The following is a 134,398-nucleotide window of genomic DNA, read 5'->3' as shown; positions in this document are numbered from 1 at the left end:
GCTGTCTAAGGACACCAGGGACAAAACTGTAGACCTGCACAAGGCTGGGATGGACTACAGGACAACAGGCAAGCAGCTTGGTAGAAGACAACAACTGTTATGATTATTTATTAGAAAGTGGAAGAAACACAAGATGACTGTCAATGTCCCTCGGTCTGGGATTCCATGCAAGATCTCACTTTGTGGGGTAAGGATGATTCTGAGAAAGCTCAGAACTACACAGGAGGACCTGGTCAGTGACCTGAAGAGAGCTGGGACCACAGTCACAAAGATTACATTAGTAACACATGATGCTGTCATGATTTAAAATCCTGCAGGGCAGCAAGGTCCCCCTGCTCAAGCCAGCACACGTCCAGGCCCGTTTGAAGTTCACCAGTGACCATCTGGATGATCCAGAGGAGGCATGGGAGAAGGTCATGTGGTCAGATGAGACCAGAATAGAGCTTTTTGGGATCAACTCCACGTACCATGTTTAGAGGATGAGAACAACCCCAAGAAAACCATCCCAACCGTAAAGCATGGGGGTGGAAACATACTCTGGGGGTGCTCTTCTGCAAAGGGGACAGGACGACTGCACCGTATTGAAGGGAGGATGGATGGGGTCATGTATTGCGAGATTTTGGGAAACAACCTCCTTCCCTCAGTAAGAGCATTGAAGATGGGTCATGGCTGGGTCTTCCAGCATGACAATGACCCCAAACACACAGCCAAGGCAACTAAGGAGGGGCTCCGTAAGAAGCATTTCAGGGTCCTGGAGTGGCCTGGCCAGTCTCCAGACCTGAACTCAGTAGGAAATCTTTGGAGGGAGCTGAAACGCCAAACCTGAAAGATCAAGAGAAGATCTGTATGGAGGAGTGTATCAAAATCCCTGCTGCAGTGTGTGAAAACCTGGTGGAAAAACTACAGGAAACGTCTGACCTCTGTAATGACCTCTGATTATGTCTCTCACAGTGGACATGCACCTAAGATGAAAATTTCAGACCCCTCCATGATTTCTACATGGGAGAACTTGCAAAATTGCAGGATGTTTAAATATTTATTTTCCTCACTGTAGATAGATAGATAGATAGATAGATAGATAGATAGATAGATAGATAGATAGATAGATAGATAGATAGATAGATAGATAGATAGATAGATAGATAGATAGATAGATAGATAGATAGATAGATAGATAGATAGATAGATATGAACACCATTCATCTTCCCCAGGGAAAATTCAAAGAAATGTCTAAGACAAGATACGAGGTCTATTAGAAATGTATCCAACCTTATTATTTTTTTCAAAAACCATACGGATTTGAATCACGTGTGATTGCGTCAGCCAAGCTTGAACCTTCGTGCGCATGCGTGGGTTTTTTCACGCCTGTCGGTTGCGTCATTCACCTGTGAGCAGGCTTTGAGTGAGGAGTGGTCCACCCCTCTCGTCGTTTTTTTCATTGTTTAGGAATGGCTCAGAGACTGCCGCTTTGCTTGATCAAAATTTTTTCAGAAACTGTGAGGGACATCAAAGTGGACACCATTCGAGAAATTCAGATGGTTTTTGGTGAAAATTTTATGGGCTTCAAAGAGATTACGGAGTGTTACTGTCACTTTAAGGACGGCCCAGAGCGACTGGTGGTGCGCCGCGCTCCGAAGCCGCCATCGACAAGCTGACCATTTCATTTCTAAACGGATGGCTGTCTGGATCCGTGACCGTCGTGTGCCATTTCTCTGGTTATCACAAGAGCTGGACATCAACCATTTTCTGGCAGATTTCACTTTTAACAAGAGATTTTGTCATGAAAAGCCGAGCGGAGGCTTCGCGCGTCACAATGGATTCGCTACTGGAGCGAGACAAAACCACCTCCATTTTGGTCTCACAGGACGGCTTTGAAATGGCGTTCAGACAGCTGTCGGTGGTTTTTCCACCGAGTGATTATCTGAGAAATTATGGATGTGCCTGGACATGCCAGAACATGTCCCGTGAGGCTTCATCACGGCGTTGCTGTGCGCCATGCGGCACTGCCGCGACGTGCGAAGCCTCCGCTCCTCTTTCCATGACAAAAATTCCTGTAACAGTGGAATGTGCCATTCATTTCCAAACTGGACGCTGTGTTTTATCCGGGACGTCATCTGACTAGCACAGGAATTGTGAAAAGACGTGGACATCAGCACTTTTTCGGCACACTGAGACAGACGTGCGGAGGAATTCCGCGCGTCGCGGTGGTGCCGCATGGCGCACAGCAACGCTGTGATGAAGCCTCACGGGACATGTTCTGGCATGTCCAGGCACATCCACAATTTCTCGGATAATCACTCGATGGAAAAACCACCGACAGCTGTCTGAACGCCATCTCAAAGCCGTCCTGTGAGACCAAAACGGAGGTGGTTTTGTCTCGCTCCAGTAGCGAATCCATCGTGACGCGCGAAGCCTCTGCTCGGCTTTCCATGACAAAATCTCTTGTTAAAAGTGAAATCTGCCGGAAAATGGTTGATGTCCAGCTCTTGTGATAACCAGAGAAAGTGCACATGATGGTCACGGATCCAGACAGCCATCCGTTTAGAAATGAAATGGTCGCTCAGCCTGTCGATGGCAGCTTCGGAGCGCGGCGCGCCCCACAGCCGCTGGGGGCCGTCCTTAAAGCGACAGTAACACTCCGTAATCTCTTTGAAGCCCATAAAATTTTCACCAAAAACCATCTGAATTTCTCGAATGGTGTCCACTTTGATGTCCCTCACAGTTTCTGAAAAAATTTTGATCAAGCAAAGTGGCAGTCTCTGAGCCATTCCTAAACAATGAAAAAAACAATGAGAGGGGTGGACCACTCCTCACTCAAAACCTGCTCACAGGCGAATGACGCAACCGACAGGCGTGAAAAAACTCACGCATGCGCACGAAGGTTCAAGCTTGTCTGACGCAATCACACGTGATTCAAATCCATATGGTTTTTGAAAAAAATAATAAGGTCGGATACTTTTCTAATAGACCTCGTATTTCGTAGAATAATGTCACTAGGAGCTACTTTTAGCCTTCGGCTGCTTCATGGATATGGGCCTATATATATATATATATATATACGAGGTCTGTCCAAAAAGTATCAGACCTTTTTATTTTTTTCAAAAACCATATGGATTTGAATCATGTGTGCTTGCATGAGCCAACCTTGAACCTTCATGCGCATGCGTGATTTTTTTCACGCCCGTCGGTTGCATCATTCGCCTGTGAGCAGGCTTTGTGTGAGCACTGGTCCTCCCCTCTCGTTGGATTTTCATTACGAGGTGGAACGATTTGGAGCTTTGCTGCATCAAATTTTCCAGAAACTGTGAGAGACAGCCAGGTGGAAACCATTCGGAAGATTCAGACGGCTTTCGGTGACGATCCTATGGCCATCACACAGATTAAGGAGTGTTACAACCGGTTTAAAGACGGCGCACAATGGCGGAGGATGCGCCACGCTCCGAGCGGCCATCGACAGGCTGAAATGACCAGATCATTTCCAAAGTGAACGCTGTGTTGATCCGGGACGTCATCTGACTACCAGAGAAATTGCAGAAGAGGTGTACATCAGCACTTTTTCGGCGCATTCCACTGTTACAGGAGATTTTGTAATGAAAGACGTGCGGAAGTTGGAAGCCTCACAGGACATGTTGTGACATGTCCAGCTCTTACACAATTCCTCGGATACTCACTCGACTGAAAAGCCACCAAAAGCCGTTTGAATCTTCCGAATGGTTTACACCTGGCTGTCTCTCACAGTTTCTGGAAAAATTTGATTCAGCGCTGCTCCAATCGTTCAGACATTTTCCTCAAAATGAAAATCCAACGAGGGGGGAGGACCAGTGCTCACTCAAAGCCTACTCACAGGCGAATGACGCAACCGACAGGCGTGAAAAAACTCACGCATGCACACGAAGGTTCAAGGTTGGCTCATGCAAGCACACATGATTCAAATCCATAAGGTTTTTGAAAAAAATAAAAAGGTCTGATACTTTTTGGACAGACCTCGTATATATATATGCACAGAGCATCTGGAAAGTATTCACAGTGCTTCACTTTTTCCACATTTGGTTATGTTACTCCCTTATTCCAAAATGGAGTCAATTCATTTTTTTCCCCTCAAATCTCTACTCACAATACCCCATAATGACAACATGAAAAAGTTTTTTTTTTTGTTTGTACATTTATTAAAAAGGTTGTGAATACTTATGTACATGTGATTTCTTCATTTTTATATTTTTAAAATATTTGCAAATAAAAAACTTTTTCATGTTGTCATTATGGGGTGTTGTGAGTAGAATTTTGAGGGGAAAAATGAATTTACTCCATTTTGGAATTAGGCTGTAACATAATAAAACATGGAAAAAGTGAAGCGCTGTGAATATTTTCTGGATGCACTGTAATTCAGATATTCAATCACAAATGATTTCCTAAACCAATAATACATGCAAGCAAGTAGTATGGCAGCGAGGGGTCATCATTTTATTAGGTTGATCACATGTTTCTACGGAAGTTTCTTTTTGGTTTCTCTTGTTTACTTGGCCTTACCACAATGGATCCAGTATGGATCCACATGTTGATTGGTGCACGCTTTTGCCAGATGTCCTTTCTGAAGTAACTCCACATGTACAAAAAAAAAGAAAAAAGAAAAACAGGGACTTGCCCACATTTCAATTGTTCACCATTTATGGACTTATCTACCTGTACATAACTGTACTGAGCTAGCTTTGTTCTTTTGCAGTTGTTCCACCTCATGAAAGCATCAGCAGTTTCATAACTTCTTCTGCACAACCAATAGAAGTTACAGCCCTGAAGAAGCAAGGTAAATACATTTGACACTATGAGTCACTGTGAAGTCAGACGTGATTTTGATGGTTTTGAATTTCTCTGTCATGAAGTTGTGGCAATCCTCCAGATAATCGTTCGATCAAATCGAGAGCTCAACAATGCAACACTTGCTCCAGTCTTAAACCAGGTAATCAACCTTATTAATAGTCATCACATAATGAATGAATGGTCAGTCCTTTCTTTTTTGTATGTTAAAACAATCTGAAATTCAATCCAGTATGGATATCTTGTTGCAGGGGCCTGTGTGGGACCCTCTGATAGGTCCCATACACTTATGGTATAGCAGTAAGTCCTATATAGGCCCTGAGTCACGTTGGCACCAGTGTTCATCTCCGAACTCTGTAGCATGATTTTGCTCCGTTCCAAGTGCAGGAGCAACAGACTGAAAAACAGCTTTGTCCCTCAGGCCATCAGACTGTACAACTTCTCACTCAGGGGGAGGAGGAGTAACAGGAAGACAGAGGACGGGAAGGAGAGGGACAGTATTAGCCAGTAAATCAGTAGTGAGCAGTATGTCTGGTATTTATATTTATGTTTACAAATTGTTGTTGTTGGTTTCTTTTTTAAAAACTTTCACTTTTGATACTCTGTGTGCTTCTTACCCTGTGTGCTGCTATACAATGCTACTGGATCCTCAATTTCCCTGAGGGAGTCTTCCCAGGGGATCAATAAAGTTCTGTCTAATCTAATCTAATCTAATGAAGCGGATGAGAGTCCACAGCTCCCCTGGATGGGACACCACTCTGATGCAAGTTACTTCCCAGCCAAGGCTGGTACCCATTTACAGCTGAGTGGACTGAGAGAGTACAAATTAAAGGCCTGATTCACTAAGATCCCACAAAACAAGTGAAAAATTGCATGAGTAATCCATAGTTTTGTGTATTGGGTTGGAGACAATTTTGCAGGTGATTTACTAAGAATAAATGCGAAATTGATTACGAGTGATGACGTGACGTGAATAAAATGTAACGCAGGATGTTTGTGTGTACAGTATTAATGGCTGTAAGTGCAAAATGAAAACAAATGACACTGACAGTTATGTGTCTTGTGTTTCGATGTGTGCAAACTCTGTCAGGTAAGTGTGTTCACGTGCTGGCAAAAATAAATAAATCAATAAATAAAAATGCAAAAGGAAAAAAAATCTCATAACTCAAATTAAGTATTCTTCCATCAGCAAACAGGTGAATGAATACATAAACTCAGTTCAGCTGGCACACCAACAGCTGTGCACAATGTGTCTTCACCCTCAGAACGCACACAGCAGAATGCACATGCACAGATGTGTGCACCGTGCATCCAGAATGTATTCACTGTGCTTCACTTGTCCACATTTTGTTATGTTACAGCCTTATTCCAAAAATTGAATAATTTTTTTTTTTTGCTCAAACTTTTTTACTCACAGCACCCCATAATGACGACATGAATTTTTTTTAAATCTTTGCAAATTTGTTAAACATAAAAAACTAAGAAATCACGGGTGCGTAAGTATTCACACCCTTTGCCATGAAGCTCAAAACTGAGCTCAGATGGACCAGAGAATTTGTTTCTCATGGTCTGAGAGTCCTTCAGGTGCCTTTTGGCAAACTCCAGGTGGGCTGCCATGTGCCTTTTATTAAGGAGTGGCTTCATGTCTGGCCACTCTACCATACAGACCTGATTGGTGGATTGCTGTAGAGATGGTTGTCCATCTGGAAGGTTCTCCTTAGAGTCCCTTAATATAGAGAGTAGTGACATGATGAGCCGGGAAAAAAACAAACAAAACGGTCACGTGTCTCGTGGTGCCATCACGTTCACTGTTAACCTATCTGTGTGTATATCGACTTTATTTATTCACCGAAAATGCCGGGTTGGTGCACATTCAGATGCACAAATAGACACAACAAGGGGTTCAAGATGTACAGATTCCCGTCAGATCCCAGCAGATGAAAAATTTGGGAAAATAAAGTCAGCCGTGTGGGATGGAAGCTGACTTCATCTTCAAAGCTTTGTGAGGTAGATACATAAACCCTCCAACCCTCATCTCTGTTTTGCTGTCCATCTACTGGACCTTGCTGAAGCTTTTGTGAAACTTGTGATTTTTTTAGCAGAGCATTTTCCTCAAGCCCCTTTCTTTTTTCACCTCAGCCTTTTCCCATCCAAAAGTGGAAAATACAAGAAAATGTGTTTTCTTTCTTTTTCAGCTCACCGCCATTATAAACAAGGTCCAGCCAGACCAGACCATCACTCTAACAGTCAAAAGCATCACCAGCACCTGAAAGCTTCTCAACTCATTGGAAATCCTTTAAAATGAAGTGTGCTGTGAGTGATTTTTATTGTTTTTCTTTTCAAGGTATGTATATGTTCATATAAATTTAAATCTGGACACTTGAGAATGAAAATGTATCCTATAGGACAGGGGTTCTCAACCTGTTCTACATTAATGCTGCATTCCTAACACTCGGAAGTTCATGTATTCCGACCTCTAGCTTGGTGAAAAATACCTTGAGCGTTAGCATCCCGAGGTACCCGAGTTGATGTCACGGCCATGGCAGCCACGTTTATGACTAGTGAGACAATAGTGTTAGTAATGGTGAAAATGTTTTTTTTTTTTTTTTTTTTTTTATGTGGGGTCATTCCGAACTTTCTAGGTTTCTGAACTCAGCATAAGGCTGAGTTCAGAAACCTATACTTGTAATGAGTCGGGCCCATTACAAAAGATCACCAGTTATTTTGGTTAATCTATTCTATTCTAATCATCTATTGTAAAGTGTATTAATGGAATGCAACATCACTCCCTGTTACAGACGGGAGCCAGGAATTAAATAAATACGATAAAAACAACTGTAATCTGGATTGTATTTTCACTGAACCTTTGTATTTTCAAGTAAAACAGTAACAAAACTTAGTTTTTTCACTACTTATAGTGGAGCAGATAACTGTAACAATTGTTCATTTCTGGAAAGAAGCACCAAAGTTGGCACAAATACTCCTTAGACATTACTCTTTTGAAAAAACTGAGTAGCCACTTGAATTTTCAGTAGGCGGCCAGGTAGGGGTCAATTGAAGAATTACACAGCAGTCAAAATTTAAAAATGTTTCAGTCATATTGAAAGCTATACCACATTATTTGTCTGATCACAACAATACCAAAAAGGTATAGTTTGGACTATCTGTGACTGAATGTTATGGAGTTATGGGGTAAAAACAACAAGAATGGTGACAAAGGTCAATTTCAGTTTGTACAGGGGTTAGAAGTTAAAGTTGCTCCAATTTTGGTAAAAAGTGGTGCAAATTATTGGTTGAACTAATAGGATTAATAAATGAAATAGTTTTGACTGTGTTGAATGCTTGGTCTGCAATGTAAAGGTAGAGCAATGTCGACATCCATTGGATTCTATGACATGTGACATATGTTACCCTGTAACATGATAACTAAACATGCCACATAGTGCAAACTATTCCTTTTTAAAACCCTATTAACTCAACCAATAATTTGCATCACATTTTACAATATTTAGAGCAACTTTAACATCTGACCCCTGTATAAACTAATGCTGACCTTTGTTACCATTCTTGCTGTTTTTACCCCATAACTCCATAACATTGAGTCATAGATAGTCCAAACTATACCTTTTTGGTATCGTTGTGATCAGACAAATAATGTGGCATAGTTTTCAATATGACTGAAACATTTTTAAATTTTGACCGCTGTGTAATTCTTCAATTGACCCCTACCTGGCCGCCTACTGAAAATTCAAGTGGCTACTCAGTTTTTTCAAAAGAGTAATGTCTAAGGAGTATTTGTCCCAACTTTGGTGCTTCTTTCCAGATTTGAAGGATTCCTCTGTAAATATTCTGTTATCTGCTGCACTACTATCCTTACATTACACTGTGGAATTTGTCAAACTGAGAGCCTCAAATTGATGATGTTTAAAGTTGAATAAATCATGTTTATTCATTGTTTTTAATAGTTGTTGTACATAAGTTTAATATGGTGTTCAAAACATCTCATTTCCAGCATAGATTAGATAAATAACAGTCACTTCTTTTCGCTTCTCCCTTTTTTCACTCTGGGTCGCCACAGCAGAACCGATAAGGATCTGCATGTTGATTTGGCACAAATTTTACACCGAATGCCCTACCTGACACAACTCCACACTATATTTCATCTTTCATGTTCATATAAGATCCTTCGGCTGCTCCCTTGTTTGCACTCAGGGTTCATCTTTCATGTTTAATTTGTAGATTTATTTTGCGGTTGCAAATGTTATAACAATATTACAGTATTAATATTTCTAATATTGTACAATACTAAAAATTAGTTTCAACTTGAAAAAAAATTGCAGCTCACTAGATGGCGCTATGCTCCTTGGTGGTTGAGAAACATTTACAGGATACTATGGGCTGAACTTTACAAAGGTACAGGAGTTAGTTACCGTATTGATCATTTACAGTTGCAGTGGTTCATTGAACAAAGGTCCATTAAAACTGACATATTTACACAGTCAGCTCTATGATAAATCAATACTAACATACAATTGGAACTGCAGGGCTGGACCACACAAGTGTTTTCTTTGCTGATAAAACATGTTGTGTTTCTCCAAGTTCATGACTAAACATCTGATTATGGCCGGTGTCACAGACCGAACAGTCGCCCCTAAAAATCGGTCCGCCTTTTGCATCTGCACATGCGTCATTTCGGACCACAGCAGCTCATCTGAGTCTCTTCACCCAAAGCAATCAAATGGATCAATGGGATTATTAACCATCAGATGATAAAGGTAAAACCTCTTAAATCATTCTAAAGTCAGTTTTAAGCAGAAATGAGGTGAAATTCTGTGACGCTGTGAAATGTCCGACATGCAGTGAACACATCAGCTAGCAGCTCGTTCGCTTCCACCACCTTTTATGATGAAATAATGCTGAATTTATGTGGAAATGGTTGTCGTACAAAAGCTTCAGATATCTGTCACTGAGATAGATGATGACTCGTGTGCAGTTTGAAGCAGAAACCAGGTGTTAATCCATGAACCATGTCATCAGGGGGAGCAATTTTTAGGGGGGGCCGTTCGGTCTGTGACACCGGGACTAGCCAAGGGCCATGTTTGTATTATGATTTGTTTTTACTATGAGAGAGTCCTTTAACATGGGTCTCTGAGTGTGGACGGCAGAAGGCTCTGTAGGTATGTTTGCATGCGATACCTGTGAGAGCTTCTCCAGGTGCATCTGTTTTCTGCTTCGACCAAAATAAATCTCTCTCTGCATCCTGTGACTGAATCTTGAGTGCTCCTTGCTCGCCTGTCTCATTTTATGCTGCCATCATTAAGGAAATTTCACAAAAGTGTACTGCAGACTTTCAGCTTTAATACAAAAAACTGAATTAACCATTTAGGAATAATATTCAGTTTTATGCACAGTACCTCCAATGCAATGGTTGCCTGTTGCACTACCAGTCACATCTTCACGATGGAGTGGAACAGAGAAGGATGTTCATCCAAGATAACACTTCAAATCATCTGTCATGTGCCTTCTGCCAATGTAAAGTGGAATCAGATACCCAACTGAGGTATGAAAATGTGTAATAAAAGTAGTAGAGCGTTATAATCAATTAGGAAAGTTTTAAATTCGGGACATCAGGATGAATCGTGATCCACGAAACCTGAATAATCAGATATAATTTGTGCAGATAGGTGGCAGTATGCGTCATTTACTTAAATTTTACAGATGCCTTTGAATTTTATTTTGTTAGTGCACATTGAAATAAATTATTTCCACTTGAATGTGGATGTGATTGAACCGGGCAACAATTGCAGCAGTCATTGCATGTGTGTGTGTGTGTGTGTGTGTGTGTGTGTGTGTGTGTGTGTGTGTGTGTGTGTGTGTGTGTGTGTGTGTGTGTGTAGGACGGTGCATTCAAAGACCCACTGATCACTGACCTCTTTAAATCTCCCCTGGAAACAAAGTATAGCTCCATAAACGCATGAAAGGCCACACTCTTCAGCAAAAGACAGTTTTCATATGTTAACAGAGACATTTTAGATTTGCATAGAAGTCTTTTTTTAATCACAGATTGCACACAGTGCTGTTGTGAGAATGTCCTGAAGCTCCCGCATCACAGGCCTGCACTCAGTATCACTTGTAATTGACACACTAATGCAAACTCCTATTGTAATAAGTATGACCCAGTTTCCTCTTTAAAACAGAACTGTGTTAAAAAAAGAATGAATGAATGAATGAATGAATGATGTAAATAAAGACCAGAACATTTTCAATAACTTGGAAATTTTCATGTATCTGTGCCCTGGCTTAGCTAAAGAAAATAGGCTATAAAAGTCATGATTTGTTTTAATTGGGGCTTTCAAACAATTAGAAATGATTACAGTTAAGTACATAGTTTGTGATTAATAATGAATTGTATTAAAATCATTCTGTTACAACGAGACTTGCTAAGTTTGCATCTGAGTGTTGGGTACAGCGTGTGGCTTAATGAGGTACCATCAGTCACTGTACGTTGCATTGAGGCGATACTGATGGTATGAAAAGTTCTGACTGCAGGTTTTACACAGAACCGTGCTCCTATCAACAGCTCCATCTGGGAATCTGAAAATGTAGATTTCTTAACCACAGGGTCAAGCAGCATCTCCTCCATCATCGTTATAAAGCAGCTGTCCACTGTAGGTGCCCTATAATCTATGACCCACAGGGCCAAAGGGCATGATGGAGTGCAAATAATCAGTGTGATCTTGTTTTGATGCATTTTGACCTGAGGCCATGAAATATGGCCATTGGGTATTGTGAAGGCTTTGCGTCCGTCCATCCGTGCTCAGCGTAAGTCCAGTACTATTACTGTCAGAGTCTTCAAATTTACAGGGAGCATTCTTGAGACACAGACCTTGGACAACCTCAAAGATGGCTAACCTTGACCTATTTTAAGAGGTGAAAATGTCACATTGTTTCAATTTGCTAAGTTTTGTTTTTGAGTGGCGGGTGTCACAGCCAATCAGAGTCGAGTTGCACCGTGACATAAGTGGCTGGTCTCTACAAAACTGCTTTGTTTCGTGTGTTTATATACATGTTTCTCATATATTATGTAAAAGCTAGCGAGAAATAAACACATTTAAAACTGAAAATGGCTGTACCAAATTTAAAGGATTACTTTTTCTCATCCCAAATTAGACCATTGATAAATTTGTGTAATCAAGACTACCAGGCCAGCTGGAAAGACATTGAAATGTCACTCATTAAGGACCCCCCAATCCAGGCAGTATTGGGTAATAAAGACCTGGGGAATTGCTTAAACAAACTGCAAAATCCATGGACAAAATTTCAAATTAAAATCTGGAACTCTGTTAAAGATATATATAAACTACATGACAAGTTAGGAATAATTAGATGGTGCGCCTACGACCCTGACTTCAAACCGAATCAACTGGACTCTAGATTTAAATGCTGGATAATCAAGAGAATAACAGCATTTCACTTGATAACAAATAAAGGACAATTTAAAAGTTTTGAGACTCTGAGAAGGGAACACTTTCTGGAAAAGCAAGACTTTTACAGATATTTACAATTACGTAATTATTTTAACCAGGTGATTAGAAATTTTACAGTGGACCATGATGATCCAATACTAAAAGAGGTATTACGTGCTTATTCATCAGAACAAGGCAAGGGTATGGTATCTAGACTATATAAGAGCTTTATGAATAAAAAATCTTATTCTACAGATTATGTTAAAGATAAATGGGAGAAGGAATGTAATTTTGAAATTTCAAGAGAGGAATGGGACAGTTACTGTGAGTTTCAATGGAAATGCACCAACTCACATACATGGAGAGAATTTGCATGGAAATGTCTAATCAGATTCTTTGTGACCCCCAAGCAGAAAGTTCACTTTGCAGGAGGAGACCCATTGTGTTGGAGGTTGTGGGGGAGCCAGGATGCTAATCACTGGCATATATTTTGGGAATGTCCAGCAATTTTAAGTTTTTGGTTTGAGATACACAAAATATTAGAAAACATGTTCCATATACAAATACCATTTCATTTCAAAACACTTATTATGGGAGAAGTTAACTTTCTCACAGGCCAATTTAACAAATACTTATTTGGTGTTTTGATTTCTGCCGGCAAGAAAACTGTCACCTGACACTGGCTACATCCGACCCCCCCCACAATAGAGGAATGGACAGATATTGTTAATGAAATTTATATAATGGAAAAGATTACTTTCTCACTCCATCTACAAATGGATAAATTCACAAGGTCATGGTCAAAATGGGTCTCCTATGTACGAAAGGTATAGGCACATCCTACAGACTTAATGAATTAAATCATCTCTTCCTTCTCTGCCCTTTAACATCACTGGCTAATTTTTGTTGGTTTAAAAAGGATTGTTTGGTCTTGTATGTACTATATACATATCTCAAAATGAAACAATATAACTGTATATGTCCCTACAAAAGAATCCACTTCCTGTTGTTAGCCCATACATCCCCTTTTAATTTATTGTTCATTAGGTAGTACTTATTATTATTATTGCCCCCTTTTTTTTTCTCCTCTCTCTCTCTTTCTTGGTCTTGTCCTTTTACAAACATATAAAATACATGTTGCAGTTTTGTTCTCAGCACTTTATTAAACATTACACAGTAATAGTATTGTTACTAACAGCAAGGGTTTTTTTTATGCTTTTTTTTTTTTCTTTTCCTTTTATTCCTTTCTCTGGATGACCAATATTGGCTGTGTAATGTGATCTGTGAATAATAACAAAGAATACATGTTAATTAAAACTGAAAATGCTGTTTTTGGAACCTAATGAGACCTCTGAACTTATTTACAAGACATTTCACGGACTTTAGCATGGTGAGATCACAGGCTGGTAGCTAGCTGCAGAACTCCATTTCATTTTTGTGTAAATATATCATCTTTGTCATGTATTATATAAAAGCTAGTGTGAAAAAAACACTTCTTAAACTGAAAATGCTGTTTTTGTAGCCTGATGACACCTCTGGAAACATTTACAAGATATTTTGCAGATGTTAGTGTGCATGCTAACTTTCTATGGAGTTAAATTTGTATCTTTAATACCAGCAAATGCACAGAGGGTGATCTGAAAATATTCCTTGATTTTCACAACCTCCACTTTTAAAATGTAAATATTGTTTTTGATTGATTGGGGGCTTTATTGAACATGTACAAATTGTACATAAGACAATAGGATCTTAATAATTAATTAAACAGCTGCAAATGATAAAAAAGACAATGTTCATAGGCTGAGGGTATTTTAGCATTGAGTTATATTTTATTTTGCAACTTAATTCATTGAAATTAACTTAGGACAGCCCGAGTATTAACAGCTCTTACAGTTTGCCCAAATACTTATGGCCTTCAAAAATGGAAGGACTGTGTATAAAAATGGCCATAATTCCTAAATGGTTATTGTGACATTTTTGTCATACCCTTTGAATTAAAGTTGAGTCTAGCATCTTGATTTGTTTTTCTTTCAACCCCACTGTAGAGGTGTATAGTGGCAAAATTTCAAAAACAGTGCCATTCTCCAAAAATATAAGGAAACAATTTTCTAATACAAGCAAATGTAGTGATTTTTTTTTCCATAGTCAACTGTTTTGTATAAATGATACTTGAAAATAGTTTTTGTATTCACTGTACTTTTTCCAAAGGAGACAAGTATTATATATTATATATTTACAAACATAGACCAACTTATTTTTGTAATTCTCATACAGTTAGAAATTTTGGCACATTTGAATTTTAATACAGAATCTAAAACAGTCAGCCATAAATGCAAATGGGCCAGCTTTGTATAATCAAAATATTTAATAAAATGTCCAAAATTATTTAACAGCAACAACAAAAACATTCATAGAGTGAAATAAAAACAGACAAAAAATGTACAGTGGACAAAATCTTTATGAATTTACAGTAAACAGTCACTTTTACAGCAGGTTTTCTTTCAACAAGTCTGGGAATGGATACAGGAACATTTCCAAATCACTGAATATGCTTTGGCTTGTGACAGAATGGCAGCTTGCCCAGGGTGTACCCTTCCTCTCAGCTTCAGCCCTCATGACCCTTAACTGGAATAAGCAGGTTTACAAAATGGATGGCTGAATATGTCCTGGACTTTGTTTACACCAGTCATCAAGAAATACAAAAGGTATGGTAAATCTGTCTGGAGTACACAGTTCTGAGAAACCGAGGATACGTAAGGGAAGCCACCAACACACCCACGACAAGTCTGAACACTGCAAAAACTGATATCTAAGAAAGTAAAAAAAAAGAAGAAAAAAAAAGACTTGTTTAAAGAAAATTTGACTTAATTTTTGTCTAAATAGAAGAATAATCTTGTCAAGCATTTTTTTAACAGAAGAAAAAATGTCTTATTTTGGGGAAATGTATCTCACTTTTTCTTAATATGTTTTTCCAGCTAATATCAAGCTGTATTTAACCAGTAACAATGAAAGGCAATGGATTTCAAATCATCCAAGCAAAGGAACAAGATTGTTTTCCTTATTTTAAAAGAGAGGCTAATCTTAAAATAAGAATTCTGTCTAGTTTTAAAGCACATTTTGATTATTCAGTGCCTAGACATTTTGCTAGTTTTGAGAATTCTAACCAAGTAAATTTTTCTTACCCCACTGGCAGATTTTTTTTTGCTTAATACAAGACAATTTGGCTAGATTTCAGATTATTTGGTTTATTTTGAGAGGGACAGTTTTTGCAGTGAAGAAATTAGATGCTTCTGTGGCTTTTTTTTCTGTGCGACGTTTGTCTGTTGTACCACAAATCAGTGAACTGTAACAGAGATGCATTTCCATCCAAAAAAACAGATCAAATCTCATCTTGAGTCTCCCATGTGCCTTCTGGCAAAGAAGCTGAAATTTGACATGTTCTTTTGAAGAGAGTCCTTCTCTGTTCCATTCCATCATGACGCTGTGTAAGTAGATTCCTTGCAAACCACCCGTTCATGTAAACACAGCTTGTGATATTTAAAACAAGAGAACAGAATACTGGACATGAATCCATTTCATGTAGAAAGATAAGTAAATAACTTTATAAGCGTTGAGAGTGCAGCTCACCGACTTGGTTATGAATTACATCATTAAAATTAGGAGCAGTGTGATGTAACGAAATGTGACACCTGCTGGGGGCATTAGAGAGGGAGAGACAAACGAAGCAAATGAAGCAGATGATTACATATGAATGTCCTTCAAACAGCAGTTGAATATGATCGGGTCAATATTTCAACATATTAAAAACTCAAACACAAATTTACAGGATTCAGTGCTGCTAAAGTCCTTTAAACAGGAGTTCGCCTGCTGAACTGACAAGGGAAAAATACTGTTCAATTAAGTTATTAAATAGTGATTTGATTTGATTTGATTTGACATGAATGAATGTAGACCTAAACACGACCTGTATGAATACAATTTTACGAAAATAGGATTTGCACTTAAAAGACCTGCAGATGAATACAATAAGACACACTGATGTAAGATTTGCACTATCAGGACAGGTAAAGTCACGTCTGGGAGCATCCGTCAGTACAGTTTAAGCACCTTTACAATCTCACTGAGACTCCGTGGACCCTGTGATTTGTAGCTGACTGGAGGATGAGCCACCAGAACCTTGGCACTAGAGATGTTCAACATCCTGGCAGATCAGTCTTCTGGGCAATTCCATGAGATGTAATGTCTGTTTCCACTTTCAGTGGTCCTGCTGTGATCTAGCCGTCACAGGGAATTATGGCTTGACCATTATTTATTAATCTAATTGAGAATAATAAGTCTTTGTGACAGCTAGAATACAGCAGGACCATTGAAAGTGGAAATGGACTTTACAGTCTTCTGGTTATTCCATTTCACCTCAGAAGATAGCCGTCCCAACGGGACAACACAGCAGAGTCACCCGCCAGGACTGCACTGTAAAAATGACCCCAATGACATGTCGAACTTGGAATCACACACAGCATTGGTGCATACTCCCAGATCTCACCTGACATACTGTAAAAACAATGTTGTACCTTAACAGTTTGAAATACAAAATAATCGCTTTGTTTCTTAACATAAAGGTTAAAAAAAGCTCCATTTTCACCATAATTTTATAAAATCATATTCATCATCCCAAAATACGTGTTTTGTCTACATTTTGTCTTTCAAGAATAAAGCGACAACTTCAAGTCCTTGGTTAGTGTCATTGGAAACATCACCAATGTGGTGGTCCTGAACCTGGCCAGTCAGCCGTGTGCACATGTTAACAGTCGTGTGTCCCAAAGGCAGAAATACAAGTCCTTACATGGACACACTAACCAACAAATAAATAAATAATAATAAAAACCTAAAACAAAGCCGCTCTAGCTCACTGTGTTTTAGTGCCTGCTTGCATTTCAATGCCAGCATCAAACTCAGTCAGACAGCAGTAGAGGAAGATTTGAGTGTACCTGGTGATCAAACCTGAACGAGGAAGAGGGGACAAAAAGAACAAAAGGAAATGGTTAGTTACAGCACTTATCAGTGACGATGATTCGTGGTGCATTTTTACCCGAGGCCATTAAATATGGCCATCGGATATTGCGAAAGCTTTTCGTCCATCCGTCCGTGCTCAGCATTCTCAAGGTCGGTCATCCCGACATTTAACCTCGAGAGGCAGGTTTTCTCGGTGAAAACATTGCAGAACTCAATACAAATACATCTAATTTGGTCACTTTTCAAAGGGTTCAGACTCGTCAATAAAGTCAATTTAATGTACAATGGTTCATTTCAGCTGAGCTTGGTGTATAAATCTGTCTGTTCTCTCCAATCGTAACATGGACTGTGATGTTACGATTGGAGAGAACAGGCAGCTCCAGACAGAGGTTTACAGAAAACCCACTCACACTGACCAATATCTGCTCTTTGGCTCAAACCACCCCCTTGAACACAAGCTCGGGGTGATCAGGACTCTTCAACACAGAGCCCTACAGGTGCCCACAACTGCAGAGGGAAGGGCTAAAGAACAACAACTTGTATGGAAAGCCCTCACAGTATGTGGGTACCCACGATGGTCCATGGACAAAGTGCAGAAGTCCCAGAAAACAAAGAGACCAGATAGACAGGAGACAGAGACAAGAAGAAGAGGAGTGTCTCTCCCTTATTTAGCAGGTGTAGGGGAAAAACTACAGAGGATCTTCAGACAGCACAAAATCCCAGTTTACTTTAAACCGGTTAACACCTTGAGACAGAAATTAGTTCACCCTAAGGACAGGATCCCTAGTTACAAACAGAGCAATGTAGTGTATTATATCAGATGTCAGGAAAACTGTAATGAACACTACATAGGTGAGACTAAGCAACTTTTAAACAAGAGGCTATACCAGCACCGCAGAGAGGTCGCCAGTGGACCTCAGTCTGCAGTTCATCTCCACCTGAAAGACACTAACCACACGTTTGAGGAAAAGGAAGTTAAAATCTTAGCCAGAGAGAAGAAATGGTTTGAGAGAGGTGTCAAGGAAGCATTCTTTGTAAAACAGTTGAAACCCAGCCTTAACCGGGGGGCGGGTCTCAGACATGCTTTGTCCCCTGTTTACAATGGGGTACTCAGGTCAAAGCAGTTTCAGTCTTTTGTTCATGGTAATGAGTCATTCACGTCATCAGGAGAGTCGTCAAGGGAGCCATCAGGGGAGGCTTCCATCCCATCATTAGAAGAGTGCACAATAGGTGCTAATTAGAGCTATTGTTTAGTCACTAGCCTATAGCAGTGGGCCTCTCGGTAGGAGGGGTCTGGTTAGGTTAAAAACTCCAGCTTTTGTTGGCTTCTGGTTTATTCTTCTCTACAAGAGTCAAGACCGAAGTCAGACTACCAGAGCAAGAATTTTAGCTGAGGAAGCTTCTGTGATTTGAAGCGAAACGTCCTCACGTCAAGCAACCCAGTCCAGTCGAAGATTCAAGCTTCTCTACTATGGAAACCACCTGGACAACTGAGAGCCTACACAGAAACTTTGTTTCTGGTGTATTATGTAAAGGCTAGTTTTGTTGTTTTTGTAACCTGATAACACCTCTGAACTTATTTACAAGACATTTCACCGAGTTTAGCATTGTGACGTCACTTCCTGGTGTAGCTACTTACTAACAGCTTTGTTTCTGGTGTATTATGTAAAGGCTAGTGAGAAATAAACATTTCTAAAACTGAAAACGCTGTTTTTCTAAACTGATAACACCTCTGGAGTCATTTACAACACATTTTGTGAGTTGTGTGTTTTAACTTCCTGTGAAGTTAAATTTGTCTTAAAGTTGTCGCAAATGCACAGAGGGGGCTCATATGGCCGAGAATATTTTCGCATTGCATTATATTTAAAGTTATAAAACAAACAAAGAAAAAAAAAAAACACAACTCAGTACTTCATCAACCAGAATGCTGTTAAAGATAAAACAACCATAGCACTGCTGTCTTTTTTCCCCACAGTGCAGCCAATGTGTGAGACGTCACTATGTCTTTCAGACAGACAGTCATGCAACATTTCATGTGTGAGCGTGATTACTTCAGTTGTACTGGCCCGATTGTCACCAAAGTTGGAATCCGGTTGTTAAATGTGACGTAACGCATCATGTGATTTTCAACTTCCGGCTCCAAAAAAAAAGACGCGCTGTCATTAACATTGAGAACTGCACTGAGACGATCTGATCAGGCTTCACTTACACCACTGCACACAGACAACAGCATTAACATCGCAACATAAAACTCTTTGTATATTGTGCCTAAAACTCTCCTGGATATATTAAGTGGGTTTTAGACATTGTTACTGCGTTTGTTTTATGTAAAAATGTCAGAGGCTCAGGTTGTTTCTCTATTATTTTCAATGGGAGTTGCTGCGAGCTGCGATCGCTTCCTGTTCATGTCTTCGTAATAAATATTTTTTTTATTAACAAACAGACATGTATATTTTAACTGTGCATAATAAAATATGTAAAGTAAAAGGAAAAAAAAGTTTTATTAAGTGTTCTGACCATAGAACCAGACGAATGCGGTTAACGGAGGTGGAGGGGGAGAAGGGAGGGACGGAGGTTTGCGCACAGTGTAAACACAAACTAAACTGTAAATCCTTAAAAGGATCAAACAGACGTAACTTTAATTATAAATTTGGAGGTCTTTGGACCCGGAAACAGATTTATCACGTGATGCATTACGTCAGCGCTTAATAACTAGATATGCATTACACCTTCCTCCTTTGTTGTGGTGCAGGGGTTTGTGTACTCTAGTAATCTTGGGGGCTGTGTTGCCTGGAGCATTAGCTCCTAGTACTTCCACCTTTCGCAAATTGGTCCCAGACAGACAAAAAGGGCGATTCAATAGACCCTTTATGACAGACAAATGCAGGAATGGAGTCACCTCTTCCCATTCCCATTGTTACTTTCCCACTCATTTTCATGGGAAAGTGTGTCCAAACGTTTGACCAGTAGTGAATATTGACCCTAAAAGCCCACTGACTTTGGAGTCAAAATGTCAAAAGTCAAGGTCACTGGAGCACACTTTGTAAAAATCTTATGAACGCAGGACCCCATATTTGATATTGGTGTGTTAGTAATGTTGAGCTCAAAAAGCCTTTTGACTTGGAGGTCAAAAGGTCAAAGGTCAAAAATCAAATAACTCTACATTGTGAAAATCTTCTGCAGAAAAATGACACTTGGCAACAGTAAGATTATGAACGTTTGGCCATGGCACTGTAGGTTAATGCAGACTATGTGCTTGTATTTGTTACTGTATCGATGCAGGTGATGTTTTGGCCTTACCGTTTAACCTGGTTATGAATTTGGGCCGTCTTTCCACAGGGAGGTAAATGGCCACATAATAAATGGGCACTCCAGAGAGTGCAATGGCAATTCCAATGAGGGAACTGATGGGGTCACTGTACAGAGGGACAACAATCAAAAAGAGGGTGCACAGGCAGTAGATGAAGGGGAAGAACAAGCTGAGCTGTGAAGGAAGAAAGGACACGTGGTTAGTTTGTACAATGATAAAACTTTATATAAAATATAAATGCCAAATGTCTTTGGACGCACACAAAACAAGACTTAATCACTCGCTCACTCATCTTCAACCACTTACTCCAATTAAGGGTCCTGTGGGGGCGGGGGGGGGGGGGTTAGAGCCTATAACAGCAGTCATAGGGCGTGAAGCGGGGTGCACCCTGGACAGGACACCAGTCTGTCGCAAGGCCACATATCGACAAACAAAGACATTCACAACTACATGCACACCTACGGATAATTTAAAGTTTCCAATCCACCTAATGTGCATGTCTTTGGATGTGGGAGAAGGCCCGAGCACCCGGAGAGAACCCAAGCAAACACAGGGAGAACAGGCAAACTCCACACAGAAAGGACACAGGAAGGAAGCGATCCCATGACCTTCTTGCAGTGAGGCAACAGTGCTAACCACTAACCCACTGTGCTGCCTCAATACTTAATCAAATATTGCAGGAAGTGTGAAAACAGCTGCATGCTCCATTACCTTAATAGGCCTGTGAATATGTGGCTGGGTGAAGCGCAAGTAGATGAGTCCGGCCACAGCCAGACCCACGTAGAGCCAGTAACTGAAGCTGTAGTAGTTAATGAGCTCGAACAGGTCCTCCACACACAGATAGATCAGAGCCATCAGCCCCTGCAAACACAGCAACTTTAAATACATGAATTCAACTGCACACGCACCTCCACCAAGGTCCAACAGGCCTCTGCTTTCATCTTCCTTCAAATACTCCATGAGAACATTTCCTAGTCAGCAGATTGTAATAGGTTCTATCCTGCTCTCTAGCATTCATATTCCTGTCTCCGTATTACTGACTCTGTCTTACAGACTCTTCCTATCATCTTGGACTTCCATTTTTGCATGCTGTTTTCTTGCTACTACGACTACTACTATTACTACTACTACTACTTCTGGTGGTGCTGCCATTCCGGACTCCTGGCTTGCACCTTCTCTCTTGGGCTCTGTAGTAAGAACATTCAACATTTTGAAGTCCTTTTTGTATGTTGGACAAACATAACGCTAAAACCCTTGAAAGACTGTTACTGTAAATGAGCTCTGTCACTGTACTCTGCCTGGCTCTGGATTACTCCTCTGTGTCTCCTCTCAGACACCAAAGTTGAACTTTGGACTGGTCACTTTGTACTGGATCTGAGCCTGTGTGTTGACCATCTCTCCTGTCTGTCACACTCTGTTGCTGGACTCAGTTTTTATTGCTAGAGCACTAAAACCTGCTTTTACCGGTATCACGGACCGAACGGTCCGCCCCTAAAAATCGGTCCACCTTTTGCATCTGCACATGCGTCATTTCGGACTAAAGCAGGACATCTGAGAGGAGTCTCTTCATCCAAAGCAATCAAATGGATTAATGGGATTATTAACCATCAGATGATAAAGGTAAAACCTCTTAAATCATTCTAAAGTCACTTTTAAGCAGAAACTCAATGAAATGCCGTGAGGCTTTGAAATGACCAACGCGCAGTGGACGCATCAGCTAGCAGGTCATTTAGCCGTGGCGCTCTGATCGCTTCCGCCGCCTTTTATGATGAAATAATGCTGAATTTATGTGGAAATGATTGTTGTACTAAAGCTTCAGATATCTGTCACTGAGATAAATGACGACTGGAGTGCAGTTTGAAGCAGAAACAAGGCGTTAATCCATGAATCCGTGAAGGGGGGAACAATTTTTAGGGGGACCGTTATTTATTATATATTAATTATATTTATTAATCATGGAGAGGGGTTCTTATTTGGGTTCATTCTTTAGAATATGCCTTCTGTGTCATGATTACACTGATTACAGACCTGAACGGTTCCATCTGGCAGGACACAAAATAGTCAGTTCCTGTGAAATGACCGAAATCTCTTCATGGACTTAAGAATTGTTACGTCAGTATGCTGCTGTTGTACTGTGAATGTTGTTGTTTGTTTGTGTAAGGGTTCTGAATGTGTTTGTTGTTTATTTGTGAGTGGAGACGGGTTCTCACATTGAACAGCAGAGCAGGTATCGGTGTGTATCGCTCCAGGTGGATCAGGCTGAGACTGTCCGGGAGGTGGCCCTCTCTGGCACCCACGAAAAACAAGCTGCAAGACCCAGAGAGGGCAGAGGCAACAAAGGTTACTGAGAAAACAATTCTACCACCAGGTGGTGACAGAGCACCTTCCTGGGAAAGAGGTTTTGATGTTTTTTAAAAATATTAAAATAAACTTTCCTCAATATTTTTACTGTGTTTGAATGCATAATATAAGGTGTCTTTCATAGAAAATTTATATTCAGTTAAAAAAAAATACAAATGAGTGACATTCTATACACCTCCAGTGGATCATTTTCTTTTTTCATTGTAGACTAAATCACAAGCCTAGCAACATAAATTTAGCCAATCAGTACTTTCCAGTTTGTCCCAAAGTATAGCACAGCTTCATCACATGAGCTGAGTCACGGCCTCTTCGTGTCTGGTTTTGTATCACTGATGTTGACGTAGGATTACTTTGTGCCCCGAAGGTTAAAAAGAAGTCAGCAGGCCACAGAGCTTTCTCTTATCATGTGCCTGTTCTGTGGATCAGTCTGCCTGCTGAGATAAAACAGCCTGATTCTCTGAAGTTATTCAAGTCCAGATTAAAGATTCATCTGTTTTCCCTTTCATATGACTAACATACTTGTGTTGTACTGAAACACTTTTTTCCTCTCCTTCTCAACTGTGTCATTAAGAATGGAGCATGTCTCAGCCTCATTATACCTAAACTCTGGGTCTGTTCTCTGTGTTACTCTGTTGGTTTACTGCTGGGAATTAGTCCTTTATGTGCCGTTAATTCCAGCTGATTGATTCTGCTCTTCTTCTCTCTGTTTGAGGTTCTGCTTCCAGGATGAATGCCTCAAATGGACTGTAGCTTGTTGGACCCCTAGTTGAGGACACAGCCAAGTACTCCATGACTCCAGTATTGAGGATGCTGATGTGGACAATTACAGTGAGCTATAACTGGACTTATGTTTTGTTTTTGTTCTACATGTTTGATAATTCTTTGTTGTAAGAGGTCTATTAGAAAAGTATCCGACCTTATTTTTTTCAAAAACCATATGGATTTGAATCACGTGTGATTGCGTCAGACAAGCTTGAACCTTCGTGCGCATGCGTGAGTTTTTCCACGCCTGTCGGTTGCGTCATTCGCCTGTGAGCAGGCTTTGAGTGAGGAGTGGTTCAGCCCCCTCATCGTTGTTTCATTGTCAGGAAATGGCAGAATGATTTGGGCTTTTTTTCCATCAGAATTTTTTCAGAAACTGTTAGAGACTGGCAGCTGGAAACCATTAGAAAAATTTATCTGGCTTTCAGTGAAAATGTTACGGGCTTGGTAGAGAATAAGGAGTGTTACTGTCACTTTAAGGACGGCCCCCAGCGGCTGTGAGGCGCGCCGCGCTCCGAAGCCGCCATCGACAGGCTGAATGACCATTTCATTTCTAAACGGATGACTGTCTGGATCCGTGACCATCGTGTGCCATATCTCTGGTTATCACAAGAGCTGGACATCAACTATTTTCCGGAAGATTTCACTTTTAACAAGAGATTTTGTCATGGAAAGTCGAGCGGAGGCTTCGCGCGTCACGATGGATTCGCTACTGGAGCGAGACAAAACCACCTCCGTTTTGGTCTCACAGGACGGCTTTGAGATGGCGTTCAGACAGCTGTCGGTGGTTTTTCCATCGACTGATTATCCGAGAAATTGTGGATGTGCCTGGACATGCCAGAACATGTCCTGTGAGGCTTCATCACGGCGATACTGTGCGCCATGCTGCACCGCCGCGACGCGCGAAGCCTCCGCTCCTCTTTCCATGACAAAAACTCCTGTAACAGTGGAATGTGCCGTTCATTTCCAAACTGGACACTGTGTTTTATCCGGGACGTCGTCTGACTAGCACAGGAACTGTGAAAAGACGTGGACATCAGCACTTTTTCGGCACATTGAGACAGACGTGCGGAGGAATTCCGCGCGTCGCGGCGGTGCCGCATGGCTCTAACAGTTTCTGAAAAAATTCTGATGGGAAAAAAAGCCCAAATCATTCTGCCATTTCTTGACAATGAAAATCCGCCGAGGGGGTGCACCACTCCTCACTCAAAGCCTGCTCACAGGCGAATGACGCAACCGACAGGCATGAAAAAACTCACGCATGCGCACGAAGGTACAAGCTTGTCTGACGCAATCACACGTAATTCAAATCCATATGGTTTTTGAAAAAAATAATAAGGTCGGATACTTTTCTAATAGACCTCGTACTTTGTTTGATTTCTATTTCCATTACAATGGCTGAAGCAGTGGGTCACCCCTCTGAGTCTGGTCTGCTTGAGGTTTCTTCCTCAAAAAATGCCAGAGGAAGTATTTCCTTACTACTGTCTTGTACATACTTGCTCGGGAGGGGGGGTTGGTAAAGTTAGACCTTAGTGTTGTGACATGCTTTAGGATGACTTTTGTTGTGATTTGGTGCTATATAAATAAATTGAATTGAATTGATGCTGCTTCATTGGACATCAGAGGGGTTGGGAGTATGCCCAGATAGTATACATGTGTTTTGTAGATGGAAAAGGTGTACGACTGGGTCCCCCAAAGTGTCGTTGTCTCTTTACAGCCAAAGTAGAAGCTGACGTCATTTCTTGGCATCACATCAGACCTGTTCCCGATGGGTGTTGGACTCCACCAGGGCTGCCCCTTGTCACCAATCCTGTTTGTGATTTTCATGGACAGAATTTCAAGGTACAGTCAGAGACTACAGGGTGTCCAGTTTGGTGACCTCAGAATTGCATATCTGCTTTTTGAAGATAATGCATTTCTGTTGGTTTCATCAGATGTGAACATTGGTGTGCACTGGACATGTTTGAGGTCAAGTCTGAAGCCACTGGGTTGAGGATAAGCACCTCCAAATCTGAGACCATGGTCCTCTGTCAGAGAAGACTGGATTGTCCCCTTTTTGTCAGGGGAGAGTTATGTCCCCAAGTGGAGGAGTTCAAATATTTGGGGGTCTTGTTCACAAGTTGGGGGGGAGCTGGACAGTGAGATCGGATTAGGAATGCATCTGATGTTTTACAGATGCTGCACTAGACCCTCGAGCAGAGCCAGAAAGTAGAGGTGGGCGGATCGATCCTAATATCGATAATATCGATACCAATGCTGGTATTGATATTGAACGATGTAAAAAGATCGATACTCAAGCTTTTTTCTCTCCCGCATGCACTGACTGGTGCACACGCAGATTCATCAAAGTCTACTCTCTGTGTGTAAGAGCAGCGCTGCGCTGTGTCACACAACACAGAGCAGCGCAGCCTCCCCCCTCTGGTCTTTTGTTGCTGCGCAGTCACATGGCTCAGCGGCGCCAGCCAATTTTGTTGTGGCATCTTAATTTTGTTGTATTGTGGTTTGTCAGCCCTCTACCTCAGGAGATTTTGTTTTAAGTTGTGTTGAGTGATATTTTTTAAACAAAAATGTTGATTGTGATAATAAAGTATTTTGTTGTCACATATAATGTTTGGCAAAATTCTATCCTAGGTCTTTTGGATCCTTTGGATCTGTGAAGCTTAAATATGAAAAAGTATCGGTATTGGCGATACTGGGCCTGTATTTACTTGGTATCGGATCAATACCAAAATTCCCGGTATCGCCCACCTCTACCAGAATGCAAGACTCTTGATTTAAGCCCCTATCCTCATCAATGGCCATAAACCTTGGGTAATGACCAAAAGAAAAAGGTTATGGATACAAGTAGTGGAAATAAGATTCCGCCATTGGGTACCTGGGCTCTCATTCATTGGCAGGGTGAGAAGCTCAAATATCTGGGAGGACTCGGAGTAGAGCAGCTGGCATCTGGTGAGGATGTCTGTTGATCATATCCCTAGGGAGGTCTTCCAGGCACTTCCAAGTGGGATTAGACCCCAGGGAAGACCCAGGACACAATTATTTCTTTTCTACAACAGCAGGAGCTGATAGAGTGTAGACATTTGTAGACATCAGATGTACTAAATACATATCTATTTGCTGACATAACTTTACATTAAAAATTCTTATACTCATTTCCCCCAAGTGCACATATTGTAGTTTATGAAAAAAATGTGCAATAAGACAGTACTTTCTACTGAGACAGGTTTGCCTCTTGCCATTATCTTTGATCTACTTCAAGCATGATGGAGAAACATACTGTACGTGTGTAAAATTACAAACACTATATACTACATCCAAAAGTCACCAAATACACATCAATCTGACAAATCTAAACTGCCATGTTCACTCTCAAAGATCATTGATTTTAAACTGATAACATTTACTTACAGCAGATCAAGCACATAATAGTTCCAGTCAAAACTATAATACACCTGGTTGACCCTTCTAGTCATTGTTTTGGATTGTATGCTTTTCATGCTTTATGAACATTTGTTGGGGAAAGACAGTTTATATCATAAGGTTTGGACTTACATACCCTCATTTTTTTGTAAATAAAATGTGTTCAAAAAGTAAAATGAGCAGAAACTGTGTGAATTTCAGTGAAATAATTATCGAAATTAAACACCATCAAGAAAGTGAAATTTATTTTCTCATGTGAATAACAGGAAAAAGTGTAAATGTTGGCACAGTGGTTACGAGGAGAAAATATTTCAATTTCAATTTATTTTCATTTATATAGTGCCAAATCACAACAGAGTTGCCTCAAGGCGCTTCACACAAGTAAGGTCTAAGAGCAGCAGTGGTAAGGAAAAATTCCCTGAGGAAGAAACCTCAAGCAGACCAGACTCAAAGGGGTGACCCTCTGCTTGGGCCATGCTACAAACATAAATTACAGAACAAGTCACAAAATGAATATACAGGAAAAGTTGTTGGCGCACAGGACAGGAGGGTCTCCAGCACAAATACCACACCCATCTCTGGATGGAGCTGCACCTTAAATAGAGAGAAAAAACAGAATCAGGCATCAGAAAGACAAGAAATACTTTATAATTTGTCAGCATTAAACAACAAGAAAAACAGGAAATACTAAGGTAATCGCCAGACACTAGCCCTGAGCTTCACTAAAAGATCCAGAATTTAGGTAAAGTTGAGGCTGCGGCACACTCAGTTTCCTAATAAAATGAATTTAAAAAGTGTAGAACTATACTATGCCAGTATGCTAGCCATACAAAAGGGAAAATAAGTGCGTCTTAAGTCTGGACTTGAAAGTCTCCACAGAATCTGACGGTTTTATTGACGCAGGGAGATCATTCCACAGAACAGGGGCATGATAAGAGAAAGTTCTATGACCTGCAGACTTCTTATTCACCCTAGGGACACAAAGTAATCCTGCACCCTGAGAACGTAAAGCCCGGGCCGGTACGTAAGGTTTAATTAGGTCAGCTAGGAAGGGAGGTACCAGTCCGTGAACAATTTTATAGACTAGTAGCAGAACCTTAAAAGATATGAACAATGACTATTTCAAGGAAAAGGTTAAAGACATTTGTAAGGTGACTATGAAAAAGTAATATGAAGACAACAATCACCTTTCTACTGGGCACATTATCTTTGACCTTGGATGACCATGAATAGTCAAGCTCAAGGACGTACATGAGGTAACTTTATCTCTAACAGTTTATAGCCAATATGGATTAAAAATGATGGAAGGGTTGTAAGTTAGTCAAGGACAAAGTGGTTCAATTGTGGGAAGGAATTGATCAAATTTGTAGGCCACACAGAATCATATAAAATTGTATCTGAATCGCAAATAATTAATTTGCATGAATCTGTGTCAAACATTTAACTAGGTGTTGCACTGTGAGTGTTCCATCTAGTTAAATTTAGTTTGCACTGCTGGTGGATTGTAAATATGCTGAACCATAGTGATGTGTACTTCAGTGAATGTGTGGTCCGTCCTGGTTACCGTGAGGCGGTAATGATGGAAGCATTGAGTCCTCCGCAGCATGACATGGCCACTGAAATGGGGATGATCCACTTGAAAGGCCCCAGAACAGCGTTACCAAAAGTCTGTCGAGGTCACAGTTACATAGCTGGTTATTAATAGTCTCACTTATTACACTTTTTTAAGCGAGGATGTAAACAGCATCATTATATAATCACACTGACAACAAGGTTGTTTCCATTGACATAGTCGTGTTTTTATATCAGAGGCTAAAATGTCTGAATCAAGCATTTCTAAATGGAGCAGAACTATATTAAGGAACAGAGTGAATAACTGGAGACTCACATCAGCGACAGCATCACTGGCCAGCAGAGACGGCATGTCCAAAACCACGTAGTATGCAACGTTGGTCAGCAGGTAGATGATGGTCACTATGGGCATGGAGATGGTGATGGCCAAGGGCAGATTCCTGCAACACCACAGAGTGAAACTGATCATTATCACCAACTTCTAACGTTCTAAAAAATGTTACAATTTATATACAGCTACTGAACTCTCTCCCCCTTCCTACCTACCTATTTATACATGTACATATAAAAGCAGAGACCATTCCAGGAAAACAGATCAAATCAAGCCTCAAGTATCACATGTGCCATCTGGAAAATTGTACATGCAAATCCTTCTCAGTTCCACCCCACGATGAAGCTGTATAACTGATGATACAACAGACAAAAGCTGCAGTTTCTCCAGTCACAGTCAGGTTTATAGGTCCTCCAGTCCTTGTCTTGGTGGCTTCCCTCACTAGTCTCCAGCTGTGTTCCAGGTCAGGTACTGCACACTTCTAAGGCTACATTTGTCAGCTGCATACACCTTAAGTGGTGTGACTATATTGTCTCATATCTAAGGTTCTTTGGAATGTGGCTGATGTGTGCAGCCTTCTTTCCCCCCAAAATGAAGGCCATAACAGGGGTAGTGTTCATGGCTCAAACATTGCTATGAGTCACTGGGCAATGAGATGAGCTATACTTTATTGATCTCACAGTGGAGAAATTATGTTTACACTCCAGTTACCTCAGACAGCAATTAGTCCACAATTATTATTTGTTTACCGTAATAACGGCACACATCAGAATTAAAGACAGCACATACACATTTGACATTGTTTGTGTCCACTAAGTTTGAAGAAGTCCGTTATCTGAATTGAGGCAAGTGGGTGAAGGTCACACAGCAACCCTGAGATGTGCCCAGCTTGGGGGGAGGAACAGAGGTCAGCTGCAGCTAAAACTGCACCGCCTCCGCAGAAGGGGGAAGGAATGACGTGAGCAGAAGCCAGAGTGGGGGGTGTTTGATGGGGTAGGAGGGGAATGGGGGGAGGGAATGGAGCATGCTTCAGTCTTTGTCCATGTGTAAGTCTGTCAGCTTATTGTCTTTGTGGGTTGAGATAAGAAAGGAGCCAAATAATCTCACCAAGGCCTGAAGACATTCCTCTGGAGGAAAACAGTCGAGCAATTTGTCCTTCAGGCTTGATAAGCCTGGCATGTTGTGGTTTGAGCAGTGAAAATCACTCTTTACAGCTTCACTAGAACAACCAAATCCCAATTATGAATTAAGAATATTCCCAATTGTGAATTAAGAATATTCACCGGCCTGTGAAATCTTCAACTTCATCAGCAAGGCACGCATCTGCTCCAAGATGTCATCCAATTTGCGTTTGAGTTCAGGAGTCATCGCAGTCTGAGAATGCACTACCTTGCCAACCTCGTTAAGCATGACGGACAAGCGAGGGGCCATGGTGCTTGATGCCGCCGTCTTGCCAATTTTCCGGTAGATCAGGGCAGCACATAAGTCGAAAAGTACCAGCCCTGCTACCAGAAGACCAAAAATTAATAAATCCTCGACGTCCTCAACGGAGAAAGGCGCCAAGCATGCAACACGTCAAGACCCCCAGGAGTCGAGAACATAGCCCACAGGATACGTTCCATCTGGGCAGGCAGGATCCCCCGGTTCTGACCTTCTTGTAGAAAAAATTGTGTCAATAGCGTTCAGAGACCAGCTGATCAATTCCATGGTTAATCCAATAGTAGTCCAATAGATCCAGTATCCAATATAATTTGAGGAATTCACAGTCTGGTGAAGTAGGGACTTGAAGGTTAAAGCAGAGAGCAGAGATAAGGGAGAGTGGAGGAGATGCGATCGCCCTCGTCGGAGTCCCAAGCTGTCCCAATCCCCCCCAAGACAAAAAGTTTGGCAAATTTAAAACACACTTTTGGGCTCCATTTGTACAATTGTTTCCGAAGGCCGAAAGCCTTCAGTGCTTCATGAGACACAGGCCTAAGAAGTATGCAGACCCTGAATTGGGACACCATCTCCTTTTTGTATAGTTACTCAGCAGTTAAGAACTTCCTTCTCCCAACACATTTTCTATCTAATACCTTGCTGTTTGTATTTCCTAAATGAAGTCCAAGACGTATTCAGTCACTTGGAAATGTTGATGTTTTATCCCATTCATTTTCTATACCCAGTCATGGGAGCTGGAGTCTGCCCTCAGCAGTGCCTGGGTGAGAAACAGGGTACACCCTGGACAGGACACCTGTCTATCACAGGGCCACATATAGACAGACAAACACACTCACACACATACGGACAATTTAAAGTTTCCAAATCACCTAACCTGCAAGTCTGAAAGTGGGAGGAAGCCGGAGCAACTGGAGGGAACCAACACTAACACGGGAGAACATGCAAATTCCACACAGAATGAACCAGGTGGGAAGTGATCCCAGGACCTTCTTGCTGTGAGGCAACAGTGTTAACCACTAAGTCACCACGCCACCTCTGACTGATTTCATTCTGTTAATAAGGCATCTTATTATTACATATGTTATAGAAATTTTTTGCACTAAATTCAAAGGGCAAAATTTTCAAAACTGTAATATAAAGAATTCAGATTTATTAAATTAGCAAGATTCTGAGGTGTAAATCAGATATACAGCTGGATATACAGTAATCTGCACAACATGATATGACATCATCAAATGTATTTGTTGAGCAGAACATTTTTAAATTCTGTTAAATGTTAAAACTCGACTACAAATGTGGGAAATGAAAATGAATGTTTAAAAGCTGATTTACAAACTTGTAGATCAGCTATTTTTTTCCTTAAGATTTTCTTTATTTCCATTTAACAGGCTTAAGTGGCGAATTAACTTAATGTAATTCATGTAATCATGATGTTGAATTGTTCATTTAAAAATGTTTATTTACAAACGGTATCTTTATTTTCTCTGTCTTTAAAGGTTTGCAACCTAATTTTCTGTACTGCCCAATCAACTGACAAAGCCAACCAATCACAGAACAAAATTTAGTAGACAGAATAAAGTTGACTGAACAAGAGGAGGACTTGACAGTACTCAAGATGTGTCTGTCCAAGTGGGAGCAAATACAACAGAAACAAAATAGGTCCCAGAATGGAACCTTATGGCACACCGCAGGTCAGAATGGCAGATGAAGACATAAATTTAGCTGCGGTAACCGAGAAACATCTGTTAGAGAGAAAGGACAAAAAGTACTCACGGGCTGACTCAGAGATGCCCACCCGTGTCCTATAGTCTCTCAGTCAAAACACTATGATCGACTGTGTCAAATGCTGCAGATAAATCCAAAATTATAGAATATAGAATATTCATAGAATATTCACCTGTATCTCTGTGCATTAAAACATCATTTAAAACTCTGAGAAGAGCCGTTTTGGTAGAATTCCAGTGATAGAACCCAGATTGAAATTTATCGAGAATATCATGTTCAGACACAACGTTGTTAAGCTGTTTGGCCACCACTTTTTCTAAAAAGATTATAGAGTAAAGGAAATTTTTTAATTGGTCTATAATTCTGAGGAAGAGAAGGATAAGCATTAGGCTTTGTTTTTTTAAGAGGGTGAATAAGGGCCTGTTTAAAACACTGGGGGACACATAGTCAGACCAATAAGTCAGACATCCTGCTACTCAACTGACATGTTTGGGTAAACAGGAGATTTGTGTTTGGACAGTTTGGACAGTAAGATCCAGCTGTATCTGGTGCAGATATTCAGGACGTGAATGACAAATGATTTGCTCTCTGGTGTTAAGCCTAGATTCACCTTTGTAGCCTTTTCAGAGGCTGAAATATCCTAGAAAATGTTTTTTTTTCAGAGCTGTATTTTTCACAACTTTGACTTTTCAATGGTCTGTTTCAAAAGTTAATCATTTGGAGACACTCACCTAAGAAACATTCCCAACATATCAATCAATCAATCAATCAATTTTTTTATATAGCGCCAAATCACAACAAACAGTTGCCCCAAGGCGCTATCTGGTGAAAGTCTGCACATCTGTTTTAGAGTTATTTTGTACACAGACAGACAAACATGATTTGTTATAATAATAGGCAGCCGCATCGCAGGACTGCTTCAGGTTTGTGCAAAACGTACGGCACTCATATTGCACCAATAAATAGGTCAGTCTAGACTCTGCACCTTTTCCCAAATCTGCTGCAGAGTGTGTAACAGTAAAGAATAAAATTAATAATAATATCAATAATAATAATAGCAGCAGGGAAATCAGAGAGATAGCAGACTTAATCCCATTTACACAACTAGTGGATATGGCAATTATGAGATATTCTGTGAAAATGTTATCTATTGTTCAAATGTTCTCTTTTTTTCAAGAAGCATATCTGAAAAAATATAGGTAAAAATTATTGGCTAGTTACACTCCTTTGCATGTATTACCAAATGCGGAAACACACACACACACACACACACACACACACAATACGGAGTGCAGTAATAATAATATTACAATATTACAAAGCTATTTTTCCTCATGAAGTAGCTTTTGTAGGAATGTTACAAAATTAACTAAAGGGGTTACATTGTACAATTGTACAAAATAATTTTTAATCTGTCAATAGCTGTTCAAGTTAAACATCAGCAAAAGGTAAACATCAGTTAAGCAACTTCAAAATCCAACAATTCTCCATCTGCATGATCAAAAATAAATAAATAAATAAAAATAGAGATACATTTTGGTCTAAAATGGATGGGATACATGCTTGTGTTTTTGAGGGGAAAAATAAAAGAGAAAAAGGCCAAAGCACAGGGCATCTTTGTACAATGTTACAGTAATCATGAAAATAACAAAACTGCATAATGAGGGGTTTGTTTTTAACTTACCAGCTGTTGGTTTCAACTTGGTTCAGATTGTTTTAACACATTCACAATCTGACACAATTCTTAGTCTTCAAAAAACAGGAAGTAATATATAACGGCTGAGTGGATCCTTGTCATTTGATTGGTGCTTTGTATGTCACGTGACATGGATTATCCGTCCCATTTGTGTTGCATTGCATTTAGCATGCAAATTTGATTCCATACGTTTTGTACCATTGCACGGGTGGCGTTTAGCTAAACATGCAGAGTTTGTTTTGCTGCCAGACGATGATTTGATGGTGCTAATTCCTCTAACACAAAAAACAAATCCACTACACCGTAAAATGTCTGGAGGCATGAAGAGCTGTTAGGATGAAGAGGATGAAAAGCTGGACAAATTTCTGACACGATTTTTCGTTGGAGTCAGGAAAGCAGATGGCAGTCTGTACACGACGTCAGTGCACAGCATCAGGGACTACATCGTCAGAATTGTTTTTTGAGAACAATTGTGGACTCCTATTTAAAGTTCATGTTGGGCTGTTGACGTCAAAGCACCAGTGACAAACACTAAAATGTAAGTCCCTTTTCTGTTGTTTATAAATTAATAAAATATTAAATGACAAAGATCTACAACCCCAATTCCAATGAAGTTGGGACGTTGTGTAAAATGTAAATAAAAACAGAATACAATGATTTGCAAATCCTCTTCAACCTATATTCAATTGAATACAGCACAAAGACAAGATATTAAATGTTCAAACTGGTAAACTTTGTTGTTTTTGTGCAAATATTTGCTCATTTTGAAATGGATGCCTGCAACACATTTCAAAAAAGTTGGGACGGGGCAACAGAAGCCTGGGAAAGTTGATGCATGCTCAAAGAACACCTAATTGGAAACACGTGAGTGTCATGATTGGGTATAAAAGGAGCATCCCCAAAAGGCTCAGCCATTCACAAGCAAAGATGGGGTGAGGATCACTACTTTGTGAACAACTGCATGAAAAAAATAGTCCAACAGTTTAAGAACAATGTTTCTCAACATTCAATTGCAAGGAATTTAGGGATTCCATCATCTACAGTCTATAATATAATCAGAAGATTCAGAGAATCTGGGGAACTTTCTACATGTAAGTGGCATGGCTGAAAACCAACATTGAATGCCCGTGACCTTCGATCCCTCAGTCGGCACTGCATTAAAAACCGACATCATTATGTAAAAGATCTTACCATGTGGGCTCAGAAACATTGTCAGTTAACACAGTTCGTCGCTACATCTACAAGTGCAAGTTAAAACTCTACCATGCAAAGTGAAAGCCAAACATCAACAACATCCAGAAATGCCACCGCCTTCTCTGGGCCTGAGCTCATTTGAAATGGACAAACTCAAAGTGTAAAAGTGTGCTGTGGTCTGATTAGTCCACATTTCAAATTGTTTTTGGAAATCATGGATGTCATGTCCTCCGGACAAAAAAGAGGAAAAGAAAAAACATCCAGATTGTTACCAGCGCAAAGTTCAAAAGCCAGCATCTGTGATGTTATGGGGGTGTGTTAGTGCCCATGGTATGGGCAACTTACACATCTGTGATGGCACCAACAATTCTGAAAGCAACATCCAGGTTTTGCAGCAACACATGCTGCCATCCAAGCAATGTCTTTTTCAGGGACGTCCCTGCTTATTTCAGAAAGACAATGCCAAGCCACATTCTGCACGTGTTACAACAGCGTGGCTTCCTAGTAAAAGAGTGTGGGTACTAGACTGGCCTGCCTGCAGTCCAGACTGTCGCCCACTGAAAATATGTGGTGCATTATGAAGCGCAAAATACAACAACGGAGACCCCGGACTTTTGAACAACTGAAGTCGTACATCAAGCAAGAATGGGAAAAAATTCCACCTACAAAGCTTCAACAATTAGTGTCCTCGGTTCCCAAATGCTTACTGAGTGTTGTTAGAAGGAAAGGTGATGTAACACAGTGGTAAACATACCACTGTCCCAGCTTTTTTGAGACGTGTTGAAGGCATCCATTTCAAAATGAGCAAATATTTGCACAAAAACAATAAAGTTTATCAGTTTGAACATGAAATATCTTGTCTTTGTGGTGTATTCAATTGAATATAGGTTGAAGAGGATTTGCAAATCATTGTATTCTGTTTGTATTTACATTATTCACAATGTCCCAACTTCATTGGAATTGGGGTGTTATGTGTCGACGCGGGTTGAGGAGCGGACCTGCGTCTGACGGAACCCAGCGCTAAAATAACCAGAAAGCGGTTCCAATAACAAAACAATTTATTTCTTCCACCCTTTGGTGCATAACAACGTGTACAAACTAAAACAGCATCAGTCTGGTGGAGTGAAGGCTGGCACGCTCTCCAGCGCCCAAAAGGATCGAGGCCCGGCGCTTCTGGACTCACTTTTACCGCCAAACACCCCCCAGGTGGACACGACAAACCGACTCTCTGCGAAGGATAGAAGAGGTGAGGTAAGTCAGCAGTTACAAGCAATATCCTTCAAAAGGCACACACTATCAGCAACACATTCAGGTCTGTATTTAAGCTTTATGTAAATGAGCAGCTTCTCACAACAGGTGGAGGATCAGTTGTCCGCACGCCACGGCAGTGAGAAGCGAGCTGCACAATTCTCATCACAATTCAAATATACTGCGTAACAAAATACCAAGTTACTATCAACAATTAGTCAAACAATTATTCACCTCTGATGTGTGCTGACAGCATGTGTCCCTCACCCTTCTTCCTTCACAGGCACGATGTCAAACCCAGGCGCGGTCCTCAGCGTCTCACAAACGAACACCACAAGGTCGAGTTCCCGGCAATTCTGCTTGAATCACACATGGCTTAAATGCAGAACGCCATCTAATTATCTGCTTCAGCTGAAAGTCCTTAAGGTTGCATGTGAGCACCATCCACAGGTGCTGCACATAACGTTGATGAGGGTGAAGGACTCTTCAGCAAGCACCTTCTCCACAGACAAATCAGTTTTCATACCACCTGGAGAGCAAAGAAAAGAACAGAACACCATGTCCAGCCACACCCCCCCAACACACAACATGGGGTTGTATTTTAGCCGTTATAAAAAAATAAATGTCTTTCCATTCTTTCAATGGTACAAATATTTCATGAGGTACAAGATGGAACGTACCATTCAGTGAGGCGAACCAACCATTATTTGTATACAATAAAAGGTCACAAATATAAAATCAATCACAAATAACTTGCTTGGTTGTGTCCATTTTTGTCAGTTTTGCAGTCATTAAATGTGTTCCTTGTAATTTAATTTAATTTCGGGTGGGCGCTTAACCAACTTTCTTTAAAAAACAAAAGGGTGTGTGTGTGTGTGTGTGTGTGTCTCATACCTCCCTGGATTCTGAATTTCTTCAGTGACAAAGTTGAGCGTGTCCCATCCCGAGTAGGAGAAGAGAGCTGAGTAGAGGGCCAGTGTTATGGCTGCTGGATCTGTGGTTGAGCCCTCAAAGACATTCTCCAAGTTCTGTGTTTGTCCTGCGCAAAAACAAGATGACATTTGAAGTGCACAGTCTTGTTTCCTCCGACGCCTTCTCAGTGTAGGCTTAGTTTTTGCTCACCACTACATATTTTCAGGATTCCTACAGCCATGATGACGACGAGCGCCATGACCTTGGCGTAGGTAAAGATGTCCTGGATCAGAGTTCCCCACTTCACGTAAGAACAGTTAATGAAGGTTAACATGCCTGCACCAAGCAGAGGAAAGAGATGACAACAGAAGGCAGCGATCCAACATCCTGCTGTGCAGCTGACAAATTCAAGTAAACAGGAGGTTTGTGTTTAGACACCAAGACCTGCAATGTCTCTTAAAAAATACTGCACAACTAACCATCAGTGTCTATTTTATTCACAATCCCTCCATTTTCCACTAGTGGGAGCAGTTCAGCTAATCAGCAAACTGCTAATTAGCAAAACTAACACTATTGTTAGCAGATTAGTTTTCCTGATAACTTTGAAAAGAAACTGACCAATTAGTTTTCACTAAATTTCTTTCTGCTAACCTTAAGTCAGTGAACATTTTTTTCCCAATAAAGTTTAAAAACATTTGTAAACCCTAAAATCATATGTTTATTCCTGTTGTACAATGTTGACACATCGTGTGAAGACAACAGGCTGTGAAGGGGGTCAAGCCAGAGCAGATTAAGTAATTAGATTATTTCGCATCTTTTTGCTTAATATTTCTTTTTTGTTTAATTTTACTGTGAATAAGCTGTATTTGATCATGTACAGCATGTTCATCATCTGTTTTTAGCTTGCTAAACCATTTTTAAACCTCCATGTTTATGCTTCAAGATATTAAAATTTCAGCTCTTTACATCTGTTTTTCAGGGTGGTACATCAAAAGAGAGAGAGAGGGGGGGAAAAAAGCCAAAGCTAAATGGTGTTTTGCTTTACTATCATCGCAGTTACCTTTTCAGTTAACGGACTAGCGGTTATCAAAGCTAACTTTTATGTTAGCTGTCGCACCACTGCCATTTTCAAAGAACAACATTCCAGCAAACAATTGTACATAGTAACAACATCTTCACAACAGGAATTTTTAGTAATGATGATGTCAGTAAATGACGCTGCCACAATGGAAGTTTGTAGATTCCCTGCAACGTTGCTACAACATTGCAGGATGACTAAGTAGAACCAATCTTTTACTGTAAAACATTTAGTAGGTTTGTGTTTTGCTCAAATAATGCTTATATACAGCGTGTAAAATTATGTATTCAACATGTCACCACTTTCCTCAGTAAATATATTTCTAAAGGTCTTACCATCATGACATTTTCACCAAATGTTGATAACAACCCACGTAATCCGCACATGCAAAGAAACCAAAACAAATAAGTACAGAAATGATGTTAAGTGTAATAAAATGGATTCTAATCCAATTACATTTGTTCCGCAAATCTGACTGAGTAATTGTGTGAGATTTCAGACCATAAAATATCATGTTGACGGTGGCAAATAATTCGACCGTTTCACATTTGATGTATTACTCCACAACCTAACTGCGTTGCTACGCAGATGTCAGTAACTAATGGCACTGTCAGGTGAGAGCGAGAGAAACTAGTACAGTGAGGACAATGCCGAAATGGGTGAATTTAATCTATCATACAAAAGTATTGATGAGGATTCTGATACAGAATCACTCAATGCAGTTGACGAGATGGAGAAATCTGTGGGTCTGCTCACAGAAATTCCAGTTTGGCATGAAGACACTCTTTCTACGGTAAGCTTCACTGACCGAATTACTTAATTCAATTCAATTCAATCAATTTTTTATATAGCGCCAAATCACAACAAACAGTTGCCCCAAGGCGCTTTATATTGCAAGGCAAGGCCATACAATAATTATGTAAAACCCCAACGGTCAAAACGACCCCCTGTGAGCAAGCACTTGGCTACAGTGGGAAGGAAAAACTCCCTTTTAACAGGAAGAAACCTCCAGCAGAACCAGGCTCAGGGAGGGGCAGTCTTCTGCTGGGACTGGTTGGGGCTGAGGGAGAGAACCAGGAAAAAGACATGCTGTGGAGGGGAGCAGAGATCGATCACTAATGATTAAATGCAGAGTGGTGCATACAGAGCAAAAAGAGAAAGAAACAGTGCATCATGGGAACCCCCCCAGCAGTCTACGTCTATAGCAGCATAACTAAGGGATGGTTCAGGGTCACCTGATCCAGCCCTAACTATAAGCTTTAGCAAAAAGGAAAGTTTTAAGCCTAATCTTAAAAGTAGAGAGGGTGTCTGTCTCCCTGATCTGAATTGGGAGCTGGTTCCACAGGAGAGGAGCCTGAAAGCTGAAGGCTCTGCCTCCCATTCTACTCTTACAAACCCTAGGAACTACAAGTAAGCCTGCAGTCTGAGAGCGAAGCGCTCTATTGGGGTGATATGGTACTACGAGGTCCCTAAGATAAGATGGGACCTGATTATTCAAAACCTTATAAGTAAGAAGAAGAATTTTAAATTCTATTCTAGAATTAACAGGAAGCCAATGAAGAGAGGCCAATATGGGTGAGATATGCTCTCTCCTTCTAGTCCCCGTCAGTACTCTAGCTGCAGCATTTTGAATTAACTGAAGGCTTTTTAGGGAACTTTTAGGACAACCTGATAATAATGAATTACAATAGTCCAGCCTAGAGGAAATAAATGCATGAATTAGTTTTTCAGCATCACTCTGAGACAAGACCTTTCTGATTTTAGAGATATTGAATGAATGAATGAAAACTGTTTATTTCGAACATTTGATACAACAACAATTACAAGATCAGTAAAGACAACAACAAAAAAGTTCCTACTGTGTACCCAACATGTCCGAAAAGGGGTAGGGTGAAGCATCAGCTTATTTATCCCTACCCCTTCTTCCCCACAACCAGTAATACCCTTTGCCACATATACACATAAATTCCTACACACCTAAACCGATATCAATATATATATATATACATATATATACACACACATACATATACACATCAACATACACATATATACACATATACATATATACACATATATATACACAAACATAAATATACACCTACACATACCTACTTACATACAAAATACTATATATTTACAAGCCGAAGCAAACAACAAAAACACCCTAACCCTCATTACCCTTCCTCCTCCCTATACCCAGAAAAAAACATATTTTTGTACCGCTGTTTGAACTGGTTCATGCTTGGACATTACTTGAGCCCCACTCCCAATCTGTTCCACATCCTCACCCCACAGACAGAAATACAGAAACCTTTTAATGTTGTTCGTGCCCACTGATGCTTTAAATTAAATTTCCCCCTCAGACTGTAATCCCCTGATCTGTTAAAAAACATATTTTTAATATTTGCTGGAAGTAAATTGTTTATTGCTTTATACACAATTTGTACTGTTTGAAAATGAACCAAGTCTGTGAATTTTAAGAATTTGGATTGTAAAAATAGTGGATTTGTATGATCTCTATAGCCAGTATTATGAATAATTCTTATAGCTCTTTTCTGCATTACTGATAGTGATTGTGTTGTACCTTTATAAGTATTACCCCATACCTCTGCACAGTACTGTAAATATGGTAAAACCAGTGAGCAGTAAAGAATGCGGAGTGAGTTGTGGTCCAGAATATGTTTCGCTTTGTTTAGAACTGAAATGCTTCTTGACAGTTTACTTTGTATATGTTTTATATGAGTCTTCTAGTTTATCTTATCATCTATTATCACCCCCAGAAACTTATTTTCATGTACCCTTTCAATATCTACCCCCTCGACTTGTAACTGAACCTGTATGTCTGTATTACAATAGCCAAATAACATGTATTTTGTTTTACTTAAGTTTAATGATAATTTATTTCTGTCAAACCATATTTTCAATTTTCCCATTTCTATACTGATCCTCCTCAGTAACTCCTGCAAATCCCCCCCTGAACAAAAAATGCTTGTGTCATCTGCAAATAATACTAATTTTAATATTTTGGAAACATTGACAATATCATTTATATAAATTAGAAACAGTTTTGGACCCAATACTGACCCCTGTGGGACGCCACAAGCATTGTCCAAGCATTATGATGTATATTCCCCCAACTTCACAAACTGTTTTCTGTTACTTAAGTAGCTTCTCACCCAGTGCAACACCAACCCCCTAATCCCATACTGTTCAAGTTTATTGATTAATATGTCATGATTAATTGTATCAAAAGCCTTTTTAAGGTCTATAAATATTCCAACTGAATGTAATTTGTGGTCTATGGCGTTTGTAATCTCCTCAACTGATTCTATTAATGCAAGTGATGTTGAACTATGTGCTCTGAATCCATATTGACTATCAGTAAGTAATTTATGTTTATTTATGAATTTGTCTAATCTATTATTGAATAACTTTTCTAATAATTTGGAAAATTGTGGAAGCAAAGAAACAGGTCTATAATTTGTGAAGTGGTGTCTATCCCCAGTCTTATACAGCGGCACAACCTTAGCTATTTTCATTTGATTGGGAAATTTACCGGTTTGAAATGATAAGTTACAGATGTATGTTAATGGTTCTACAATCCATTCAATGACCTGTTTTACCACCACCATATCAATTTCATTTAAATCGGTAGATGTTTTATATTTACAATTATTCACAATGTCTATAATTTCATTTCCATCCACTGCTGTGAGGAACATTGAACAGGGATTTCTTTCTATGAGATTATTATCCCAATCCTCAGGTTGGGAATCGGGAATTTTTTCTGCCAAGCTTGGTCCAATATTTACAAAAAAATTATTAAAACCGTTGACTACCTCATCCTTATTTTCCTTCTTGACATTATTATCAATGAAATACTGAGGGTAACTCTGTTTTTTATTACCATTTTTGATAATGCTATTTAATATATCCCATATTCCTTTAATATTGTTTTTGTTATTATATAATATGTTACTATAATATTCCTTCCTACATACCCGTATAATATTAGTTAATCTATTTTTGTATTTCTTATATCTATTTTCTGCCTCTTTAGTCTTTAGTTTTATGAATTCTCTATACAGTGTATTTTTCTTATTACATGCATTTCGTAACCCTTTCGTCATCCATGGTCGAGCTTGGATTTTTTGTTTTCTGTAGTCTTGTTTAATTGGACAATTTTTATCATATAATGATGTAAATATTTGTAAAAAAGTTTCATATGCACTATCAACATCACTTTCACTGTATACCTTTTCCCAGTTTTGCTCCTGTAAATCCTTCTTTAGTGTGTTCATGTTTTCCTCTGTCCGCACTCGCCTGTATTTTATTTTCTCCTCTGGCTGATTCCGCCGATGGTTTCTATTATAAACGATGAAAACTGGTAGATGATCACTAATGTCATTGATTAATAATCCACTCACAGTGTTATTCTCAATATCATTGCTGAATATATTATCAATTAAGGTGGCACTATGGGATGTAATTCTGCTTGGCCTGGTGATTTTTGGATATAAACTCATACTGTACATTATACTGATAAATTCATCTGTTATTTTATGCTTATTTGGATTGAGCAGATCAATATTTAAGTCACCACAAATGAACACAGTTTTTTGATTAGTTTTTGAGAACATTTTTCCCATACAGTCAGTGAATGTTTCAATACTAGATCCTGGTGCTCTATATATACAGCTGACTAATACATTTTTGCTTTTTTCTTCACATATTTCAATAGTTATACATTCTAATAAGTTATCAATCACAGTTGTCATATTGTCTACTATTTTATAATCCATGTTCTTATCCACATACACAGCCACTCCTCCTCCACTCTTATTTTTTCTGTTTACACAATTAAATTCATATCCATCCAGTTCAAAATCCATTCCTTTATCTTCATTGATCCATGTTTCTGATATAGCAATTATGTTAAATATTTTTTTAAACTGACTTAAATATTCTTTAATGTTGTTAAAGTTTGCATATAGACTTCTGCTGTTGAAATGGATTATTGATAATTTGTTATCCGTTTTAATGATCCGATTAAACTGTTCATCTGTATAATAGCAACAACTGTCATTGATATTTGAGAAGAAATTATTGTCCGGGTCTATATCGTGCTCCAAGTCCAGTACATTGTGGTCTGTGTATTTAAATGTTCTCAGTTCTACTTTTCCATGATCAGCAATCCTTTGAGTTATATCCTTCTTGTCTCCAGATGTAGATGAATAGGTAGTAGATGAATAGGTTCCTCTGGTCTGTGTCATGGTGTTGTGATGTGTTTGTGTCCTCATACCTTATTGGTCATATCTGTCCAGATCCTCGCTTTAAGAAACACTATTGTTCATATTTGTCCAGCTCCTCGATGTTCCTTATTGCCATGATTTTTGCTTGTTCTGGTGATCCGTTCAGTTTGATGAATATTTTACAGTTTGAAGTCCATGTGTGCTGGATTTTTCCCTGTTTCTTCAAGAAGCGTGCTTTCCTGGCGATGTCGGCATTCCGTTTGGTGAGATGTTCATTGATGAATACGTTTGTCCCTTTCAGTTTTCTTCCTTGTTTTAACAGTGCTGTTTTGTGTTTTCTGTTGATGAATCTCATGATGACGGTTCGTTTATCACCGTCATTTCTCCGGGGCAGAGGGTGGCACGCTTCAATGTTATTTAAATCCATTTCTATACCTTTAGATAGGAGGAAATCAGCAACCTGTTTTTCCACAGAGCTGACCTCCTGTTCACTGGGCTAATATTGCGTAAATGCAAAAAAGCAGTCCTACATATTTGTTTAATATGCGCTTTGAATGACATATCCTGATCAAAAATGACTCCAAGATTTCTCACAGTATTACTAGAGGTCAGGGTAATGCCATCCAGAGTAAGGATCTGGTTAGACACCATGTTTCTAAGATTTGTGGGGCCAAGTACAATAACTTCAGTTTTATCTGAGTTTAAGAGCAGGAAATTAGAGGTCATCCATGTCTTTATGTCTGTAAGACAATCCTGCAGTTTAGCTAATTGGTGTGTGTCCTCTGGCTTCATGGATAGATAAAGCTGGGTATCATCTGCGTAACAATGAAAATTTAAGCAATACCGTCTAATAATACTGCCTAAGGGAAGCATGTATAAAGTGAATAAAATTGGTCCTAGCACAGAACCTTGTGGAACTCCATAATTAACTTTAGTCTGTGAAGATGATTCCCCATTTACATGAACAAATTGTAATCTATTAGACAAATATGATTCAAACCACCGCAGCGCAGTGCCTTTAATACCTATGGCATGCTCTAATCTCTGTAATAAAATTTTATGGTCAACAGTATCAAAAGCAGCACTGAGGTCTAACAGAACAAGCACAGAGATGAGTCCACTGTCCGAGGCCATAAGAAGATCATTTGTAACCTTCACTAATGCTGTTTCTGTACTATGATGAATTCTAAAACCTGACTGAAACTCTTCAAATAGACCATTCCTCTGCAGATGATCAGTTAGCTGTTTTACAACTACCCTTTCAAGAATTTTTGAGAGAAAAGGAAGGTTGGAGATTGGCCTATAATTAGCTAAGATAGCTGGGTCAAGTGATGGCTTTTTAAGTAATGGTTTAATTACTGCCACCTTAAAAGCCTGTGGTACATAGCCAACTAATAAAGATAGATTGATCATATTTAAGATCGAAGCATTAAATAATGGTAGGGCTTCCTTGAGCAGCCTGGTAGGAATGGGGTCTAATAAACATGTTGATGGTTTGGATGAAGTAACTAATGAAAATAACTCAGACAGAACAATCGGAGAGAAAGAGTCTAACCAAATACCGGCATCACTGAAAGCAGCCAAAGATAACGATACGTCTTTGGGATGGTTATGAGTAATTTTTTCTCTAATAGTTAAAATTTTGTTAGCAAAGAAAGTCATGAAGTCATTACTAGTTAAAGTTAATGGAATACTCAGCTCAATAGAGCTCTGACTCTTTGTCAGCCTGGCTACAGTGCTGAAAAGAAACCTGGGGTTGTTCTTATTTTCTTCAATTAGTGATGAGTAGAAAGATGTCCTAGCTTTACGGAGGGCTTTTTTTTATAGAGCAACAGACTCTTTTTCCAGGCTAAGTGAAGATCTTCTAAATTAGTGAGACGCCATTTCCTCTCCAACTTACGGGTTATCTGCTTTAAGCTACGAGTTTGTGAGTTATACCACGGAGTCAGGCACTTCTGATTTAAAGCTCTCTTTTTTAGAGGAGCTACAGCATCCAAAGTTGTCTTCAATGAGGATGTAAAACTATTGACGAGATACTCTATCTCACTTACAGAGTTTAGGTAGCTACTCTGCACTGTGTTGGTATATGGCATTAGAGAACATAAAGAAGGAATCATATCCTTAAACCTAGTTACAGCGCTTTCTGAAAGACTTCTAGTGTAATGAAACTTATTCCCCACTGCTGGGTAGTCCATCAGAGTAAATGTAAATATTATTAAGAAATGATCAGACAGAAGGGAGTTTTCAGGGAATACTGTTAAGTCTTCTATTTCCATACCATAAGTCAGAACAAGATCTAAGATATGATTAAAGTGGTGGGTGGACTCATTTACTTTTTGAGCAAAGCCAATAGAGTCTAATAATAGATTAAATGCAGTGTTGAGGCTGTCATTCTCAGCATCTGTGTGGATGTTAAAATCGCCCACTATAATTATCTTATCTGAGCTAAGCACTAAGTCAGACAAAAGGTCTGAAAATTCACAGAGAAACTCACAGTAACGACCAGGTGGACGATAGATAATAACAAATAAAACTGGCTTTTGGGACTTCCAATTTGGATGGACAAGACTAAGAGTCAAGCTTTCAAATGAATTAAAGCTCTGTCTGGGTTTTTGATTAATTAATAAGCTGGAATGGAAGATTGCTGCTAATCCTCCGCCCCGGCCCATGCTACGAGCATTCTGACAGTTAGTGTGACTCGGGGGTGTTGACTCATTTAAACTAACATATTCATCCTGCTGTAACCAGGTTTCTGTAAGGCAGAATAAATCAATATGTTGATCAATTATTATATCATTTACCAACAGGGACTTAGAAGAGAGAGACCTAATGTTTAATAGACCACATTTAACTGTTTTAGTCTGTGGTGCAGTTGAAGGTGCTATATTATTTTTTCTTTTTGAATTTTTATGCAGGCACCGTCTCTACGGGGATGGGGTAATGAGGGGATGGCAGGGGGAGAGAAGCTGCAGAGAGGTGTGTAAGACTACAACTCTGCTTCCTGGTCCCAACCCTGGATAGTCACGGTTTGGAGGATTTAAGAAAATTGGCCAGATTTCTAGAAATGAGAGCTGCTCCATCCAAAGTGGGATGGATGCCGTCTCTCCTAACAAGACCAGGTTTTCCCCAGAAGCTTTGCCAATTATCTATGAAGCCCACCTCATTTTTTGGACACCACTCAGACAGCCAGCAATTCAAGGAGAACATGCGGCTAAACATGTCACTCCCGGTCTGATTGGGGAGGGGCCCAGAGAAAACTACAGAGTCCGACATTGTTTTTGCAAAGTTACACACCGATTTAATGTTAATTTTAGTGACCTCCGATTGGCGTAACCGGGTGTCATTACTGCCGACGTGAATTACAATCTTACCAAATTTATGCTTAGCCTTAGCCAGCAGTTTCAAATTTCCTTCAATGTCGCCTGCTCTGGCCCCCGGAAGACAATTGAGTATGCTGGTGTTGCTAACTTCACATTTTGCAAAACAGAGTCGCCAATAACCAGAGTTTGATCCTCGGCGGGTGTGTCGTCGAGTGGGGAAAAACGGTTAGAAATGTGAACGGGTTGGCGGTGTACACGGGGCTTCTGTTTAGGGCTACGCTTCCTCCTCACAGGCACCCAGTCAGCCTGCTTTCCCGGCTGCTCGGGATCTGCCAGGGGGTAACTAACGGCGGCTAAGCTACCTTGGTCCGCACCGACTACAGGGGCCTGGCTAGCTGTAGAATTTTCCACGGTGCGGAGCCGAGTCTCCAATTCGCCCAGCCTGGCCTCCAAAGCTACGAATAAGCTACACTTATTACAAGTACCATTACTGCTAAAGGAGGCCGAGGAATAACTAAACATTTCACACCCAGAGCAGAAAAGTGCGGGAGAGACAGGAGAAGCCGCCATGCTAAATCAGCTAAGAGCTAGTAGCTACGCTAAGCTAGCGGATTCCTAAAAACACGCAAACTTACAGAAAAAAACAAAAACAAAAACATGCAAACAATGGAATTGGATTAGAATGGGAATAACCCCCTTGTGTTTGATTTGCGGATGTTAATGCTGGATTACGGTCACAAAAAGGAGCTTTAACGGCAAAGTGGTAAAACACGGTTATTCTCTAAATGGCACAGGGAATAAAGCATGAACACATTTATTGAAATTTATTTAATACTTTGTATAAAAGCCTTTTTTGGTAATGACAGCTTCAAGTTGTCTCCTGTATAGAGAAACTAGTCAAATGCATTGCTCAGGTGTGATTTTAACCCATTCTTCTACACAGTCTGCAAATGTTAAAGGTTCTGTGGACCTTTTCTATGAACTCTGATCTTTAGTTCTTTCTATAGATTATCTATTGGATTCAGGTCAGGTGATTTGGCTGGATTATTCTAGCAAGTTTAGTTTCGTTCTCTGAAACCAACTGAAAATTTCATTTTGGGAACTCTCAATTTTGAGATTGAGTTTGGGATCATTGTCTTGCTGAAATGCCCACCCTCGTTCCATCTTCATCATCCTGATAGTTGACAGCAGATTTTTTTTTTTTTTTTTGAATCAAGAATATCACTGTAATTTTTTCCATTTATCCTTCCTTCAATTAAAGTTTACCAGACGTTTGCCAGTGCCAGATACTGAAAAACAGCCCCACACCATGATGCTCCCACCTCCAAACTTCACTGTTGCTATGTTGTTTTGGGTAATGTCCAGTGCCATTTATGGTGCGTATTATGGCATCCAAAGAGTCCAACTTTGGTCTCATCTGACCAGACTATATTCTCCCAGTATTTTACAGGCATGTCTAAATGTTGTGCCCAAGAACTCAGTTATCAATAGCATCCTGGCCCTGCAGGTCTTCTTTGCACCCAATGTTTATTTTCATAAAGTGTTGGCTGAATGAACTTGATCACTCTGTTCTGTGGGACATCCTGAGAATTTGTGGGAACCCCATGAACTAGCTGGACAAAATATCCAGCCTGTGCACAGACAGAGGATGCTGTATGAAGTGGAAGCAGAGTTTCTGATTTCTATCCAGTGCTCTGAATGTCAAAGTTCCTTCTAAAAACACTCAATAAGTGTTTGGGAACTGAGGACACTATTTGTTTAAGCTTTGTACATGGAATTCTTTCCCATTCTTGCTTGGTGTACGACTTTAGTTGTTCAACAGCCCAGGGTCTCTGTTGTCATATGTTGTGCTTCATAATGTGCCAAACGTTTTCAATGGGTGACAGGTCTGGACTGCAGGCAGGCCAGTCTAGTACCCGCACTCTTTTACTACAAAGCCACGCTGTTGTAACGTGCAGAATGTGGCTTGGCATTGTCTTGCTGAAATAATCAGGGACGTCCCTGAAAAAGACGTTGCTTGGATGGCAGCATGTGTTGCTCCAAAACCTGGATGCACCTTTCAGCATTGATGGTGCCATCACAGATGTGTAAGTTGTTTTCTGAAGTGTTCCTGAGCCCATGCAGTAAGATCCTTTACACAATGATGTCGGTTTTTAATGCAGTGCCACCTGAGGGATCGAAGGTCACGGGCATTCAATGTTGGTTTTTGGCCTTGACGCTTATGTGTAGAATGTTCTCCAGATTCTCTGAATCTTTTGATTATATTATGGACTGTAGATGATGGAATCACTAAATTTCTTGCAATTGAACCTTGAGAAATATTGTTCTTAAACTGTTGGACTTTTTTTTCATGCAGTTGTTCATAAAGTGGTGATCCTCGCCCCATCTTTGCTTGTATACAGCTGAGCCTTTTGGTGATGCTCCTTTTATACCCAATCATGAGACTCACAATTAGTGTCCTCAGTTCCCAAACGCTTATTGAGTGTTGTGAGAAGGAAAGGTGATGTAACACAGTGGTAAACATACTACTGTCCCAGCTTTTTTGAAATGTGTTGCTGGCATCCATTTCAAAATGAGCAAATATTTGCACAAAAACAATAAAGTTTATCAGTTTGAACATTAAATAGCTTGTCTTTGTGGTGTATTCAATTAATATAGGTTGAAGAGGATTTGCAAATTATTGTATTGTGTTTTTATTTACATTTTACACAACGTCCCAACTTCATTGGAATTGGGGTTGTATATAGAAAATGTTTTAGATCTTTGAGTTCTGCTCATGAAAAATGGGTGCAAAAACAAAAGTGAAGTATTTATGTTTTTGTTCAGTGTATATATTCCTGTACATTCATGAAAGGCTCACATCGGGTGATATCAGCCAACTGATATATTGGTTGCGTTTGCGTTACCTTTTCTGCTAGAACACAGTGAGCTCGAGGCAACATGTTTTGTGGCTTACACTGGTGCCATTGTTGTTTGGGTCAGTAAATATCAGGGGGTTTTGTGTGTGTGTGCGCGTGTATGGTCCACATGATTTTGAACAACAAATCTCAATGTTTCAAAAAAATCTCACAAATTTACAACTAGTCTTAACACCTGTTTAAATTTTGCAATTTGATCTGCTGATGTCATATTTCATAATTTTATTTTGTACGCAAACTACAGAGTAAAGAGAATCATGTCACAAATTAATTCAAAAACAGTAGCGTTTCTCACAGAGGCAGGCTGCTGCAATCAGGCGGACAGCATCATATGGAGGGTGGCAGGTGGGGTAGAAAGCCTCCACTACGTATGTGGCAAAGGTGAGTGAAATCACAGCCTGGCTGGCGGGTTCTATCAGGAGGATGGACGTCCACAGGCGGATGAAAGCCAAAAAACCACCAAAAGACTCCAGGATGTAGGTGTAGCTGGCACCAGACTTGGCGAAGGTAGTGCCGAGTTCAGCATAGCACAGGGCCCCAAACACGGAGAAAACCCCTCCAAGAACCCAAATGATCAACGACAGGCCGTAGGAAGCGCTGTACATCAGCACCCCCTTGGATGAGATGAAAATCCCAGAGCCGATCATGTTGCCGACAATGAGGCAGATCCCGTTGATGAGGGAGATTTCTCTCTTCATCTGCATTTTGTCTTTCCCATCATCACTTGGAGCCTGTGAGTCACTGTCACATGGCGCTTGTGATCTTGGGCACATTTTCTGTGATATGGTCCCCAACTTCTGCTTTATTTCTCCCATTGTTCCTGCAGTGCCAAAGAATAAATTAAATTAAATTACACAATGAAATCAGGCAGCACTGGTACCTGACGGCAGACACGCTGCACGGCTTCACACCACTAACAGGAAAAAACACGAAAGTGTCCCTTCAAAGTCAGTTAATAACATGGCTACATAACCTGCGCCAGTCAACGTTCAGTATTACAAGTTAAACCTGCGCCTCAAAGGCTTCTTCACGTAACCAAAGTTAAAATCAGTTTCTCTCAGTTGTCCACTTTTTATGGCTCCAAAACTGAATATACACAATCTGGTAAAGGTAAGAAATCAAAGTGTGCTTACCTTATCTTCAAAAAGTTCAGGAGGTGTTTGTGTGACAGTAGCGTGTGTCGTGTTGGATAATAGGTGCTGCTCTCTGAAGCACGTCTGGGCGGCAACAAGAAGCTCGACGTTGCAACTCCTGCAGCCCAACACAACAACGGCTGTTTTTCCCAGCACCATGTGCGCTGTACTCTCGTGTTCAGATCCTTTGCTATTTTCAGCAGGCACATTTCTTTGCCGCCGTAACAACATGATGCACGACAGAACTGATTCTGGGTCAGCATGTACCGTCAGCACGCTAATAGACATGCAATATGCTGCAAATCAAAGAACATCTAAACAGCCCAGTGGCTCAGAGTACTTGTCATTGTTGGCATGTTGACATACCATTCAGCAGCTTTATATGGATACAAGCTAACTGCATAGTCAAAGTGAGAAGTTTTTTTTGGGGGGTGGGGGGTGTTCAAATCATTGGTGAACAACAATCAAATGTCTCACAATGTAAAGGTGATAAAAGGAAAATAACAGAAGTAAACAGAGGACCATTGCAGCTTGGCAGAGGTATGCACTCAGAGTACTCTTCTAGTTTGTTTCGACACCTTTGACATGGACTCACGAAATGTATTGAAACGGAAACAAAGTTGTAAAAGCAAGAAAGCACGGGGATTTTCCAAGAAGTGGGCTCAGCCTCGGCCAGTATGAAACGTGAACTCTGAGTTGGGTTAACCTGACCTCTCGGTTCCACAGCACCACTCAGTCAACTCAGTTGCATAAACAAGCCGACCTATAAAGAGATCATCAACCAAGCATCAAAACCACTGTAGCAAGGTGAAGTCCGGATTGAAAAGATGTTCCTGCTAGCTTGGCTAGTGGGGAATTCTCCTTTGGCTGACTCGGTAGAGTCTTGGTCTCGAGTGCAAGCAATTCGGTGTTTGACAAAAATAAGTCATCCAGTCACACCATGATGGTTTCAATACTCGGCTGATGACCTCTTCATAGGTCGGCTTGTCAGAAGGCGCTATGGCATGATTTTGATATCAGACGTTTGGCACTGAAGCACAGAGAAAACACTGAGGTGTGGAGATACTTAGTAATTCTAGCAGGTCAGAGTAATTTTTCATCTTGGTTTTGTTTTTGTATTAAAAGCTTGTAGATTAATAATTTAAAAATTACACACTTATTAACAAGCCAATGGTAATAGCTTTGATTCAAGCCCATTTTTAGCACCCTGGAGTTGTTGTTGTCCATGGGGTCGCCACAGCAGATACAGCCAGATCCCCACTGACATTTGGCACAAGTTTTACGCAGGATGCCCTTCCTGTTTTACGCAGGATGCCCTTCCTGACGCAACTCCAGTGTAACCCGGAGAAACACACACAGCCGCTGGTGTTCCAAAGAGGTCTCCCATCCAAGTACTAACCAGGCCCCGCACTGCTTAGCTTCTGAGATCTGACGAGATCAGGCTTACATAGAGCAGCAATAATTACCCCAGGCTGCTTAGCACCCTGGAGTAATTATTCTAAATTCAAATGGGTAGCTTTTTTAATGTCTATGACTTGTTAAATCATTTTGCACAAAGTTTTAGAAAATAGCATGTGTGTGTTCCCGGACATGTCCAGAGAGCTGGCGGACAGGAGGAAGAGTTTCACTGTGGTGAAGCGCAAACTGCAGCAGCACCATGTGAAGTACACACTTGTATTCCCAGCGATGCTGAGAGTGAAGTGGAAGGCGAGGAATATGAGCTTCACTTCTGCGGTAGCAGCGGAAAAGTTTTTCGAAAAGGATGAGGATGACAGCATGACAGCGACAGATTAGATGCACCGGAAGCCACACACATGCCGTGATGAATATGTCGGAGGAGGAGCAGACCCAGACCACGGTCACCAAGGAGGAAGAGAGCGGCGCCTTTCACAGACCGGATAAGGTTTTGATCTAGGTTTGACTGGTTCTGGTTCACGTGTTCTGAAGCTATGGTGCAGAACGATTTGCAATTTGTTGTCAGAATTGCAAGAACGATTTGCAATTTGTTGTCAGAATTGCAATGTTAGAAATGTTCCTTTTCCATGTTAAGGTTTCTCTTTTTTTTTTTTTTTTGACTGGTGGCACACTATGGGGTGGGATTTGTATGTAATACATCTGGGATTACAGGTTACATATTATCATATTTATTCCAGCAATGACTGGAAAATGCATTAAAATAATGTCCTGGAATATTAATGGAAGTGGAAATCCTGCAAAGAGGCGTAAAGTATGGGCTTATCTAAAATCAAATCAGGCAGACATAGTATTCTTACAAGAGACTCATTTGAACAAAGGGGAAGAGTCTAAATTTAAAACAGGATGGGCTGGTCATATATTTCATAGCTCATATTCAAGTGCTCGCAATGGAGTCATGATCCTAATTAGAAGAAATATTCACTTTAAAGTGGTTAAAGAGTTCAAGGACACAGAGGGAAGAGTCATATGTGTTCAGGCATTGATAGAGGGCATAATGATGACATTGTGCAATATCTATGCACCAAATAAGGAGGATCCCCAATTTTTCCATGATGTAAATAGAATTTTGGGGGAGATGGAGGGACAAATTATACTAGCTGGGGATTTTAACGAAGTTTTGGACCCCTGCCTTGACCGAAGTAAATACTATAATGTGCCGCTTAGTAATAAGGGCAGAGAGGCAGTTTTCATGATGACAGAGGATATGGGTTTGACAGATGCATGGAGGTTCATTAATCCATGTAAAAAAGAGTATACATTTTACTCTCATTGTCACAAGTCATTTTCGAGATTGGATATGTTTTTGGTTTCAAACTCCCTACTAAATTGTGTAGCAAGTTGCTCCATTAAAACTATTGCACTCACTGACCATGCAGCTGTGGAACTCTGTCTGGAACTGGGAGTCGAGGAGAGGAGGGGCTCTAGATGGAGAATGAACATCTCACTATTTCAGGACAAGTGTTTTAAGGCGGCGCTAGGTGAGGACCTCAAACACTTTTTGAAACAAATACAGGTAGTACAAAATATACCGACAGTGTGTGGGAGGCGTCAAAAGCTTACGTTAGGGGGAAGCTGATAGCACATGGCTCAAAAAAGAAAAAAGAAAGCCTGCACAGAATTAAAGAATTGGAAAAAGAAATCAAAATAAAGGAAATTAAACTAGCTGAACAATATACTGAACCACTCTATTGTGAAATTTGTGAATTGAAATTTCAATTGAATGAAATTTACAATAAAAAAGTAGCGTACTCTTTGTTACGCTTGAAAACCACATTCTATGAAGGGGGAGAAAAGACTGGTAAAATATTGGCAAGACAAGTTAAGAAGCAAGATTTTTCCAACGCTATCCCTGCCATTAAAAGGGAAAGCAATTTCGCCACATTGGTCTCTGAAATAAACAAGGTATTTCAAGATTATTATAGAAAACTATATACATCCACAGTTTCTGGCACTGCGAGTCAAATAGAGCGCTGAACTTTTCCTCTCCAGACTTACTTTACCCAAATTGCTTCAGGAACATGTGGACCTGCTAGAGGGCTCAATAACTGAAGAAGAAATTAGAAAAGCAATTTCTCTAATGAAAACGGGGAAGTCGCCAGGTTATGACGGCCTCCCTGCGGAGTATTATAAAATGTATACTGATACTCTTGTACCTGTGTTACAAAAAGTGTATAAGGAGGCCTTTGAGAGGGGACAGATACCTGCTACATTTAATGAGGCATTGATATCTCTGATACCAAAGAAGGATAAGGATAATACAGAACCATCAAACTATAGGCCGATTAGTTTGCTGAATACAGACTGTAAAATTCTCACTAAGGTACTGGCTTCACGTCTACAACGAGTTCTAGGCACCATCATACATCAAAATCAGACAGGCTTTATGAAATCTTGATCTCCTTCGGACAACATCCGTAAATTACTGCACTTGATATGGTTAAGCCAGTCAAAAAATTTACCTATAGCAGCCTTCTCCCTGGATGCGGAGAAGGCTTTTGACAAAGTTGAATGGGCCTTTCTCTTTTCGGCTTTGTCAAAGTTCGGCTTTGGGCCATGTTTTATAAATTGGGTGAAATTATTGTATAAGGAACCAAAGGCTGCAGTAATATCCAATGGTACTACCTCATCCTTCTTTGAATTATCACGTGGGGCCCGCCAAGGCTGCTCACTGAGCCCCCGCTTGTTCCTCATATTTATAGAAACTTTAGCTGTGAGCATTAGAGCAAATGAGAATATTAAGGGTGTGTTTTGTGGGCAAGAGGAAAACAAGTTGCTTCTCTACACTGATGATATTTTAGCTATCATCGCTGAACCTCTTTCTTCCTTACCGTATCTGATGAGCACCATAGAGTCTTTCTCAAGGGTATCGGGATATACAGTTAATTGGGACAAGTCCAAGGCAATGCCTTTGTCTTTCGTCTGTCACCCATACATGGTAGAGAGATTCAAATTCAAATGGGTACCAAAGGGAATGAAGTATTTGGGAATCAAACTCTGCCAAAATATGGAGGACATGCCTCAGTTTAACTTTGATCCAGTGTTGCTAAAAATTAGGACAAATTTAGAAAAATGGGAAAAACTACCAATTTCACTCTGGGGTAAGATTAATATAATTAAAATTATATCCCCTCAGATCAACTACCTATTAATGATGCTGCCCATTGTAATACCATTTACTATCTTTAAACAGTATGAAAACTTAAACAGTTTTTATGGGAGGGTAAAAAAGCCAGAATTAAAATGACCAAACTGTATGCACCAAGGGAGAAAGGTGGCCTGGGACTGCCTGACCCAGTTTTATACTACTTATCATTTGAAATGGTCAAACTAGTGAAATACTGGGAGCAGACTGGGGGAGGACTAGATTGGTTGAAGTTGGAAGCTGATATCTGCACTCCTTTCGAGCCAAAACATAAATTATCGCAAAAAAAAAAAAAAAAAAAAAAATGACTCCACAAACCCAGTTCTTATACATTCTGGTCAGGTTTGGTTGAAAGTACATAAAATAATTAAACAATCCCATTCTGTTCAAAAATATGCATCACTTTGGAACAATCCTTCTATTTGTATTGATAAGAAACCTGTGTTTTGGGGAAACTGGCATTCCTGTGGCATTCATACCATCGGAGATTTATACAGAGATGGGCATTTCATGTCCTATGCAGAACTTGTTCGCAATTTTAAACTGGAAGGGAAGGAAAATTTTTGTAAATATCTACAAATGAGACATTGTGTGACATCCAAGAGGGTGGTGAGAATCTTATTCTAAATTTTATTAAGTTGCCACGGGAACGTCACACTGCCTCTCAATTCTACATGTTGCTGAATAATGATAGAAGTGGTGATTCTTCAAATATCAAAATGCTATGGCAGAGGGATCTTGACATGGAAATCTCACAAGATAAATGGTTGGATATCATGTCAAAAAAATGGTAAATATGTGAAGGAAGCCAGAAGTAAATGCATACAGTATAAAATTTTAAAAAGGTACTATCACACTCCGTCTAGGCTACATAGCATGAAATTTATGCCTGATAATCTTTGTTGGAAATGTAAAATTGAAGTTGGGACGTTTATACATTGCTTTTGGGAATGTTCTTCTGTTTCTCCATTTTGGACTAAAATCATTGCTATTCTGAAAAGGTGGTGCAGATCTGAGGTGCCTTTAACACCAGAACTGTGTTTACTAGGAAACAGGTCGCAAGTTCCCAACATCCCCAAGGTTGCTTTCTCTGTGCTCATGGTTGGACTTGTAACAGCATCAAGAATAATTTTGAGACATTGGAGGACTGCCACTCATCCCAAATTGAAAGATTGGTTAACAGCAATGGCAGAAACTGCTTCTTATGAGACTATGCTTAACAGACTGACAGACAACACAGAGGACAAGGACACAGATTGGGACAACTTTTGGAATCATTTAAAATCGCAGGACACTACAGGTAACATTTAAATAGTAATAGGACTTCAGGTAAAGGTCAGGAACTTCATGTATTCATGCATGAGATTAAAATTCAATGATGTTATAAACCTGTCCCATGTAACACTATGAAATAGGGGAGGGACATGTGCCAGCCAATTTTTTAATTTTAATTTTTTTTTTTTTTCATTATCATTTTTTTATATCCTGTACATTGTTTGGGTATTTCTGCTAAGTTAAAAATCAATAAAAACTTAAATTACAAAAAAAGAGAAAATAGCATGTGTTATAGCCCACTTTAGTGAATCAAATTTGAAGATATACCGTAAAACATTTACATGTCTAGGCTTGGCATGTGATGATGACACAAATGGGAGTTTGCATGTTCTCTCCGTGTTTGTGTGGGTTCCCTCCAGTCGCTTCCAAAGACATGTAGTTTGGGTGGATTGGAAACTTTAAATTGTCCGTAGGTGTGCATGTTAGTCTGTATGTGGCCCTGCGACAGCATCCTGTCCAGGGTATATTCAAAATGTATGTATGGATGACATAAAGGGGACAGTAAAATCCTTTGGTACAAAATTGGTCATGGTTTAAAAAAACAAAAACAACAAAAAAACAAAACTATTGGGCACAGACTGACAATGGTTTTAAAATAAACAGTTTGACTGTAAAACTGAAACTGCAACTGGAAATTTATTCTGACTCATGTAAAAAAAACAAAAAACAAAAAAAAACAGCAACAACAAACAAAACTTTACAAAACTAAGGCAACAAATTTCCATGGACATTTCAGAGCAGAAAAGAAGTAAAAATGAAGTTGGGTAATTTAAATGAAACAATTTGGCTACATACTGTAAATAAAAAAACTTAGAATTATGAAAGTTGAATGACAGAGTAATTTAAAAAGTATGCCTCTCTAAAATACAGTGATTTAGTCATTTTAGTCACTAAAATAAGCTTGACATTTGATGTTTAAATATGTAGTCCCTCCCTCTTTCGCCTGGCTTTTCACATTTTGCTTGGGGTCACCCACAGATGATCCGGATTTGGCATACGTTTTACACCAGATGGCTTTTCTGACCGTGCTCCAAAAAATATGCCCTTGTATAATTCAATAAAATAGAATATCTTGGTCAAAATGTTTGTGGGGATTCTCTGTCATCCAGGTCACGGTATCCAAGCAGGTTAAGACAGGTCAACTGGACTTAAATGGTAAATGGACTACATTTATATAGTGCTTTTCCATCTGCATCAGATACTCAAAGCGCTTTACACATCAATGCCTCACATTCACCCCGATGTGAAGCATTAATGTGTCTCAATGTGACTCAAGGACTCACAACTAAAAATGAAAAGCAGACAGAGTAAAAAGAGTAATAATTTTAATGAATATCTTGACAATATATATATTAAAAAAATGCCTTTTAAAAGTGATGACTACACATTGAACTTGATATGAGTCATGATACGAGTACTAAAATGGACAGCAATTTTACAAAAAAAAAAGCAGATATGTCAGATATGATGTCACAAAATATACACCTATACAAACATATAGCTCCATCCAAATTTGGAGGTGGGTAATGTTTTTTTTTTTTTTTAATGGCATGGTGTGTCAGGTTTAATCTCAGGGTCACTACAGAGAAATCAGGCTAACTGTGTAATCTACAGTAGATTAATGTGTGTGTGGGCTCCCTTTACCAAATTTAGTTGGACAAATATTTCCTCAAGGGGTGTGCATTATTCTCTCAGCAACTTACAGTGATGGTTTTCCCAGAAATTACCTGTTTTGAAGCCAAATGCCAATTACACCAAATGTTTGTCATCAACATGGCACCAAGTTATGAGCCAAAATAAAGATAACTGCAGGTGACTCTAACCAGTAACTTACTGTCATAGTTACAGTCACTCATGGTTTCTGGAAAGCTGACTCTGAAGTGAGCATATAAAAAATGTAGATTTGAACTGTTACATATCACCCGGACTTGCGTGAACAAGATGGAAACCACCCAGACACCCATGACAACTCTGAAGGACTTATACAAGTCAGCAGAGAATGTCAATGACCCAATTCAAATTGTAGTAACTTTTTTTTTTTTTTACATGAAAAACAATCCTACAATTTATTAGTGACCAGGCTTTCAAAGCAATTTGACAGCCTCATGTTTATTTTAGGTTACAGTCATTCTAATTGTGCATCCTCAGTTTTCTATCAGAACCCAAAATTTCAGAAATCAACATAGTAGTTTTGGTAGAGTTAATGACTGAAATTTTACATACCACCGTCTCCATTAATATGTTGCTAACGGCAGGAATAGGACATCTTATGTGGCCTGCGGCAAACATGACTCTGGAATTCATGTTTAATCAACATTTATGGTAGATCGGTGGATCAGAGATCGAATCCCAATCAGATCAAGCCATCAGAGCAGTAAACGTCTTTGGGCACAGACTTCTATTGCCATGCAGCATACAGGAGCAGCTTTATTCCAGAGAAAGACGCTGCACCAAAAACTGCTTCACCACGAGAAACGTTACACTGACCCCACATACATGTGAGAAAGGTGTCAAGAACAAAGGCCAGTTTCCATTTCTTAATACTTGCTTTGAGATGACGTATAATACTTTAGTTATGGAGCTTTAATCTGATGATTTGTCAACAAAATAATGATGGAATAACACAGCTGGGCACAAAACTGTCCAGTGGACAATTGTCCAGTTACATTTAGTCCATAAAAATGGGGCACCACAAACAAAGCCTGCTGTAATTCACACAGTGTTCACCTGATTTCAATAGAATTACCCATAAATTAAAGCTAAAAGTCTTTTAATGGATTATTATTTACTTCATGTGTCAACAAAATTTCATCTATGTCAAAAACAATGAGAAAAAAATAACCCAACATAGATATGGACATAGCTGTAAATTATAACATGTTCGGAAAATTAAGTTTTACCTCAATAATATGACATGTTGCAAATTAGTTTCCACAAAGTAAGAAGTTGAGACCAAACTGAGGCACAGCCAGACAAGGAATTACAGAAGCACACATCATTTCCAATGACGACACAGAATAATATTCTCATACAACACCCTCAGCAAATGATATTGATGCGTTTGACACTTTGAAATCAAAAACAGAATACAGGGGTTTTTTCTGCTGTTACAGTAAAACTATGCAGCTACCAAATGTATTTAAATAAGAAATCAAAAAACAAACATTATTCTATCATGACTTGTGGACTTTTCAGACAGTTAATGCTACAGTTACCTGTAATTACAGCACCTATTTTAAAAGTGTGAAGAAAACATTAAGGCCTTGAAAGAGGGGTTTGAAACTGGTGGTCCAGGGGCAAGATAAGGCCTTCAAGGCATTAATTTATGGCCGACACTATGATTTGTGTAGGATGAAATATGCTGTAAATAACCATTTTCACAGCTTTTCACAGCTGTCTTCTTTCAAATTCTACAGTCAGGGATTTACTTTAACTTTGGGTTTCACATCTTCACTTCAGCAATCTGAAGCTGATATGGTTCATCAGGAAATGGCCAGTGACCGCAACTGATAGTTTGGATCAACACAGGACATTCTGAGACAAAGAAGGCCAAAACCAGTGCGGTTGGACCCAGTGAGTTTGAAACCATCAATGAAACACACACACACACACACACACACACACACACACACACACACACACACACACACACACACACACACACACACACACACACACACACACACACACACACACACACAGTTACTAATCTGAGAAAGTGTTGCAGACAGGTGCATCACTGTCATTCTGGACTGGTACAGTAACTCTGTACACTCACAAATAACTAAATGAACACTGCTAAAAAACAAATGTACTCGTGCACTTGGTACAGGTTATTTGCTGGACTCTGACTCAGCATTTAAAGCCCCGCTCGAATGAGCCGAGTAGCTTTAATTGCACAGATTTACCAGTGTTGTGTTACCACTTTCGCACTGGTTGGGGAGGATTTGAAATGTGTGCCTGCTCTTCATCTGTGCTCACACGTGTTCTCAGACTCGGTGGAACAGCTGTAACTGGGGAATCCTATATGCAGTGAGTGTGAGAGGGAGTTCTGAGAATTGAGGCGACTGATGGGAAGACCAAAAGAAACTCAGGCAGATTCCTTTGGTATAATCTGGACACGCAGCTCACGGAGCGTTGTCCTAGCAACTCTTTAATAAATATAAACACAAATCGACTGAGTTCCAGTGATGTCAGCAGAACGTGCCAACACGCCAGCTGATTTCAGACTATGTACTGGGGAAAAATGAATACTAAGACACAGACAGTAACAGGGAGTCAAAACTATAAACTACTACAACAGCGTGTGTGTGTGTGTGTGTGTGTCTGTTAGGATACATCTCTTCTTCAAATCAAGTTGTTCAGCTGTTAAGGCTGAGAAATGTTCCACATACACACAATGTGTTGTATCCAGAATTACAAAAAGAGTTTGGGAAAACAGTTACAGGATGCACTTCGGGATTCTGATGTGTATTACTCTGACAATTAGTAAAATATGAAAATAGTGCAGAATAGACAGCTGTCTGAAGAGTATAGTCTTAGAAAAAGTCTAAGATTGGCCTCAGGAATTCCACACAGCTGGATAGCTGATACTATTTGCTCAGTTGTTCCCTGCAACAAACCTGACTGTGCTTCTGTTTGTATTCATTTAGTTTATGTGCTTCTGTACTAATATTTCAAACAGCTGTGAAGTCCCACTTGGTCGCTGCATTCAGATGGGAACATCTGGATGATTTATGACAGCGACAAGATGGTGTATGGTTAGACGTCTATAACAGGAATAAGCCTTATTTTACCACTGGATGATATTCAGCTTTTTAACAGTCTTACAAGTTATTTATATCAACTAAACACCAGTCACACAAAGATACTGTGCAACATAATTATTATTTAACATCAGGAGACGAAGAGGAGCGAAAACTCTGAAAAACATTCACTCAACATGAAGGGTCCATAAATAAACTGCATCATTAAATCAACGCCAACGTTCCATAATCACTGATTCAGTCAAAGTCTTCGATTCTCACCATACAAAATAAGTCTTCGGCTTTTTGACTTAAGTTAATGAGCAGAAAACTTTGAAGCTAACAGATTGTTTCAGCATCTGTACCTGTGGCTCCTCTGGCTCGAAGCCACTCCTCCATCACCTGCAGGAACCACGATAACCGTCTTGATCAAGAAGGTGAATTGTAGTGTAACGCTGGCACACTCTAATGTTGGCGCGGGCATGGAGACGGCCCAGCTGTGGGCCACTGCTACATGTACTTCTGTAAATTGCAGGACATTGACGATGAAGCTGCGCTTGGTGCAGCTGCTGTGGTAGGGGAGCCAATTTCAGCTGGGTAGGGCTGCAGACCCATCTGCTTGTTGTCGTATAGCTTGCGGACAATCAAACGGCAAAATTCCTCACCGTGCCGGTGACAGTTGTCCAAGAGGTGTCGGACCTTGGCAGTGCGTGTGGGCTCCTTCAACACCAGTTCATAATCCTCCCGCATTAGCATGGAGCGAGCCAGCAAGGCATCCAAACTCTGGTTCAGACAAGCCTCTGTCATCTGGAGCACAATATCCTCACGCCGCGTGGCGACCCACTGCACAATGGGGCCTTTTAAAGTAGGAGATGCTTGCAGTGGGGGAGACACATCCGCTGCAAAGCAGGAGTGAGAAGTTCAGACTGAGGAGGCAAAATGAGGTCAAACTATTACTGTTTTTAAGTCTACTTTAAAAATCTTTAGCCCCATTATGATGGGTTTAATTTGATATGGGGAGCTGGAGTAAAACAACTACAACTAGAGTTTTTCAGTGATTTTAGTTCCATCCGGTTGCACATTTTCTGTGATTACATATATGGACTGCGTGCATCTTCATGAATTTCATTTTAACCTTTATTAACCAAGTTACTCCCATTGAGATCGAGATCTCTTTTGCAAGACCTGGACAATTATAAAATTCCCAATTCACCTAACCTGCATGTCTTTAAATGTGTGAGGAAACCGGAGCACCCGGAGGAAACCCACACAAACACAGGGAGAACATGCAAACTCCACACAGAAAGGCCATGACCTTCTTGCTGTGAGGCAACAGCGCTAACCACTAAGCCACCGTGCTTCCAGCGAGTTGTACCTTCTGCAAAACAATCCAAAGAAATAATATCAGCATTATATTACTCCCATGTGAATAGACACGTCAGTAAATATTCCCACATATCCTGTGGAAAAGGAGTTTTCTACAATATGGAGGTGTTTCAAATAGCATTTGGAAGACAAACCGGGCAACAGCAAAGATTTAACATTCACACGTGAGATGTATTTATACAACAATCCATTTACATATTGTGGGTAAAGTCCCTGAAATCATGGAATAATTTTTTTTTGTACATGTCGAGTTACGTCAGGAAGGGCATCTGGGAAAAGTAAGTGCCAATCAACGTGTGGATCCATACTGGATCCATTGTGGCAAGTCCGAGCAAACAAGCCAAGCCAAAAAGAAACTACTGTAGAAATGTGATCAAGCTAATAAAATAATGCCCCCTCTCTGTCATACTAGTTGCTTGCTTGTCTTACATTTTGGTTTTAGTAAATCATTTGTGATGCAGTATCTGAATTACAGTGCATCCAGAAAATATTCACGTTTCAGCCTTATTCCAAAATTAAGTAAATTAGTTTTTCCCCTCAAAATTCTCCTCACCCATAATAAACACCCCATAATGACAACATGAAAAAGGTTTATTTTTCTCTCTCTCTAAATTTATTACAAATAAAATACTAAGAAATCACATGTACATAAGTATTCACACAATTTGCTCAATACTTTGATGATGTACCTGCACCTTTGGCAGCAATTACGAGGTCTGTCCATAAAGTATCGTACCTTTTTTTTTTTTTTTTTAAACTATATGGATTTGATTCATATGTTTTCACGTCAGACAAGCTTGAACCCTTGTGCGCATGCGTGAGTTTTTCCACGCCTGTCGGTGACGTCATTCGCCTGTGAGCACGCCTTGTGCAAGGAGTGGTCCCGCCCCGTCGTCAGATTTTCATTGTCTGGAAATGGCGGAATGATCTGGGGTTTTTTTCCATCAGAATTTTTTCAGAAGCTGTTAGAGACTGGCACCTGGAAACCATTCGAAAAATTTATCTGGCTTTCGGTGAAAATTTTACGGGCTTCACAGAGAATAAGGTCTGTTAGTACAGCTTTAAGGACGGCCCACAATGGCGCTCGGCGCGCCGCGCTCCGAGCCGCGACAACAGGCACAAACCACCGGATTATTTCTAAACGGATGGCTGTGTGGAGCTGGGACCGTGTGCACTTTCTCTGGTTATCACAAGAGCTGGACATCAACCATTTTCCGGCAGATTTCACTTTTAACAAGAGATTTTGTCGTGGAAAGCCACGCGGAGGCTTTGTGCGTCACGACCGATTCGCTGTTCGAGCGAGACAAAGAACGCCTCCGTTTTGGTGTGTCAGAGGACAAGTTTAGACATGCCAAGCTCTCCACAATTTCTCTTATAACTCATTCGAGTGGTAAGCATTGAAAGCCGAGATAGGCATGTCCCAACTTGTCCTCTGACACGTTGAAACGGAGGCGTTCTCTGGATGCACTGTAATTACCCGATGTCAACCTTGGTTGACTGTGTGTACTGGAGTAAATCATGAAGCAGCTGAACACAAGTGGATTGTTAATGCTCAGCACCTTAGGTTACGTCACTTTTATGGCTAAAAATAGCTCTGAATCTGTGTGCATTTTTCAGATGCTGTATGGCCAATTTTATTTTTATTAACTACATCAGGACTTGCACAAGTTAAAGATTTGGAAAAAATGATTCATACTGTGGTATATATGTTTTTAAAAGAGAGCACTGATTGGAGTGTGATATGCCCTTTAAGTTTGGGAAAATGCAATGTTTTGAGTTCATTTAGAACTCTCATGCACCCAGCGTTCCAGGCCGCGTTCCGTGTGTGCCATGGCATTCAGTTGGCTTAGTATTAATCATATTGGTATGAAATAAATGACTGGCACTTCTGGTTTTAAAATTTATCAGTGGAAGCTGAACAGTTTATGTAGATTTTTGTGGCTGGTTGTTTAAGGTAAGAATATGAGGAAACAAGGGATAATTTACTATAATAAATCTGTTCAGTAAAGTAGTGCAATCGTTTGAGGCACTTGGTGAAATATGATCACGATCAAATTCACTCCTTTGACACACACACAGCAGCAAAGGGACGTCATCCTACTGCCCCTAGGACCCTCGCCTTCTCCACATCTGATCCTTTCTTCTGCATCAAAGCCAGAAGCTCCCCAGTTCTACATCTTCAGTCACATCTTTCAGTGCTGTTTGACTTGGGAGCCGGTCACTCCCACACACATCAGGAAGTGCTGGGCGGATGTTCCTACTAGACATGGGCCGATAACCGGTTTCACGGTATACCGCGGTATCAAAAAGCCATGGTATCAAAACCACTAAACTTTTCCATTATACCGTCCCTACGGTATAAGCAGGTTATGAGAATTCTTGACAGGCAGAGTGGAGGCAGCCGCTACCACCCTTCCCCCTGGCGCGCATCTCTGTCTCTGTTTACAAACAGGCAGCTAACGTTAGCTAGCTCTGCATCATGGCTGAAAGAGGCAAAGCCTGAACTGAACTTTTCCTTCCGTCTAAAAGGACCAAGTTGGCTTTTTTGTTTTATTTTCCGCGGAATAGCCCTTCAAGCCAAAAACGGTGGCAACAAAGCACAGTAGCTATGGCCTGTGATGGACGATTCAAGATACATGCAAAGGATTACATGGAAGGAGTAAACTTTATCCCACCTTTGAAACCACTGAGAAGTACAAGCAGTGGACTCAAGTCGTGCTTGTGGTCGATGAAATTTCTCCCTCAAACATGTCAAGAAGGACAAATACATCTATTCCAAGCACTTTGTTGGTGAAGCTGGGCCAATACTGAGCATCCGGACTTCCAGACCTTATTCCAGCCACGTTTCTCCCTAAGCAAGTAAGTCATTTCCCACGAAGCAGATGCTACATGTCTAAAAGAGAGACGATCATTATGGTATTTTCTCTAAAGTTATCAGTGGTACAGAGCTCGCAGCGGTAGACATCGCGTCAGTGCATCTGAATCACATGCGCTTCATATGCAAATAGCCATAAAGTTGGTAAAGCACATTATAAAGCTATACATAATACAGTGAAACCATAAAACTGTGGTGTTTTTGCCCACGGTTATCATACTGTCCAAATCTCATATCGGCCCATGCCTAGTTCCTACAAACGCTCTGCAGCCAACTTCCACAGGGTTGCTGGCAGCTGATCACCCTGCTTCTCTGCACTCAGCTGTCAGGTCCAAGTTCCCGTCTTTTTTCTTCTCAAAGGTTGCCTCCATCCCTCCATCCCAGTGGACAGAGAGCTATGCCATGATCACTGCCCGGGCTGAAGTACATTCTTCCCAAACAGACCTACGGTGAGAGGCTTCGAGGTAAGCCCAACCATCTTTGGATGAAACTGTAATACTGCCCCTGACCATGAAGACTGTAACATAATGACTACACCAAACTGACATTTACTGATGACCTTGTCCTTCACACAAATTATTGACCTATGTCTGACTTTGCCAAGGCAATTCTGGATTCCATCTAAGTGTGTGCCACATTGACATTTGGTCCAAATGAGGCTGGGGGGGGGGGGGGGGGGGGGGGGGGTGATGGTCTAGTGGTTAAAGCGTTGGGCTTGAGACCAGAAGATCCTCAGTTCAAATCCCAGCCTGACTGGAAAATTACCAAGGGCCCTTGGACAAGGTCCTTAATCCCCTATTGCTCCCAGTGTGTAGTGAGCGCCTTGTATGGCAGCACCCTGACATCGGGGTGAATGTGAGGCATTATTTGTAAATGCAGATGAAAAAGCGCTATATAAATAAATGCAGTCCATTTACAGCTGGAGACAAAGTCAGAGTGGTGAGATTGAGATGGTTTGGATATGTGCAGAGGAGGAACCCAGGATATACAGGGAGAAGGACACTGAGGATGGAGCCACCAGGCAGGAGGAGAAGAGGGAGGCCAAAGAGAAGGTTTATGGATGTGCTGAGGGAGTACATGCAGGTGGTTGGTGTGACAGAGAAAGATACAGAGGACAGGGTGAGATGGAAACGATCTGCTGTGGCGACGCTTAACGGGAGCAGTCGAAAGAAAAAGAAGAATTTTATGGTCAACCTTCACTGACATACCAAGTCTGGTAGCAACCAGTAAAAGGACCAAAGAGGAGCAGGCAGACATGACCTTGAACCCAATGACTGCCCTTCGGCAAATTTAAAACATGGGTAATTCTAGAACCCCACCTCCGTGTGTGTGCCAATTTTGGTGCCAAATTGGAGTGAAAAAGTACAGTTTTGACCATTGACACCCATAACCTTGACCTCTACCAAAACAAATTCCTTCAGGGAAATTCTAGGGTCAACCAACATGCATGCATCATGGCTGGTGGAATTTGGACCAAGCATCTCTGAGGAATAGTGGAACACGCAAACACTTCTCAGATTATAACAGGACACTGTGAAAAACACTAAAATGCCTTTGCATGCTTTGATTAAACCAATTCTTTCCCAGATAGTAATCAATGAAACATGAAACACGTACGACTGATTGTGCATTTCTACCAACAACGTCAAGACCTGTTGTACGTTAGCCGCTCTCACCTTGTTGCTGAGGCTGTGGCTTGAGAGTGAGATTTTCCAGTCGGGTTTCACACTCATGGATGGGAATGTTCAAATCGCTCACAGGCCGTGCGCTCTGAGCGTAGCCATTTAAATTGTTGATCGGCATGGGGTCCTTGAGAGAATGGGGAGGCTCAAGCAATGACTGTGGAAGCACTTCTACATCAGAAAAGAAATGGGGGGGGGGGGGTACCATGAGACATGTCCAGTGGTAAAGCAGAATTTCATTATCAGCCATACAGCGTAAACAGTGTGCTGATCTCATGAGTGGCTTGTTGCATAAAACCACATTAACACATTTCACTCCAAAAGAGCTCAATCAGTTCAGATTCATCAAGCAACACTACAGACACCAAGCTCAATGAAATAAGATTCACAATTTATGTTATTTATATGGCACCAAAATCACAACAAAGCTGCCTCAAGGCGCTTCACATAAGTAAGGTCAAACCTTACCAACCCCTCCTGAACAAGCACACAGATGACAGTGGTAAGGAAAAACTCCCTCTGATGATAATAATGACAAAAGACATGAAAGTTCTGTTGACCCACCTCTAGAGGGAGGAGCATTGCTGCTGGTGAGGAAGCCTGGGTGAGACATATCGGCTTCCTGTGAGGAACAAGAGCCTGAGCCGGAGGTGGAGCTCTCCTGTATCAGGAAAACACAGCGACATTAAAATTTAAAACAAAAGTTTGCAGGTTAATGTGCCCCTCATCTCACCCACGACTTCATACTTCAGTACTATGAAAATGTTCAAAACTGTGAAACTGCTGTGAAAGGCAACAAGGACAGAAAGTCAGTCTGAGCTGCCACTGAGCAGCGCTCCACAGGGTGTGGCAGTGATTCCTCGCTGACTTAAACCTTTTCTTTAGGGTTTGTGTCTCAGTCCATCTTCCCATTTTTCCACTGAGCTCAGTGGATAAGGAGCTGGGCTGCGCTAGAGCTGGGTTTGAATCCTGCTCATGCTACCTGTCCATGTCCTTGGACAAGACACTTAATTGCATCATCCCAGTGGACTCAGCTGTAAATGGGTACCAGCCTCATCTGGGGAAGTAACCTGTGTCAGACTGGCGTTCCATCCTGGAGGAGTCTTAGACTGTCATCTGAGATGAGCACCAGCACCAACGGGCCTTGGAGCTGTTATAAGACTTACTTCTCCTATACTATATGCTCTGACATCATCAGGCTCACTGTATTCTTAATCTTTGGAAAAACCTCCGAATACACAACATGAACTGCAGTGAGTGGTTAGATAGATGAAATAGCCAAGTCCATAAGTGTTTGGACAAACATTTTTCCCCCCCCAACTTTGGCTCTGTGCTCCACTACAATGGAGTTTAAAAAAAAAAAAAAAAAAAAAAAAATCAAGATGTGCCTGTTGTGGAGGCTCTGTTGTGTGGGCCGCCAGAAGAGGAGGTACTGCTGGCCCACCACCAGAGGGCGCCCTGTCTGAAGTGCAGGCTTCAGGCACGAGAGGGCGCTGCCGCCACGGACACAGCCGGGGGTGACAGCTGTCACTCATTATCTCATGACAGCTGTCACCCATCTACACTTCATCATACTACTCCATAAAACCCGGACGTCATCTCCACCTCATTGCCGAGATATCATCTACCTGTGAAGGTAATTCTCTGCTAAACTGAAAACACTGACTAACAGTCTGAACTTCTTTGCAGCTGTTTTCCTGTAAGTGTTTCCTTATCTGTGGGATTGGCGTTTGGTGTAATCAGCGACGGCTTCGCTTCACACTCCAACCAGATAAGTGGTTAACAGGAGCTGCACAAGTGTGTGATTAGAGGTGGAGGTGACTTTCCACCTTCTGACTGTTTTTTGTTACTGGGTGTGCACACACCCACATCTCACTGTTTGTGCTCCTCACCAGCAGTACCAGATCCGACAGTCGGGGACGGTGATCACCTGGGAATTCGGGACTTGGCGGCTCCAGTATTCACCAGGTTCGGTGGCGGTGGAAATCGTGTGGTTCCGGCTCTTCTCAGGACAGACGTCTTCTATCCTCGAGCCTGCCCACACGTCACCTTTGTGTATTGACTGCTATCATATTCTGAGATTGTCTGTATAGTCGTTGTGCACATTCACAACATTAAATTGTTACCTTTCGGCTCATCTATTGACCGTTCATTTGCGCCCCCTGTTGTGGGTCCGTGTCACTACACTTTCCCCAACAGGCTCCCAATTTTAATTCATGAGGTCGAACAAAAATCACATGAACTATTTATAATTACAGACATTTTGTTCACAGTTCCTTAATTTTCAGAGGCCATAAGTAGCTGGACAAAGTAAATAAGAACTGTTTTGAATACAAATCATCAATTTTACAGACACTTATCTTTAGACAAGTCAGGAGATGAATATATGAACATTTCTAAGTCACTGAATAGGTCATCAACTTAATTTACATCCATTATTAAAAAACAGAAGGGTATGGCCCATCTCAAAAGCAAGTGATTGTAACTGAAATAAATTATGAGTGGAGCTGTCAATGTGACAATACTGACCGGCCAGGGAGTGTGTTGTTCCTTCAGAGCATTTAAGGATGTTTCCCTTCTTGCCGGCTCACACACTGACTGGGCGGAGCAGCACCCCGCTTCCCTTGCCAACTGAGGTGGTGGATGGCAATCACAAACAGGAAAAAGAGTCATACGGGTGAATATAATATGACGAATATTAATAAATCCCTGATCTCAAACATGGCCAAACAACTAAATGCATAATAAACATAGGAATTACGTTTTTTATGTTGCTCAATAGCACAAGCTCCACATTTAGATAATTTTGTATACTTGATTGACTTTAATAGGATTATTTTAATTAGCAACTTTTAATATAAATTTCTGCTAAAAAAAAAAAAAGGGGGGGGGCTATTTTGTGGGGTTACAACTTTCATGGAGTTTAAAGGAACTGGAACTAGATTTTCATCTATGGATTAATTATTCACTTAATGAAGCAATTTTTTCATCATCATGACCTGGGTTCAAACAGAACCTACACTTCAAAATGTTTTCTTCTCATCTTATTTGGAACTGGAAGCAGATAGCTCACTATGCCTTTTTGCTCACATACACAAAACTAAAAAGAGGAAGGATTTGTTTAGGGGAAATTATGACGTGACATTTATGGTGCAACTCAAACTGAAAGGACAGACAAGTCATTGTTGCATTTTCCTTTAGCATGAAAGTATCACCTTTATGTAGCCATAAAAAAAGCAGTCAAGTTCTGCTTCACATTCCATTAAGACAAATTCAGACCTGTAACACCACACAACTGAACCAGATCAGCTTGATGGTTTGTAGTAACGTAAACCAGAAAAACTTAGGACAGTATGGAAAATGCAAAAGAGAAAAAAAAGCAGCAATTCTTACATTTACTTTGACTTCTATTTCATTTGAGACCGTATGAACCAAAGATGTTTCATGTTTTGTGTGGTCAACTTCATTACCTCCACCAAGGAAGTAGGCCGGAGGTAATGTGAATGACATTTCTTAAAAAGAAGACCTGAAAGTTCAGCTATAAATGGACAAAAATTACATCTGAGATGCAAGTCTAGATTTGATGTTTTGGTGAAAGAAAATCTTCCTCTGTACCACTTCATCAGGAAACTGTACAACTGGGACAAAATGAAAAGCATGCACTGTGCACAATTTCTCCAGTCACAGCCACAGAAGCCTGTAACTTCTTCTGGGTTATCTGAGTGTTTTGGTGGCTTTCCTCACTCTTCACCTTCTTGCACAGTCACTCAGTTTTTGAGAACTGTCTACTCCACACAGATTTACCACAGAGTGCCATATTGTTTGTATTTCTTCATAACTGATGTAAATAAAGTCAAGCCACCAAGACACCCATACAACTCTGAAGGAGTTATAGGCTTCTGTGGTTGTGGCCACGTCACAAAAAAAAAAATCAGTGGTGACTGGATGACGAGTGACTGAGGAAGTATCACCAGTAGCGGTAGTCTGGCAGTCTAATAGCTACTTTTAGGTCCTATTTCCAGTCACTTTTTCTGTTTATTGTCTCTATAGCAGTGAAGCGGTTCAACATTTTGTCTAGTGTCTGAGTCTATGTATTTAATCAGTACAATGAAAGCACGAGGGGAATTGTGTCACTAAATAAAAGGCTCAGCCTGTGGTTTCTGATGAAGTTAACACTGACATTGGTGGAACAAACAATTAAGAATGTGATAAAGCTGTGAATGACATCGTTTCAGAAATCAAATCACTTAAAAAGCTGTAATGTAATCTTCCACAATGTATATACTTTTAAGAACAAAAAATAGAAATATCTGAAATGAATAAATCAAAAACCACATAGCTAAAAACAAATAAAATGGACTGTCAAGCTCTATTAAATAATTGTACTTAAATAAACAAAGGTGCTTTAAACAAAGTTGATATACTGGCTTTTTGTGTGTGTGTGTGTGTGTGTGTGTGTGTGTGTGTGTGTGTGTGTGTGTGTGTGTGTGTGTGTGTGTGTGTGTGTGTGTGTGTGTGTGTGTGTGTGTGTGTGTGTGTGTGTGTGTGTTAATTTGTCCGCCTCTTGATTTCATTCTGAAATGTTCCCATGCCAGAACTGTGGACTACGCCACTGAAACAAACTCCATTTAGGATTACGCTTTAAAACATTCTGGCTGGAACTGCACAGTCAACAGGAAAACAACAACAACAACAAGAAAAACACCTATTGGCTCAAACGTGATCGTCATTTCACCTGGTTCACTGTCACGGTTGCACTGTGTGTACGTGCAGTGTGGCAGAGCTGCCCGACCCTCAGCAGACAGCTGGATCAGGACCAAAAAGGTCTGGGACCTCACTTAGAAACATTTCTCAACAAAGTGTAGGATTCAGCAATTTGTACCTATACTTGAAAAGGTGCACAACTCTGACGATGTGTATACAACAGCACCTTGTGGAAAAAAGTTGTGAATGCTACTAAAATACTTTTCAACAAATGGATAAAGGCTTGACATATCACATCCAGTAAAAACAAAACATTAATAGCTTCTTCATTTTTTAGATAGCCAAGCTCCCTGCTTCCCCCCACCCACCAATTTAGCAATGTAATAGCTTTTATGTGCTTCAAACGAGTATTTCCCCCCTCCGATTGTCAAGCCATCGCACAGGGTTCCAAACAGTGTTGCTTATTTTGCTTCCCGTTTTTGAACAAAACAGATCAGAAATTACTGACAGTTCTTGCAGCCGTAAGGGCAAGTTTTGTGACTCTCAATGGTCATTAAGGGTGTTTTTTTTGTTTAGTACACTCAGAAAGTATTCACAGTGCTTCACTTTTTCCACATTTTGTTAGGTTACAGCCTTATTCCAAAAAGGAGCAAATTAATGTTTTATCTCAAAGTTCTACTCACAACACCCCACAATGATGACATAAAATTTATTTATTTTTTTTTGCTCAATACACTGTTGGTGCACCTCTGGCAGCAATTAAAGCCTCAAGTCTTCTTGAATATGATTCCACAAGCTTGGTGCACCTATCTTTGTGCAGTTTTGCCCATCCCTCTTTGCAGCATCTCTTGAGCTTCATCAGGTTGGATGGGGAGTGTCGGTGCACAGCCATTTTCAGATCTCTCCAGAGATGTTCAATGGGATTCAGGTCTGGGCTCTGGCTGGGCCACTCAAGGACATTCACAGAGCTGACCCGAAGCCAATCCTTTGATATATTGGCTGTGTGTTTAGGGTCATTGTCCCGCTGAAAGATGAACTGTCGCCCCAGTCTGAGGTCAAGAGCGCTGTGGAACAGGTTTTCATCCAGGATGTCTCTGTACATTTTTGCATTCATCTTTCCCTCAATCCTGACTAGTCTCCCAGTGCCTGCTGCTGAAAAACATCCCCACAGTATGATGCTGCCGCCACCATGTTTCACTGTAGGGATGGTGCCTGGTTTCCTCCAAACATGACGCCTGGCATTCAAACCAAAGAGTTCAATCTTTGTCTCACCAGACCAGAGAATTTTGTTTGTCATGGTCTGAGAGTTCTTCAGGTGCCTTTTGACAAACTCCAGGTGGGCTGCCATGTGCCTTTTACTAAGGAGTGGCTTCCGTCTGGCCACTCTACCATACAGGCCTGATTGGTTGATTGCTGTGGAGATGGTTGTCCTTCTGGAAGGTTCTCCTCTCTCCACAGAGGAATGCTGGAACTCTGACGACCATCTGGTTCTTGGTCACCTCCCTGACTAAGGTCCTTCTCCCCCGATCCCTCAGTTTAGACAAGCAGCCAGCTCTAGAAGATTCCCGGTGGATCCGAATGTCTTCCATTTACACATGATGGAGGCCACTGTGCTCATTGGGACCTTCAAAGCAGCAGAAATGTTTCTGCACCCTTCCCCAGATTTGTGCCTTGAGACAATCCTGTCTCAGAGGTCTGCAGACAATTCCTTTGACTTCATGCTTGGTTTGTACTCTGACATGCACTGTCAACTGTAGCACCTTATATGTGGACAGATTTGTGCTTTTCCAAATCATGTTCAATCAACTGAATTTACCCAAGGTGGACTCCAACTAAGCTGTAGAAACATCTCAAGGATGATCAGTGGAAACAGGATATACCTTAGCTCAATTATGAACATCATGGCAAAGGCTGTGAATACTTATGTACACGTGATTTCTTTGTTTTTTATTGATTTTTAATATATTTGCAAAAATCACATTGTCATTATGGGGTATTGTGTGTGTATTTTGAGTAAAAAAAAAAAGAATTTTATCCATCTTGGAATAAGGCTGTAAAATATCAAAATGTGAAAAAAGTGAAGTGCTGTGAATACTTTCCGGATGCACCATGATTGAGAATTCACATACACCATCACAGTGGTTTCAGATGTGCCGGCTTTATCGAGGCAGAATGCACGTTCCAAATGTTTAAATGTTTGATAACTACCCATTTATTTTTGCATACAAACACTGTATGACTGAATGTTCAAGAATTTATGACTGAAGGACCTAGAAGAGGGACTGAGAAAAAGAGTGAGAAGCCGCTTCAGTCTGTGTGCTTTTATAAGTACACAAAGAGTGTTATGCCCATCTGTGCCCTGTGTGTAAAACTTTTTTTTTTTTTTTTTTTTACAGTAACATTGACATTACAGTGCCATTTCAAAATAGGACAGAATTATGTAGAAACCGCTGGCATAATCATCCCTAAAACAAGATTGTTTGTTGCCAGACTTTCTTTAAAATTCATTCACATGGATGTCATGTTGTGGCTGTGGATGACTTTAAAAGCACAACCAAGGTCACATGTGCATTCTTCTCAAGGGTGTGATAATCAAAAATTAACTATTATTGACCATTCTAATTTATGGTTCACTTTCCTCACAAGCCTTTTTACTGTAGACTACACTTTTTAAACCAAGTTGCTATGGGCATGGCGACAACCTGAGCAAAAGAATTCTCCTGCCTGTAATATTACATCGTTATCGCACGTGTTCATTAGAAATAGGAAAGTGACTGACCTTTGACCTCTTTATCTCCAACACAGCTTCCAGGAAGTCTATTTCATTAAACTTTCTCACCATAGGTTCCAGTTCTACAAGACAGTCTAAAATAGGAAAGAATATGTTGTAATGGCACATCACATTTTCAAACTTTAACAAGCTAGAGCACGGTTTTTAGATGTACCCTGTTGCTAAGTTACTGAGAAGAGGTCAGACCAGTATAAAACAATAGACAGCCCATTATGACTTGTGACTGACTGATTAATCGGCAGATGATTAACTGGGCTGACTAATTGCATTCTGAGATAATCAGCCTTAGCCAATGTCTGTGATCATTAGGCCAATTTAAAAAAAAGACATTTTCAGTCACATCTGCCAAGCAGACTTGTCATTGTGGCTTCTGTGGAGCAATGGCAGGGCTGTTCCTTGTGTTAATTTCCATGGAGATAGGTCCTTCAAACCATGGGAATGGATGCTCTGAAATAGTAGGAAACATGCCAATGGCAAATACTGGATGCAATTTGACCTCAGAGAAAAATGTAAGATTTGAACAGACCATAAAAGACAGTAGTCGTGGCAAATAAGTGTTCTTTTAAGAACAGCTGTTTTGTTTCTCATTTGTTGTTACTGGTACATTGTGTCACATAGGGTGTATCAATTATATATTGGCCACCAACCACCCTAGTCTCTTTAAAAAAAAAAAAAAAAAAAATTGCCACTAGCATTGGTTACTGAAAACTCTGTATTAGTCGACCACTTATAAGGACAGTGTTGTTTAAAGTCATCTGCCAAATGTGAATTCCATCAGAACAGGGGTGTGTGCTCACTGAGGAAGGAAGGTCGATCATCTGGGTTAGCGGTCCAGCTGCAGGTCATCAGGTTGATGAGAATATCTCTGTTAGGAATGTCAGCGGGCAGGCTGTCCAGGTTGGTGTTCGGACGTAACCCACGCAAAACGCTGAACATGACCTGCATAGGGTTGGTCACATCTGACCCCACAAACAAATTATTACTCTGTAAACACAAGAAAAACTTACACAAAGAGTTTGATATAAAAACTATAACCCTCCCCTCAAAAAGAGTGTTACCTTCAAATGGGATCTGTCTGGACAGCACTTCCCACATAATGATGGCATAACTATGGTGTACAAGAAGAAATAAAGACAAAGACAGAAAGAAAGAAAAAGAATTAGAATCATTCCTTATTGGCTTTAGGAACACAGGGACTTAAACTTTATCTTGAACATGCGTGAGGCTGTTAAGACTAACGGTGGTTAATGGGCCTATACAGGACTTCTTCTGTAGACTGCAATGATCCATACATTCATATTTTACCACAGTGGTGAAACCTTTATAAATATCTGTTGTCATCATTCACCTTTTGACAGTTAATCATTTGTCCAAATCTTAGCAGCACTGTGTTTTTGAGTGTGCCAACAATACAACGTCAATGGATGGTGGCCAAGTGGTTCGTGTGCCTGAGTGCAGGAGATTCCTGGTTCAAACCCCACCCCTGCTACATTTCTTCATGTAATGTGGAGTTGTGTCAGGAAGGGCATCCAGCATAAAACTTGTGCCAAATCAACATGCAGATTCACCTTGGATCTGCTGTGGGGACCCTGAGTGAAAACAAGGGAGCAGCTGAAGGGACTTACTTAACCAGTCAAGAAAACAACTGCGTGAAAAAATAGTCCAACAGTTTAAGAACAATGTTTCTCAACATTCAATTGCAAGGAATTTAGGGATTCCATCATCTACAGTCCATCAGAAGATTAAGAGAATCCGGAGAACTTTCTACAAGTAAGCAGCAAGGCTGAAAACCAACACTGAATTCCCGTGAAAGTTGATATGAATGAATGCTGAAAGGTACATCCAGGTTTTGGAGCAACACATGCTGCCAACCAAGCAACGTCTTTTTCAGGGACGTCCCAGCTTATTTCAGCAAGACAATGCCAAGCCACATTCTGCACGTGTTACAACAACGTGGCTTCGTAGTAAAACAGTGCGGGTACTATACTGGCCTGCCTGCAGTCCAGACCTGTCTCTCATTGAAAATGTGTGGCGCATTATGAAGTGCAAAATACGACAACGGAGACCCCGGACTGTTCAACAACTGAAGTCGTACATCAAGCAAGAATGGGAAAGAACTCCACCTACAAAACTTCAGCAATTAGTGTCCTCAGTTCCCAAACACTTATTGAGTGTTAAAAGGAAAGGTGATGTAACACAGTGGTAAACATACCACTGTCCCAGCTTTTTTGAAACGTGTTGCAGGTATCTATTTCAAAATGAGCAAATATTTGCACAAAAACAATAAAGTTTATCAGTTTGAACATTAAATATCTCATCTTTGTGGTGTATTCAATTGAATATAAGTTGAAGAGGATTTGCAAATCATTGTATTCTGTTTTTACAACCCCTGGCAAAAATTATGGAATCACCGGCCTCAGAGGATGTTCATTCAGTTGTTTAATTTTGTAGAAAAAAAGCAGATCACAGACATGACACAAAACTAAAGTCATTTCAAATGGCAACTTTCTGGCTTTAAGAAACACTATAAGAAATCAAGAAAAAAAGATTGTTGCAGTCAGTAACGGTTACTTTTTTAGACCAAGCAGAGGAAAAAATATGGAATCACTCAATTCTGAGGAAAAAATTATGGAATCACCCTGTAAATTTTCATCCCCCAAATTAACACCTGCATCAAATCAGATCTGCTCATTGACATTGACCCTATGCCATGACATTGATCCTATGTGTCTTTTTGCAAGGAATGTTTGTGCAGTTTTTGCTCTATGGCAAGATGCATTATCATCTTGAAAAATGATTTCATCATCCCCAAACATCCTTTCAATTGTCCAAAATATCAACATAAACTTGTGCATTTACTGATGATGTAATGACAGCCATCTCCCCAGTGCCTTTACCTGACATGCAGCCCCATATCATCAATGACTGTGGAAATTTACATGTTCTCTTCAGGCAGTCATCTTTATAAATCTCATTGGAAAGGCACCAAACAAAAGTTCCAGCATCATCACCTTGCCCAATGCAGATTCGAGATTCATCACTGAATATGACTTTCATCCAGTCATCCACAGTCCACAATTGCTTTTCCTTAGCCCATTGTAACCTTGTTTTTTTCTGTTTAGGTGTTAATGATGCCTTTCGTTTAGCTTTTCTGTATGTAAATCCCATTTCCTTTAGGCGGTTTCTTACAGTTCGGTCACAGACGTTGACTCCAGTTTCCTCCCATTCATTCCTCATTTGTTTTGTTGTACATTTTTCGATTTTTGAGACATATTGCTTTAAGTTTTCTGTCTTGACGCTTAGATGTCTTCCTTGGTCTACCAGTATGTTTGCCTTTAACAACCTTCCCATGTTGTTTGTTTTTGGTCCAGAGTTTAGACACAGCTGACTGTGAACAACAAACATCTTTTGCAACATTGTGTGATGATTTACTCTCTTTTAAGAGTTTGATAATCCTCTCCTTTGTTTCAATTGACATCTCTCATGTTGGAGCCATGATTCATGTCAGTCCACTTGGTGCAACAGCTCTCCAAGGTGTGATCACTCCTTTTTAGATGCAGACTAAAGAGTAGAGCTGATATGATGCAGGTGTTAGTTTTGGGGATGAAAATTTACAGGGTGATTCCATAATTTTTTCCTCAGAATTGAGTGATTCCATATTTTTTTCCTCTGATTGGTCTAAAAAAGTAACCATTACTGACCGCCACAATCTTTTTTTCTTGATTTCTTATAGTGTTTCTTAAAGCCAGAAAGTTGCCATTTGAAATGACTTTAGTTTTGTGTCATGTCTGTGATCTGCTTTTTTTCTACAAAATTAAACAACTGAATGAACATCCTCCGAGGCCGGTGATTCCATAATTTTTGCCAGGGGTTGTATTTACATTTTACACAACGTCCCAACTTCAATGGAATTGGGGTTGTACATAACGACATGGCTACAGTCGGACCCATTACTTGTCAGGATGAGTCCGCCTACAGGGATGAAATCCAGCAACTGTCTGAGTGGTGTTCAGCGAACAACTTCTCACTGAACACCACAAAGACCAAAGAATTACTACTAGACTTCAGGAGGAAACAGGGAGCTGAACTTGTGCCCATCTATATAAATGGTGACCGTGTTGATAGAGTGCACACCTCCAAATTCCTGGGCACTCTCATCTCTGATGACCTCTCCTGGGCTGTGAACACCATGGCAACAGTTAAGAAGGCACAACAGAGATTACACTTCCTAAGATTACTCAGGATGAGCAATCTCAATCAAAAACTGCTGACATCCTTCTATCAAAATGCTACTGAGAGCATTGTGTCTCGAGGCATCTCACTGTGGGTACACCAGGTTCTCTGCAGCAGACAGGAAGGTCCTGCAGCAGGTCATCAAGACTGCACAAAAACATCACCTGCTGCCCCCTGCCCTCTCTGGTTGACATTGCAAGATCCCACTACCTCTACAGAGCCCTACTTATCACCAAGGACTCCACATACCCTGCACACCATGTGTTCAACCTCCTATGATCAGGTAGGAGACACAGGACAGCAAAAACACAGATTATGGATTAAAAAACAGCTTCTTCCCAACAGCCATAAACACATTAAACTCAACCATAAAATAAATGATCTCCAGTGCAATAAAACTTGAAATGTACCATATAACCCCAATTGTGCACTATAACCTTGAGTGTGCAATAACCATAGAAAAATTATTATTTTTAACCTGTCTTTATTGCACTATTTATCATTTTTAAAACTGTTTTAATGCACAAGAAGAGCAGCACTCCTAATTTCATCGTCTGCTGTGCTTGCAATGACAATAAAGCTTCTATCTATAAAACAACTGTGTAGATATAGTATGTGTTGTGTGTACTAAAATCATAACTTTTTCAACCCTGGGAGTTCACACAGGGCACAAATTGCCTGTGCCTGCGGTCTTCCATTTCCTCACTATGTTCCTCACAGTGGAAACTGTTATCTGAAATCTCCAAGAGAGCTTTTTGTATACTTCCCCTAAACCATGATGTTGAAGAATCTGTTTTCAGGTCATTTGAGAGTTGTTTAGAGGCTCCCATGTTGCCATTCATTAGAAGAGATGCAAAGAGGGGAAACATTTACAATAGCCACCTTAAATACCCTTTCTCATGATTGGAGTCACATGTGTAAGGAGGTAAAGGGTCAATGAGCTTACCAAACCAATTTTGTGTTCCAATAATTAGTGCTAAATTTATTCAAATCAATAAAATGACAAGGGTGCCCAAATTTATGCACCTGCCTAATTTTGTTTAAATAATTACTGCACACTTTCTGTAAATACTAGAAACTTCATTTCACTTCTCAAATATCACTGTGTTTGTCTGCTATATGATATATTCAACTGAAATGTCTGATCCAGACAACCAGTGATTTATAAAGGAAAATCATGAAAATTGTCAGGGGTGCCCAAACCTTTGCATACAACTGTATATTTAAAAGTGTGGTGCACACACTTTTAAATCGCATGTTTTAACAATTATATAATACACATGCTGATATCACGGTTATGACGTGATTAATTGTGCCGCCCCAGTTATTAAAATGTCATATAACCATGATTCTAATCCAATTATATTTTTTCCGCAAATGTGATTGGTTAATCATGCGAGATTTCAGACCGTATATCAGGTGTAAGGTTGCAAAATATTCGACCAATAGCGCTGTTAGATGAAAAGTAAGAGAAAGTCGTGTACCGACAACGATGCCGAAATGGGTGAATTTAAGGTACCATACAAAAGTAATGATGTGGATTCTGATACAGAATTACCGTTTTACATTTGATGAATTTTCACATTTGATGGAATACTCTGTGCCCTGACCGCTGTTGGAGCAACGCTGCCTCGACGGTAAGCCTCGCCAAACAAATTACCTACAGAAAAATAAACCGTGCAAATGATGGAACTGGATTAGAATGGGAATAACCCCCTTGTGTCTGATGATTTGCGGATGTTCATGTTGGATTATTGTCGCAAACATCCATTTTTAAAACTCCTTTTTACCAGCGTCTCGTAAAGCTCAATTTGCGACCACTTAACAAGCATGAATGTCTGCAAATCAGCAGACAACAGGGTTACTCCCTAATTTGAATCCAGAAAATACATTTGCAGTATATTGTTCAAGCACTCGCCAGAAAAATGTCTCGGTGGTAATGCAAACGATCTACATAAACATTTAAGTTTACAGTTTTAAACTACAGTAGTGTGTTACCAACCCCACAGGGTTGGTGGCAGGTGTGACAATATTCAGATAAGGTCAGGTCAGGGAGCATGCATCAGCACATCCACCAGGACAGACCACACTTGATCCTGATTAACAACATGCAGGCAGATTACTGGTCCATTCACACCTTTTAAAAGTAGGTGTAAACATTGAGATCTATTGCCTCACCTGTACATATCATGTTTCACGTCTGCCCTGCGGTTCTTGGACGGCTCATACTCCTCAGGGGGCATATAGATCACGGTGCCCCTCATCTCTGTGGTCTTGGATCCTGAACCTTTACTAACGGACAGCTGCCGCCACTTTGAGAGTCCAAAGTCTGCAATCTGCACAAGACATAACCAGAATAAGAGAGAGTTAATCACATGAACTACATCATCCTGTTTCATGATAGTGAATAGTAGCCTTCATTTTATTCACCTGAACATCACTAAATTACAAATACCCCCCTCCCCCCGTTTTGAAACACCACACTCTCACACAGTGAAATTCCTAAATAATAAAATAAAAATAATAAAACAGACATTACAAAAATTCAAAGTTCACACTGTAAAAACCTCTCACCTTCACATGAAATTCACCATCCAACAAAATATTTTGTGTCTTTAAATCATGATGTAGAAGTGGTGGGTTCATGTTGTGAAGAAAATTGACCCCCAGAGCAATCTCATACAAAGTTCTCAGTCTGAAAGGCCAGGCGAGTACAGGGTACAAGTCCTTCTGCAGGCAGATAAGAGGCCAGGTATAAAAATAAATAAATGGAAAGATAAGTATCATACAGTGATGCTTTAAAAGATTCCCGACTGTTGCAGAATTACAACAATTTTTGTTATCCCCAAAAACACACACATACATACATACATACATATATATATAGTTTTCAGAAGCAGCAAGTCCGCTGGCGTGAGCACCAGCCGGCGCTTAAACTTTAGTTGTTCATGAGGTAAAGGAAATAATAATAGTAGTAATGATGATGATAATAATAATAATAATAATATCGTCTGTTTTGTGGGACTAAGTGTGCAGCTCCAAAGAGCTGCACAGATTTCGGTCGGAATTAATAACTTCAGAGTGAATCGCTGTTTTCAATCAAATGACACCTCTTTCCAAACGTTATAATACAAACTACAAATGCCCAAACCTGGGTTTTTTCTTTTCCAAAATGAGACATCCTGCATTTTTTATGAATTACATCCTGACGTGCAGCAGCCGGCTGAAGAGCTCAGCTCAGAGTCTATGGAGTTACATTTGTGTCAATATCTGAAAGGAAATGCTTTTGACAAAAACTACAGATTTTGTTTATTTCAATTTATGTCCAGAGTTCAAGGATCCAGTGACCAATTTCATATTTATTTACTTTAAGACTCAATAAAATGTTGTTGACATAGTAAACCTGCAAAGCCTACTTTTAGTGCACAGAAAATGAAGTTACTGATATAGGAATTGATAAAGAATCAGATCGATAATGGCATCGATAGATAAAATCTTATCGATACCCATCCCTAATCGTACTGCACCAAATCGCATCGTATCGCATTGTGAGGAATTGAATCGGCATCAAATCGCAATGAATCCAGAACAGGGTGAATCGTATCGTCACGTGTCGCAATATGCATTGTATCGAGGTGCGTATCGAATCATTGTCAGTGATGCCATTCACATGCCTTATATATGTATTAGGCATGTGAATAATAATATACATTATTAATAATATATATTAGGCTGCAGCCAGGCTGTAATGAGCATTTTTTTCTTTTAATTGTTCACATGCTCTTTGAGCGGTATAGTTTTACTGCATTGTGTTACTGTATACAAAGTTTGACAACAATCCTGCGTGATTTATAGCTTGGCAATAATGGAGCACAGCAGGAATCATAAATTGGCACTGGGTAGCGTGGTATTGTGTGGGTGTGGCATCCAGTCACGTTAAGTACCGTAACGTTGCCTCAACTTGCGAGTAAACTACTTCCTTTTTGCATCCAGTGCTCTACACTGAAAATCTGCAAAAAAATTAAGCTCAAATTCATAAACTCGGCATCGTCATGTCGCCGCATGATGCAACTTTATGTTGGCCCAGTGTGAAAGGGGCTTAAGGTGTGATTGTAAGTTGGAGGCTACATAGGATGATAATCAGAGTTTACAATTGGTCAGCCATACACTATTGTGTGACCAGTGAAATGTGTGAAGAGGTTACTTACTTTAGTGCAATGTGTGCTATTATACATACATTTATCTTAATTTTATTTTTTCCATTTCAGAATGGCACCAGCAAGGAGAGCTCCTCTGTAAAGCCACCAAAACCTAAACTGACAATGAAAGGCCTTACACTGTGGGTACCTACAACAAATACGTGGGAGGGGGCCTCGTTTACAGCGAAATACAAGTTCGCCCTGAAACCCTGGCGTTGGTACATGTATATCTTCTGGCACACCATCACCTTCTCTGTGGTCAGTGCCTGGCTCCTCTACAAGCGGCACTGCCCAGCTCTCAAGATACCAAAGGAGGAGACACTGAACATGAGACAGTTCCAGGCACAGCTATCATCCTCTCTCATTCTGGTAAGAATCTATTTCTGCTATTTGCCATGTTTGTGATATCTTTGACTTGTATCTTCATGCATTTTTGACATGTACATGAACTGATTATCAATGTTAATGTTAATATTGATTCTTCTCATTTCAAATCAGGTGGACACAACACGCGAAACTCTGAAGAGAGGATGACCATCTTCAGGCAATGGGAGCCCAGTCGCAGCAAGGAGTCCTTTGAATGCTGGGAAGAGACCACCCTCGGGTGATTGGAGTTATAACAGTCTCTCTACCAAGAAAGCATGTGTACACCCCTCACTGGATGTGTGCAAGGACCTAAGTAGACATTTCCCAATGAAGGTGAAGAGAGGATGCTGTAGACATTGCAGTAAAAGATATACTAATTTTGGATGTTACTCAGATCTGGATTCTGGATCAAGATATCACTTTAGGCTTTGAGGATTATGTCAAAACTACTTCACAGAATCCCACCAAATTTGCACCACAGATATTAGAACATGGAAAACTCCACTGAATTTTGGAGGTGATCCAGGTCTGGACTGACAGATGTCAGAAATTGATGTTTGCTCTTGTTTGTTAGTGTTTTTATATATTTGGGTTTTACAGGGTTAAGCAAGAAAAGGGTATTTACAAAAGCAAAATGATGCAAAGGGACAATTTACCCCACCAAGACATATTGGAATTCCCCCCACCAACACTATTTTTAGAGTCACTGTTTGTTTTAACACAGCTCAGCTTGCCCTCCACATGCATCTCCAAAAGTTACACCAGAGACATGAAACATTCCATGTTTCACTCATTAGTCATCCCATAAGCAGGAAGTGTCATTACAAATGTAATGTGCGGAAGCTGAAGTGATACTTGTCAAAGGCCTTCCACTCATTTTAACAGTGACTGTGCAAAACAGATCTAACAAAACTAGGAAATAATATGTAACAATTGGGCAGAGCAGTCTTATCTGAGCGTGGGCGATAAAGGGTTAAAATATGGCCCATATGACGCATTAATCCTACATCCGGGGACAGTGTTGTTGTCCACAGCAAGGCACTTCCTCTGAGTTTTTGCACAAATTACACACCAAACAAAATAAAAATGCAAAGAGAAAGTGACGATGCGATGGAAAGTGGACATGTGTTGCGGTTTGTTTATGACCGGGAGGTCAAACGCGTCGAGGCGGTTGTGCAGGCGAGAGAACGCGGCTACTCTGGCTAGGTGTGTAGGCTAACGCTTACCGACACGACCTCTCCCGTTTCCCTCATCTTCCCTTCTCCGCTGGGAACCAAAAAACTGCACTTTTAGCGACTGCTTCGGTGACTGCAGCTAAAAACAAAACAGTACACCATTTTTCCGTGTAAAGTGATGATGTGTTTATGTTGCATGACGTGAAACATTCCATGTTTCACTCATTAGTCATCCCATAAGCAGGAAGTGTCATTACAAATGTAATGTGTGGAAGGTGAAGTGATACTTCTCAAAGGCCTTCCACTCATTTAAACAGTGACTGTGCAAAACAGATCTGACAGAACTAGGAAATAATAAGTAACAATTGGGCAGAGCAGTCTTGTCTGAGGGTGGGCGCTAAAGGGTTAAAATATGATGCATTAATCCTACATCCGGGGACAGCCATTGTAGTCCACAGCAGGGCACTTTCTTTGAGTTTTTGCACAAATTACACAGCAAACAAAGTAAAAATGCAAAGAAAAAGTGACGATGCAGTGGAAAAGTGACGATGTGGTTTGTTTATGGCCCGGAGCTCAAACACGCCAAGCCTAATGCTTACCGACACAACCGCTCCCATTTGCCTCGTCTTCCCTTCTCCGCTGGGAACCAAAAAACTGTACTTTTCGTGACTGCTTTGGTGATTGCAGCCGAAAACAAAACAGTACACCATATTTCCGTGTGAAGTGATGCTGTGTTTATGTTGTGCAGTGGCAGGCTTTCCCCTGAAGTGGTCAAATCCCACAATATCACACAGGGGTTCAAATGAAGCTGCTCTGCACTATTACAACTGCAAAACTAAAGTCAGCAAATATATGCAAAATTATATTCTACAAGATAAAATAATTTACAATAAATGTAAATATAACAATGCTAAAATACCCTCAGCCGTATGAGCATGTACCTTTTCACGGCATCTGCCAGAGGGCATGCATCTGCGAATACAGGAGCTTTTGAAAAGACCGCAAGTTACCTTTGACAGCGTGTGATTCGCGTGCATGCTGATGTCCGCGAGATGTCTTGTAAATCACTCCAGAGGTCTTATCAGGTTACAAAAACACTTTATTTCTCGCTAGCTTTTATTTAATATGAGGAACATGTAGGATTTACACAGAAACACAGGATTTGGAGCGGATTCCACCACGCTGAATTAGCAGCGAGCGAGCGAGCGAGAGAGACCAGCCAGTGATGTCACATTGCCTCTCTACTCTGATTGGCTGATTTGAATTATTCATAGCATAAAAACAGGAAATAGAATGTGACCTTTTGACCTCTTACAATAGGTCAAAGTTAGCCATCTTTGAACTTGTCCAAGTAGTGTGTCCCAAGAATGCTCCCTGTAAATTTTAAGATAGTAATAGGACTGGACTTGCAGTGAGCACAGACAAATGGACAGACAGACAGATGCAAAGCCTTCGCAATACCTGATGGCCATACTTTGATGGCCTCGGGTAAAAATAATCAAAGATGTTCAGAATATTTAATTACTAGCTGTGACTATTTCTCATTCTTCTACATTTTGTTTCATAAATTCTTAATGCGAGTAACACTAAATTTTTATTTTATTTTATTGCAAGCAGTTTATTTCATCGCCCCTTCAGCTTCTCCCTTGCTTTTCACTCAGGCTCTCGACAGCAAATCAGAGGTGAATTTCCATGTTGAACTGGCACAAGGTTTACACCGGATGCCCTTCCTTATGCAACTCCACATCACACGGAGAATGGGCAGGGGTGGGGTTTGAACTGGAAACCTTCCACACTGGAAACAAGCACACTAACCACTAACCACTGTCTCCCATTAACTTGTTTTTTGGTACTTTGTCAAACCATCACTAGCAGTTCTACTCCACTGAGGACAGATAAATAGATAGCTGTACCAACAATCTTTGCTTTGAATATTATCTCTGTATGTACAGCACTTTGAAGTAGGCTTGATGTGTTAAATTAGAACAAACACATAAACCTGACGTTTTTTATGATGTCACTAATTATTACCTGATGGAGCAGCAGGTCCAGCGAGCCATTGCTCATGAACTCTGTGACTATGCAGAAGAACTCTGGTTCATAGCAGATGCCAAAGATCTGGATGATGTAGTTGAACCGGGCTTTGTGAAGCACCTCTGCCTCCTTCAGCAGACAGCTTCTCTCTCTGAAACAGTTATTTGGAACAGACAAACTAATAACACACAAGGCAAAAGTAGCATTGTTGCTGTACATCTATGGACAAAACTTTGAAAGTTGACCATTAACCACTTTTTGTAAGAGCATGAAAGGTCACAGTCATCATAAAAATAAAATTCTAAACAATCTGCATGGATGTTTTGGCTAATGTTAAACAAACAAACAAATTAAACTTTAAGCAGTTTCTCAAGCTGTTAACCAGACACATGACATACTGGCTTTTTTCCCAGTTCATTTCAAAGAGCAGCACTTCTGGCCCAGACTGACCAACAGGGTTTTCAAAACTATTATAAGCACTGGTTTTTAAAATCCCATAATGTCATAAAACGGCTATAGTATGCCATCCATCCATACTTCAGTAAATGCACGTGACAATCTCAACAAAAGTTACCTCATTTTTGCCAAATGTGACCTAGACATCATGCATGAGTGCACCGCAGACTAATTCAAATTTGAGGATGATGAAGTTTCACCAATTACGTGCAAGATTTTACTGAACAGTATTGTTTATTAGAATTTACTATCCTCTATCCTAATATATATATATACATACACACATATACACATACATATATACACATACATACATATATACATACATACATACATATATATATACATACATACATACATATATATATATACACATATATACATATATATATACATACATATATACACATATATACACATACATATACATACATATATACACATACATATATACATACATATATATACATATACATACATACATATACATACATACATATATATACATACATATATATACATACACATACACATACATATACATACATATATACATACATATATATATACATACATATACATATATATACACTCAACAAAAATATAAACGCAACACTTTTGGTTTTGCTCCCATTTTGTATGAGATGAACTCAAAGATCTAAAACTTTTTCCACATACACAATATCACCATTTCCCTCAAATATTGTTCACAAACCAGTCTAAATCTGTGATAGTGAGCACTTCTCCTTTGCTGAGATAATCCATCCCACCTCACGGGTGTACCATATCAAGATGCTGATTAGTGCACAGGTGTGCCTTAGACTGCCCACAATAAAAGGCCACTCTGAAAGGTGCAGTTTTGTTTTATTGGGGGGGGGATACCAGTCAGTATCTGGTGTGACCACCATTCGCCTCATGCAGTGCAACACATCTCATTCGCATAGAGTTGATCAGGTTGTCAATTGTGGCCTGTGGAATGTTGGTCCACTCCTCTTCAATGGCTGTGCGAAGTTGCTGGATATTGGCAGGAACTGGTACACACTGTCGTATACGCCAGTCGAGAGCATCCCAAACATGCTCAATGGGTGACATGTCCGGTGAGTATGCCGGCCATGCAAGAACTGGGACATTTTCAGCTTCCAAGAATTGTGTACAGATCCTTGCAACATGGGGCCGTGCATTATCCTGCTGCAACATGAGGTAATGTTCTTGGATGTATGGCACAACAATGGGCCTCAGGAACTCGTCACGGTATCTCTGTGCATTCAAAATGCACTTGTGTTCTTCATCCATAACAGACGCCTGCCCATACCATAACCCCACTGCCACCATGGGCCACTCGATCCACAACATTGACATCAGAAAACCGCTTACTCACACGACGCCACACACGCTGTCTGCCATCTGCCCTGGACAGTGTGAACCGGGATTCATCCGTGAAGAGAACACCTCTCCAACGTGCCAAACGCCAGCGAATATGAGCATTTGCCCACTCAAGTCGGTTACGACGACGAACTGGAGTCAGGTCGAGACCCCGATGAGGACGACGAGCATGCAGATGAGCTTCCCTGAGACAGTTTCTGACAGTTTGTGCAGAAATTCTTTGGTTATGCAAACCGATTGTTTCAGCAGCTGTCCGAGTGGCTGGTCTCAGATGATCTTGGAGGTGAACATGCTGGATGTGGAGGTCCTGGGCTGGTGTGGTTACACGTGGTCTGCGGTTGTGAGGATGGTTGGATGTACTGCCAAATTCTCTGAAACGCCTTTGGAGACAGCTTAGGGTAGATAAATGAACATTCAATACACGAGCAACAGCTCTGGTTGACATTCCTGCTATCAGCATGCCAATTGCACGCTCCCTCAAATCTTGCGACATCTGTGGCACTGTGCTGTGTGATAAAACTGCACCTTTCAGAGTGGCCTTTTATTGTGGACAGTCTAAGGCACACCTGTGCACTAATCATGGTGTCTAATCAGCATCTTGATATAGCACACCTGTGAGGTGGGATGGATTATCTCAGCAAAGGAGAAGTGCTCACTATCACAGATTTAGACTGGTTTGTGAACAATATTTGAGGGAAATGGTGATATTGTGTATGTGGAAAAAGTTTTAGATCTTTGAGTTCATCTCATACAAAATGGGAGCAAAACCAAAAGTGTTGCGTTTATATTTTTGTTGAGTGTATATATCAATCACACACACACACACACACACACACACACACACACACACACACACACACACACACACACACACACACACTTGTATGTAAAAGTTTGGGCACCCCTGATGATTTCCATGATTTTTCTTTATAAATCATTGGTTGTTTGGATCAGCAATTTCAGTTAAATATATCATATAGCAGACAAACAGTGATATTTGAGATGTGAAATGAAGTTTATAGGATTTACAGAAAGTGTGCAATACTTCTTTAAACAAAATTAGGCAGGTGCATAAATTTGGGCACCCCAACAGAAAAAAAAATACATCAATATTTAGTAGATCCTCCTTTTGCAGAAATAACAGCCTCTAAATGCTTCCTATAGCTTCCAATGAGAGTCTGGATTCTGGTTGAAGGTATTTTGGACCATTCTTCATCTCAGGTTTGTTAGTTTCCGACATGGACAGCCCGCTTAAAATCACACCACAGATTTTCAATAATATTCAGGTCTGGGGACTGCGATGTCCATTCCAAATGTTGCACTTGTTCCTCTGCATGAATGCCTTAGTAGATTTTGAGCAGTGTTTAGGGTTGTTGTCTTGTTGAAAGATGCAGCCCCGGCGCAACTTCAACTGTCACTGATTCATGAACCTTGGTCTCAAGAACCTGCTGATATTGACTGCAATCCATGTGACCCTCAGCTTTAACAGGATTCCCAGTACCTGCACTGGCCACACAGCATGATGGATCCACCTCCAAATTTTACTGTAGGTAGAATGCTGTGTTCTTTTTCAGCCATGCATACCACCCCTTGTTATGACCAAATAACTCCATTTTAGTTTCATCAGTCCACAGCACCTTATTTCAAAATGAAGCTGGCTTGTCCAAATGTGCTTTAGCATACCTCATGCAACTCTGTGGCGTGTATGCGGAAAAGGCTTCCTCTACATTACAGCATCATACAGCATCTCTTTGTGCAAAGTGCGCTGTATAGTTGAATGATGCACAGAGACACTATCTGCAGCAAGATCATGTTGTAGGTCTTTGGAGCAAGTCTCTGCTTTGACTATGACTGTTCTCACCATCCTTTGCTTTAGCTTATCTGAGATTTGTTTTGGCCTGCCACTTCGGGCCTTATTAACTAGTACTGTGCCTGTGGTCTTCCATTTCCTCACTATGTTCCTCACAGTGGAAACTGACAGCTGAAATCTCTGAGGTAGCTTTTTGTATCCTTCCCAGTGCTTCTCGAATATTTTTTGTTATCCCCCCTGGAAAAATAAAAAATTTTGCCCCCCCACTCTCTGCCGTGGCTATAAATAATATGTCTCCATAAAATTGTTATAAGTTCACCTCTGCATAACACTGTATTCTTATTAATGTTAAAGAAAACAAAAAACAAAGAAGTTCAGATCAACAAAGAATAGCTTTATTAACATTGTTTTTAGTCTGTAACAGAAAAAATTTGAAGTGGATCACTTTGTTTGAAATAAATAAAATTTTATCCTTGTTTAAACTATAAACATTTTTTGACCGACTGCCATTTGATAATAAAAAATGAAATTAAACAAAATCAATAAATAATAAATTCAAATTGATCAGAACACTAACTCAGGAGTGCAATATATAAAACACTTTAACAGACAAAACAAAAATTAATAAAACAATTTGTACTGTTTTTTATGATTATTTTTTGTGATAGTTTTTATCTTTGCAGCACTTGCGTCATCCAGCATGACAGATACCATGTCTACTGCTGCTCAGCTCCTCTACTATGGTGTGGGTTTTTTTTATAAACCGCATTTACAGATCACCTGGATCAAACAAATTTTTTGTTGATAAATTGACAGACATGTACAATACTTTTAAAAACAATAAGCTTTTGTTTATCTGCTGAGATTTTAATATAGATTTTCTAAATCCATCCTCAGTCAGTTACATATAGCTGAATTTATAAATTCTGTGTTTTGTATGGGACTGTACTCAGTGATTACTCATCCAACTAGGATAACCAGGAAAACATCAACACTTATTGTCAATATATTGACAAATATTACCAGGGTTCTCCCCAGACAATGGAACAACAGCGCCGCGCCGTCATACTGCCAACTAGCGCCGCTATAGTGTAGTGTCATCTCATGATGTTTTAGCGGGAGACTTGGTGGGAATCTAACGGCACGCAAACCCGCTTTTGCGGGAAATTTCACATAAACAACTTTATTTTATCCTGTTTATATCGAGATGACAAAACAAGCCTTTTTTGTTTGTTTCGTCTTGGCGGGGACGCAGCGATCGCCCATCTGGGGAGGAGGCATGCTGGCGAATGCACAGCCGACTCGATCAACGCTGTCTGCTGTGGGATCGATCAGAGGCTAAGAATGATGTTGCAGCCTCTGTGACAGTGAACAGGGAGGCTTTTATGAAGAAAATGGCAGAACAAAATTCGAAATTCCTCAGGTACCGAGGCCCATTTTGAGATTTTGGTGCTGGACAGCGGCATGCTCTATTTCCATTCTTCTATGTTTTAAATGACATGTCGCACTGAAATCAGACCATTTCTGAGTGTTTCTGACAGCATTTCTTAGAGAAAACCGCGCACTTGAATGAAATGCTGCGAACGTTAAAAACAGAACCACAGATTAATTACAAAGTTTATATATGTGTGCTGTGGTGTTATGGTGACTCATTTTTTAAGTGATAACTGTTAATTTTGATGCAGTCACAGTAAAAGCAGCCGCTTTCTACTGTGCAAAAACTTAGTGCGTGCACATTGCGCGAGTGTGGTGCGTGGTTCTCTGTTACAGAACAGTCTCACGTCAAGACAGACAAAGTAAAATAAGAACAAACCCTACCAGCTCCACTGAGAAGAAGAAGAAGAAAAAAAAACAAAAAGAGAACAGTCATCCACTTGTGATTTCCAAAGTCCACTCCACCAAAGAAGTCCCCACGCACAGATCGCACGTGTTCGCCAGCCAGTTTTGTGGAGCTCTTCACAAAGTTCTCTCATGGTTAGAGAACCATTATCTCCTGAAAATAACGTATTGCAACTTTTTTCCAATGTAAAAAAAAAAAAAAAAATCCATCTGCCTGTAAAGAAACCGCGTCATAAAGACATTTCGTGTGCACGCTCACGGCGGGACTAAGTGTCCAGCGACACAAACGGCAGCATCACCACGTTAGAATCCAAAATACGACAGACTCTGAAAAAATTACGAGTTTTGGGGTGAAGTGTGTCGCCTCCTGTCTCTAGGTACAGCCTCTGTAAATCCGAACCTTTAGATTCGAATGAAAGCTCAAAAGCTTCTTTATCGGAAGAAGCAGTGTTCGTTTCTTCACTGTGTCAGCCTGATGTTTCTGCTTTTCCTAAAATGTACATCACACGCTGAGAAATGCTGACAAATGCAGAGTAAAATGCAGAGTAATAAGATATTTTCCAGAAATGCACCTGCTGACTCTGGAAGCTGAATCTTTTGTTTTTCTATTTTTATTTTATTTTTTTGACAATACAGAGAAGTGTCAAAATATGAATCACAAGGACAAGTTAAGGTTTTCACACTCTGAAGTGAACGCTCCCAGCTTGGTGATATTGTGACTTGGGAATTCAAATTGAAAACTATGCAGGGGAAAAGTGTAAAAAAGTGTGGAATCTCCCATATTTTAAAATGAGCTTCTGTACATTATTTTTTTTTCTTTCAAACAAGTTCATTGCACATTTGTTACATACAGTGTGTCAACCAAACACAAACATTTTAGATTAATTTAACTAATAAACAATTCAGCACAGAATCATACCAGAAACAGTACTAAAAGATTTTCATTTTTGTCTTTGGGCTTCAGGAAACAAGGTCGGACAGGACCCCAAGTGGAAGCATTGTGCACGGTGATAGTTCCCAACAGCACCGCTATACTAAAAATTTCTGGGGAGAACCCTGATTACTGTGGGAAATATAACGGGAGGACTACTCATTAGTGATATAAGTGACTATTTGCCTGTTTTTGTTGCTTTCAATTCCTTAGTTGATCAAACTGACCATAGTAACTTTACGAACTTCACACAGAAAATTGGAAACTATGGAAAATCTTAGAATGAATTTATTACATCAAAATTGGAGTGACATTTATATTGAGTATGTAATCAATCTTATGAATCATTCATTTCTATTGTTTCCAAGTTGTATGATAAACATTGCCGTTTTGTGTCAAAAGTTGGATATAAGCAAAATATTGATAAACCTTGGATTACTAAGGGACTTCAGAATGCATGTAAAAAGAAAAAAAATTGTATAAGCAGTTTCTAAAATTTAGAACAAATGAAGCCGAAATAAGATATGACATATAAAAACAATCTAATATTATGCGATCGTGTAAAAGGCAGTACTATAGTGATTTACTGGAAAAAAATAAAACGAATATAAAGAGTACTTGGAAGTTTTTAAATAAAATTATAAATAAGAAAAAAAGTTCTTAAAGAACATCCTGCTTTTTTATACAAATACTGATACTGCTGAAGAAAAGAAAGCTATAGCAGGTCATTTTGATGGTTATTTTCTTAACGTGGGTAAAAATTGAGCAAATTCAATTGTATCTTCTAAAACGTAGTCTTTGGATTACAGCAAAACAATATAACAGTCTTGGATTCAATGTTCATTAAAGGAACGGATGAAAAAGAGATTGACATAGTTCATAAAATTATGAAATGAAAATTGCTAAAGTGATACCAGTGTTCAAATCTGGTGACAAACATGTTTTTTCAAATTATAGGCCAATCTCCCTCTTACCACAATTTTCTAAAATTCTGGAATTTGTAATGAGGTTAAATTATTTCTTACCTAAACATCATATCCTTAGCGAGCAGCAATACGGTTTTAGAAAAAAAAAGAAAAAAAAAAGGCACTACTTCACTGAATGGATTTTGTTGAACAAATTTCAAGAATAGGCAATATACTGCAGGGGTCTTTTTTGATTTACAGAAAGCATTTGACACTACTGATCATACTCTGCTATTGAACAAATTAAAGATGTACGGTATCCGGGAATTGGCACATGACTGGATAACGAGCTACTTACACAATAGGTATCAGTGTGTCCACATTGGTGGGACAAATTCTGAGTTTTTGAGGATTACATGTGGGGTATCCCAGGGTTCAGTCCTTGGGCCATTGCTGTTTCTTTTGTACATTAATGATATATGTTTGGTTTCCAAGTCTGCAAATTGTATTTTGTTTTGCTGATGATACGCCTGTGTTCTGTAGTGGCGATCATTTGGGAAAGCTCCAGGAATAATAAGTCCAGGAACTTAAGCAGAAATTTATTATTATATTATATTGAAATTGAAACAAATACAAAATTTCTTGGTGTTTATATTGATGAAAAATTAAGATGGAAAACGCACATTAACTATGTTAAATCTAAAATGTCAAAAGTCATTGCAATTCTGTATAAAGCACAAGACTTCCTCTCCCGACATTCTTTAGCCATTTTGTATCATACATTACTTGTTCCATATATGACATATTGTGCTGAGGTTTGGGGAAATACATACAGAACTAAAACTAATCCAATATTTCTCTTGCAAAAGAAAGCTATAAGAATCATCAGTAATAAGCCATATTGTGAGCCAACAAATCTGTTATTTGCTGGTTTGCAAATTTTAAAATTCTGGGACTTGGTTGATTATATCACAATACAAATTATGTATAAAGTCAAAAATAAACTTTTGCCTAAACATGTCCAGGATCTGTTTAAAATGAGTGATTCCAGCTACATTTTGAGAGGGACATTAATATTTGAGAAAATAAGGATCAGAACAAAAGTCACTGTTTCCGATAAGGGTGTTAATATTTGGCCTAATTATCCTGATAATATTAAGTTACTTGGTACCTTAGTCGGCTTTAAAAGGCTTTACAAAAATAATATACTTACCCGTTGTCAGGATGTGAGTTTCTTTTGCCATGTTTGTTTCTTTTTAGGCTCTCTTGTTGGGGTTTTTCCTGCTTGGGTTTTAGTGTCCCTGTCTCTCGTTTGTCTCTCCTGTTTCTTGGTGGTGGGCGTTTCCCTCTCCCTGGTGACACCCTCATTCTGGCACGTTCCACACACACCTGCTCCCAATCTGCACCTCATCACCTGGGTGTATTTAAGATCCTGTTTTTGCCCTGTTTCCTCACCAGATTGATGTGCTCTATGCCTTCTCTCCAGCTCTGTATCTTTTGTTCTCGACCTGCTTGCCACCCGTGTTCTTTGACCCCCTGCTTGTACTCACGACCATGCGCCAGCCTGATGTTCTTGCTTTTGTTTGCCTTAATGGAGTGCCTACCTGTGTACCAGACCCTGTTTTCTGCCCAAGTAAACTGCTTTTACGTACAGAGCCTTGAGTCTGAGTCATGCATTTGTGTCCTGCCACAACCGTTTACCATTCGTGATAGATCAATCTGGCCAATGATGGATGCAGCGGACTTGACTCCTTTCCAAAATGCCGTATGCCACCAAAGCAGGCAGCTGGCCAAGCAAGAAGACCGGCTCACAGCTCTCACTACCGGTTTTAGCAAGCTTGCACAAAGACAAGAGGCCTTCATGTCATCTCTGAGTTCCCAAATGGAACTTCTCTTGTCAAAGCTCAACATTCAGGCCAGCCCGGTCCCGGCAAGATCCAGCCAGCCGTCACCTACTCCACCGGCTGCCCTACAGGCTTCCGTAGCTGAGTCTGCTCTCTGCACCCAGCTCTCCAGCCAGGAGGGATTTTCCGGGAAGACTGGTGATGTCTTGCTGTTCATAACCCAGTGTGAACTGCATTTTAAATTAATGTCCTCCATGTTTACGTCAGACAAAACCAAGATTGCCTACATGATCTCCCATTTATCCGGCCGGACTGCAGCATGGGCTACAGCAGAATGAAGCCGTCAGACACCATCTTGCTCCTCCCTCCCGGCTTTCACAACAGCCTTACAGCAGGTATTCCAGCATACGTCTACGGGGCGCGAGGCGGCGCACTCCCTTCTGCGGCTAAAGCAGGGTGCTCGCCAGGTGGCAAATTACGCTGTTGACTTCCTGGTCCTGGCCACCAAGAGTGAGTGGAATCCAGCTGCCCTCCTCAATGCCTTCTACCAGGGGCTGGCCCCAGACGTCCAGGAACAGCTTATTTCCGTCGATCTTCCCCAGGAGTTGGATGAACTGATTGCCCTCGCCATCCGGATCGACCGGCGTTTATCGGAGCGCTCGTGCCGCAAGCCTCGTTATGCTCCTTGATGCACCGCAACGCCGACCATCGAGCACCCACCAAGCAGACATCGAGACAACTCATCAGGGACCCGACGAACCCATGCAGCTGGGCCGAACACGGCTGTCCCAGGAGTAACGGCGCCGCAGACGGGACAACGGACTTTGTTTTTACTGTGGACATTCGGGTCATGTGGTCTCTAGTTGTCCAGTCAAGAGTGCCGCTATGAGGTCTCAGGCGTCCGTGCAGGTGAGTCATACTTCAGTTTCCACCTCAATATCTCAAAATTAATTTCTGCCAAATTGGAATCTGATCACTGTTCCGAGTTAGTGCATGTCTTTGTGGATTCCGGCTCTGATGCCAATTTAATGTTATCCTCTCTCGCCAGGTCCCTGCACCTTAAGTTGTTTCACTTCGGTCACCCTCTGATGGTTAGGGCAGTGGATGGCCACGTATTAGGACAAATTACACACAAAACGCAGCCTGTCCGTCTCACAATAAATAAAAATCATGTTGAAACCATTAGCTTCCATGTGTTTGACCAAATGACTCACTCTGTAATCTTGGGGCACCCCTGGTTGCAACAGCACAGCCCTAATTTCGATTGGTCTATGGGGATGATTAAGGAGTGAGGTTCCTCTTGTTCTGAGAAATGTTTAATCAAACGTGAATCCCAGCAACAACCAATTTTTTCGGACCTCGAGGGGGCCCCTTCCTGTTATCATGATCTAGCGCCCGTGTTTAGCAAAGCTAAATTGCTCCCGCCTCACCTTTCTTACGATTATGCCATAGATCTATTGCCCGGAACCAGTCCACCTCGAGGTAAATTGTATTCACTGTCCGCCCTGAATGCACCGCAATGTGGGAGTGCATCCAGGAGTCACTCGAGGCCAGACTGATTCGACCCTCCTCCTCACCAGCTGGGGCAGGATTTTTCTTTGTTGACAAGAAGTACAAGACTCTCTGTGTATCGATTACTGGGGATTAAATGATATTACAGTAAAGAACTGCTACTCGCTGCCACTGATGTCGTCCGCCTTTGAGTCACTAGAGGGTTCCAAGATATTTACCAAGCTAGATCTGGGAAATGCATACCATTTAGTCAGGATTAAGCAAGGGGATGAGTGGAAGACTCCCTTTAATACCGCCACTGGTCACTATGAGTACCTCGTGATGCCTTTTGGGCTCACCAATGCGCCAGCAGTGTTCCAGAACCTAGTTAAAGACATTTTGCGAGATTTCCTTAACAGGTTTGTTTTTGTATATTTGGACAATATTCTGATCTTCTCGTCAGAACTTGAAACCCACATGTGACACGTGCAAACCATGTTACAGACCCTCCTTCATAATGATCTTTATGTCAAGGCGGAGAAATGTGAATTTCATAAGTCTACAATAGCTTTCCTAGGTTTTGTTACTGCCGAAGGGAAAATCCAAATGGACCCCGACAAGGTGGCAGCAGTACAGGATTGGGCGGTGCCCAGTAGCCAGAAGAGGTTCAGAGGTTTTTAGGGTTTGCAAACTTCTACCAAAAATTTATTCGTAATTTTAGCTCAGTTGCCGCACCCCTTTACAATGTGACCTCCTCTCTCCGGGCTTTTAAATGGCCCCCGGAATGTGATGACGCCTTCAGGGTCCTAAAGCAATGGTTTTCAGCCACCCCCGTACTACTCCTTCCTGACCCCGCACAGCAGTTTGCGGTGGAGGTCGATGCTTCAGATATTGGTGTGGGCGCCATCTTGTCTCAGTTGAGTCCCACAGACAGACAGTTGCATCCATGTGCCTATCTGTCCCGTAAGTTGTCGCCTGCAGAGCGCAACTACAGCATCGGCGACCGCAAATTGCTGGAGGTCAAAGTGGCCTTAGAGGAGTGGCGACACTGGCTCGAGGGGGCACAAGTACCATTTCTTCTGTATACCAATCATAAGAACCTGGCTTATTTATGCACGGCAAAACGCCTGAACACTCATCAAGCTCGGTGGACAATCTACTTCAGTAGATTTAATTTTGTCCTCACTTATTGAACAACAGCCCTCTCTCTTCTCTCCCACTAACCTTTGTTCCTCTGTTCCATCTGCCCTCAGTTTGATCGTCAGGTGCCAACGAACCTGGGAGTGGGCTCGGCGAGCCCTGGGTCGCTCATCAGCCCTTGCTCCGTTGCTTCGACTTACTCGGTGGGACAGAAGGTTTGGTTGTCCACCCGTCACTTGCCGCTCCGTGGGGTTCCGCGTAAAATGGCTCCTAGGTTCGTTGGTCCCTTCCCTGTGTCGAAGATCATAAATCCTGTTTCCGTCTGACTTAGGTTGCCTCCATTTATGCTTATTCATCCCACATTTCATGTCAGTCATGTCAAGCCGGTGAGGACTAGCCCACTGTGCCCTCCGGCCTTTCCCCTGCCCTTCCGCCTGGTTTGTGGGCGGGGGCCCGGTGTTTTCTGTGCGGAGGCTTCTGGCTTTGCGTCGCCGGGGCTGTGGCTTTCAATATCTGGTTGACTGGGAGGGGTATGGTCCCGAGGAGTGGTCGTGGATCCCCTCCCGTTTTATCATGGACCCCGGTCTCATCCGGGATTTTCATGTTGCCAATCCTGCTGCTCCTGCTGTTTTCGACCTGCTTGCCACCCGTGTTCTTTGACCCCCTGCTTGTACTCACGACCACGCGCCAGCCTGATGTTCTTGCTTTTGTTTTCCCTTATTGGACTGCCTACCTGTGTACCAGACCCCGTTTTCCACCCAAGTAAACTGCTTTTACGTACAGAGCCTCGAGTCCGAGTCCTACATTTGCATCCTGCCACAACCATTTACCAGTCGTGATACCCGTTATAGCTTGGAAAATCTGATTTAGCATTTTGTTGTTGTGCTTGGGTTTATGCACTGTTGCTTGTTTGGTTGTGTTTTAAAATTCTGGTGCACTGTCTGAGTTTTGTTTGTGCACATTTCTTTTGTGTTTTGTTATGAGTATATATATTTATATACAACCCCAATTCTAATGAAGTTGGGACGTTGTGTAAAATGTAAATAAAAACAGAATACAATGATTTGCAAATCCTCTTCAACCTATATTCAATTGAATACACCACAAAGACGAGATATTTAATGTTCAAACTGATAAACTTTGTTGTTTTTGTGCAAATATTTGCTAATTTTGAAATGGATGCCTGCAACACATTTCAAAAAAGCTGGGACAGTGGTATGTTTACCACTGTGTTACATCACTTTTCCTTCTAACAACACTCAATAAGCGTTTGGGAACTGAGTTTGGGTGGAATTCTTTTCCATTCTTGCTTCATGTATAACTTCAGTTATCCAACAGTCCAGGGTCTCCATTGTTGTATTTTGCGCTTCATAATGCGCCACACATTTTCAATGGGCTACAGGTCTGGACTGCAGGCAGGCCAGTCTAGTACCCGCACACTCTTACTATGAAGCCACGCTGTTGTAACACGTGCAGAATGTGGCTTGTCATTGTCTTGCTGAAATAAGCAGGGACGTCCCTGAAAAAGACGTTGCTTGGATGGCAGCATGTGTTGCTCCAAAACCTGGATGTACCTTTCAGCATTGATGGTGCCATCACAGATGTGTAAGTTGTCCATGCCATGGGCACTAACACACCCTCATACCATCACAGATGCTCGCTTTTGAACTTTGCACTGGTAACAATCTGGATGGTCTTTTTCCTCTTTTGTCCGGAGGACACAGCGTCCATGATTTCCATAAACAATTTGAAATGTGGACTCATCAGACCACAGCAAACTTTCCCACTTTGCATCTGTCCATTTCAAATGAGCTCAGGTCCAGCGACGCCGGCGTTTCTGGATGTTATTGATGTATGGCTTTCGCTTTGCATGGTAGAGTTTTAACTTGCACTTGTAGATGTAGCGACGAACTGTGTTCACTGACAATGGCTCCTCAAATCCTGCGCAGATGAGCTGTGTGGGGTCATGGAGCGGGTCTTCAACCTGAGCCTGAAGCTGAGGACGCTGCCAAACCTCTGGAAAACGTCATGTGTGGTCCCAGTGCTCAAAACACCGCATGCCAAGGACCTCAACAGCTTCAGGCCAGTGGCACTTACATCCCACCTGATGAAGACCCTAGAGTGCCTCATCCTGTGTCACCTCCGCTCCACGGTGAGCTCTGCTATGGACCCACAGCAGTTTGCTTACCGGCCTGGCATCGGAGTGGAGGACGCCATCATCTCCCTGCTGCACCGCTCACTGTCCCACCTGGAGAAGCCCGGCAGCGCAGTGAGGATTCTTTTCTTTGACTTCTCCAGCACTTTCAACACCATCCAGCCGCGGCTCTTGAGGGACAAGCTGGTGATTGCAGGAGTGGACGAGGATCTGGCTGAGCAGGTCCTGGACTACCTCACAAACCGGCCCCAGTTTGTGAGGACCAAGAACTGCGTGTCTGACCTCCTGACCTGCAGTGTGGGGCCCCCCCAGGGGACGGTCCTCGTGCCCTTCCTCTTCACTCTTTACACTGCAGACTTCAGACACAACACGGACAGCTGTGTCCTGCAGAAGTTCTCAGATGACTCCGCCCTCAATGGACTTATTATGGACAACGATGACGCGGAGTACAGAGGACTAACGCAGGACTTTGTGGACTGGTGTCAGAGGAACCACCTCCTCATCAACGCGGGGAAGACCAAGGAGATGGTGGTGGACTTCAGACGCCGCCCCACTACACTCCCCCCAGTGCACATCCAGGGAAGGGACATTGAAAGTGGACTCTTATAAGTATCTGGGTGTTCATCTGAACAACAATCTGGACTGGACTCACAACACGGACACACTTTACAGAAAGGGTCAGAGCCGCCTCTACCTCGAGGAGGCTGAGGTATTTGGAGTGAGGGGGCCACTCCTGAGGACGTTCTATGACTCTGTGGTGCCATCTGCCATCCTGTACAGTGTGGAATGCTGGAGCAGCAGCATCACAGAGAGGGACAGGAAAAGACTGGATAAGATCATCAGGAAATCCTGCTCTGTCCTGGGCTGTCCTCTGGACTCTGTGCAGGAGGTGGGGGACAGGAGGGTCCTGGCTAAACTTAAATCTATGCTGGACCACGAGTGTCACCCCCTGCTGGACGTTGTCTGTTCTGGAGAGCAGTTTCAGTGACAGACTCATCCACCCTCGCTATGTGAGGGAGAGATTCCGCAGATCGTTTCTCCCGGCTGCTGTCAGACTGTACAATGATCAATGCTAGTACTGTGGTAACCATAGCAACCAGGACAATAATCATGTTTTTGCTGTATTTATTAGTGCAATAATTTAACTTATGGTGCACTCAAGTCACTTTACATATATTACACTACATATTACATAGAGTAACTTGTCATACATTTCACGCTGAAGTCATTTTACCTGATCACTCTCACACCCCAATGGTGTATATCATCCCGGCAGTGCAGCATTGAACTGAACAATGGTAGCCTCAGCTTTACCCGGCACTCAGTGCTTTCTTTGGTTCTTGTTTTTGAGAGATGCTTGTTGTTTTGTTGCATGCCCTTCTATTCCTACTGTTCTATGCTGCAATGTTACACTGAAATTTCCTCATTGAGGGATGAATAAAGGCTTTTCTTATCTTCTTATCATACCTTATCTTAATGGTTTTCCAAAGTGTTCTTGAACCCACACGGTAATATCCTTTACATAATGATGTTGGTTTTTAATGCAGTGCCGCCTGAGAGATCAAAGGTCATGGGCATTCAATGTTGGTTTTCGGCCTTGCCGCTTACGTGGAAAAAGTTCTCCAGATTCTCTGAATCTTCTGATTATATTATGGACTGTAGATGATGGAATCCCTATATTCCTTGCAAATGAATGTTGAGAAACATTGTTCTCAAACTGTAGGACTATTTTTACATGCAGTTGATCACAAAGTGGTGATCCTCGTCCCATCTTTGCTTGTGAATGGCTGAGCCTTTTGGGGATGCTCCTTTTATACCCAATCATGACACTCACCCGTTTCCAATTATGTGTTCTTTGAGCATTCATCAACTTTCCCAGTCTTTTGTTGCCCTGTCCCAACTTTTTTGAAATGTGTTGCAGGCCTCATTTCAAAATGAGCAAATATTTGCACAAAAACAACAAAGTTTATCAGTTTGAACATTAAATATCTTGTCTTTGTGGTGTATTCAATTGAACATATGTTGAAGAGGATTTGCAAATCATTGTATTCTGTTATTATTTACATTTTACACAATGTCCCAACTTCATTGGAATTGGGGTTGTATGTATATATTCTTTACTTTCTTTATTTTTATGGTATAAGGGGAGGATGTTGAAGAGTATTACTGCATTTTCCTGCTACTAATTCTTATGCTCATCTTTTAGAAACCAGAATAAATCATCCGGTCTGTATGATTAAAATGTACATGATTCTGTTATGTTGACGTTTGAGTAATGGTGTGACGTTTCTGCCATAATCCTAAAACTGCTGTTTTATGATCATATTGCGTTCATGTACGCTTGCACTGTCCAGTTGAACGTGTTTAGACTCATATTAGTATAATATCCACTGTATTAGATTTAGGGTTTCTTTGTAAGAGCACATGTGATGAAGATATTGTACTTGTCATCCTACTTTGGACTAATTGTGGGAATAGTGTAAATGCTTATGCGGCTTAGGCGGTTTTAAATAAAACTCTGTTCCGAACGGTAAATCAGGCAGGGTGCAATCTGAACAGATTCTTTTGTGTCATGACTTCTTTGGTTCCTCCTTCCCTGGGATCAAGAGACGCGTGGTGACTGGCGGACGAGGTAAGGGTCTTGGGGGGCTAGTCTCCAACACCATCTATAAGCTTTGCTTCTGCCTTCACCCTTTTGGCCACATGGGTTCATTGCACATTGTTCTTTTTATGAGTGTGTTATTGTCTGTGTTGTTATTCTGTGTGTCGAATAAATTCAATTCATTCATTCATGTTTTGTGTCAAATTAGGTCATACTACTACTGTTGGGAAAGTGTAGTGACACGGACCCACAACAGGGGGCGCAAATGAACGGTCAATAGATGAGCCAAAAAGTAACAATTTAATGTTGTGAATGTGCACAACGAACATACAGACAATCACAGAATATCATAACAGTCAATACACAGAGGTGACGTGTGGGCAGGCTCGAGGATAGAAGACGTCTGTCCTGAGAAGAGCCGGAACCACACGATTTCCGCCGCCCCAAAACCTGGTGAATACTGGAGCCGCCAAGTCCCGAATTCCCAGGTGATCACCGTCCCCGACTGTCGGATCTGGTACTGCTGGCGAAGAACAAAGACAGTCAAGTGTGGGTGTGTGTACACCCAGTAACAACAACGGTGGGAATGCCACCTCCACCTCTCATTCAATATGTTGCAGCGGTCTCAGCTGAAAAGGAGCGCCGTCTTGCACAGCCTCCTCACAAACGACCGGTTCTCCTGCAAATTCTCACAATAACAGAGTTACAAATCTCACAAAAAGGCTGAGAGTATTACCTCCTATGAAGTATGATATCTCGGCAACGAGGTGGAGATGACGTCTGGTCTTTATGGAGTGAGATGATGTTGAGTAGATGGGTGACAGCTGTCAAGAGGTAATGAGCGACAGCTGTCACCCCCGGCTGTGTCCATGGCGGCAGCGTCCTCTCGTGCCTGAAGCCCGCACTTCAGGCAGGGCGCCCTCTGGTGGTGGGCCAGCAGTACCTCCTCTTCTGGCGGCCCACACAACAACTACTACTGTTCTCTGTGTCAGATTCTTCATGGGCGGGGCTCAGGCAGTTCCTCCACATCCTCCCACCACACACATACTGACAGTAAACTAGGTGAAGTGAGGATAATCTGTTACTCCAAGTTAATGGGTGTTTTTGCCTATGACTACATAATTGCAACCCAGATCATAAAATGTCCTTTCTTTCAATACAGCACTCCACTGCTACAGTGGAGAACATTTTGGATTTAAGCCTATAAAAGTGATTGTCAGAATACTGACTTTGTTTTAAGGAAAACGTGGCAAAGAGTGGCAATAAAACTACCTGAAGGAACGAATGACTCTTGTACTATGCCAAATATTTAATATTTATTTAAGCACCTGAAGACCAGCTGTATGTGGGTATCAGGCTTTGCTGAGAACGTAAGCAATGATGGACTGGCATTACATCCAGAAGGAGTTATCCTTTTGATGCTATGTACATACAATAGATGGTGGTCCGGTAGGCCTTAGGACTTATATAGGACTTACTACTTCTTCCACTGAACCTTTGTTTGTGGCTGTAACATTTTAGCTTTATTTTATTTATTTGGGATATTTTAATATTTTCCACAGTCCAGTTCCATTAATCTAACAGTCTTCAGAATGGAAGGCTCACTGCTCTTTAAAAAGAGTGTATTTGCCTTATTTTATTACATCAGTTGCATAAAATGGTCTTAATCACACTGCATGCAAACTACAAATAATATGAACATATAGCTGTATAGGATCTTCATGAGTCAAGACCCACAAACACACCCCTTTAAATATTAATTGTTTAGTTGGTCAATGAAATAATGTTATAATAATAGCATTGTAGCTAAAACCATTCTGAACTACAACTTCACATATTAATTTACACAAAAAATTTTGTATATGTGTCATATGTGCCAGTACGGATTGATTCTCAAAAGTTTGGTTTTAAATCTGTCAAGTTCATTATATTATATAATATATACTATACTATACATTAGTCAATGAGACAAGCGTTTCAGCATATGACGCGTTTAGTTTTCTGACAGTCAGATTCCATAGCTGGTTCAGATAAGATCTTGAAGCAGCTAGACTATACTGTATGAAAAGTGAATTATTATACAGATAGTCAGTGGCGATACAATGCACATCCTGTGACACCATTTCCACCGTATGGTGAAAATAGCATTGCCCTTAGGAAAAAAAAAAAAAGCACTGCCCATTTTCCCAATTATGTGATCCTAATACCTTGTCATACAAAAGTTTTTGAAACATGTAAAAAACTAATGCAAATAAATTTAAAAATCAATCTTGTGGTATTTATCACATAACTACAAGATTGATTAAATTTTTATTTGGCAAAAAAACTAAAGTGAATTACATTTATTCTTAATTTTGGTATAGAGTTAGAAATAACACTGATAATACGACTTCTTTAATAACCGTACATGAAGCCCAAGACATATTCAGTAACTTGGTTATAAATAAAGTATCGCTAAATGTTCACATGTCCATCCATCGAGTTGTGTAAGGAAAACTGGAGGGACTGTATACAAAATGGGTCTAATTCCTAAATAATTAATGGCATATATAGTATATATTGTATATCTACTTAATGGTATATTCTTATTAATCCCCCTGAATTAAAGCTGAAGCTCTACACTGCAAGTACATCCTGTGTCATTTATAATCCGTTGGCGTGGTGTACAGAGGCAAAACTACAAACATTTGTGTTACTGTTCAAGTACCTACAGACATGACTGCATATGTTCTGTGTGGTTTGCAAACAGGGCCAAAATTGGATTTTTATTTATTTATTTTTTTCACACCCAACTGAATCTGACTGTCATTTCTGGAAGGGCACTGCTCACTTCTGATGTTGGAACAAGGCTCTAACCTTGCAATTTTTTTTCTCAAATGATTCTGGGTTAAGAACAGGATAAGAGTTTGGGTTTATTTTTTGTAAAACTGGTCTTTGAGCAATACTTCACCTTAAAGACCACAACTTTGTGCACTTCAGGGAGTCTTACACCACTACAAAATGGTCCAGGTGGTCCAATTCAGATTCATAAACTGCACAGAACATGTTCATCCTGACTTGTTTTGAGAAACCTGGCTTGCTGATGGGCTCTGAACATGGGGGGACTATGTATATTAAAAAAAAAAACTGCTGTAATTCCTATATGGTTAATGTAATACTTTTTTGTTAAACCCCTAGAATTAAAGTTTAAAGTCAACACTACAAGCACAACTTAACTGTTTCATTTCAACATCTTTGTAGTGGTGTACAGAGGCAAAAATACAAGAAGGTATGTCACTGTCCAAGTACTTATGGACCTGACTGTATACAACATCTCCAGATGTCTAACAACACAAACACACGATCGATCGATCGATATTGGTCATGAACACATTTCCTGGTAATTTGTCCAAAAATCATTCAACTTGTGATAGGCTCATCAAATATAAGATGAATGTAGTGACGGTGCGGGGCCAAGTGTTGGTGAGATCACCTTTGGCACACAGGAGAGTCGATCTTCAGGCACTTGATGGCCACGGTGGTCCTCCAGTCCGAGTGCTGCGCCTTGAACACGGTGCCGAAGCCGCCTCTGCTCAGGTAGTACAGGTCAGTCAGCTTCTGGTAGGGGATAACCGGCAAGGTGCTGGTCAGACTGCCGATACTCACAGAGCCCGCAGCCGGCTCCATGGTGGTGACTGAGCCTTTTCACGAGAAGCGTGTGAGCATTTATCTTCCACAGAAAGCAGAACTGCCCCTCTGCTGCAGTAAGGAGGCGCTCACGCGCGTTAGCCGAGCGCTAAGCTAACGTAAGTGCGTGGAACAGAAGCACAAAAAAGCCCAATGTCTTCACTGAATTAAAAACGACACTCTGTGGCAGTGGCACGCCCACTCAAAGACACTCACTCGGCCCTGAATTCACGGTCTGTCGGCGTCAAGCGGCTTCTGTCAGAGAAAAACAAACAGACGACAACATCTTCCGAGGTTTGTTTGTTTGAGCCGTAACTTCCGGGTTTCACGAGGTAAGAGGATCACGCGCACACATTCTTACAGTTTGAATGAGTTCGGACCACGTGGTTTGTTTGAAACTTCGACAGCTTGATTTCAGCAAGGCACTTTTATCTTCTGTTTTAATATGGATTGTTTGACAGTCCTGTGTCTTTTTATTACTTCGTATGTCGTTTGACAACATCCTCAGACAAAAGATCAGTTCAGTCAAGAGTATGAAAGTGATAAATGTGTTTACCGCAGGTTGTGAGTGCACTGCTGACATCTACCATGGGAATCTCCACAGCTTTATTTGCATTTTTATTTATTGAAATTTTGACGTTCTGTGACAAACACTTCAGGCCTAGTTCAAAAATAATGAAGCCTAACTGCTGATTTGCATTGCACTTGTCATGAACAAGCCATTATTTTATTTAGCACCATCCAGATTTATCTGTGAGTTGCCTATACATATCTTTGACAGGTACTGAAAATTTCATGGAAAAATTCCGCACGGTTCCAGAGATATGCACAAAATTTACCCCCATAATAGCACTTTTTTCATCAATTTTGTGTGACATTGATATTTAGCATTATCATTTAAAGTTGAATGTTAAAGAATTAAACTTCATGCTAACACACAGTAATACATTTTTGTAAAGGCAGAAATGTCATTTCCTAGAAAAAACATCATGTTTCTAAAGCAAGGTAAAACTGTCGCAAGCATAATGCTGAGAACAAGTCCTTGATTTATTTGTGTCAAAACCTTAGCATCTTCTACTCTGCTTCAACAGAATAATTATATTACTTGTTCAATAATACCAGGAACTAATGGACAGAATTTCTTTGTTTCAGGCTTCTGCAGAATAAAGAAGATACCTCCAACTGTTGTCGCAAACGTTACACTCTAGCACATTATATTATATATGCACTGATCATTTCTAGTAAAGACCGAACCAAGACCAATAGAAATATTGAAACTCTGGTATATAACATACTTAAAATGATAACATTTCACAAAAAAGACCACTTTTAAATTTTGATTGTTATGTCACACTTTGGCTTCATTATTTTTTAACTAGGCCTTCAGGGCTCAGCTGGGCTATAGTGTACCTCACTGAGACTGCTGATGTCTAACCACTTTTTGTCTGGAGACTATGTGAGGTTTCCTTGTGTTTTGGACAGCAAAAAGGTAGATCGAGTGAGTGAATGAGTCCATCCCAGCCAGCTGTGTCAACCGTAAAACAATAGTAAAAACTACAGTAACAGCAGGAAATCTAAAACAATAAATGCTATCATCGTCTGGAAAGGGTTACTGACCTTGACACCATAGGTGATACTCCTTGCAGAATCAATCATAATTGTAGTCCTTGAGAAGCTGAGTGAGGAACTGATTGGAGTGTCTGGGTTTGCAGGGGAGCACAGTGGCTTAGTGGTTAGCACATGCTGCCCACAGCAAGAAGGTTATGGTATTGCTTCGCACCTGGGTCCTTTCTGTGTATGACTGTTGGGATAGGCTCCAGCCCCCCCGTGACCCTTTATTGGAGTAAGTGGGCATTGAAAATGAATGGATGGATGTCTGGGTTTGTGTCCTGGCACTGGCCATCAGAAGTGTATCTGTATGTGGTGAAATTGTTGAGACATTCACTTATCTCAACAGTGACATTCATGTCTCCAAGTCTTCAGCCTTTGAGATGAAGAGACGCCTAGGAAGAGCTTATAGAGGCATCCCTGAGGTATTTGGTGATGCTGATATTGTTGCAGCAGAACAAAGGTCCAAGTCTCTGCGTTCTTGGTGTTTCATGAAAATTCAGTAAGGTATATCTTATATATTATATTCCAATTCTATAGTGGAACTATGCCAGTATACAAAGGTATATCTAAATATCTAAAAAGGAAGAGTAAAATAGGAGAGTAGAAAAGAGTAGAGTAGAGCCACTTAGGTGCCTGGTCTTGAGAACCAGGGATGGTATGTCTTCCTATATGGTTGTAAGACCTGGATGCTAACTAGTGACCTATGGTGAGGACTGAATGTCTTTGGTACCAGGTCGCTTTGGAGGATCATTTTGGTACCACTGCGATGACTTTGTGTCAAATGAGCAATTACTTAGGGAGCCTCAGATGAGGAGTATCACTTGCATCATGAAGGAACATCAGATGCGACATTTTATCTATATGGTATCTCTGTGTGTGATCCACCATGTAGGTGTCTCTGTATTGAGGATTTCAAGCACTGGGGACATCCATGATTCATTTTGTTAAGGCAGATATATGTTTACTTTTGAGAGGTGGTGATGGACTGTTTGAGCATCCAAACTTTCATAGTGTGGTAGAAGCACCAATGCATACTCCTTAACCTGACGATATAATTCACCAAATTAAAAAAAAAACAAAAAAACATAATGAAGCCAAACTCTGAAGGTTGACACACCCAGTTGCTTAAAAGAACAACTGTTTTGCCTGTGTATTATCACATAGATGTGTCTGTCACATGCTGGTGACAGAGTTAGTTAGATGCTGGATTAATTATTGAACATTAAGGACATCTGTGGTTGAAACATGCATGCAGTTTTTTTTCATCACATTCCATTTGACACACATACACACACACACACACATATATATATATATATATATATATATATATATATATATATATATATATATATATATATATATATATATATACTGAGGAAAATAAGTATTTGAACACCCTGCGGTTTTGCAAGTTCTCCAACTTAGAAAGTTGAAAGTTTCATCTTAGGTGCATGTCCACTGTGAGAGACATAATCTTAAAAAAAAATAAAAAATACGGAAATCACAATGTATGATTTTTTTTTTTTTAAATAATTTATTTGTATGTTACTGCTGCAAATAAGTATTTGAACACCTACCAACCAGCAAGAATTCTGGCTCTCACAGACCTGTTAATTTTTTCTTTAAGAAGCCCTCTTATTCTACACTCTTTACCTGTATTAATTGCACCTGTTTGAACTTGTTACCTGTATAAAAGTCACCTGTTCACACACTCAGTCAATCACACTCCAACCTGTCCACTATAGCCAAGACTGAAGAGCTGTCTAAGGACACCAGGGACAAAACTGTAGACCTGCACAAGGCTGGGATGGACTACAGGACAACAGGGAAGCAGCTTGGTAGAAGACAACAACTGTTATGATTATTTATTAGAAAGTGGAAGAAACACAAAATGACTGTCAATCTCCCTCGGTCTGGGATTCCATGCAAGATCTCACTTTGTGGGGTAAGGATGAGTCTGAGAAAGCTCAGAACTACACAGGAGGACCTGGTCAATGACCTGAAGAGAGCTGGGACCACAGTCACAAAGATTACATTAGTAACACATGATGCTGTCATGGTTTAAAATCCTGCAGGGCAGCAAGGTCCCCCTGCTCAAGCCAGCACATGTCCAGGCCCATTTGAAGTTCACCAGTGACCATCTGGATGATCCAGAGGAGGCATGGGAGAAGGTCATGTGGTCAGATGAGACCAGAATAGAGCTTTTTGGAATCAACTCCACTTACCATGTTTAGAGGATGAGAACAACCCCAAGAAAACCATCCCAACTGTGAAGCATGGGGGTGGAAACATCATACTCTGGGGATGCTCTTCTGCAAAGGGGACAGGACGACTGCACCGTATTGAAGGGAGGATGGATGGGGTCATGTATTGTGAGATTTTGACAAACAACGTCCTTCCCTCAGCATGACAATGACCCCAAACAAACTAAGGAGGGGCTCTGTAAGAAGCATTTCAAGGTCCTGGAGTGGCCTGGCCAGTCTCCAGACCTGAACTCAATAGAAAATCTTTGGAGGGAGCTGAAACTACAAACCTGAAAGATCTAGAGAAGATCTGTATGGAGGAGTGGACCAAAATCCCTGCTGCAGTGTGTGAAAACCTGGTGAAAAACTACAGGAAACGTTAGACCTCTGTAATTGCAAACAAAGGCTACTGTACCAAATATTAACATTGATTTTCACAGGTGTTCAAATACTTATTTGCAGCAGTAACATACAAATAAATTATTAAAAAATCATACACTCAACAAAAATATAAACGCAACACTTTTGGTTTTGCTCCCATTTTGTATGAGATGAACTCAAAGATCTAAAACTTTTTCCACATACACAATATCACCATTTCCCTCAAATATTGTTCACAAACCAGTCTAAATCTGTGATAGTGAGCACTTCTCCTTTGCTGAGATAATCCATCCCACCTCACAGGTGTGCCATATCAAGATGCTGATTAGACACCATGATTAGTGTGTGGATCGAATGGCCCATGGTGGCGGTGGGGTTATGGTATGGGCAGGCGTCTGTTATGGACGAAGAACACAGGTGCATTTTATTGATGGCATTTTGAATGCACAGAGATACCGTGACGAGATCCTGAGGCCCATTGTTGTGCCATACATCCAAGAACATCACCTCATGTTGCAGCAGGATAATGCACGGCCCCATGTTGCAAGGATCTGTACACAATTCTTGGAAGCTGAAAATGTCCCAGTTCTTGCATGGCCGGCATACTCACCGGACATGTCACCCATTGAGCATGTTTGGGATGCTCTGGACCGGCGTATACGACAGTGTGTACCAGTTCCTGCCAATATCCAGCAACTTCGCACAGCTATTGAAGAGGAGTGGACCAACATTCCACAGGCCACAATTGACAACCTGATCAACTCTATGCAAAGGAGATGTGTTGCACTGCATGAGGCAAATGGTGGTCACACCAGATACTGACTGGTATCCCCCCCAGTAAAACAAAATTGCACCTTTCAGAGTGGCCTTTTATTGTGGGCAGTCTAAGGCACACCTGTTCACTAATCATGGTGTCTAATCAGCATCTTGATATGGCACACCTGTGAGGTAGGATGGATTATCTCAGCAAAGGAGAAGTGCTCACTATCACAGATTTAGACTGGTTTGTGAACAATATTTGAGGGAAATGGTGATATTGTGTATGTGGAAAAAGTTTTAGATCTTTGAGTTCATCTCATACAAAATGGGAGCAAAACCAAAAGTGTTGCGTTTATATTTTGTTGAGTGTACGAGGTCTATTAGAAAAGTATCCGACCTTATTATTTTTTTCAAAAACCATATGGATTTGAATCACGTGTGATTACATCAGACATGCTTGAACCCTCGTGGGCATGCAAGAGTTTTTTCACGCCTGTCGGTTACGTCATTCGCCTGTGGACAGTCTTTGAGTGAGGAGTGGCCCACCCTCTCGTCGATTTTTTCATTGTTTAGGAATGGCTCAGAGACTGCTGCTTTGTTTGATAAAATTTTTTCAAAACTGTAAGGCACAACTGAGTGGACACCATTCGATAAATTCAGCTGGTTTTCGGTAAAAATTTTAACGGCTGATGAGAGATTTTGGTCTGGTAGTGTCACCGTAAGGATGGCCCATGGCGCCTAACGGCGATCTGCGCTTGGAGGCGGCAGCGTCTCGCCGTTTCAAGTTGAAAACTTCCACATTTCAGGCTCTGTTGACCCAGTAAATCGTCAGAGAACAGAGAACTTTCAGAAGAAGTTGGCATGAGGAGTTTATTTGGACATTCCATTGTTAACGGACATTTTGTAATGAAAGAACATGCGGGCAGAGTCGCATGTTGGGCCGGACCCGACCGTGGGGGGTCGCGACAGGAAAAACACCTCCGTTGGAAACCTTAACGGACAAGTTGGAACATGCCCAAGCTGTTAAACAATTTCTCAGTTACTCACTTGTTGAAAGCGATCAAAAGCCGCCTGAATTGTTATGTGTCGGACGCAGCCCGGAGAACCGACCAGCGTTTGAAGGACCCAGTATAAAATAAGCAGAGCACGGTACAAAGGATAACAGAGTTTAATAAACATAACAGTGATGTGAAAAAATATAAAAGTGCGCGGTCTGGCGTGGTGGATTGCGGTGCACTCCCAGCAGCGCTAACGGTCCGGAGCCAGAACCAATTCGGACCCAAGGACCCCGCCGACACCCCCCAGGTGGCCGCAACAAACCGAGTCTGTGAAAGAAGGAATCATTATGTGAGTCCACACTCAACACACAGAGAGACCACTCAAAGGTGTACAAACAGCAAACACTTCCTGGCTTAATTGCAAATCAGCTTCCCACCCTGCAGGCATGGAACACCCTGTTCACAAAACTCCACTGCAGAGGAAGCTGATTTAAACGACCAACATACAGCTCAAATATAATAAGGTGTGAGGGACACCACATTTACTGACTGTATAAATGTTATCACAAAATCTGACGTACCTCAGGAAGTGTGCTGACGAGTGTGAGACCTCACCCTCTCCTCTTTCACAGACCATGCATCAAACCTGGACGTTCTCTGCATCCACTGATGATGAGATGGCTCCCGAGACGACGATCTCACCCGTCTGGTCACAAGGTCGAGTCTCTGGCAAATACACACTGTGTACTCCAGTCTTAAATGCCACCATGTTCCAATCCATTGTAGATGCACCACAGCTGTGAGTCCTGACGAGCCGCAGGTGATCAGGGTGAGGTCCTGATAAACTCAGCTCCACAGCCACTCAGTCCCAAATGCAAGCCACCTGGAAGGAAAAACAAAAGACAGGACAGAAAACAGAAACAAAAGGCAGCCAGGCCCCCCCAGCCACACAACAGCACCCCACCCTCACGGGAAGCCTCCCGGCGACCACACAAACCCGGCCCAGGAGAAACACCCCCCTCCAGGGGCCATGGCTGGAAACCGTATCTGCATTCATCTTCCAACAGAATGGTTGATGTCTTCTCCTCTGGCTGCATCTTTGCCTTTGTTTCTGTCAGTCACTTAGCACAGGTGTGGCCAGGAGTTCTTAAACCTGTGCGGTCAGCCTTTGTCCAACCATGTTCACAGTCTGATTAGTCATAAAACAAAAAATGACAAACACAAACAACCAAACCACCCCCCCCTCCCCAGGGGATCGTCCCATCAAACCCTGGGAAGAGGAGAAAAGAAAAACACAACCCAAACTTAAGCTTACAAATAAAAACACTAACACCCCCCCCCCCTAACGACATGTAGGGACCAACACCCCCCAGAGGACATCCCGCCAGCTCCAGGAGTAATAACCACAGCCGAGGTCCCTCTGGGATCCAATGTCACCCACGGGGACTCCCAGCGCCTCCCAGAGGACCATTCCATCAACCCCAGGAGACGCCTCCCCTCATGACCAACGGACCCAGCCCCGGCCGTCTATGGCTAGATGGACCCACAGCCCTTTCCCCCCCAGAGGACACTACAGTCAAACCCTGAGGGCGGAAACTGGGGGGAAAAACAAAAGGAGAAAAAAAAACATACAAACAAAACAACCCCAACCCCACCCCCTTGGCGCAGTGGAAACTGGAAGCACGTCCAGTGTCACCAACCGTGACTATACCCCAGAAGCCAACCGGGAGGAGCGGAACAGCGGTTATGGCAGACGGCACAAAACGGCGCCACTCCTCCGACTCCCAAACCAGCCACGGGTATATCCCACTGCCCCAAACCTCAGCCACGCTGATGGCAGGCGGCTCAAAGACGCGCTGAAGCCGGAGGTGGAACAGGGAATCAACAAACAAACCCCCCCCCCCAGGTGCAGAGGTTACCTGGGAAACACCCAGCATAACCAAACTGCACCACTCCAGCAACGCCGACACTACGGCTCACACGGCTGGAGCCAGAGGAGAAGAGAGGGAACAAAAAGAAAATACCCCAAACCCGGGTGCAGAGGTTACCTGGGAAACGCCCAGCATAACCAAACTGCACCACTCCAGCAACGCCGACTCTACGGCTCACCCGGCTGGAGTCAGAGGAGAAGAGAGGGCATAACAAAAAACGAAACAAAAAAAAAAGAAAAAAACAACCCAATTACCCCCCATCACCCCCCAGGGGACCGTCCCATCAAACCCTGGGGAGGTGAAACTAAAAGAAATAAAAAGAAAGACTAACAGACTAACATAAAGTTGCTTGGGTCCTTTTTTGTTGCTCCAAACAGGCTGCAGGGTCACAACCCCAGACACTAATAGTGGAAAACAAAAAATAAAATCCCACACAAAAACCAACTCAAAAAACACCCACACAAAATGAACTAACACAAAACAAATAAGTGATTTATACCGTCAAGGTCAAACAAATGGAACACACCTGTTCCAACTTAAGAGCTTGACGGTAATGTGACTCCGTCACCAACAGAGGGAGCCAGAGTGCTAAAAATGAAAAACCCCCTTTGGTGACAGAGAAAACAAACAAGTGCTTTTCTGTGCGCAGCTGAGTGCAACACACCACCAAAAATGTGATTCAACTAAATAACACCGGAGCTGACACAACAGACGCAGTAGCTATCATTACCCGGGGAAACGGGGCTACGACTGTAACACAGGAAGCACCGCGACCCGTGCCACAGAGCTCCGCCGTGCGCGTTCACCCATTACAGACCCACTCCTGCAGCTCCCGTTTAAACCTCTTATCCGGTCGAAGTGTGACGCGAAGCCGTCGCCAGTCACACTCCACCACGACCCACGGATAAGGCACAAACACAGGAACACGGCTGCATGAGCGCTCAAATCAGTATTCAGTAATGGGTTCTCCAACGCGCACCATCCGGGCGGAGAGCACCCGCAACTGATCCGGATAACTTCTGAACGTCTGCTGCCGCCTTCCCGGCGCGTTACCGTCTCTGCTACCGCTGGGTCCATGATGTTTGGCCAGAGACTACTGTTATGTGTTGGACGCAGCCCGGAGAACCGACCAGCGTTTGAAGGACCCAGTATAAAATAAGCAGAGCACGGTACAAAGGATAACAGAGTTTAATAAACATAACAGTGATGTGAAAAAATATAAAAGTGCGCGGTCTGGCGTGGTGGATTGCGGTGCGCTCCCAGCAGCGCTAACGGTCCGGAGCCAGAACCAATTCAGACCCAAGGACCCCGCAGACACCCCCCAGGTGGCCGCGACAAACCGAGTCTGTGAAAGAAGGAATCATTATGTGAGTCCACACTCAACACACAGAGAGACCACTCAAAGGTGTACAAACAGCAAACACTTCCTGGCTTAATTGCAAATCAGCTTCCCACCCTGCAGGCATGGAACACCCTGTTCACAAAACTCCACTGCAGAGGAAGCTGATTTAAACGACCAACATGCAGCTCAATATAATAAGGTGTGAAGGACACCACATTTACTGACTGTATAAATGTTATCACAAAATCTAACGTACCTCAGGAAGTGTGCTGACGAGCGTGAGACCTCACCCTCTCCTCTTTCACAGACCATGCATCAAACCTGGACATTCTCTGCATCCACTGATGATGAGATGGCTCCCGAGACGACGATCTCACCCGTCTGGTCACAAGGTCGAGTCTCTGGCAAATACACACTGTGTACTCCAGTCTTAAATGCCACCATGTTCCAATCCATTGTAGATGCACCACAGCTGTGAGTCCTGACGAGCCACAGGTGATCAGGGTGAGGTCCTGATAAACTCAGCTCCACAGCCACTCAGTCCCAAATGCAAGCCACCTGGAAGGAAAAACAAAAGACAGGACAGAAAACAGAAACAAAAGGCAGCCAGGCCCCCCCAGCCACACAACATGAATTTTACAAATGGTTTTCAACACGGAGATGTTTTTCCTGTCGCGGCGCACACAAATTCACCGAGTCGTCACGGAAACGACTCGGCGAATTTGCGCGCACGTCTTTCATTACAAAATGTCCTTAAACAGTGGAATGTCCGCATAAACTCCTCATGCCGGCCTCTTCTGAATCTTCTCTGTTCTCTCACGACGTCCTGGGTGAATTAAGCCTTAAATTAGGATGTTTTCAGCTTGAAACAGGCCGACGACGGCGCCTGGAAGCGCTGCAGGACGTCCCGCTCCGTGGGAAGTCCTTACAGCGACAGAAACACCCCATAATCTCTCATCAGCCGTTAAACTTTTCACCGAAAACCAGCTGAATTTCTCGAATAGTGTCCACTCGGATATTCCTCACAGGTCCAGAAAAAAGTTTGATAAAGCAACGCACGCCGTCTCGAGCAGCCTGTGAATCAAAGGAATTCAGCCGAGAGGGCGGGACCACATCTCACTCAAGGCCTGCCCACAGGGAAATGACGTCACCGACACGCGTGAAAAAACTCACGCATGCGCACAAGGGTTCAAGCATGATTGGTGTAATCGCATGTCAATCAAATCCATATAGTTTTTTTTTTATAAAACTGCCGGTTAGTTTTATAAGATACCTTGTGTATATATATGTGTATATATATGTATATGTGTGTATATATGTATGTGTGTATATATGTATATGTGTGTATATATGTATGTGTGTATATATGTATATGTGTGTATATATGTATATGTATATATGTATATGTGTGTATATATATATATATGTATATATGTATATGTGTGTATATATGTATATGTGTGTATATGTATATGTGTGTATATATATATATATATATATATATATGTATATGTGTATATATATATGTATATGTGTGTATATGTATATGTGTGTATATATATATATATGTATATGTGTATATATATATGTATATGTATATATATGTATATGTGTATATATATATATATATATATATATATGTATATATATGTATATGTGTGTATATATATGTATATGTGTATATATATATATGTATATGTGTGTATATATGTATATGTGTATATATATATATGTATATGTGTGTATATATGTATATGTATATATGTATGTATATGTGTATATATATGTATATGTATGTATATGTGTATATATATGTATATGTATGTATATGTGTATATATATGTATATGTATGTATATGTGTATATATATGTGTATGTATGTATATGTGTATATATATGTGTATATATATGTATGTATATGTGTATGTATATATATATGTGTGTGTGTGTGTGTGTGTGGAGTAATAGAAGTAGAGAAGCTTGAATCTTCGACTGGACTGGGTTGCTTGACGTGAGGACGTTTTGCTTCAAATCACAGAAGCTTCCTCAGCTAAATTTCTTGCTCTGGTAGTCTGACTTCTGTCTTGACTCTTGTAGAGAAGAATGAAGAATTCTTCTCTACTATGTAAACCACCTGGACAACTGAGAGCCTACACAGTGTAGAGTAATGCTCAGACTGATAGACTCAGCTTTTGGTTCTGTGGAATTTTAAGGTCAAATGTTGTAATGCTTTCTGTTAATCTCACTTTCTGGTTCAGCAGCAATCAAAGCACACACACAAGGCAAAGATACAGGTTTATAAGAGGAAGTCATATGACGTTAGTGTGACTTCATACTTATTAATAGAATATGTCCTTGTGTTTAGTCTCTGTGGTATGTTTAAAAAACTTTTAAAACATTGAACCTGACTGTGGTTAAAATCAACACTTTAAACAATAAAATAACATTCAGATTGCCTGACCTCTAATCTTTGGGAGAAAGGCAGATTTATTCTTTAATTAGTATTCATCATCCTCTCCTTGCAAATATACACTTCCCCACTTCCTGGTTGTACTAAGTGTGAAGAAACATGTCTTGACTTCATAAGGTCAGTTACACCAGTTTGTGAACATTTTTCTGCATACCTGCTTGGCCACGTACACATCTTACACTGACTTTAGCCTTTGTAGATGAAATTTATAATTTCATATGGATGTACATTCTTGGCCTGTCCAGCAGGTGGCAGTACATCATGTAATGTCTCCTGTTTTATGCAAAATCAGAAATAGTGTTTGAAAAATGAGTGTTTTGAAGATTTATTTTTTTTTGCAGTTTTTCCAAGTTAGCCATTACTAATTTGCAGCCATAAGCTTTGGTATTATGCCCATTCATGTGTTCTACTTCATCTACTTTTCCATTCTGGTGTACATCTTGTTTCTCCCCATGCTTGCTAGCTTAATTTACAAGTTCATGTGAAGTCAGGTGCCGCATTCGAGAGATTGCGAAAATGTCTATGGGATATTACATAAGGTAATCAAAGTTTACGTTTCACCTTATATTTATCAGATTTGTCGGACAGAGAAGGCTGGAGACAAATGCGGGACTCGACACAGATGCGCTGGTTCAAAGAGGCGTTTACAGAAATGATCAATGTGGTCCGGTACACAGAGAGGCAGTCCTAGAGAAGCAAACAGATCAAAATCATCAGGCAAAATTGTGGTCGGTATAAACAGGCAGGTGGTCAAAACACAACGTGGCACCAGGACTTGGAGAACACAATGAACAGAGCGAGAAGTGAAGGCACAGGGCACAACGATCAGGCGAAAAACCACTGTAACCAGTGGCGTTTAAATAAACCTAGTGATGAGCTGCAGATTGGAAACACGTGTGGAAAGATCCAGAACAGGGTGTGGCCTAAACAGAGTGGAACACCCCCCCACCAAGCTCCAAGAAAGACAGACAAGAGAAATGGGGACAAGAAAACCCAAGCAGGAAACACCCAGCCAGAGAAGTAACAAACAACACAATCCAAAATCTAAACTAAACAAACAATAAAAAACAAAACCCAAATAGCACAAAATCAGAACAAAATGAAACGCAGACCTAAACTAAACATGGCAGATAATCGGACAAAACACAGTACATGACAATTTTAAGCATAAACGTTGACCAGATTTTAACCAGTTTGTCCTCGATATGTGCCCCTTTAGGTTGGAGACACCAAAGATGATATCATTTATTGCTTGGGGTTACTGCCAGCACAAACTGTCAAAGTCATCTACATTTGTGGTGTCCATACCCGACACCGTTACCAGTGCAGGAAGCCAGGAAACGTCACCTAGTGGATGAAAATGCACAGTAGGAAAGATTTACAAAGAAGACAATTATGTCCATTTTTGCACTTCCACAATGCTAAATTATTCATCATGCAACTACATTTTTATTATTAAAGGTAAGGAAAACAAAGAAAAATCTGTTGAGAACATATTGTCTGTGTTTATATTGCAAAACCTCCATGATACTGAAACCACAGCCCATTCCTGAAAAGAATGGCACGTATATGAATATGTTACTATATTCTTTAAATTTCAGTTATGAACATTGCCCTCTCCTTCATGATCTCAAGTGGATAAAAAAGAAAATACATATACCTTCTTCTGCTTTTTCTCTTGGCTGCTCTCATTAAGGGTCACCACAGCAGGTCAATTGTTTCCACCTCACCCTGTCCTCCTCTGTAACTTCCTCTGTCACACCAACCACCTGCATGTCCTCCCTCAGCACATCCATAAACCTCCTCTTTGGCCTCCTTGTTCTCTTCCTGCCTGGTGGCTCCATCCTCAGCATCTTTCTGGATTCTTCCTCTGCACATGTCCAAATAGTTTAATTTCACTTCTCTGACTTTGTTTCTAAACAATCTTACCTGTGCAGTCCCACTGCTGCTACCCACTCCACCCTGCCTGCACTCTCTTCTTCATCTCTCTACCACACTCTCTATCACTTTGGACAGTTGACACCAACTATTTAACCTCACCTATGTTCACCACCTCTACTCCTTGTAACCTCACTTTTCCACCATGCGCAATCATGCATAAACTCCATGATGCTCCTTCTGAATTTCATTCTCTTTCCCTCCAGAGCATATCTTCATCTCTCCAGGCCAGTCTCAACCTGCTGTCTACTCGCATTACAGATCACAATATCAACTACAAATATTATAGTCCATGGAGATTATTGTCAAATAAAGGGCTCAGAGCTGCTCCTTTGTGTAATCCCACCTCCACCTGGTTCCTACTACACATATAACTACTGTCACATTGCCCATTTACATATCACATATCACTTCTCTGCCACTCCAGACGTCCTTATACAATACCACTTCCCTTGGCATCCTGTCATCAGCTTTCTCTAAATCCATTAATGCACAATGCAACTCCTTCTGGTCTTCTCTATAATTCTCCATCAGTACTCTCAGAGCAAACATTGCGTCTGTAGTGCTCTACTTTGGCATGAAACCATACAGATCTTCACCTGTTGTCTAAGCCTAATTTCTGCTATTCTTTCCCATAACTTCATGCTGTTGCAGATCAACTTTATGCCTCTGTTACTGCAACTGTTCCCATCACCTTTGTTCTTAAAAAAAATCTGCTTTCTTTCCACCCTTCAGGCATCCTCTCATTTACCAAGATTTACCAGTCTAGCTGAAAACTCCACTGCCATCTCTCCTAAACATTTCCATGCCTCCACTGGAATGTCATCTGGATCAACTGCCCTTTACACTCTTCATCATCTTCATAGCTGTCCTCACATCATCCTTATTAGTACCTTGCACTTCCCTATTTACTCTCTTCCCATCACCACCATAACTGCTTGGGACTCTGGCGAGGGCGGTCGCATCTCCTCCTCTCTCCTCTGTCTCTGCTCCAACCTTCAAAGTCCCTACTTCACCGGGCTGTGAATTCTTCAAACTATATTGGATTAATCATGGAATTGATCAGCTGGTCTCTGAAAGCTATTGACACCATTTTTTCTACAAGAAGATAAGGGCCAGGGGACCCTGAGTGCCCGGATGGAACTTACCCTGCAGGCTATGTTCTCGACACCTGGGAGACGTGGCGGGTCACATGCTTGCACCATTCTCTGTGGAGGACGTCGAGCATTTATTCATATTTGGTTTCATAGTAGGAGAGCTGGTACTTATTGGCTTATGTGCTGCCCTGACCTACTGGAAGACTGGCAGGACGGCTGCCGCCAAAACCACAACCCCTCGCTAGTCCATCATGATTAATGAGTTGGGCAAGGCGATGCATTCTCAGACTGCAGACTAACCCTTGAACTCACACAGACGCAAATTGGATAACATCTCGGAGCAAATGCGCACCTTGCAGAAGAAGGTGAAGATTTCAGAGGCCGGGGAATTTTCATAATTGGGATCTGGTTTGTTCATGTGAAGCTGGAAAAGTGTTTTCACTGCTCAACCACAAACACGGCAGGCTTATCAGCCTCTCAAGGATAAAATGGCCATTGTTTTTCCTCCAGAAGAATCTCTACGGCCTTGGGAAGATTGGCTGCCTCAGTATCTCTCTTACGCCAGTACACAAGGACAGACAGACTCGCACATGGACAAAGACTGAAGCATGCTCCACTTTCCCTCCTACCTCCTCTCCTGCCCCCCATCACACATATTCCATCCCGGCCACCGCTCACGCCACCCCTTTTCCCCTCCGGGGGCTGCGCTGTTTTAGCTGCAGCAGGTCCCCGTTCCCCCCAAGCTATAGACTCGATTTGGAAAACGGACTGTTTCAAGTTTAGTGCACATAAACAATGTCAAATGTATGTGTGCTGTCTTAATTCTGATGTGTGCCATTATTACGGTAAACAAGTAATAATTGTGGATTAATTGCTGTATCTTGTCTGTGGAAATGTGAGTGTGGACGTAATCTCGTTGTTGTTGCACTTGTAATGACAATGACAATAAATCTCATCCATCCATCCAGCCCTCTCTCTCTCCATTTGCATCCTTTATCACCTTAACCTGCTGCACATCTTTTCCAGCTCTGTCTGGCCAATTGGTACATACCATTTTGTCCTTCCTTAGTGGTGTATCTCATTCTTGTACATGCCCTTTCCTTCGCCTTTGACACACTGACTCCTTGTTTTTTTCTGTCTGTACTTTCACCATCTCTCTGACTTTCCCAGTTATTTTTCAGAAACCTCTTTCTCTTTTTCCTTTCTGAACATCTTTCCAACACCAAATCTCCTTGTCTTCCTTCCTTTGTTCAGGTGTCATACCCAGTACCTTCTGAGCTGTCTCCCTCACCACACCTGCAGTACTTTTCCAGCTGTCCAATATCACTTCATCTCCACCTGTCTCACTTCCTCCATGATTTTCATATGACAGTCTTCCTCCTTCAGCTTCCTCCATTTGATACTTGCCCTCACTCACTTCGGCCCATTCCGAAACCAAATCCTACCCACTTATCCTACGTACTTCCACTAAATACTCATGAAGGAAACTATACAGCTAGACAGAGGTTCCTTCAAACGTGGGACTATAAAAGAGGAAGTGTTCCAGGTGAACTCCCCCTTCCTCTACTGGAAACTGGATCAGGACAGGACATGATGTCACGCCGCAGCAGTGTACATGCTGCTCCTTCTGATCAAAAGCAGTGTGCGCTCCCTGAGACTTCGTCGAAGTTTAAGGCGCATTTTGGCTGCAATGGATCTGCAACAGGTATTATCTTTACATTGTGAACTTACAATCTAAAAACACTACTATGTCAGTCAATATGTTAAACACGGCACTTATGTAATTAAATCAAATAAACCATACATTTTAATGCATTGCAATACAGTCAATAACATACATACAGTATAACTTTATCACAGGAGCAGGGACCATACATGGTGTTAAACACCTCAACCCCACTTCTAACAACATATTTAGGTCCTGACATGTGCCTCAAGAGGGATTTCCGAGTCAGCAGAACCATTTCACCATGTGCTTCAAATACTGCCATATGGATGGGAGCGTGGCATCGAGCTGTTGGTATTCCTTTATAGTTTGGCTCACGGGTTGTCCTTATCCATGTTCAATGCTGCTGTTGGAATCCCCAATTCAGCAACACACAACATCATCCACAGAGTCAGCGGAAAAAATAATACAAATCTGGCTGCTGAAATATGCATGCCTACACCCCAAGAGCTCCCTCATATCACCCAGGGCTTCGCAGCCCTGGGGTGAAGTGAAGCATTTGACCGCGCGGCAGGCGCGCTGGACGGGTGCCATGTGCGAATCAAATCTCCAGGGGATCTGCATGCTGCCGATTATATAAATTACAAATTACTCCACTCAATCAACCTGAAAGGTGTTTGTGATGCACTGGGCCACTTTCTGGACATCTTTGTTGGCTACCCCTGGTCAGTACATGATGCCAGAGTTCTACACAATGACCCCCTCTTCACTCGCTCCCTATACCCTCCACCTGGGTATTATTTATTGGTAGATGGAGCTTATTTCTGCATTCAGGCCCGTGTAGGATCATCACACCTTTTAAAAATCTGTTGCGGGGCCGAATTCAAGAGCACTTCAACACACATCATGCGTGTGCCCGGTTTGTGGTGGAGCGCGCTTTTTGGAGGATGAAGACTAGATGCCGTTCAACGCTGTTCTAATCTTTGGAGGTGAGCCCAACATATGCCCCCGAGATCATAGCTTGCTGTGCCTTCTTACACAATGTTTGCATCCACACAAATGATGAGGTGGAAGAGGTGGATGTGGTGACAGAGGAAGAGGAACCTCAAGCCAGCCCGCCAACCCCCGTGAGATGGCAAGCAAGGCCAGGGGACCATCTCAGGGACACTATTGCTGCTTGTGCCTCTGCTCCAGCACAACTACCAGCATACTTGCATGCGCATGATTATATGTGATTTATTCTTTCAGCAATGCGTCTACCATATAAATTTGTTTTTGGCATTGGACGTTTGATTTTCCATGATTGGTTCTGAATGGCCTACACCTTGTTTTGCATTTTGGTTTTATATAAACATTACAACAAACTACAACCCCAATTCCAATGAAGTTGGGACGTTGTGTGAACTGTAAATAAAAACAGAATACGATTTGCAAATCCTCCTCAACCTATATTCAATTGAATACACCACAAAGACAAGATATTTAATAATCAAACTGATAAACTTTATTGTTTTTGTGCAAATATTTGCTCATTTTGAAATGGATGCCTGTAACACGTTTCAAAAAAGTTGGGACACTGGTATGTTTACCACTGTGTTACATCACCTTTCCTTCTAACAACACTCAATAAGCGTTTGGGAACTGAGGACATTAATTGTGAACAATGAACAATGTTTCTCAACATTCAATTGCAAGGAATTTAGGGATTCCATCATATACAGTCCATAATATAATCAGAATATTCAGACAATGTGGGGAATTTTCTACACGTAAGTGGCAAGGCTGAAAACCAACACTGAATGCCCGTGACCTTCAATCCCTCAGCCGGCACTGCATTAAAACCGACATCATTGTGTAAAGGATCTTACCACATGGGCTCAGGAACACTTCAGACCTGTTGCCCATTGAAAATGTGTGGCGCATTATGACAGAGACCCCAGACTGTTGAACAAATGAAGTCGTACATCAAGCAAGAATGGGAAAGAATTCCACCTACAAAGCTTCAGTAATTAGTGTCCTCAGTTCCCAAACACTTATTGAGTGTTGTTAGAAGGAAAGGTGATGTAACACAGAGGTAAACATACCACTGTCCCAGGTTTTTTGAAAGATGTTGCAGACATCCATTTCAAAATGAGCAAATATTAGCACAAAAAACATAAAGTTTATGAGTTTGAACATTAAATATCTTGTCTTTGTGGTGCATTCAATTGAATATAGGTTGAAGAGGATTTGCAAATCATTGCATTCTGTTTTTATTTGCATTTTACACAACGTCCCAACTTCATTGGAAATGGGGTTGTACATTCTTGTGTGCAATTGATGTGATATCTTATTGAAATTTGTGCTATTCAGTGCAAGTATCTGTAAAAAGTAGATAAAGTTGCTGCAGCATCATTATTGAAGGTTTTATCTACACTTCAGTGCTTCAGGTCTTGCTTTCTATTATACTGTAGTATATTAATTACCCACTCTGCACAAGAGCATTACTGGGGTACATTGACATACAGCAAAATTGCATTTGACCATTGTAGTTCTCATTTCAAATTCCAATTAACACTGGATACCAAGGAATTAGAAATATTTCTGCCTTGTTCACTTTATGCTTAAAACAGATCACATTCTCACGCAACTGTACACAGGTTACATGTTACAGCACGTTTTGTTCCATTTGAATCAAATGAATGTAACTGAACCAGAAATAAATGTATAAAAGCAAAACTATGAATGTTGGAGACGCTGTTTTGGGGTCATTCAATCTATTTGTCATTTAGGTGTTCTGTCTCATTTCCAAGTTGTTTCCAGTTACGCATTTAAATCAACTTTTCCAATAACAGTCAATATTTTTTTCTGCTGTACTACTGCCAAGACATGTCTTTTTGCTTTGAAGGATTAAAAATAACTGAGGTCAGATCTGATCTGGATGACCACAAATTATTTACCTGTTGAGTGCTGGCATTTAGAGTTGGACATGGCCTTTTTTCCCCAATCTTTGTTGGCACATTTTAAACTCTGAAACAAAATGGAATTACGCTCAAACAAAAGAGAGGATATGAAGGCATTTATTTAACACAAATTAAGGCATTCATTTAGGCCTGCTTGGAAATAATACATTTTGCAAAAACATTGAGAAAGATGTGATTCCTACATTTTATCAGCAATCATTTCCAATAGAGATATCATCCTCTTATTTTGTTCAGATATTTGTTTGTGTCGCTGGTCCTCCTTCACAGACTCTTCTTCATAAAAAAGTCACGCGTCAATTTTAGGACCTTGGGCTGGTCTTGTGCGACTGCTAGTGGTGGGAGCAGGGTCCAGTTCAGCAGTGCAGCTGTTGCTGGTACTGGGCCCTGCATCCACGTCATCTGGGTTTGTGTTTATGCTTGGATTGGAGATGCTTGAGCCAATTAGCACTGGCAGTGTGATAGAAGGCTAGCAGCCAGTTGCCTCGTGCATCTCCATATAATAGGGCCAGGTAGCAGGCATTTCCTCCCCCTGGTCTGTACCCGAGCCTGTGGGTCACATTTTAAAATCCTGTGGAATAAAAAGACGTTATTTCTGTGATATTGATGTTTTCTTCTACAACTCAAAGACTGCAATATTCACCTTTTTTTTTTTTAAGTTGTCCCACTTTTTGGACACTTGCTTGTGCGTTACACCAGGATCAAGGTTGAGATTTGTGGTGATCAGTCTATGAAGGACACAAATATATGCAAATGGACCAGGAAAGAAAACATGAACAAGTCAAATTGTAAATTAGGCATAATAGGAGTTGACATACATCCAAGCTCTTTTCGTTGCGTTTCTTTTTTAGAAGTGAAGAGGTGCTCATGTGCAACCCGTTCCCATATCAGACACTTTGTCTGGGCCACGGTCCCTGAAATATGGCCCTTTAGTTATATTTTCCACTTTGCAAAATGTTCATTCTTTACGCTATTTTAATTTATTGAAGAAGATGACCATAGTTATGGGTAAACACCATACTATTAGAAAGCCAGATTGGATAAGGCTTATCATGAATGCAAAGTCATGGGACAGTGGAAATTACATCTGAATGCTTGCTGCTGCCACTGCTGCTCCTCACCGTAAGAAGACATTTTATGTTGCACTTAATATGGCGGGCTCTCATGGGAGCGTGTAAAATGAGGAATAGCCATTAGGGGGAGTGCTTAGAAACTGGTTTTGGAAAAGGCCTTCCACTTCGTCACTTTGAAAGCCATCCTAAAACAGGGCTGGTATGATTTAAATCACTGGGTGAAAAAAAAAAAAAGAAAAAAAAAATTTTTAAGATCACTTTTTAAAAAAAACATCACTGAAATATGAAATCAGTACCATTAATTAATGATACTTGTACATGTTGTATGTGCACCTTTATGTTTTAACATGTCAATGAAGATTCTAACCAATGATATTATTTGTCTAGTCTCATTTAGAAGAATGAAATAAATAAAAAATGAAAAACGTCGATTTAAACCAAGAAAGGTCTATTTAAATCGAAAAAAAAATCATGATTTTTTTTTTTTTTAACCAGCCCTGTCCTAAAAAACACCTGTTGTCTAGCTATTCCCTACCACCTTACAGTATTCAATTTCTTTTAGGTTGCATTTCTAACATGGAATGTAGTCATCCTGTGTTGTCCTTCCTCCACTCTTGTACATCGCCCTGTGTTCATTCTTCTTAAATTATGTAGTCACGATAGCCATTTCCATCCTTTTTGTAAAATATACTATTATCTGTCTTTTCACATTCCTCTGGTAGATACCAGATCTAGTCATTGCTTCCTTATCACCTCTGTTCCCTTCCCCAACATGCCTACTGAGGTCTGCACCAATTGCCACTCTTCCATGCTTGGGTACACTTTCTACCACCTCATCTAACTCACTCCAGAAATATTCTTTCACTTTCATTTAACAGCCTGCCTGTGAGGCATATGCACTGATGACATCCATCATCACTCCTTCACTTTCCAACTTCACACTCATCACAGTGTCAGACACTCGCTCCACCTCCAACAACTACACACCTTCAACCGCTTATCCAAGGTCACGTGGGGCTGGAGCCTATCCAAGCAATCACAGGGCATGAGGTGTGCTACACCCTGGACAGGACGCCAGTCTATCACAGGGCCACATATAGACAGAAACACGTTCAAACGCACACCTACGGACAATTTAAAGTTTCCAGTTTGCCTAACCTGCATGTCTTTGGATGTGGGAGGAAGCCGGAGCACCCGGAGAGAACCAATGCAAGAATGGGGAGAACATACAAACTCTACACAGAAAGGCCACAGGTGGGAATCAATCCCATGACCTTCTCACTGTGAGGCAACAGTGCTAATCACTAACCCGCCATACTGCCCCACTTCCAACACACTTTAGAATGAACTAAACACAATTTTTCCTCCCATCTACACTACAACGGTTTGAACCCACCTCTGATGCTCCTGGTCTTACTTCTTTTCCATTTACTCTCATGTACACATCTACATTTCAGTCTCCATCATATCAGCCAATTCTCCCCCTTTACCAGTTGCACTGCCAACATTCAAAGTCTCGACTTTCACTTACACACACCTAACTTTCTTCTTCTTCCGCTGCCTCTGGACAGGTTCTCTTCTGCTTCTTCATACCGCAGTAGTGCAATTTGTGCCAGCACTTGCTGAACAACATCACTTGTGGTGTTTGTTGTTAGCCTGGGGCTCGACTGATCTGGTATGGAAATTTGATTTGTGATCTGCATGTTTGGTTTGGGGCGGCATGGTGGCCTTACTGCTTTCCTCAAAGTGAGAAGGTTCAGTGATCATGTCCTACCTGGTTCTTTCTGTGTAGAGTTTGCATGTTGCCCCTGTGTTTGCGTGGGTTCCTTCAGGGTACTCTAGCTTCATCCCACTTCCAAAGGCATGCAAGTTGGATGTCTCTAGCCCAGTGATTGCTGTGATAGATAAGTTTGAATAGAGAATGAATGAATGAAACATTTACACCAGATGCCCTTCCTGATACAACCCTATTCATTTGTCTGGGCATAGGCCTGGCATTACAAATGCACAGGTTTCTGCACCCAATGTGGCTGAGATTTGACCAAAATGTACAGTGTATGCCCATCCAGGTTCTTGTTTTTTTACTTTTTGTTTGGACCCTTCCTGTCTTTCCTTCTCATTTATCCAGGCTTGGGCTTGGCACCCTACATGGCTTGTGCACCAGTGTGGTTGAGTTAAAAGAAAACATATATGTTTTGAATATTAAATTGCTCATCAAACATTCAAATTTGGGGTTATTGGCAAAGAAACTGTTTTTAAAGTCAAATCACCTTATCTAACTCCCTGTGCAATACCTACAGTGTAAGTATCAAGTGTTTGCCATGTATTGACAATGAGTTATTGTGTTCACAAGAAAACTCACTTCATCCTTATTCATAACCTAACATATTCATTAAGCACCCCGAAAATGAAACCAGCTCCCAGAGGACAACTATGTTGTAATTATCATGCTCAAAAAAATAAATTACTTGTCTTTATCTTGCACATATGTGCATCAAACACTTTTAAAATATACATGACTGCATAACCTATAAGTACTTTTCTTTGAGCTGAATGTCTGAAACAAGGAAAAGTTATTTTCAGCTTGTCATGTCAGGACCTTTTCCAAAGTGTCTACTATTTTAGTTTACAGATGTTACTTATTGTCATCATCATCCTCTCTGCTGGGAAAGTCCCACGTTTTGGGAAATTTCAAAGTGGTATTCCCCTAACTTCATCACCAAGATGACTTAATCCTTTCAAGAAATGTTTTCAAGAAAACAATGTGCAAATGAAAGTGAAAGTGAAGAGAGAGACAGAGAGAGAGACAGAGAGAGAGTGCGTGCGTGCGTGTGTGCATAACTTCTAACTTGCTCAAACATTCTACGTGGTTACACATTGAGCAACATGTTTTCAGCAGCTCAACACAAAGCGGTAAGAGATCAGGTTCAACGGAGGTCAGTCAGGTCCCACAGTCTGCTGGTTTCTTTCCAATAGTTAACACTGCTGGTTAAAATTGAACACTGAAGATTAAGAATTCTGCAGTTTTTAGGACATTTATACTCCACTTATGTACATAAATCTACCTGCATGTTTCAAAATGTGTATCTATGAGGTTAGACTGCAGACCTTTTTGAAAATTTCTGACATCAGACATGGCAATGGTCAAAGAAGTCATAACTCTACCAAAATACTAGGCAGCGGTTTAGACGGACGTCTCTGCAGCCATTAAGTACTTCGTGACGAATAAATATATAAAACTATCATCAAACGATTCTGCCGTTGTTGAGGCTCTTATTTGTGGCCTTTTGCTTTAAGGTTGTCTCACTTGAACCCCAAATTTGTACCCCCCCATTTATACTGAATGTTAAAAACAGACACAGATGGAGACGTCTGTCTGCACTCGGCATATATTTAATCAGAATATGTGCCGGTTTTCTGAACTCTTACATATGCAGATAAAACGGAGCATTGCCAGTGATAATCATGGGGACGGTGCAGCCAAAGTTCAGATTTTCACGTGTCCATCCACTGATTTGTCTAAAGAAAACTGACAGTAAAAGTCAAGTCTGGGAGCGTGCGCTGATGGTGCACTTTGTCATCCACAACAGCACAGTACCACCTTGGGTCCTGGATGGCAACGACCCAGGTAGGCAAACCATCCTTATATTTACATTGTCCAGTTACCTATGAGCTCTGAAAATGGAAGGATTTTATAAAAAAAAAAATGTTGTAATTCTTCAATAGTTATGGTAATATTTTAGTTAAACCCTTTGAATTAAAGCTGAAAGTCTGCACTACTAGTGTAGCAGATAACTGAAACACTCATTCAAATGGTGATACAAGCATCAAATTCAGCACAAATACACCATAAACATTATTCTTTTGACAAAACCGACTGGCCACTTGAATTTTTAATAGGCAGCCAGGTAGGGGGTCAATTGACGAATTACACAGGGGTAAAAATTAAAAAATGCTCCAGTCAAATTGAAAATTGTGGATTGAAATATGAGCCAGGAGGCAATTTTACCACTTAAGGTAGCAAAACAACTCTTACAATCCAGCCTCACTGTACAGTGACCTCCACAAATATGTATGCTGGCCATCCCAGGGGGGTAGCTGTAGCCAAGTAGAGGTCAATGACAAATTACACTGGGGTAAAAATTTAAAACTGCTCCAGCCATATTGAAAACTACACCACATTATTTGTCTGATCATAAAGATTCAAAAAAACTATAATTTGGACAATCTGTGACTGAATGTTATGGAGTTATGCGGTAAAAACAGCAAGAATGGTGACAAAGGTCAGTTTCAGATTGTACAGGGGTCAAAAGTTAAAGTTGCTCCAATTTTGGTAAAAATTGGGGCAAATTATTGGTTGAGTTAATAGGATTAATAAATAGAATAGTTTTGACTGTGTTGAATGGTTGGCCTACAAAGTACAGATCAAAGTCGACGTCCATTGGTTTCTATGACGTGACATATGTTACCCTGTAACATGATAACTAATGAATGAATGAATGAATGAAAACTGTTTATTTCGAACATTTGATACAACAACAATTACAAGATAGATCAGTAAAGACAACAACAAAAAAGTTCCTACTGTGTACCCAACATGTCCGAAAAGGGGTAGGGTGAAGCATCAGCTTATTTATCCCTACCCCTTCTTCCCCACAACCAGTAATACCCTTTGCCACATATACACATAAATTCCTACACACCTAAACCGATATCAATATATATATATATACATATATATACACACACATACATATACACATCAACATACACATATATACACATATACATATATACACGTATATATACACAAACATAAATATACACCTACACATACCTACTTACATACAAAATACTATATATTTACAAGCCGAAGCAAACAACAAAAACACCCTAACCCTCATTACCCTTCCTCCTCCCTATACCCAGAAAAAACCATATTTTTGTACCGCTGTTTGAACTGGTTCATGCTTGGACATTGCTTGAGCCCCACTCCCAATCTGTTCCACATCCTCACCCCACAGACAGAAATACAGAAACCTTTTAATGTTGTTCGTGCCCACTGATGCTTTAAATTAAATTTCCCCCTCAGACTGTAATCCCCTGATCTGTTAAAAAACATATTTTTAATATTTGCTGGAAGTAAATTGTTTATTGCTTTATACACAATTTGTACTGTTTGAAAATGAACCAAGTCTGTGAATTTTAATAATTTGGATTGTAAAAATAGTGGATTTGTATGATCTCTATAGCCAGTATTATGAATAATTCTTATAGCTCTTTTCTGCATTACTGATAGTGATTGTGTTGTACCTTTATAAGTATTACCCCATACCTCTGCACAGTACTGTAAATATGGTAAAACCAGTGAGCAGTAAAGAATGCGGAGTGAGTTGTGGTCCAGAATATGTTTCGCTTTGTTTAGAACTGAAATGCTTCTTGACAGTTTACTTTGTATATGTTTTATATGAGTCTTCCAGTTTATCTTATCATCTATTATCACCCCCAGAAACTTATTTTCATGTACCCTTTCAATATCTACCCCCTCGACTTGTAACTGAACCTGTATGTCTGTATTACAATAGCCAAATAACATGTATTTTGTTTTACTTAAGTTTAATGATAATTTATTTCTGTCAAACCATATTTTCAATTTTCCCATTTCTATACTGATCCTCCTCAATAACTCCTGCAAATCCCCCCCTGAACAAAAAATGCTTGTGTCATCTGCAAATAATACTAATTTTAATATTTTGGAAACATTGACAATATCATTTATATAAATTAGAAACAGTTTTGGACCCAATACTGACCCCTGTGGGACGCCACAAGCATTGTCCAAGCATGATGATGTATATTCCCCCAACTTCACAAACTGTTTTCTGTTACTTAAGTAGCTTCTCACCCAGTGCAACACCAACCCCCTAATCCCATACTGTTCAAGTTTACTGATTAATATGTCATGATTGATTGTATCAAAAGCCTTTTTAAGGTCTATAAATATTCCAACTGAATGTAATTTGTGGTCTATGGCGTTTGTAATCTCCTCAACTGATTCTATTAATGCAAGTGATGTTGAACTATGTGCTCTGAATCCATATTGACTATCAGTAAGTAATTTATGTTTATTTATGAATTTGTCTAATCTATTATTGAATAACTTTTCTAATAATTTGGAAAATTGTGGAAGCAAAGAAACAGGTCTATAATTTGTGAAGTGGTGTCTATCCCCAGTCTTATACAGCGGCACAACCTTAGCTATTTTCATTTGATTGGGAAATTTACCGGTTTGAAATGATAAGTTACAGATGTATGTTAATGGTTCTACAATCCATTCAATGACCTGTTTTACCACCACCATATCAATTTCATTTAAATCGGTAGATGTTTTATATTTACAATTATTCACAATGTCTATAATTTCATTTCCATCCACTGCTGTGAGGAACATTGAACAGGGATTTCTTTCTATGAGATTATTATCCCAATCCTCAGGTTGGGAATCGGGAATTTTTTCTGCCAAGCTTGGTCCAATATTTACAAAAAACTTATTAAAACCGTTGACTACCTCATCCTTATTTTCCTTCTTGACATTAT

At 40.9% G+C, this 134,398-nt stretch overlaps 2 protein-coding genes across 2 annotated transcripts; both read right to left on the bottom strand.

Moving 5' to 3' along the window:
* Positions 1–15,475: 15,475 nt before the first annotated feature.
* On the bottom strand, positions 15,476–50,651 carry LOC117522413 (Y+L amino acid transporter 2-like). Its single transcript, XM_034183807.1, has 9 exons — positions 50,127–50,651; positions 37,471–37,596; positions 37,243–37,387; positions 29,034–29,157; positions 28,710–28,813; positions 22,813–22,909; positions 21,314–21,463; positions 20,593–20,776; positions 15,476–17,280 (listed from the first exon to the last, which is right to left on the bottom strand). The coding sequence occupies exons 1-9, from the start codon at positions 50,644–50,646 to the stop codon at positions 17,186–17,188; spliced, it is 1,545 nt and encodes a 514-aa protein (XP_034039698.1). The 5' UTR covers positions 50,647–50,651; the 3' UTR covers positions 15,476–17,185.
* Positions 50,652–60,012: 9,361 nt separating this feature from the next.
* LOC117521650 (receptor-interacting serine/threonine-protein kinase 2-like) lies at positions 60,013–107,631 on the bottom strand. Its single transcript, XM_034182973.1, has 11 exons — positions 107,136–107,631; positions 87,105–87,258; positions 81,908–82,063; positions 81,512–81,669; positions 76,159–76,208; positions 75,898–76,059; positions 75,089–75,174; positions 70,135–70,236; positions 68,170–68,266; positions 67,600–67,776; positions 60,013–62,561 (listed from the first exon to the last, which is right to left on the bottom strand). Exons 1-11 carry the CDS (start codon positions 107,327–107,329, stop codon positions 62,173–62,175), a joined length of 1,725 nt encoding a protein of 574 aa, XP_034038864.1. The 5' UTR covers positions 107,330–107,631; the 3' UTR covers positions 60,013–62,172.
* Between the last annotated feature and the right edge of the window lie 26,767 nt (positions 107,632–134,398).

The sequence above is a fragment of the Thalassophryne amazonica genome, chromosome 12 (assembly GCF_902500255.1).
Source record: "Thalassophryne amazonica chromosome 12, fThaAma1.1, whole genome shotgun sequence".
NCBI lineage: Eukaryota > Metazoa > Chordata > Actinopteri > Batrachoidiformes > Batrachoididae > Thalassophryne > Thalassophryne amazonica.
Note: the sequence above shows the minus strand (reverse complement) of the source record. Positions and strands in the feature narration are given on the sequence as shown.

Bases quoted from the DNA above. Each gene is read 5' to 3' on its own strand.
- LOC117521650 (XM_034182973.1), bottom strand. From the start codon at position 107,329: ATGGAGCCGGCTGCGGGCTCTGTGAGTATCGGCAGTCTGACCAGCACC. The intron at 81,670-81,907 runs GTGAGAGGTTTT...TGTCTTGTGCAG, and splicing joins ATGGTGAATTTCATGTGAAG to ATTGCAGACTTTGGACTCTC. The intron at 70,237-75,088 runs GTCAGTCACTTT...CCACCACCTCAG, and splicing joins TGGAGATAAAGAGGTCAAAG to TTGGCAAGGGAAGCGGGGTG.
- LOC117522413 (XM_034183807.1), bottom strand. From the start codon at position 50,646: ATGGGAGAAATAAAGCAGAAGTTGGGGACCATATCACAGAAAATGTGC. The intron at 37,597-50,126 runs GTGAGAAACGCT...TGCTTGGTGCAG, and splicing joins GATTGCAGCAGCCTGCCTCT to GCATGTTAACCTTCATTAAC. The intron at 20,777-21,313 runs GTAATGGAGCAT...CTTCCTTCACAG, and splicing joins ATATTCACAGGCCTATTAAG to CTCAGCTTGTTCTTCCCCTT.